The sequence below is a fragment of the Nesoenas mayeri genome (genome assembly GCF_963082525.1).
Source record: "Nesoenas mayeri genome assembly, chromosome: 3".
Classification (NCBI taxonomy): Eukaryota; Metazoa; Chordata; class Aves; order Columbiformes; family Columbidae; genus Nesoenas; species Nesoenas mayeri.
Window position 1 is genome coordinate 57,693,872 of NC_137544.1, and position 144,179 is coordinate 57,838,050.

Below are 144,179 nucleotides of genomic sequence, written 5' to 3' on the forward strand. Positions count from 1 at the left end.
AAGGCAAAACTGGTTACCCTCTCAGCCTCCTGTTTCTCTGGGCGGATGCTGTGGGTGTCTACGGACACTTCATGGGATGGTACCCCAGCAGCAGGTCCTCATTACAACAATGGTGTATAGCCTTGCAGAGGTCCAGGCCCACTTGTGCTTAGTGTGCATCAAAATGGGGTCCAGTTCTGCTGCACAGTTGCTGATTTGGCCCACAGACCAAGTCTCTGTCAGCTGGCTGTATTTTAGTATGAGACCTGCTATAGATTTACACCATATTAAAAAGAAAAATAATAATAAAGTGCCCATATGTCTTAAAGATCTCCAAAATTCGCAGCTTCTGAAGAGCTACTATAACAATTACTTCAAGTCCAAAGTCAGTAAAACGTTTCTTCATTTGCTGATTTGTTTGTTTCTTTCTTTCTAAGACTGTTTCTGTAAGGGCAATGAACATGATTGTTTTCTGTAGGGTTTTTTGTTTCTTCAAGGAAGAAATAGCAAAACAGATCAAAAGTATTTCAGAAATGATAACAAAATGTATTTCAGAAAACACATTCACATTTTAAGGCACCACTTTGCAGAGAAAATGTTCCCCTGAGATTTCCAAATCGGAGGCTATATAAGTTTGATAACAACAAGCAATCAAAGTGCAAGCCACAGGTATGATTAACATTTTCTGTGTCATTTCTGAGACAGCTTTGAAGACTGGCTATTCTTTTATTTGGATTCCTCAAAATAGCTCCAGGCAGTTGTAAATGTAAATTGAACTCTGGCTTCCAAGAAAACCAGTTGAAATCAGTAACTTAAAATATTACTGTTGCTTCAAGCAAGGGTGGATTGCAAGGAAATGTTGTGCCATATATGCTGTGTTCATTCTCTACATCTATTGTCTTCTGATGATTTTTAAAGACTATATTAACCAGAAATACACCCCTGGAAAGCATTTATCTTTTAATAAACACTGCGATGTCTGAGCAATGTTCATTTTCCCTTTTTTTTCCCTCCTAAGTATCCAGATGCTTTTGTATATAAGAGTCCTAGAAATAATTTAATTTCAAAAGTGCCTTTTTGTGCTCTGACTGCCAGATACCACAGGGAAAACTAGATTACAAACAGACTAAACAGCTGTGTGTACTTAATCCAAGAGCAGCTTTTTTTAGCTCTGAGATTTATGCTAATTTAATAAGTTATTTTTAAAACTTGTTTAGAAGGTTGGCATCTTAGGTTCATCAAGTAGCTGTGGTTGCACTATGATATCTTGAAAATAAGTCCTGAAAAGAAGAAAAGCAGTTTGAGACACAGAGTTGTACCGTAACTGTGCCTGACGTTGTTCCACCAAGAGGAACAGTGACCATAAAGGAGCTGAACCACCCTAATGTGGGCAGCCCCCTTAGACTCTTTAATGGCAACAGGAGCTTCTCTGCCCCTGCACATGTTTGTACCTTCACCCAAATTTGGGGGCCACTGCTGGGGAATGTACATTCAAACAGTTCATTCAGTCCTTCTTGTTGAGCCAGCACACAAGACACCTGGTTCACAATTGTTTTTGTACTAGAGAGCCCTGCCAGAGAGGCCATCTGTGGAAATGTCGTCTTCTAGATATCAATACTATCATCTCCTGATCCAAGAACAGGTTTTGCATTACTTTTTTGACTCCATTTGATCAGATATATATGCATGGTAAATTTCCCACTCACCTCAGCACAGAGACATCAATGTGCTAATGCTGCTCCGAGACTTAATTTAAAGTATAAGAACAACTATTAAAGCTTTCTGAATTGCTCTAGACATTATGACTTATTTATCCAGAAGTACTAAAAGAAAATTTGCAATGTGATCATTGCAAGGAAACTATAACACTATTTAATCCTTTTAGTATTCCTTATACTCCTTAACATTGACAAACCACTTAAACCCTGAAGCCATCATAGCCAACAGCATGCCTGGAAGATATTACATGCAGTCTTTTACGAGGCAAAACTTGGCAAGTCAGAGCACAAATATGCTGAAAATACACAACAGCTTTTTAAAGACAGGGCCCTACATTCTCTTTTGGAAAAAGTTATAGTTATTCTCACCAGTTCAAGTGTCCATTGTTATTTTTGGCACTCACTAGTGACAGCAGCAGAATAAATTCCCCTTCCTCAGTTTTCAGAGTCCAGCATGAGACTCATCTCTTCACTAAGACAATATCCTACTGGATTTGTAAGGTCACTCAAACTCCTCTCAGGGTCTGATCCTTCTGCGAAAGAGCTTCTGAAAGAGAGCAGAGAGTTATTGCTCACATATTGCCACATACACACATTGCACCGTGCAGGATCTCTGGTTCATAAAGACACCACAGGGACCGAAGAGATGAGCTGCCACCTTTTTTGTGGCAGTAAATGTGTCAAGTTCTCCTGTCCTCACACACACAGCACAACTACCTGCTGCACAGAAAGGTATCTTGAAAGCTGAGAGATGCTGGAGTAACTGAAGCGAAACACAAGGGTAAATAAAGAGCAACTTTTCGTCCAGGCAAATAAGATGCCAAGAGGAGGAGAGCACCAAGGACAGGGACACAAGAGAATCTCCAGGAGCACAGCTGCCACTGAAGTGCCGAGGGATGGGTTCATTTGTACGGTATGGTGTGGGACATGTTGACTTTGCTCTCAGCTTTGGGTTTGGGTGTGGGAATGGCCAAGGAAAGCACCTTCTCAGGGATTTCCCTGTGAGAAGAGCAGGTATGAAATGAGGGCAGGGTGAGAGAGAAGCTTTGCCAGTAGAGCCATAGGTTTGGAGCCAGTCAAGTGTGAGAGGTAGAGGACTCTCTTTTCACCCAGCTCCCAGGCACTGCCTTCTCCAGCTGAAAATATTTCCCCCAACAACTCTAAAGGGCTGAGCTCCAAGGTCCTATGCCACATTTCCCCTGCATGCTGTCATACTAAGATGTAGACTGGGTGGGCAGTGGCACAAAGAGGGTACATAAAGCAAGGAAGGTCTTAGATGATAACAGGTAAAGTGGAATTAGCACATAGGGAATCACATTTTGTGTGCAACAAAACCACCTCACTTCAGCTCTGTATCTCAGTACATTTAGCAGGCTAAAAACCTTCAGCACCATTTTGAGTTTTGATTGGTATCTGAAACACATTCAAAGGATAACACAAATATATTTCATTACCATGGTTTAAATATGGAATTCTGTGCTTCATTCCTAGCTTATAAGTTGTTCAAGAAACTTGCTCTACAGTAGCATTTCAATGGTTCATTAAGTTGGAATTGTCTTTCACATAATTATCCTGCCTTCTTGTCAGCCTGCACTTCTAATACTGATGCAAATCCCCCAAAATTAAATAGAAGCTGGAGCAACATTTAATGAGAATTTTTTTCTGCAGATATGAATGTAATAAACTACTCACTAGCAATAAATATGGTTTCAAGGGCTTTATCGTACAGTTTTGACAAGGCATGTGATTTCAAAGACTAACTTTCCAAGTAGTTCAGCTGACAACTATTTGATCAGAGGAGGGAGGAAGGAGATTCCCTCTTGGATAGGGAGACACATAGCTGTGTGCAGAGCTCCTCCTAGGAAGCTGGCACTCTAATTGCAGACTTTTTAGGGTAGCAGATCTCTGCAGGCCTGCGATTTATCTGGGGCTGATGAGCTTCAGCTTTCACTGCAGTCATGACAGAATCAAAGGGATTATTCACTGATTCAAGAAGCATCTGTCTAATAGCAACTTATTAACGAAAATAAATCTCTTTTATAAGGCAAACTCTAGTCCTTGACTACTTAATCATCTGTGAATAACCTTGCTTGCTCTTCAGGACATACACCAGAAGAATGAGATATGCTACCGGTGTAAATGGCTAATGCATGCTTGAGGCAAAGAGTATTTATTAAGCATAGAAAATACTATTTTTTTCTTTACATGTTAAAAATTGAGAGGTGATAGAGGTGAGAAGGGTTCTGTAGCAGTTACACTACTGCTAAAGAGGGTTGTATTTCCCTTTAAACACTCATATATAATTATACAGTGTCAGAGGCGGGAATTTATGGTTTTATTCATTTACATGTACTTGTATTTCAGTAACCCCTGGGGCCTGGACCATAGACCGAGAGCATTTAATACCCTACAAATCTGTACACAGAAGTATGTCTGTGAAGAAAAGATAAGGTATTTCAGAAACAATGAAAGGAGATTTTAGCATTCAAAGGACAGAAAAGCTAAGGAAGTTGTAGAAGACATAATAAGGATGAAGGTATAAGTCACTTTTCAAACAAGTCTTGATATTAGTATTAGGACAAATGCCCAACATTGATAGTAAAGACAAAGTGACCACGAGAGCACATCCCAATTATAGATCCTCAAAGGCTTTGTGGAGGAAGGTTCTTGTTTCTGCACATATAAAACCCATATCTGACCCAGGCACCTTCTCTAAGATAGGCCTGCAGACAACAAAACCTCAGAGTCTCATCCCTGCCCAGGAAACCACACAGCCTTCTAGTAGCCATCACAAAATACGAGGCAAAACTGAGGAGTGGTTGAAGAGGAAGAGATCTGTAAAAATTGGACCAAACATGGATGAAGGCAGGAAAATTTCAGGGCTAATGCTACCCAAAAGTCACAGAGGGATATCCAGTTCTTCTTCAAGTTTGGCTGTGAAAGAAGGGATGCAATGCTGTCATGCTATATCCCTTAGGGAAGTCCTGCCCGGAACAGCTCAGCTGAAAAGGACCAACAGGAGTGGAAAATGAATGGCTAACACTGGGCAGCAGCCTTTCACAGCAGCTGCTGCTCTCAAACATACCAACTCATCTGTACAACTTTCTCATAATTGGCTTTTTGCCCTTTATCTTGTCCCTCTGGAAAAGCAGTCTGCCTTGGAATTACTTTCCAGAACTTGCTATGGCATTTCTGACACCTAACAGAAGGGTAAGGGTGTTTTGAGATAAGGTAGAAAAGCTAAGCTGAAGCTGCCAAGGAGCTGGGAGCTTTTGCTTTGTCCTGGAATAGCACAAAACAGGTTCAGCAAATAATGGTCTCCGGAGGCTGCATCCTGCAGCAGGATCTGCTTGCTAGCTCATGCTGGCTTGAAACTTCATTGTGGTGAAATAACCTCTCCCTCAAACCATCAGGACATCTTGAACAACAGCAGTCATCACTTCTTCGCAAGCTAAGGAGCGCAACAGCTCACCAAAGAGGTTCTGTGCTAGGGGAAATGCTCAAGATTTTGGCTGGGATGTCATCCCCTTTGGGAAATGGCTTGGATGGAAGGGTCACACAGCCCATGGTTTGACTGTAGTTAAAGACCGAAAAGGTTTCAAGAGGCAAAGCAGAGTCCCAGTTTTCTTGTGCAGTGTCCTTTTTCTCTGCCACTGCTTTGTGGGTACACGTAGGGGAGAACCTGAGCACACACATCATACAACAGAGAAACCAAAGTTCACTTGAAGGATTTGCCTGGCACCAGGGCAAATTTGCTGGTGCACCAGCCTCTGTAGCACAAAAAATATTTTCCAGATGAACTTGAACTGGCATAAGATCTTCCTCTAATATATGCATTCCTTTTCTGTGTGTGATGTGAAGATGTATCCTTTGAAGCCCCAACAGTTCTTGCAGTTATCCAAACTGTTTCATGTCAAAGCTCAAGAAATATTTAAAAGCTTCCAGCTGCTCTAACTTCTGAAGAAGAAAGCCTAATTAAATCTCATCAGGGCTCTCACTCATTCTTCTTATGTTGCCATAACTCGAGTCCTTAGAGGCCAAGGGTGAGAATGGGGAGAGTTAGTAGCACAGAAACTCAGAGATGCCTAACATTTTAGTCTTTTCAAAAATTTCAAATATACTATAATCATCAAAAATATTACAACATAGAGTAGATTTTCTACAGAGGTTACACAAATTTCTCCTCCCTTTTCATAAAGTCTCTGATGTCGCTCTCTGACAGTGAATTCATAAATCTAAGTTAACAACAAATTTTTGTCACCATTTAGAAATCTGCAGTCACTATTTAATCACACGGAGGTATCCAAGACCCCCAGCAACAGCTTTTCCTTCAGTATGTGATGACTATGATAAATATTTCATGCCATTTGACAAATAATCTCAACACCTTTTTTTCACTGAGGCACATTGGCCAATTCATTGCCTTAGATAAGTAAAACGGTAATTTTCCTTAAAATTTCAGTGAATTTTATAGGTACAGGGAAATTGCACATACAAATTTGCAACAAGAGGTTGAAGCTACAACTGGGATCAAACCAGCTTATATTAAAGTTGGACCACAGTAGATGTCAGCACCCAACAATAGTTCTATATATCCATGCATAATACACACACACACGGAACTGGGAAGTTGTCAAAACTAAAAAGATAATCTGGATCTGCTCAAATTATTGATTTATGTTCTGCTCAGAATTGCTCTTTAATAATTCTAGATTTACTCCATCTGAATAAATGGGACTATTTTGGATTCCCATGTACTTAGCCAGGAGCCAAAAGGTGAAATTATTTTATCTGTATTGACTTTCCAGGGACGAGAAGTTCTTAAACTCTGTCTTATTACAGGAGATAGCATTTTTAGTTAACAGGAGCAGTATAACAAATGATTTTGGGGGGAGAGAACGTAGTGATGAAACAGAAGCAGACAACTAACACTAAATTAAAAGCATTGAGGATTAAATTCTTGGCATGGCCTGAATTGTGGATTATTTGCAGCTCTAGTAAGAAAGTAGCAGCAAGAGCCCTTGTGAATGTAATCACTAAATCTTGGTTTGATAACCCAATATTCTGCAAAAACTTTCTTAAAAGTAAAAATATTTTTAAAAACACAAAAACTTTTGTATCTGTAAAAATACTGCTTCAAAGTCTGACGGTTTCATGAGTTAAACTATTACGGTGCATTTATATACTATATGCAGTACAAGAGAATAATTTTATGACATGCTTGGACAGAGTAAAACAATTATTAAAGTGGAAAGAATGCCTGAACTGGTTCACAGTAATAAAAGATGCCAGGAGCCTTGAAACCACCTTAGAAGCCCAGCTAATTCCCCCAAAGTCTGTTTGGTTCAGAAATTAGGTTGGTCTGCTGTATGGTCTAATTTGCTAGTAAACAACATTTTATGTCAAATGTTTTCAATATTTTTTCCACAACCTTAAAAAAATTATGTAGATGTCCTTAGGCTCAACTATGGTGCAATTTGCATTGAGATATTGTATGCATAGGCTTGGCACATGAACATACATTCAAAAAACAATTTGTGAATATTGCTTTTGTTTTCAAACTCTCAAGCACAACATATTTGTCTCAAGTGAAATTCTAAGATCGGAAAGTACCTTTGCTTTGTTTTTACCAAGGAAGACTCAGAATTGCAGTGATTAAAGACTGTCATAATGGGCACACAGTGTTTAATTAAAATTCCATGTACATCTTCATCCTTGCACATTGGATTTCATAACTTTTATATTCTATGTACAAGTTGTGCATTCATGTGGGGCAGCCAAATGTTATCCCCAATTTCAGGAAATGAGCTGAATTGCAGACCTGCAATCTAACTTCCAAATGGTCATCTATGGGCAGGTTACCACATGCAGAACCCTTTCTACGACTTGAACTAATGGAGAGACTGATGAGACTAGAGGTGTAGCCTCTCAGAGGGATGGATACTAAGCCAGGTCATGGCTCAGATAGCTGCAGACTGGGAACCTCAGGTTTCATGCCAGCTGTGGAAGAGGACAGCTCAAGCGGGAAGAGATTCTTCCACTTGTTCTTCTGAAGTCCATCTCTTGCCAGCTGACCCTCTCCAGACCTCTTGAAAACTTTTATTCTCTCCATGTGCTATTCCATCTGAGACTAACATCTACAGCCCAAACCATTTCAGTTTCGTGAGGTTTAAGCAAGTGAAAACAGGGTCTGTGTAATGGGAAGTTCTCGGTGACATTAACATTGAACAGTAGCACCAGCCTCTTACAACTTAACATGGAGAAAGATTGCAAATACCTACACTGGACCTCTAAGCACATCCAGTATAAGATAAGTCTTTCCAGAAGCCAGAGCCAAATAAGTCTGAACTAAGTATCTGTGCTGCTAACAAAAGTGCTGTGTCTTTTCTACTGCCAAACACAACATCACTTATTAAACATTACACAAGATTTACTATATCTATTGTCATAAACATACAATTTTAAAAGTTTTTATAACAAATTCACAAACAAGCACTTCAGTCACTTCAGTGATTACGGGGAATGGAGTTCTTTGCCAGAAGTTTTTTGGTCACAGAGTCCATGTAAAATATCTTATTTCTGATTGTTTTAATTCTAGTACACATTAAAGTAATTGAATTTGGGATCTTTCCAATGCAAGAAGGAGTGAAAAAGATGAACCAGAATGACTGTCACCAAATCCAGCCAGATCAATCATATTGAGATTTGCAAGTTAATTTATTCTCTTCGTGTTATCTTTCATTTTCATCCCTCTTAGAGCTTGCTTCCAACTGGAATTTAAAGTAGATAAACTTATTTTTTAAAAGTTCTTGTAAGACATCCATTTTGCAGGCTCAGAGGAGTCAGGCTAAGATAAGCACTCAGAAGAATTAATGCTTATCGGAACCAAACTTTCTGAGGCTTTTCATGTTATAAACAAGCATCTTAACTGCAATCAGAGATGTAAGAGAGTGGGGCTGGTCTTGGGACTAAGTGCTTCAGCCATCATGCTTCTATTTCTGACTCTAACAAAGTCCATCCAGCTGACCTTTGGCCAGTTATTTAGCTTCCCTCCAGTAGCTCACTGTGTGTGAAATGGAGATAGCAATTCTTCCTTTTCCTTAGAATATTGGTCTCTGCTCTCTATTCCTAATGCAGCCAGAATAGGAACAGCAGTTAACAGCTTAATATGGAGAATTCCTTAATTCTGTTGGACCCCAAGACATTGCTTGAACATTAAAAATATAATTAGTTAGTAATGCTCGATACTGCAAACCCATTCCCTCCCTTGGGAATTTCCTTCTTTTCCTTCCCAAGTTTGTTTACAAAATACTTTTAATTGACAAAACTTACGTAATTAAGCCATTCAGTAGAGACTTTAGAAAGATGTATTTAATTAGAAAGCTTTGGTGGAAATAAATAATTGACAATTTTAAGCACTGATGTTTTGAAAAGGAAACACCAAATATGCTAAGGAAAATGGTACTAGATTGTATAGTATCTTTTCCATTAACCTGATCATTTCATACATGCAAGCTCATATGTAAACAAAAGTGGTGGATGCCAAAAATTTAGAGAAGTCCAGTGACTAGCCTGAATGCCTGACCGCTGAGAACATCAATTAGAAGACATCTGTACTGAATTTCCTTCACTTAATTATTTACTACCAAGGTTTACTGAAACTATTTTGTTCTAAAGATTTCAAGTGCTTTGGAAACCAATGCAAAGGAACTATCAGTTTAAGCTAAATTGATCTTAACAGCAAGTTTTCACACTGCCTCTTGATTTGACAGATGTTACAAGACTCATTAGAGGAGAGATTGATATTAAGTCCTTTAAGACTGATGTCGCAATGATGGGAGCAGTTGCTGTTTCAATCCATGTATTCAGGATTTGGTGTAGGGTCACCATGAAGTAAAGTCATGAATTTCAGCTCCTAACACCTGTTTTATACTGTATCCAGGTCAATAATCTGAGACAGAATATGTATCCATTCAAAAATGCATAGCTAGAAAAATTAAGTCAATGCAGATCTTCAGAGACATGTTCATTTTGAAGCCAAGACCTTAAAAACCCCAAAATAATCAGAAAAAAGCCCTGCCCCCCCAATCTAAACCAAACCAACAACAAACACAAAACCAAAAAAAAACCCACCACAATAAAAAAAAAATAAAAAACCCCAGCTCATTACCAGTTACTTGCACCAAGTTGAATTTCTGTATTAACTGTGGTACATTTTCCACTTAGAGGTAATGAAGTAGGTTGATGTCACTGGAATAAAGAAAAAAAGCATGTTGCCAGAGACCTATAATTTATTGCCAGCTTTTTTACATGGCAATGGAAAGCTCTGTTGGTGGTTGAAAGCAATATGCACATCATGTGGGAGCTGACAAAATTACCCAAATAAAAACAAGAAAAGAATTTAAATAGAAGTTCTATTTAACATCAAGTTTCCTCTCATTTTCAGGTTTTCATTCCCAAGAATTTTAAAGAGAGGTTTTGTTTTAATAGACTGGGCAGCTTCAATGAGCAGCAGAGAGGAAGTGCTATGTTATGTCCTACCACACAGCATCGTAGTTGGCAAATTTTCATGGGACAAGTGCAATTAGAAATTAACCTCTCTTACTCCCAAGGGGGCACAAACCCCATCTTGTCACCAGACTTCATCCAGAGTACTTTGTACCTTCTGGGAAAAACTGAGTCTGTAACACAGAAAGCTAGAGTAAACTTTGCCATTTGTTTTGCAGAACAATTTAGAAATTGCACATAATTTAGATTTTTCAAGACATTTTCTTCATGAACTTCTTAGAATTGAGGGTAAAGTCTAAAATATGCTACTATAAAATCTCAACTTGTGTATGACTTAGCACTAAAATGTAAACCTAACACTGCAAGCTCATCTTGGCCTTAATGGTCTCTGCAGTGCCAGTGGTTTAATCCATGCAAAATTATTATGACAGCTGAAGTCTGCACTTTAAGTCATGGAAACCTAACAAGGCAGTTGTGAGTGTGTGTGCAGGACTGGAGTGTGAGGTTTCCATCTCCATGCAGCTGCTTGTGCAACATCCTTCTTTCTGGCTCACACAGGCGTAACTGAGCCCTCTCCCCTGTCTGCTCTCACCCATCCAGAGCATACTTCCAAAAAATGCTTTTCCAGACCATTGATTTGTTGTCTCATCTTGCAATCTGCCCATGCCGCTTCTTCCTACAGAGCATCCAGACTCAGGTACTTCTTTTCTCTTCCAGGTGTCCCATATTCTGTCCCACCTCATTGACCTGTTTTTCTGAACCATACCAAGAGACTGATAGGCTCACGGTGCCTGGCTGAACCACATATCCATGGAATTTCAAGTTACTATACTTTTATGTATGGAAAGTGAACCAGAAGGTAGTGCCTTATAAATTGCCTCAGTAACTGCATTCAGATTCTTAAAACTTTCTCTGCTGTGACAACCACCAAAAGCCACGGTTACTGTGAAAATCTGTTGCTTATTACTTTCACCACTGTGGTCTTCTGTTTCCTTGTCTTTACCTGTTGGTTGTCTTGCTGTGTACTTGGGTTATACAGTCTCTGAGGCAGGCTTTTCTATTTAGCTCTATTTAAAGCTTCCAGAACACTGTATTTATACTCCATAATGGGCAGTAGATTAGTATAACACCGCAAAATGTTTTCAACTAACATTTCATGTTGTGTTATAGCTGTTGGTGTAAAAAAGCAGCATGACCCACCTATGAAGATTTTGAACAGTAAAGCTTTACTATATTTTGGTAATACTTCTCTTTGTCATACTATACAGCAAAACTAAACCAGTTCATTTTCCACAGCAGGTATTTCAAGAAGAAATTAAAACAAAAATTGAGAAGGGAATCACTTCATGCACAGAAAACAACCCAATAAAGAAAATTATATCATAAAAAATGACTACATTACTGCTCACAGTTTTACCAGATGTTGGATATCATGGTCATGATTCAGCTCACAACTGTCTCATACTTGGTTTTTAGTAGCACGTGACCATCTGTCTATATGAAAGTACCTAATTGTTTGGGGTGTTTTTAATTTACAAGGAAAGGTGGGTTTCCACTCCGAGATTCAAATTCACTGAGCTTTGCAAGCTGCACCATGTAGTTTCATTATTACACTTTCAGGTTCCATTTTTTATCCCTAGTATATTAGAAAAAAAAAAAAAGCCTTCCAACTTTCTGATGATGGATTTAACTGAATAAAGGGGGGCATGGGGGATAGCTGGGAGCCTAAAAACTAGAGCACACTCTATGCTTTCGTGAATACTTACATTTAATTAAAGAGCACCATATGCCATCAAAAGTATTGTTGGCTGGGTAACGTCCCTTTTAACAGATGTGATTACAGACAAAGGGTAAATATTATGCAGGAAGACATAATAGTAGCACAGCCCATTGGGAAAGGAGAAACCTAGTAATATGAAAGCTAGTCTAAGCAGCAGTGTGCTATTTGGCAAGCATATAGGCTTGCTCTGGAAAATACCTGCATTTCAGCCTTGCATAGAAAAGTTCATGGGCTACCCAAGCTTTGTCCTTTAGACTTATATTGAAAATACACATTGTTGTCCTTCAAAGCACACAAACACACTGTGGGTTCTGTATTTTATGTCGGAATGAGATTGGGCAGAAACACAATTGATTTGTAGTGTAAAACAATCTGTATCAGATCCTTCCAGTCCACTGACTCTTCCAACACAGAGCCTTGCCCAGTTGGCTCCTGTGCACACCAGCAATGAGAAAGTCCCTGCCAGGAGCCAGCTCCTCCACCAGGAACGGGCAGAAGAAGTTGCACCAGGCAGACACCACCTCCTTGAAAGCAGGCTGCTCACCCTAGCAGCACATAAGAGGGCACTGGGGCTTTTCCATCCTCTGCAGAGTGTACTATAAAACCCTGTACCTCACCATCAAGCAAGCCATTCCTCCAGCCCCTATTAATTCCTTCTTTACACGGTGCCAGACTGGGAATGGACCACAGCCAAACTATTTAACTGAGAAACAAGAGGATGAGAACATAGCAGAAGGAAAGTGAAACAAAATTATTAAATAAATTTTTAAAAAAAGAAAAAAAAAAGAAGTAGTGAATGGGAAAAAATGAGAATGAAAGCATATTGGGAAATTATTTAGAAGCTGCATGAACTCTCACATAACATCTTGCCAAGTGAACTGAACAGTGAGTACTGTTGTGTGTAAGTGCTAATGGAAACAGTAAAGGCATGAAAGGATGCTTTAATTTCTTGCTTATTTGTTTTTATTGCTTGAATATCACTGGCACAGGCTCTCCAGGGAGGTGTCGCACCCCCAAGCCTGACAGCGTTCAAGAAGAGATTGGACAATGCCCTCAGACACATGGTGTGAACTGTGGGGTTGTCCTGTACAGGGACAGGAGCTGGACTCCATGATCCTTGTGGGTCCCTTCCAACTCAGGACATTCTATGATCCAGGCTCATTCGTATTACTTACGCAGCTTAATATCAAAAACAAAATAGGTTTATAGCCACCTCAATTACTGTAAAATAAAATAACGGTTAAGTGAATCAATACAGGCTAAAATAGGCTTGAGCTGCAGGATTCAGAGATTGTCATCTGCAAATGCCAGTATATAATATTGCTGAGCAAATTATTTCCTGCTGTCATGGAAACATGCTTTCAGCTGCTTGTGGCTGCAGTCAGGGTCCTCACCAATTAAGGCAATAGAAAATCCCCCATTAATGTCACTGGGATAGCTAACATATTCAGAAAATGGTTGTAGTTCAATCAGTATACATATTTGAGTAGAAATGTGTCTGAAAGGGGATGTCAAAACCACATATGTCCAAAGATACGAATGGAAAAATGCTACTAACATTTTACCAAGAAAACTGATGCTCCACCGTTTTGACTGATGCCATTGCACAGTTTCCAACCCTGAAGGCAGGTCCTTCCTCAGCAACACTGTATTTGTCAGGAAAAAGCTGTAAGAAATCTTTTCATCTCTTTCTCTGAAAATACGACTAGTCTCATGTAGAGGAAGAAACTACTGATGCAGCACATCTTGATGTTAGTAAGCCTTTGATATAGTCCCATTTCTGTTCTCAGAAAAGAGCTTGAAAGAAAGCCTATAAGGTAAATACACATCAACATGTCAGCCTATCTGCTTCAAATGAGAAGGTCATTCAAGTCAGGTCACAGTCTGTCCCAAGACCAAGTTATTTCATATTTTTATCAGTGACCTGGGTGATGGGTTAGCATATAGGTCATGCAAAATGAGAAGATTAGCATTTAAAATGAATTTGAAAAATGGGAGGAATAGTCTGAATATGATAAAACTCAAAGGACTATACAAGAAGCAAAACTCAAAGGCACACAAACAAAACGCAGAACAGCCAAGCGATGTTTCAGAATTGGGGGGCTTTTGTTTCTCAAAAACTGCAAGGGAAAGGAAGAAATACTGTTGCAAAAAAAAAATAAAAATAAAAATAAATTTGGGCTCAATTCTCTGAATTCTTGCCCAGACAACAATTCTCCAATTGTTCCTCTCCATGTGAACCTTTAAATGGGAGGTTCTTCTTCAAGGTTTGTGGAGAAACCTACCAATCCCCACAAGACTCCTCCCAGGAATTTATACAAGTCTGGCTTTGTGTAAGGCTCCCACCAACTCCTTAGGCTGTCTCTTATTTGACCTTTTATTGAAGATGCTGTCTTTCTTCCACTTTGCATGGGATGATCCCAGTTACAAAGACATATCCTCTTTCTGAAGCCTTCAAGATCCCCTTTTCTGAAGACAGAGCCACCCTCTTTTGTTGCCTCATGATTTCCCAGACAGTTTAAGTCCCTCTAGCAATTCCTTAGTATTCAGGTCACTTCCCTCTTGCAGGGTTCCTCTTGATCCCCCTTGTGGGATCAACCTAAATATTCTCCTTCTTAGCCAGTTTTCTACTACCAGTCTTGTTTTGAAGGCCACCAACTTGCCAGATGTGGTAGGCACACCTAAATGAACAGTTCTGGCCAGGCTGAGGCCTATATGAGCAAAAAACATTGTAAGACAGATAAAATTATTATACTCTTGAGAGTACTTGAGGCCTCCAGTTAGAGTTTGAGCATCTTATTCTCAGGAAGGCAAAGAAAGGCTGGGCATAATTCACAGAAGAATAGTAACCATTATAAAGTTGTCCAAAATGAGGTATATAAATAGTTTTTAAAAAATAAAACTTTTTTTTTTCTACAATTGGAATGAAAGGACACGTAAAGTAGATTGCAAAGTTATGTAGTGTGTCAAAAAAGGATGGCTACTAACTGTTGTTGAAAGATAGATAGAACAATAATTCACTTAATCTGCAGAACAGACAGGCTAGATAGTAGGGAAGTCTCAGCATACCACTCATGACATGGTACCTCAGGGAGGCAATACCTCAGGAGGTTACTGGAATGTTGGTTTCAGAGGGTTTTAATGATAGGTTATTTTGACATGTTCAAGAAAACCAGGTGCTCCTGACCCTGTCTTAGAGGAGGTGTACTGGTTAGATAGCTTCCTGAAAATTTTTCCAGTGCTGTTTCTTTGATTTCTTAATATAACTCTCAAACACTAGCAACAGTACTTAGCGTGAGAGTTACAGCTGTCCAGGGATTATACCTAAATGATCATCAAAGCACAGTGACAGTGAGTGGCAAAGGCCAAAAGGCCTGGGGTAGGGAGTTAAAGGAAAAAATGTTTTTAGGCAGAGAAAAATAATAATTCACCAAGTAAAAAGAGCACAACTCCAAATGGTTACCAGAGAAACTGAGTGTCTGTTTCAGCCTCCTTCAGGAGCTACCTGCATAAAATGGTTGATGCAGTAGGGGAAGGAACCCTTCCTCTTCATTTCAGCACAAACGATGAATTTATAAATAGAAAAGGGCATTTCATATTCACCCAGATGACAAGCCAGCAATAAGGTAACAGTATCACCTTTTAAGAGTGTTTGAACGAGCCTAACTTTTCTGAGTAGGATTTTCCTATAAGGTAGATTTCTAGCCTGAAAGCTTAATAGACTGTGAACTTTTTCTAAAGGTACAGCAAATTACTTCAGTTAACTCTATTTTTAGCCTGATAATGCTAACTTGGTTTCATTAAACACTGTCAACAGTGACAGAGGACTCGGTATTGAGGCAAATTTCCTTAAATTATGCTGAATACTGCTAATATCTAAAATAGAGTAGTCCATCCGCATTCTTTTAAACAGTACTTCTCCCAATAATGTCAAATTATGTCTAGAGCAGCAAGGTGAGCATTCAAGATTTGCTTTCACAATTAACTCCTTGTAATTTTGGCTACTGGTGTTCAAACTTGATTTTCCTACTTCCAGCAAGCAGAGAGTTAGCCGTTCTTTTGTCCCCTCTGCTCTTCAGCTGGTAGTGAACACATCCAATGCACACTGTTGTTTAGAGAACTGAATTAAGGAAAGGAGTGTCTATTTATTTCCAAGAATCCTGACTGTTTAGTTATCAAACAATAGGAGGACATTTCAGTGCTTTTCCAACTTTTCAACAGCCAACACTGCCATTAACAGAATTTCTCTCAGGCTGGAGCAACTGAATCTTCTTCTAATCCATCTCCCTGGACTGTCTTCTGCTTTTGTTTCTTCCTCAGACAGGCCCATCAAACCACAGCCACTGCCTTCACTTGTGTTCAAAGCTCAGAGGAAGCCCCTGTTATCTTCTATCAACATGCCAACCCACCTTTTCCACATCAGTTTGTGACAGGGGAGGTGTTTCTTAGTTCTTCGGGTATGATCAAATACACCGAGTTACTATGCCTCTTTGGTTAAATGAGATTCATGTCTGCCTCCAACCAGCTCCAGGGAAATCTGCCAGCTGCAGGTGTCCTTCACATCCTCCACCAAGGGGACCTCCGGAAATGCTTAGAAGATACAGAATCTGCTTTCTTACTATGAATTTGTTAAGAGAAGTTAAAGTCTTCATTTTGTGGCTGTAAAATAGGAATTGCTAATCCCATCATTCCCAGGAGGCACTGGAGTCCCCAGCACATCTAAGAGAGTGAATCTCTTGGGGCTTTGCACAGTGCTTGGGGACCCTTTAGATAGAAAGTCCTATTACAACTTCAAATGTTGGTATTATGACTCTCTGCCAAATGCACACATAAGCACTACAAAAAGATAGGAGAACACCTCTCTGTAATGTTACTGATTGTGACCCATTATCTGAGCATACCCAAGTGCACTGTGCTTCTGCGATCCACTGATTGAAGAAGAGTGCTAGATAATAAATGCTCCTGGAAGCCATTGAAAAATCAGCAGGTTGCTGTCACACAACTAACTATAAGTGAAATCTGATAATGCTACCAAGATAAAACCACCAGGAATGGAAGAAACAGTGTGTGGGAGAGAGATCTGTATAGGTGATAGGGGAAGAAAATGTACCAGAAAACTTAAAAATTTCTCTCTAGCCTTTCAATCTACCAGAAAAGACACATGCTGCAATAATAATTATAGATGATTGTAGCTCTGCAGTTGCCATGTTGTTTCTGTTGTTGTAAACAATAAAACTGCCCAGACACTCAGAACTGATGAATCATAATCTTCAGATCCATGCATGCATGCAGACAAACACAAGAATATATCACCAGTTAGACTGGGCTGCTCTCAGATTATGACCCAGGCATATGCTCACCAGGAAAGAGATTAACCACCACAAACAGACACGGCAGGTAAAAATCTGCCTGGGGACACATACCCACCAAGTAGCCAGAGTGCTACTCTACTTTCATACCCTCTTCAGTTCATATGAACTAAAGCTTCATTGATAGCAGACTGTCAGAGTCCTCAGTGCATTTAGTACATTAAACATACCCACAGCTCTTCCCGTCCATCCTTTTTGTTTGATCTCCTTGACATTTGTGCCTTCTATTCCTCTGAGGAGTCAAAATACTTAAGGTACTTTTTGAATAAAGATCAGACATCACCACGAGGGTAGCCCCTGGTCAAGCCACAGCTGGGAAGCTAAAAGAATTCTTTTTGTGAGTATCCACTCTGTAAGAAACTGTGGAAATTCCAATGCAAACTCCTTAATGGAGAATAAGAGGGCAGCTGTTATCTGAAATTTTAAGCGGCTGTGGGTTGGACTAGAGGATCTCCAGAGGTCTCTTCCAAGCCCAACCACTCTGTGATTCTTCTATGAAGAAGTTAATGAACAAACTGCCAAAATAAACACTAACATATCCCCTCCATCCCCTAAGAGGTTCTAAGAAAAATAAAGGATTAAATATCTCACATACCAGCAGTGTTGGGTAACTTTTTAAAATTGCCTTGGTATCTCAGGGCTTGATGGCACAAAAAAGACACTGAGTTTAAGAGAGACCTTGGGAAGTCCTAGGTAAAAGAACTGGTAGAGTTGATGTCTGTATTAGGCAAATAAGTAGAAACACTAACAAAGTAATGAAAGGATAGGACTACTCAATCCCTGGATAAATAGAACCTGATTTGGAAGAGCCAGCATGGTTTCTGCAAAGGGACATATTCTCTTACAAACATCTGAAGTGGCCAAACAAAGATCATAAGAACAGTTTTCCCAGTTTCTGCTTGACCTCCAAGTCAGTGGCTCTAAGCATCTGGCTTAGCAACAGTAGGAAGTCATGAAGGGAATGAAGGAAGACCAAAATAGGGGTGAACTGCAGATTTTTAGTTAAAACATTATTTAATGGCAAATGTCAATTCGCCAAAGCCAATAGCAATTCAAGAGGTTTTTATTATACGTTCTGAAGCCCTATAGGTTGAGTTTCTGGTCAACTCAAACTGCCTTAGCAGTTTATCACAAATGAATCTTCACACCACCATTAGGCCATTGCTTAGTTCTAGTTTAAAATTAACATTAAAATGAGAGGGAAAAAGAGCATTTATGAGCTTTTATGAGCATTTATGAGATTCAACGAGCTAAGAAAACCATGTCCTCATCATCCCCTCGTCCTGAGTCATTGAGCATTTTCTTGTGATTTAAAGCAAAGGAGATCTCATTTCCCCTCACTCTCACCCTTTGAGATCAACTAATTAATGTCTTGAAGCACCTATAGAAATCAGATACATAGTCTTGCCTCCACTACAGATACATTTGCTATTATATCAATCAGGACGTAGAGGGCCTATCAGCACTTTCCATATAAACTGGGCTTACAATCTGAAAAGGTAGCAAATTGGGGCAAGAGATCCTCAAAGCAGCTGCACCTTTTCCAGACAGGAAACATTTGTCTCTATTATTTCCCCTTCTTTCTATTTTATCAGCTTGCAGATCCTTTATCCTACTGCCACAGGTCTATGTGGTTTAACACTCATGCTAGAGAAACTGTTGCCTGTTGCACAGTCGTATGATGAGGATGGAACGTATTTACCTTATCACTCTAACGAGTAAAAGACCTTACAGTGCATTCCCCATTCAGGAAAAAATCTAGATATTGCTTTCTTAAAACACTACATGAGGCTCCTTGAGGCAAAACATTCACAGTAACTATTTTAAATCATCGAGCAACGCAGGGTTAAAAACTCTTTCCTTGGTCTTACATAGTTGCATGTGTAAATTAGCATTTGTTGATGCCAGTGTCAGGGTTAAGCATAAGGTTTCTGGATATGTTACAGTATAAGGAAAAACATGAAGGGCTGTCTGCCTTTCTCGTTTCTGGGGAGAGAAAAACAATCATTTCATGTCAGCAGATGGCTACAACTCATTACTGTGTAAATGTACAGCATGGAAAGTGGAATGACAAATTAATTAGCATTTCTCAGGAATGCATAACAGAAAATGATATGTGCTCATGCCATTTTATTTCATGTCACATTAACTGAGTACTGCATAACTGACTAAATGCATTAAACTAACCATAACTCTTGCAAGTAGTAGCAGACAACTGAAAATTTCTCTCACACAGAGATGTTATTTCCTTTCAGTGTGACAAAGGAGGTAGCTGTGCATACACACACACCTCTCTGGCATTACTTACTAACCTACCATACTGTTCATTTCACCGTAAGTTATTTTCACCCAAGGCTACATTAGGTCTTAGCCCAATAAGTTTCTGATGAAACCACCCCTATTTAACCAGCAGCTCCTCTCCCTGGCGTTGGCTGCACAGAGGAGCCCTCTTTCTCCAGGGAGCAGTTAGGAGGTCATGATTTGCCTTGCTATGAGGGGATCTCACAGGGAAATGTCTGCCACATCTTTAGTGAATAACTTTAAATTATGTAGGTTACTAGCGAAAGCAACATGGCCCCTTTTCATGTGGATCAGAGTCTTTTGCAGCTCTATCAACTCTATGAAAACCTGGAATTTTTTCAAGTGTGTCCAATAAGGACCTTGAAACAGAGATACTGCAAAATCCTTAAATATCCTGAAAAGCAACTAAGGCATCATGGCTCAAGTCATTTTTATGGGACACAAGCAAGCACAAATAGGTAACATGTCTTAAAAAGCACTTTGATTTGGAAGATGCCACTTTCTTTATTTTGCATAGCTATGTCTCAAACCTAATACAGCCACGTACCTGTGCACATTTAGCCACTGATCATAATGTGGCTTTTGCAGTCGTGTCAGCCAGCACAGCTTATGCACAGAGGTAAGACAAAGCTGTGGTGCCAGGCAGCCTTCCTCACCATCCCTGCTGTGGCTGCCCCACTCAGATGTCACCACATCAGCTCAGCCCCAGGCTGGGTTAACTCAGGTTGGGATGAGGCTTCCCAGGGAGGGGTGCTGGCATCATATCAGACCTTCCTGGTCAGGGCATATCCAGTTCAGCCTCTTGAGCTAGCAGGGCACAGCTGTACATCTTGGCCCTGTAGCCTGCGCTCCATCCTCAGTTACTGTGGTGAAGCGTGAAGAGCTGCGTTGCACTACAGCTACATGGTGACTCAAAACTGCCTGAGGTACAGTAGGGTAGCAATACAAGAGTAGCAGTGATGTTGCAAAGTAATGTCAAGAAGTATTAGCTAACCAAGAGGCAGTAAATGGCATCATACATTTGAAATCGGGCCAGCTAAAGAAAAATCAGCTTAGTTTTTACTATTGCTCTGATCACTCTGTGGACCTTTACACAGCAGTCTGAGGATCAGTTACAAATTGAGGCACCAGATGAACATCGAGTCTGCCCCAGTTTCTCAAAGCACATCTTGTTGCTTTGTTTGCTGCTAGGTGAAAAATGACCTGCCAGCGAGCAAACACTAATACAGCAAGCTGCCATCACAGCTGGGACCATATGTCACAGGTAAGACAGAAAGCCAGCACTGTGCTACCACCACACAACTATTCCCAGTGCAACCTTGCTCGGCTTTTCTGGGATATCAGAGCAGCATCATTTTTCACCACTCACTTATCTACGCTGTCTAAATGCTACATTGATTTCCACTTTACTAATCAAGGAGACAAGCACACCAGGAGGCAGCTGTGAGCCATCCAAGAGATGAAATGGAAAGAGATAGGGTTTGTTTTGCAGTGTTGATTTAAAAAGATAGAGATACCTTTCCATTTCATACACTGCTGCTTGAAGTCTCATGCAGACAGTGTTCATCAGATGGTTTCTAAAGACCTATGCTCTTCTAACAGACCTATGCTCTTCTTCCTGTAGGGAAGGACCCTGGAGGACTGGGTTATGCCAGGTACAGGTGAAACAACCCATGCACTGGGACCAGTGGAGAGCAGCTGTTTACAGAGCAGTCACTGGAAACTGGTCTTATTAGACACAGGTGAAGAGTGGGCAACTCTAACAAGAAACTATGCACACAAACTGGAATGGGTAATAGAAATTATCCTCTTTCCAAATTTTTTAGCAAAATTGCTTAATGGAAAAGAACATTTATTAATTTAATAAAACATCCAACATAACTTCATAATAAATTTCTGTTTAACAGAAATCCAAATAAGAACTCTTAAAGAAACATTTAATGGCTAGAAATATTCACACCCCACAAGTAGTTGAGCCTCATTCTCTAAGAGCTTGTACCTTTTTCTGCTGGACTTCTCGACACTGTAACAGCTTCGCTCTTGGACACACATCCCTTGTGGTGCCCTTATGGGGCGAGTGGCTACGTGTGCTGGGGTGGTGTGGCTGGCGGGCACCGGGGCCAAGGTTGGTGACCGAACACATGGGACCTGAACTCTGCTCTTCTGTCCCTCCATTTGGGCTCTGACTGCAGTTCTGCTACGAATTTTCACAGTACTGGTAAGTATCTTGCTTTGAGTTTTCTCTTAACTGTGTTTGAAGTTGGCTAAGAGTTATTAGGGAGGTTGAACACTGTAATTCCATGAACTCGTTTTATTGGGAAAGGAGAAAAAAAAATAGAATTGTAAGCAGCACATCTAAAGCCATGAATACAGAATATGGACACTATCAGTTCCTTTCACATAGAAAAAGCTGCAGTTAAAGGACGAGGAACAATTGGATTTTTTGGTCATTCTTTTAAAATCATACTGGAAGCAAGAGATCTCTTCATAGCAGCCCATATGTAGATGGTTTAAATAATATTGTGTAAGAAGCGTTACTGCTCAATAAATATTTTTGTTTGTACTCAGAAAGAAGGCTCATCCACTGGTACCACCAACAGATGCTTCTGCACAGGTATATTAATACTCACCTGTACAGGTGATTAACAACAAAACAAAAATTTAAATAACTTTTACTGGACAGAAACACTTTGAAAATGAAGCAGTATTGAAGAGGGCTAGAAGCTGGGCAACCAGCATTTTATTTCACTGATGCTAATTTTTCTTAAATCTTAAGCATAATATCCACGGGACTAGAAACCCATTGTATTCACACCAAAGCTCAACTAGTCAGGCCTAGTTATAGGTAAGAAAAATAAATGCAAGGCGATAAGAATGCAAAGATTGTTCAAACAGATAGAGAATTGGAATACAAATAAACTATTTACCATGGTTTATGCAAAATAGCTGTTACTTTGTTAATGAGATTACAAGTTTGTTTGATAAAGCAATCACAGCTTCAATATACTTAGATGTCCTAAGGCACCTGAATTAGTAACACACAATGTGCTCATTAAAAAGTAATCACTTTTCTATATCAATAAAGCACATGAGTAACAAATTAGGAATTGCTGCAGGGATCTTAAAAGTCATATCCACAGGGGAGTCGCTGCCTGCAGTGCTGCTGGTGAGGGAAAGGGCTTTCGGCAGCAGAACCTCTTCTATCTGCAGCCCCACTTTGGGGAAGGGGCTCCATCCTGAAGGGCTGCTCATCACCACCTCTGTATGACTCAGGCTGTGCCTCGACCCCCGGTGGATGCCCACACAATAAACTCAATCAGAAAACAGATCTGGGTTAAAAATAGTCTAGCTAATACCTTTCCCTCAAAGCCCAGAAACAGCTTATGCAGCTTTTCAGAAGGATCAATAATTTTAACCTATTTACCACGTGAAGACACAAATACTTGTACTAGAAAAGCAACAAAGTAGAAAACAGACAAAGTAGAAGTGAGAATTAAAAAAAAAAAAGCCACAAAGGATAAATTTATATAAAGTCACTACTTGTAAAATGTGCAGATGATCAAAGGCTTGATTCTAAGTAATAAGCAGAAAACAGCAGTTAGGCTGTAAGACCTGGATCATTTGTGAGAAGCTGGGTTTATTACAAGAAAAAGCACTGCAGCATTTCCAAAGCAACATTCTACATCTAGGAACAAGATTAACAGGTCATCCCTAAAGACGGTCCTAGGAATCCACAGTCCTGAAGATGACTGAGACTCAGAGCAGGTACAAAACGCAGCAAGCGCCTCTGAACGCAATCACAGATTACAAGCCCATACTTATTAAGTAAACAGCAGAACAACAAGCAGGGGAAAAAAGACACAACATTACCTCTAGGAATTTCACAGGTGACACTTATGAGATTCAGCCTCTGGTATGCCCACATTCCAAAATCTTTAAAAACTGGAGAACAAGGAGAAAACCTGCAAGGTTGTTTCAAGGATGGGCCAAAAAATTTCTTACTATAAGAAAGTTATAAGACCAGAGTGTGTAGTTTAACAAAAAAGAGACTGAAAAATGGCATTGCAAGGCATAAGAATTTTGACGGGGAAAACGATACCAGGTGCCCACCGAGGAAAGGGCAAGCAGAACAAGTGGCTAGAAGAAGTGTGTTAAGTCCTAAACCAGACACAAGGTGAGTGCTTTACATCATGAAAAGCTGTAGAAAGGGACAATTATCCATCTCTTCATGTTTTCAAAACAAGGCTAGATGCTTTTTGGGAAAACAAGCCTTAAAAATATATATATGTCATAGAATGGTTGGGGTTGGAAGGGACCTAAAAAGTCATCTAGCTCCCCGCTGCCATGGGACACCTTCCACTAGACCAGGTTGCTCAGAGCCCCATCCAATCTGGCCTTGAACACTTCCAGGGATGGGGCATCCACAGCTCCTCTGGGCAGCCTGTTCCAGTGCCTCACCACCCTCATAGTGAAGAATTTCTTCCTTATATCTAATCTAAATATACCCTCTTTCAGTGGAAAGCCATCAACCCATGTCCTATTGTGACATGCCTTCGTAAAAAGACCCTCTCCAGCTTTCTTGTAGCTCCCTTTAGGTACTGGAAGGTGGCAATAAGGTCTCCCCAGAGCCTTCTCCAGGCTGAACAACCCCAAATCTCTCAGCCTGTCTTCATAGGAGAAGTGCTCCAGCCAATTAAATCAATCCAATCAATTTATTGGATTCTGCAAAGGACACAGAAGGAAATTAAATTGCCTGTAATAATAAAGATATCCAACTACCTGATCTAATGACCTTTATTGAATTTAGATTGAACAGGAAAATAAAGGATTTTGGTGTTCCAGCAAGAAGGTCCAGGAGAAAGATGAGATCTAAATGCTCATTTATCATTTACATTTAATAAAATTATTACACTTTTCAGGAAGCCTTTTAGTTTGATCGCTCAGGAAAACAAAGCACTTTTTCCATTCAAAATGCGTCTTCTGAACAGTGGACCCAGATTAACAACACCCCTCCTGTGCCAGGGGATGCCTGTGGGAATATCCATCCCTGTGGGGACAAGTTTTGACCCTCGCTCAGTGAGAAACACGAATCTGCTCCTGACCTGCTGATCTGTGCTGGAAGGCTCTGTCCTTACTGAGCCCAGACTTAACCACCTCTTACTTTCCAGCATAATTACAGAAATATTGTTTTGTTTGGTTTGTTTTTATTTTAAGTTCAGTCTTACAGCAACCTTCTCAGTGTTTTCCCTGAGAAAACTCACCTCTGCCAGTTCAGCTGCCAGGCACACTGGTGATTCACCTGTACAGAATGTGTACATCTGGGTTACTGCCCAAAAGGCTCTCAAACACCTGCAATAACTGAGATGGTTTTTTGTTTACTGTAGTTTAGTCTTCACAGGCACATCTTACTTCTTCCCCTCACCTCCAATAAGTCTTTATTTTTATATTCCTTAGTAAAGCCATCTAAACATTTTGAGAGAAAGTTTTCCTTTGGAAACTCTGACTGAACCAAAATATTCAACAAGAATGTGTTGCTTAACACACACACAAAAAATGAGAAGCAATTCTTTCCAACAAGGTAGGCGTGATATTCACCATTTCTAATGTTAGTTGGCAGGTTTTGGAAATAGAAGTAATTTGAATTTTGAATGAACTCATTTGTGTTCATATTTTATGTAAATAATCAAAATGATATAGCTGAAACAAGAGCTCTAGTGGCTTTAAAATTAATGTTCCTTAAATTCTATTTCACAGGAAATTAAGTTTCTGATTCAAGCCAACAGGGAGATTTTGAAACGGCCTGATTTCCCATGAGCCAGAAAGGGAGCTTTTGGCAGGTCCAACCTGTGCCACAGGGCTGGCAGCACTGGAGGCTGCTGAGCAATTGGTTTCTTCTTTCTGAATCATGAGAAGTCAGTGACATTTTTGCGAAGCTCGTGAATCCATCTATTTTCCCAAATACACCCGAGCTTCACGGATCATCCGGGAAACAATATGTTCCTGCATTACTAATCCATGCTTTGCCCAAATTTCCCAGTTTTCTTTTGGCTGTGGTGGAAGCAATTGCTCAGCAGAGACAGGCAGGGCATTGCCACTGCAGACTGGAGCTTGCCAGGGGGCAGAAACCCGGCTCCCCTTAGTTTTACTCACACCCACCGCCATCCCAGACAACCCAGGTAGAATATGAACTGCCCTCAGTTCAAATATAAGTTTAACCTTGTTTGCACCTGCATTCTTCCTGCTTCAATACGGAAACCTCCTTCACATGCCTGCCACACTGAACAGCCATCAGCCAAGTTTTGTTCCTCGTGTACCTGCCTGTGCTCAGAGCTGACACCTGCCATTTCCCAAGGAGATTGAACAAATGTGGAGGTTGGAGAGTTTTCTTATTCTTCCTGGCCAGAAGTGAACCACGTTCAATGTCTGCCTGACGTCCATCAGCTGTCTGGCCGCACGACAGCCAGGTGTGACAAGCAAGGCAGCGACACACTTCATCCTCTCCCCTGACTCGCACTTGACAGCAAGAACTAATATCTCAAGTGCACAAGGAAAACCAATTAAAAAATCCAAGTGACTGTTTTGCCCTTGTATGCAAGTATTTAGTTTCCATTAACATCACTGTGAGGCATGCACACGTCTCAAAGAGAAATACTCCCCTGGCTCATTTTGTAATGTCTCAGTGCTTGGAATCTGGTCTCAGACTTTACTCTTGCAGATCGAGTATCCAATTGCTTGAGATTTTTTTTAAGAACACCAGTTGTGAAGGAATTATTAAAAACCTTTAGAAGAGGGTTCATCAAAACATTGCACCTGTTTTGCAGACTGGAACACTAACATTCATGATAGCCTAAAAAAATATATATATAATCTGAATTAACTTTTTATGTGCAAAAAAAAGAAGTTTAAGGAATTTATTGATCACAGCTGACAGGTATCTATGCAAGGAAAGAATTATCTGGCAACAGATGGGCCTATAATAATATTAATAACCTCACCACCTGGGTTTTAATCCATGCTTTCAATCAGTAGATCATAAAGCACTTTGTGAATGAGGTCAAATATCTAGTGAGATAAGGCAGAATGAGATGTAATGGCTAGAAGCTGAAGCCAAATGAATACAAGCGAGAAATAAGGTACACTCCAGTTGTTCTTTTATCAATCACAACAGTAGATGATTAACAAAACGAGGAATTTGCCTGCAAACATGATTTTCTCCATCACTTCTTGTCACAAAGGGAGGACCTCATGCCAAATATGTTACAGTTCAAACAAAATTACAAACTTAAAATAATTAGATGAGGTTGTTTGCCTTTCAAACACAGAAGGTAAAGAAAACAAGTTGAAGATAGAAATACCTCTTTCCCCTGAAAATCTACAAATCCACCACATGCCACATTAGCTCCAGCCTACCCACCTACCCAATTAGTCAAACAAATCCTGAAGTATGTACTTTCTGGATGCCCAGAGAGAACTGCAGTCAAAATACTAGTTTTCACTCATGGTCCCATTTTAGATCTGGCAGGTATTAAACAAATAAAATCCTTACTATCTTGCAAATGCACATAGAATGAGTCAGATTTTTTTCATCCAAGTCATAATGAGCTACTGAATCCACAAAACCACAATGCTTAATGTTACCCGATGCCTTCATTAGGCATCAGATTTGATAAGCCAAAGACTTAACGTTCAGGCAGAATAACCTGACCTCCAGCAACCTGAAGCATGTATTTGCTGGAATAAAAGCACACAGGCAGGTCAAACAGCAAGATTCTGCATTGGCCCCAAGTGAAGTTAATGCAACCTGCATGCAATAACACTCCCAAGATGTCAAGTCTACTCACCAGATGTTTTTAGAAACCTGAAGGTGTAGGGAAGGGCTATACAATGCCTAATCTTATTTTTAAACCAACCAATCAATGTATCCTAGACACAGTTGTGCCATAGGCTGGTGACCAGACCGGAGAATGCACCAGATAGAATATACTCACTTGAACGTTTTAAAGGTTCTTCAATTCTTCAGCACATCTGGCCAACAAAATCACATATTTTCAACCTCACTAAAAAAATAAACCTTCCTGAATTTCACTGTTGTGCAGCTGCTCTTTGGAAAAAAATGCCATTGGTACAGCATCCACTGCTTGCCTCAATGGTCTGGTCTGAAAAGTCTTCAGCGCAGAGACCACACGTATGCTTGTGTGCTCAACTTGATTGTATAACAGGGTCTTCACCCTGCGTGAACATTTTACATCTATTGTGAAATTAATAATATAACTAGAAAGAAGGTGCTTATTATTCAGAATGCCCTGTACAACATTAGCAGATGACAGAACCCATGTTGCTCAAAAGGCAGCAGCCTTACATATTGAGCCCTGCCCAGCCAAACATATCCAAAGGTTTCGAAGCCCTACATTACGCTTTTAAACTTTGTGGGTGAATAACTTTGCAAGTGAACTCCAGTCCTACTAGGAATCACAGGCCTACACAAACAAACCAAAGTCCAAAAAGAGATAACAGCCTGAGCAAAGGGCAGGATGTGAATGCAGGGGGAAAAAAAGTGAGAAACCAGGATAAATGAAGTCCATGCTTAGAGATCTGAAGGATCTTGTTCAGCACAGTCAGGAAAATGAGTATGCATTACTATTTTTTGGTGTTTATGAATGAGTTGCCTGGATTTGTTCTCTTTGCTTGGATCTTTATGCCTGTGACTTTACTCCTGCTGCTACTAATTGCCTACTTCAGGATCAAACTGTCGGAAGGTGAGTGAGGACTCGGGGGAAACAAGTGGGTAGGCAGACAAAACTTCTCGTTCAACAGTCTACCGTCAGGCTTGCACCATTAACTGAACTGAAGAGAACAATGATCATAAACAATTTGCTAAAGCTGTACTGCATTTTAGACCATTTTCTATTTGAAAAATGTTACAAGAATTTGTTTAGAATTTGGATTGAACTCCGTAGTTTTACATGCCACACTATAGAAGAGGAAGCCAAAATGGACAAAAAGAGTAGGTTGGCTAATATGCAAGTCATTTCCCTCTGTCCTTTCACCTTGCAAGTCTTCACTGAAACAAGTTGCAGCAGTTACACCCTATAACTCGTTGATGATTGAGTACGTGTCTGTGTTCTTTCAAAGATACATATTTGCTTTTGCTTTTACTTTGTACCTAAAAGTACATTTGTCATGTTACCTTTTCAATTTAAAAATCAGCTTTTACTTCAAAAATCTATCTTCAGAGTAAAGCCAAAATAAGAATAGCCCCACCCAAATAAATGCAGAGTCAGTGCAATGTACCTGAGTACTGCAACATGAAGCTGCTGACAGAGCCTGACGGGTCCTACACAGAGACACTGGGCTACAACCACAGCAGACAGAGAGTTTCTCATAGAAGTGAAACCCCTGTATGTCAGACCATCCAGTTTTATAGGGATTATTTCATACCTTCCAGGTCTGGGTCCCAGCTACAGGCTGAATCTGAGGTGCAGCAGATGAATTCATGTGCTGCTCCTGTCTCAGTCCTCCAGCTGCCAAGCCCAGCCTGGCGCATGTTTAGATCAGAGTCCTCAACTTTTCTTTCCTTCAGCCCTTCCAATACATGCTTTCATAGACACTGGACTAAGCTTGTTCCTCATATCAGCTGCCTTTTGAACCTCTCCTCCATAGGGACTGTTGGGGGAGCTAAAACAATATCCTAGATTTCCTCCGTAAACTTCAGATGCTTCTTGGTACAGCTTAGCGAGAACCTGGGACAACAGGTCACAATGCACATGCTACAGGTTTTGGCCCTAGCAGCCCACCCATGGTCTCAAAAGCAGAGTCTTGGGCAGGGTAGGCAGGACAATTCCAACTACAGGTCTTATCAGCAGATAAGCAGGGACATTAACCCAGAGCTGGCCCAAGGTGCATCAGCCTAACAGAAGAAGGCAAGATTTAACCACCAGTGCAAGTCGGGGGAAGAACCCTTACCTAGATGCTGGATCATCTGTAATTTGTACATTCATCAAGCTTGCTCTGCCCTGCAGCCTTCTAAAATCTTGAACACCAGGTAATTTAACACAATTCTAAAAGTAAGAAAGGTCACACATACTCAGAAATGTAGAATGAATTCACTTTCTACTTTGTATAACATCTCCAGACATTTAGACCCAAGGCTTTGAATGAGGGGAAGGGTGTTTGTTTGCATACAAACGTACACCACAAGTTGCCTTTAGGCTGCTAAAACTCAAACATTTCCTGTTCAAGATGTGCTTTTCAGATGCTGAATTAATCAACTAGGGAAGCCTGTTCCACATGCCAAACCCTTCGGTTATAAATTAACCTTAGATTAAATTGCTGACAGTTTTTCACACAATAGAAAACAACCACCAAAAAATGGTGTGGTGCCAAAACATTACACGATTCAATATCTATGAGGGAATAGGAAGGTTAAGTATTGAGTTGTTTCTTGAAAAAAGGTTGAAATGAAAGCTAACAGAATTATTGCTTTGGAGTTTGGATAAAAGTGAGGATTCTCCCTTAGAGTAATAGTCATCTCTGTGTCCACCTGCAGTAGTTAGATGTTATTATTACAAAATAATACTGAAATACTACTGACTCATTCTTACGTGGTGATGCCCTGGCTTTTCTATTCCAGCTTCCCTTAAGCCAAAAGAGCCCATCTGAAAAGCCCTACAGATGTTCACATTCATGCTGCATGAACAACTGCTGAACCCAACTGGCCTGACCTATTTCACTGTACCCATATCTTTCTTTGTTGCATTTTCTGCAGGTCTGAAAATAATATGCAAAACCAGAAATTAAATCCTGCTTCTCTTAAAGCACAGAATTTTTAACTTTGGATTTGTAGTGAGTTTAAGTAATGATTTCCTAAATTTTCTGAGATTAGCAATCAAGGCTTTAACAGAGAGGTAAATGAAGTAGTTGGCAGACCAGTTTGCCAAAAGAATATTGCTGCTGTACCTGTGCCTTTCATAACTAAGAAGGATGCTTGAAAGGAATCACCTGGCTGTTCAGTGCCCCAGGGAAAGAGATTCTCAGTTTGCAGCTCACAGGTGGTCTGGCTGGGATTTTCAAGACCATGTGAGATGAATTCCTGTCTGCTTAATATTTTGGACATCGCAGTTCCAGCTCTACCTCCAAGCACTTCTTTTGCTTGATCTGAGACTGCCGAAGTCCAGACTATCACTTAGGCCTCCAGTCAACTCACACAAATCACTAGGAGCAGCTCTCTGCACAGGCAGGTGGGGCCAGCTTCAGCTTGAGATCATCAGGTGAGCAAAACAACTAACCATAGATAAGTCTGAGAACAGACTCATTTAAATGTGCACGCTTCCTCTCTGACAAAACCTCAGAAATTCAGCAGGCTTTAGGTGCCAGTGACAATTTCTTTGGATCACTTTAAAACAAACAAACAAATTTGCATGACTAAAAGCAAGTCTGCCTTGTTTCATTGTCAAATAAGCATTACATTTTTTCTCTGTGCAGCAAGAGAGAGGCTCCATGTAAATATACTAAACTCCACCTTAGTATCATCCCTTCAAATTCCTTAAAAACAAAACTAAACCCATCAAACAAAACAGCATACCTTTCTTGTGAACAACTAGCAATGACAGGGGAAGCAAATATCCCGTGACAAAGTGTTTTATAATAACGGAGCTTTTTTATTTTCTTTTGCCCCCTTTTTTTTTTGACTTCTCTCTTTCCCCATCACACTCCAAATATTGTCCAGACCTCTGACAACACTATCCTGTTCTGAAGATGACAGGATACAGTGGCAGAGAGAGGTTTTCTGTTCTGTTAGTACCACAGGTGGCATTGGGAAGATCGGGATGACTTGAGGCTCTCATGGCACTGTCACAGTAAAGGAGAAGGCAAATTGCCACTACAAGCTAACTGCTCTTCTTGCTGTTGTTTAAGGATTTTATTCTGATTGAAAGCTAGTGGAGGCAAATGAGAACAGAGTATTTCTGTTGCTGTCAATAGTTTGTGTCAGTGCTTCACTGGGCACAGGCCCAGTCCTTTCTCACACTCAGAAGACTGTCTTCTAGGAGCATGGGCAAACTGGTACTTATGTGCCACCTCCTTTTATTTATAAAAATTCAGCATGGGAAATGAGTGCATTTTTATGCAATTTTGTGGGTTTTGTTTTATTTTTCAGTTAATGAGGAACTGGCCATGGCAGAAGACACCGAAGAGGTCATCCTGAATTACTACAGCCAGTGGCAGAAACCCAGGAGATCTGGGAAGAAAGAGAACAAATGCAAGAACTCAAGACATTCGAGGGAGTCTCACATCTCAGGAAACAAACTTAAACTTGTACTAAGTGCTCAGCTCTGCAGGTTTAAAAATAACTAGCTATAGGTAAATACCACAGAGGAAAACAAAATGGAGAGAAGAAATCAGTGCTGTGTCATACAAAGGAAACAGCTGCTGCCATTCAAAAAGGTCTTGTAATAGTTTTGCTTTCTCACATGAGGCCAAGTAAGAAGTACTTCATGCGACATACTGGACACCAGAGACCACCTGCAATGTCCTGTATCAGTTCCCTTACATGACACAGAATTTGGGGTGGGGGGGGAGGGAAAACATCTCGCTCAATAGCCCTTCCTTAGCCCACTGAGAAGAAAGCCCTGTAACAAGCTCCTGAGAGAGCTGAGCTGGCATATACAGGGAAGGCAGCCTCATTAAATTGAAGATACATAAATAGAAAGTTCATATCAAGCACCAGTACCTAGGAAAATGAGAAAGGTGATGAAGAGGAACTGACTTTTTTTATTAGTTTGTACACTTTGGGAAAGATGGTATGTTTTGTGAAGTGTGGTTTCCATAGACTCTGGAAGCAAAATATAACAGCACTAGGAAACAAAAGGATTTCTGTCTGCAGACTCACCGTGTCGAATTTTGAAACCATAAAACCACTAAATCAGTACTTTGTAAAGCAATTATTATTCTAGTTTAAGGACAAACAGATGGTTTTTCAAATTAAAAATAATGTAAGTATGAAATCTTTGTGTGTGTGTCATGTCACACACAAAAAAACTTGTTTTTTTCCCCCTATTATTTAATGCATTTCAGATCAGCTGTGGCAGATGGCCCACAAAAACGCAATTCACACTGTTTGAAAGCACTATTGCCTTTTGGCTTCTCTGTTTCTGATGCTCAAGTTTAAACCCAAGCTGATGAAGAATGACAAGTCACTATCATTAGTGTCCCTGATATCTACTGTCCCTATCTGCTAGCAACTGCTGGCTGCAATTACCTTTCATTACAGCTGTTTGTCATTACCCACCCTGCAAGAACGGAGTGGATAACGCCTTGTCTGAGATTATGTGTGGCTTTGCATCATTTCAGTTCTCATAAACTTTTAATAACTCCTTTGATTCATTTTATGAGAACACTAATGAGGCCAAGACCACAAGTTTAAGAACCCCTGTAACTTATCAAAGTCTAGGAGAAGATAACAGGAGTCAAACATCAGGTACCTTTACTATATATAACAGTCCTCTAACACACTTTAATATCATCCTATTTTTAAAAACATATAATTCATCACACTGGTTTGCATCTGTATAGACATAGACAGGGGGATCCTCAGTAAGTCTGCAGATGACACCAAGCTGAGTGGTGCAGTTGACATGCTGGAGAGACGGGATGCCATCCAGAGGGACCTGGACAAGCTTGAGAAGTGGGCCCATGCAAACCTCATGAGGCTCAAAAAGGCCAACTGCAAGGTCCTGCGCCTGAGTCAGGGCAACCCCCAGTATCAATACAGGCTGGGGCATGAAGGGATTGAGAGCAGCCCCATGGGGAAGGACTTTGGGGTACTGGTGGATGAAATATTGGACATGACCTTGCAATGTGTGCCCTCAGCCCAGAGAGCCAACTGTATCCTGGGCTGCATCAAAAGAAACGTGACTAGCAGGTCAAGGGAGGTGATTCTGCCCCTCTGTTCTGCTCTGGTGAGACCCCACCTGGAGTACTGTGTCTAGCTCCAGGGCCTCCAACATAAGAAGGACATTGACCTGTTGGGGAAAGTCCAGAGAGGGCCCCAAAAATGATCAGAGGGCTGGAACAGCTCTCCTATGAGAAAAGGCTGAGAGAGTTGGGGTTGTTCAGCCTGGAGAAGGCTTCACAGACACCTTATTGCAGCCTTTCAGTGCTTAAAAGGGGTCTATAAGAAAGAGGAGGATAAACTTTTTAGCAGTGCCTGTTCTGACAGAACAAGAGGTAATGGTTTTAAATTAAAGGAGGAGAGATTCAGGCTAGACATGAGCAAGAAATTTTTACAATGAGGGTGGTAAAATTCTGTCACAGGTTGCTCAGAGAGGTGGTTGATGCCCCATCTCTGGAGACATTCAAGGCCAGGCTGGATGGGGCTCTGAGCAACCTGATCCAGTTGAAGATGTCCCTGTTCACTGTGGGCAGGTTGGACTCGAGGACCTTTCTAGTCCCTTCCAACCCAAACCATTCCATGATGCTATGACTCTGTGCAAGTAACATAGGATACATTGCACTGAACAGACGAAGAGCCAATTATTTATTATATGGAAAGAGTCAGCTGTACATTTGTATAGAAAGAGTAAATATGCTCCACCTGTGATCATGTCAAAGTACTTTCCCAGTATCTTGCAAACAAAAGGAAAAAGATATTTTTCTTCTGATTTTGCTCTTTGCATAAACTTGTTCTTCCCAGTAAGAGCAAAGTGTACACTCCTTTTGTCCTTAAACCTCACACCACAAGTATCATTTGACTAGAAACAAACATGATGCATTTCAGAAAGCAAAAGGAAAGTAGTACTTCAAAGGCAGCTCTCATGGGAAATTATGATAGGTCCTTATCACCCAGCTCTTGAGAAGACCTAACATTCATGGTTACTCGGGACACTGGGGAGCCCCAGCTCCCTTACTCCCTCTCATACATGAACTTTCACATTGCCTGGCATTGCCTTGACAAAGTAGCATGCAGTTTCTTTGTACTTTGTGCATCCAGAGGGAGTCTCAAAAGTTCTTAGTACTGGCCTACTCCTACCTCAAGTGAACTCCACTCTTGTATTTAAGTGCTGACACTAAACAAACAAAATAATACTGTTGTCATCAAAGGATCCATCATGATACCAGGAAAGGAGTGATGATGGAAAAGAATGTGATGCCTTGTTTCATTTTTAATGCTTCTAAGCTTAGATTTATGTCATTATGTGAAGTATTTAAAGTTCACCAAAAAAGTAACAAGACATATATTACGCAGTGTCAGAAGTGTATTTATGAATACTTATGTGACACCAATCAAGAAACTAGAAGTAATAGATAAAGATTGTTAAGAAAAAGGGTCTTAAGTCATATGGAGATAAAAAGGTTTATTCTCCTGATTACACAAATAATGTGGGTTTTTTGAGTGCCAGTGTTCCCATAGGATGTAATGTTGAAGATCAAACACACCACAAATAGAAGAGATCTAAAAGTCGGAGTAAAGTATAAGGTGGTGTCTAAGGAGAGAGATCTGAAAGTTTGATTCTAATGATCCCACTCTGCTTACAGCTGTGTCACCTAGAAAAAAACATGATCTGTAATTGATGAGTTTATCTGTAACCAATAAACCTACTGACCTCCTGCCATGACCCTGCTCTGTCCCGCTCCAGAGGTGTGATTTCAACATTTGGTATTTAAGTGCCCAAGAATTTCCTCAGAAGCAGCTGGTCCAGATCCTTGCAACACACAGGACATACTGCCGAGTGATAAAATATTCTGAAGTACAGAACACTTCCTGTTTCCCTATATAATCCTTAAATAACAATTTTTTGATTTCTAAGAAGAGCAGCAGCTTTGAAGTAAAAAGAGTCTATTTTTCAGCCACGCCAGCGGAACTATTGTTTACCTGAGTAAACTTCTGTGACATTAATATCTTTCAATAAAACCTTTAAATACCCTCTATAATAAATATTTTTCTCTTATTAACTACATGCTACACAATCTTTTGCAGGGAAGTTGAGACAGCTGCTGCAAATAATTGACTTTTTACATGTAAGAAAGATGCTGCCAATAGCAAAAGCAGTGATTGTGGATACTGATCAGAGGTTACAGGAATTGTAATGCACCCTTTCCCCTCCAATTCCAAACACCACTTCCCCCACCACTCAAGAAAAGACTGGCCACATGTAAAGACACAGAACTGAAGTTTAGCAAGCCTTAACACAACATGACATTTTGTTGATTTCACAAAATGACTAGGAATAGAGAGATTTAAAAGGTTGAAAAATGAGATAATTTTTAAACAGCACTTCACTGTAAAATGGTGGTATGGCTATTGAAGAGAATACTATATAGATATTAGATAAAAATTATAACAGATAAACACTGGATGCCTTTGACACAACTGCTTATTGAGCTGTAACTGCTAACATGTACAAGTATCTGATATTCGAGACTCTAACATCATCTTCACTTCCCAACACAGAATTTAAAGTCTCAAACATTTAAGTTGAAAAGGTACAGAGAAAGGTGATAAGAATGATAAAGAATTGTGGAAGAGCTTTTGGCTGGGGGATGACTGAAGAGAAGGAATGCCTGTTAGGGGTCTGTTGTATCTGCAGTGGTGCTACCACATGAAGCTGGCAGAAGCAGGTTCAAAAGAAATTAAAGGAGGTGTTAAAAATGCCTGCAAGGGGAATTTTTCAGAAAGCAATTAGCAAATGTATAGAACAAGGATCCACTGAGGCAGATAAATATGAAAGACTGACAGACCAGTAAGTCTTTGAAAATTGCTCAAAGCTGGAAGAACGTTTGGGAAAGTACTGCTTTCTAGTACAGCACTTACTCTTACACACATCCCAAGCAGCCATCAGTAGCCTCAGCCAGAGACAAGATTCAGGCAGTGTCAGTCATTTAGCCTGGCCCAGTCCAGCCACTTGCACACACTTACTTCCAAACACTCTTGTAAGATTTCCTTCATGCAGTACATTAACACTACAGGCATTAGCAGCATTACTAACACTTGTAACTTGTATTAATATTACTAATCCAAGTATCTTTTTCAAGTGCAGTACAAAAAAGAAAAAACCCCAAACAACTGAGCAGCCTGAAAATCAAAACAGTTTCACACTGTCAGGCCAACAGCGTGGAACACCAGCTGCTCCCAGTAGCCGACTTCCACAGCTGGCTAGAAGATGAGAGGCTCCCACTGCACCCTGGCCAAAGGTACAGTTAGCTGTTGTTGGGATCACTATCAAATCTCACAAATTCTGACTTCTGTTACAGTATTTCTTTTATTCCATCTATTGATCTATTCTGTGGCCAAACTAAAAGTTTCTATTCAGCTCAAGTCGTCAAATAGGAGAATACTTCAAGAAACACCTTGTATTGTAGTTCCTTATCGCTTTAGGCAATCCTTTTTTTCTTTTCTTTTAAAAACAGTCTGTCACAATAGCTGTTTGCTTGTCCTCTATGAAACCTTCATCTAGGAAACAATCTGTAAAACAATTCCAACATTATGAACCCTTAGATGACCATGATTACAAAAAAAAAGCTCTGTTAAATATTTTTGTGCAGGATCTACAACTCCCTTTTCCCCATACTTAAGAAGAATCAGGTACTGAAATACCTTCTTATTAAATAGGCCCATAACTGCATTTGAAATTACCTACATATTACAAAACCAGCTGTGAAGTGCCTCAAGCACAATTTCTTTTGTTGCATGTTAGTTTTTGCTACAGATGTACTAAAAAAAGTAACAATGAAGACTCAGACTTGCACAATATTCTAGAATCACACTCAGGGCTGAAGTTTTTCTGCATGTTTAATTAATACATGTTTAATTAACAGAGGGGATAGCACAAGCTATGCTGACCTGACCTGAAAGCACTATTAACTTTTCCTTGACAACAAGTTCTGATCACTATTTGAAGAAATACAGCTATCGAGGAAAGTAATATTGTTTTCAAGAATATTACATTTGTTGCGCTAAGGATTAAATACAATTGCAATAGAAAACAATATTGATCTAGTGTCTAACAAATCAGAAAGATCCAAGTCAATAAGGAATTGAGTAATATGCTTTCCACCCACCAAACAAGTTCTGCAACTAATAAGTTCTGCAACTAATAATACACCACATCAAAAATACCTCAACGATTTTATAAAACTTTTTCTTATACACTTTGGTAAGAAAAATCCATTAAGACATTCCCTTAAATGCATATATCTCCATTTTGACCTCCACTTACATATACCAAACCTGCCAGTTCCTTGACAACCTCCCTCCTCCTGCACAGAGCTGTGGTAGTGTCCTTATGTTACTAGGCCAGGTGGGTTTCTCTTCCCTTCAGAAAGGCAGAATGCCTCTGTTTTTGAAGAAAAGCAGGTCAGAATGTTATCTACTGTTTTTCAGAGTAAGGTGGGACGTAACTGAAAAAACCTATATGCATATATGAATCAACATCTTGGTTACTGTTACGTTATCCGAAGTGGATAAAGCCAACACTAATAGTTAAGCAAGCATGCGGACAGATGGCAGCAATCTAAACTGAGAATAGCACCAAAAATATATTGCTCAGAAGTGAAAAGAATGTACTGAGAAATGTTACAGATTGTTTTGTTACTTGAAGATCATAGTGCATCCCAACTCAATGAACTCAGTAGAACCACTTGCAGGCTGAGTGGCATTTTATCTTGTGCTGTGCTGTCCAAATCTCATCTTTTTTGGCATCTGAAGATCTCTCCTCTGAACAACACAAACCAGTATGCTTATCAGAAGAGGTCTAAAAAACACTGATACTTTAGTAACAGTATTAGGACCCAGGCAATTCTGCCACCGTTCTGGAAAAATGGGGACTACTTGTACTAATCCCTACTTTTCAAAGTTCCATGGCCTCTAGAATTGCAGGTCTCATAATTGACTTGCTCACTTTAAATATCTTTCAAGTTCATGTCTGAGTGTCAAAAGTCATACAGAGAATAAACAACTTTATTTTATAGCAGAATTACAGAAAGCAAAATATCACTTAATACAACTTCAAGCTGCTATAGATCTAATTTGGCATTTTAACTATACACAGAGTCAACAGCAAAAAACCCCAAAACAAAACAACAAAAAAACCCCAAACAAACAACCCCCCCGCAAGAACAAAATAAAAACAAAATTCAAAATAATTAACAGGTTTTCTCAATGGCAGTCTCAAATAATGGTACTGTCTTGCTACTTTATGAACGAAGTCCATTGTATGCTTTTACTCAGTATGCTAAAAACCTGCGTTAACCATTAGATGAAGCATCTTAAACGTACACCCTCTCAAGAAATGTCAGTTCTAACACGGAGACAGTGAGGTTTAATAGAAAGCGCGCATTCTACACATGTACTCAAATAATGGAAGTGTTGAAGTTTGGACACAGTAAGAAAAAAAGCACTAAGGTTTTAAGCTGCCTAGATCACCTCTTGTTGGAAGAAGGGAAAGATACTTTGTTCTTCCTTCTTTCCTTATCTGGAATGCTGCAGACAGCAAAACGTCTGCAAAAAATTGTGTTGGCACCAAAGTGCAAAAAGAACACAGTGCTCAGTCAGAACAAATGTGTCTGCAACTCCTTCTCCTCTATAGACTGCCACACCATCTCTGCTCCACAGAGAGGAGAACCTTAGAGCAGAAAAGAGTTACAGAGATAGCAGTATAAAATTTATTCAAAGAAATATAGTTTTTCAAATTTTAGGAAATGCTGTATTTTTATAAAAATCTTTGTTATGTGATACATATATTTACCTGAATAATCTGGAAAAAAAAAAAATCTGTAAATTACTCCAGTAAGATATTTCACTTGAAATATTTGGAAAAACTATATCTAAATTAGTTAAGATCCCCCTTCCTGCACAATTACTACCTGCTCCAGTGAACAATGCTTTCCAGACTTTTTGGTTCACTTTCATATAATTAAGAATCAGCTTCAAAAATGCAAGTATGTGTGCGAAAGAAGATCATACCCTCTAAAACTTCATTTTAAAAAAATCTAAGACTGTTAAGAAGCGGTTATAAAAAATAAACAAGAAAGATTGTAAGGGAATATAGACCAAAGGTGTTAAAATGGAGTTTGGTATTGGCATTTAAGTCTTGAACATATGGTCATCATCGCTAGGCTCGGTGAATTCGGTAGAGTAGTGATGACTTGGAATGATTACAGTTCTTCATGATCACGGTATCATTTTTACTTCTGGAAGAAAAAGGTGAAGATTTTATGAGCATGCATAACGGATACTGTGTGAATGTCACAAAGTCAAAATGCCATTTTTCCTACATAGGTTATTTTGGGAGAAGGCTACTTCATTTTAAAATGTTGCATTAATTATAGCATCCCTTCAATCATGAGGTAAACAGTAATGAATTTTCTATCAATGCTTTTCTTGCCTTTGTGTATTTCTTCCCCTTCCCAAAATTCTCATGGTATTTTAAAAGTCACCTCTTGCACATTTACTGAAAATTTTAATCCACAATCTAGTGCATAAATAAAAAACAAAGATACCTGTTCAATTAATAATCCTTCAGAATCAGAGTGTAATATCTCTCACTTTTATTAGAGTAAGCAAGTCTACACAAATAACACTGCTGAAGTCACCAGGGCAGAGTTTTCATCGCCTTAGAAACACCTCAGCAAGATTCGTGGCACGATTCCGTTGCCTAAACACAAGTGTCCAGAGATGTTCCTGCCGTCCCGCCTGCCCCTCAGTTTCTGCTACAGGAGGGCACAGGTCTCTTGATGGTCCAAGCTGCAAACATATTCAAGGCACTTCAGACAGCCTGTGTTTAGACAACTAAATATTTTCCTTAATGTTTAACTGAAAGGCATCATCAGTCAAACAAACAAGTCACCAGGCCTCAAATACAAGAACAACATGGTGAAATGTCTTCATATTAGTCCTCTCTTACTTTCACAAACATTTCAGACCAAGAGCTGTACAGCAAATACCATTCCACAATGTACGTCTTTCTCAAAAAAAAAGCAAAAAGCTCCCACCCTTAGCAGATGGAAGGAATTATTTGATTTTTTTTTAAATAAATTTTTTACCAAGTGGTTAAATATTTGATAAAGGAACAGAAGCATCTTCATAGTTAGTCACTAATGTAGAAATGTGGTTCAAACCTTCCAAAATTGTTTCTTTCTCCCACAACACAGTCCATTCTAGAGAGATGTTGTAATTACTTATACAGGATAGATTATGTTGAACACTCATCTGAACGATACTTTTCTGGATTAAGGTAGCATGAAGAAACCAGCACATTTTGTACAAATGTAAAAGAAGAGGCAGTATCCCTGCTCCCAAGACCTTTAAATTCACACTGATTAATAATAAATGGAATATGTGGATGGCAACACATATTATAATAGTAACTCCTTGCAAATCAAAATGATCTGTTCTGTGGTCTCAGTGTATCTTCCTACCTTAGATCCTGCTATGTAAATGCTGAAAATACAAGAAGGATGCTTTAAGCATGCATGTTTAATGTTGTGGTGTACCAAGGGACCAGTGAAATTACCTAAACCGCAGGCATTCTCCTTGCTACAAACCAACAGCTCTCTCAAAAGTGGTGTGGATTTTTCTGAGCCCTTCTGAAGAGTTTATGTGATATGAGGACTCATTCACACATCCCTATCTCACAGTTCAGTGCAGTTCCATGTCCTCTGCTGTGCTTTCAAAATAAAGCTGGAGCACTCATGCTGTAACCATCATCAGTGTCACTAAGCAACAAAGCTACAAAGCAAATCCAATTGAGCACTGAAACAAAGTTGCAGCAAAAAACCACAGAGATTTGCTGAGAGTTCCTAAATTTTGGTGACTTTTCTCAAGCCCTCCCTCACAAGCAACATCTGTTTATTTTCACAGTTTATAACATTCTACAATGTTATAGTTATTTTAAAAGTATTAATGTTACAACATTAATATCCAGGTGAGTGTTGACCTAGCATTTCCAAACTCAATCCATATTGCTTTCCTGGTTTGTCATGTTATGAGCAAAAACTACCCATTCTTTTTTCAAACACACAATAACCTGACCAAAACTGAAGAAATTTGCAAGGGGCAGCTCCAACTTAGCTCCACTCTGATGTAAAACCTCCAGGTTCTCAGCAAGCTCAGACAAAAACTGGCCAAAAGGTAATTTATGAACTCAGCTAATAAAAAAAAAACCCAAAACCCAACATTGTAGCTCTAGCACAAACTGTATGAGGTCAGGAGAAGCAACTGGAATCACTTGGATGGATAAGGAGGATAAATTTTGTATCTTCAGGTAGAGGGCAGACATCCTACTCTTCTCCTCACAGACTTCTCCCCAGCATCCAACACCATTGCTCTATACAGTGCTGCAGGTGGCAGGAGTTCAGGATAAACTCCCAGAAGAGCTGATGTTTGAAGTGATGGGAACCAACAATTCTCCCAACAGATACCTCATAATAGAAAAAACCTCACAATATGCAGCCTTGAACTGATCACACACACATCAACACCTGGCAACATATACTAGCTCTCTCTTTCCTCACTGATATAGGCCCTTCCACTGCCATCGAGATGCTAGACACTTGCAGGTAGATGAAATAAACTAAGGCTCTAGCCTCTGTCTTTCAGCTGAAAATATGCATCTGTGATCAGTGACTAGTTCAGGAAGACTCAGATTCCTTGATAATCGTCATCTTTCATAAAGCAGCATCAAGCAGTGGCACTTCATATCCTCTCAAACTGACGCCTGAATCTTTTCTCCTCTGGATCACAGAAGCGATACTTAACAGTGAAATCTTCAGCTCTTAGGACACTTGGGCACAGTAATAAAACATCTTCTCAACATGAAAAAATATCAGCATTACGTGAAACACATCATCCTTATGTGACAACATCCTCCTTATGTGAATGCATACTCCTACAGTAGCTTACATCAATTCTCTTATCAAGTCAGCATCTCATTTTTTATATAGTCCTGGCACTTCACGAATAGTGCTCATGGTATATAGAAGTCTCCTGAAGCTAGAGTTTCTGACAGGTAATTTCCTTGGTAAAACTCCATTCAATACTACAGAAAAGCACGCCTGTGCAGGAGCTAGAGCTCTCTTTTCCACAGGCCACAATACCATTGTATAAATTACTGAGCCAGGAAATAAGAATCATGACAACCCTCCTATCTTAAAAAAAAAAATACAAAGTGTATTTTTTTACCTTGCCTCCTTCTACATTAACATTGGTCAAAATGGACATTAAAAACTTCCAGTTGTTGAAACCTCTGCTCTTTCAGCTAAATACAGACTCATCAGCAGAAACAAAGATGTCTCCCAACAAAGGCGTAAAACACTGCTTTTAAAAATTTATTTATTTTTAAATCTCTCCCATTGTTATTTAACCATTCCCAAATGAAACCTTTTCCTTGAATCTACAGTTAACAAAACCATCGAGTTTGAAAAATCTGAAGCTTCAGTTTCATGACACCAACCAACAAAGGAAATGCGAAGCTTTATGCACTTGAATGGTTACCGAGCTGTAAGACATTGGCCTACAACCAGTGCAACAGCACATTTATCCTGATATCTACATTTATCCTGATCTTTCTATTGAAAATGTGCATTTTTTGTTTGCCCCCCCCTCCCTTTTTTTTACCATCCTAGAAATGAGGGCTAATAAACTGACATTCCTTCAAATATGTTTTTCAACTGCTAAGAGGCTTTAAAACTTGAGTTTGCAACGCATTTAACTCCTTGCCTGGGAAAATAATAACAAGTTAAATATTCCAGTGTTCTTAGGATTAAGAATTAGCTGACTAAATTAAAATATTCAAGTGTGCCCTTTCACTATGTACAACTGCACATAGTGTTCTGACTAAACAAGCAAGTTGTAAGGCAAGGACTGTAATTGTACATGTAAACAGAAAAACATGACACATCCTTCATGTTTTGCAGAAATAGCCCAAGCTTGCTTCAATATAAACAAAAACAACTTGACCAAACATCATAGGAAATGTCATGAGAATACTGTGACAAAACTGGGAGACACATACAGGAAAATTTGCAATGAAAAGTAATGTCAGATTGGACTTAAAAATTCTTAGACTAACAGTCTACTATCAGCACCTCTTTCAACTCACCATTTTGTGACAGCATATATCAAAGATGTCCCATATTTTTCAAGCCTTTTTTTACAGAACTCAACAGGAAACAGATGCTACATTTCTCTATGTTAATTATATACATCGGCTTACCTGAAGTATTTGCTCAAGGGCTTTTATGACTTTATTCCTCATCTTCCTCAGCAAGTTCAGTTTCTTTGTGCACCACCACTTTTGTGACAGACATGTCAGGGTGCTGTTCTTTGGCTTCTTTGATTGCCTGTGCCAGGGCCTGCAAATGTATTCAAAATAAGTAATTTAACAACAGCAAAAGGACATTCACGTGGGACCAGAGAATGGGAGACTAGCATCGGAAATTTTGGTTATAATTCTTCAAAACTCTAAATTCCTGAACTTGAGAGGGCCCAGGGGTGGGAAAACAAACAAACAAACACACACATCAAAAAAAAAAAAAAAAAACAAAACCAAAAAACAAAAAACAAGCAAAAAAAACCCCCACACAAAACAAAAAACCCAAAATCCAAACCAACTGAAACACAAAACCAACCAACTCTCAAACAATAAAACCCAACTAAAAGTAACCCTAAGCCCCACTATGCTAAAAGTTTACTGCAAATTCTGGGAAGTAACAAATAACCGTAAGTTATCCCGTAACTTTTCTAGCTCATTCCAGGAGACAAAGATATTCTTATACGACAGAGGTTTTTGAACTTCTGCAACAGGTCTAGCAAGTAAAGACTTCACAAGAATGTAGACAGTACAGAAACATAAGAGTTCCCTTTAGTTTCCTGAACAAAATGGACAGATTCTTTTGAATGTGTACTAACATGGTACTGGAACTCTGGGAGATAATTGTCAGAAATTTCTCAGCACAAGCATCTCTCCTTTTACTAGTTTAAGAGAACTTTCTCTAGTTCAACTCAGGGACATATAGATATTACTCCGTTTCTTGTAATCCCTCCTCCATATTTTAGGAAATTTTATCTTCTTGAGAAATATACCAATATATAAAACTGGCAGTTGGACTAGAAGATCATTTTATAGGTCCCTTCCAACTAAAATTATTCTAGGCTATTCTATGCGAGGCTTTACAGTCAGCCACATAAGAGCACCCTCTGAGGCAGAAGAGGAGAAAGAGCACCTGGGACCTTCTATTCCTTCCTCTGATCTGAATCTCATTTCAGTGGAGCTGTGTCCTGGTTTTGTTAAAAACAAGACCAGTTTCTCTTTTAGTGAATTTTCTTTTCAGCTAAGTTCTTGCAAGTGCCTTCTAAGGAACTGCACTTCTCTGAATTTTTGCCTGCATTTTTTTTGGACCATGTGCTCGAAACTGATAAGAGTGACCAATGGAATGCTGAGGAAGCTCAAGTTTAGATTTATTGCTTTAACAGCTAAGAATTCTGATAACATCCCATAATTGAGGGAGATGTGTTTGCAAAGAGGGACAGACAGAACAAGTGACTAAAACTGACCAACTGAGTACTGCATCCCATAATCGTCATATCCCCTATATAAAATTTTGGGTGCTCATGAAGGTCTTGTCCCTCTTCGACCATGGCCATCATTTAGAGAGGACTCTGTCTGTCTGCCTGCAATCTATAGGCCCCAGGCCCTGCATTCCTGAAATCCAGTTTCTGGTTTGCTGTGAAGTGCTGCCCATGACTTTGGGGTGCCGGCCCTGCAGCTGCTGCAGCCACATCAGCTCCCAGCTCCGCCGCTGGAGTGACTCCAACTCCACATCAGGCATTCAGGATTTGTTTTTGTGTATTTTGTATCATTTTCTCTCTATTAGTAGCATTAGTAAAGCGTTTAAAACTTTCCCAACTTGCAAGACTCTTTCTAACTTGAAGTCCCTCTTCCTTATCTATCACCTTTTATGGTGGGAGGGATTAACAGATGGCATCTGCCATGGTTTATTGCCGCCTTGCTTTAAACCTTGACAAGCTGTACTACTGTTGGAACCCAATACAAGAAAGAAGAAACTGGAAGGCATCCTGAGGCAACAGTAAGCTCACTGCTCACCTTAGTATTAACCACAACTGAAAAAAAATCCAACCAAACCAAAACACAAAACCAAACCAAACAAATCTGAAACAAACACACCAAAAAATTCCAAAATAAAACTAAAAACCAACCAAAACAAAAAAAACCAAATATACTAGAAGAAGCAAGAAAAATATAAACATTTTTTCGCATTATCTTCATTTATAAAAGTTACATTTTCCTGAGCCATAGGTGGTAAATGGGAGAAGAAATAACTAACTCTGAAGAGAGATTGGAAACAACAACAGTAGCCACCTTAACTATTACGTGATAATGAATTTGAAGTCCTATTAAGGAAATACATACAGAAGAACACAGTGTGTATTGGAACACACTGATGTTTGCTGATGTATTAATCCTAACAACTCTTTTTTAGTTTGTCCTTTACAATACACCAAGTGTAATCTCTGTAGTACAAATGAGGATTTAAAAGTAGCTGTTGAGATTTAAGAATCAGTGTTCATAACCAAACCTTAAACAACGAAAAAAACTTAAGTCTCTAACTGTTTAATTACAACAGGTAATACAACCATTTGTATTCTGAGACTCAAAATATCTTTTTTTCCTACTGAAAACTGTTCTAGTGATGTAGAGAGCTAAAAGACACAAGAAAAAACAGCTAGCATGTAGTTTGTGCACCTAAAAAGCTCCATATCCACTGAAGAAAAAGTGGTAGATATTTCTTAAATCTGTTAAAGGCTGCTCACTGCTGCTTTAAAATTCAGCAATTTAAATTGTATTTCGTACTTCCTTTTTTATGATACCATTTTTTACTTCATTACCCACTTATCTGAAAAACAAAGAAGAGCTTAGAGAACCATTTCACTAAAGCATTGTCTGGTATACTAAACATATTGTGTGACCTTTCCAGACATCTGAAGTGCACTGAACATGTGTCAGGGTAAACAAGAGCGATGCTTGATGCTGAACAGCCATCTCAATTTAATTACTAGCTCAAGAAGAGATTCAACTTGTCACGAGCCACTTTCTGAAGGCAGATCAAAATGTGAAATTAAACTTCCCAAGAGCACTTTACATTAAATCCTGTTATGTTGATTTGTATAGCTTTCATAAAGTTAGAACTGGATTCACTTGCAACTTTATGTACAAGGTAGGCTTTTCCATTTGTACTATCCAGTAACTGTTGATCGACTTTGTTACTATATTTTCTTAGGTGAAAAAAAATAAAAATTGTGTAATCAACACTTGAAAGAAAAGATAATTACACTTTCTCTATTTTTTCTGTCTACTGCATGAATTCAGCCTTCTTAATTGGGCAGGTAGAAGTGATTTTAACCTTAATTTCTAGGACATCTTAAAATACCGCTTTGGTACTGATAGAGATGAAAGCTACCTACATAAGATTCCAGCAGGTCATCAATTACTTTTATTATACAGAATTCTATAAATACAAGTCAAAACCTGTTTTTTTTAAATTTGAGCAGTTTATGCTTTAATGTATTTCAAATCTTTCAGTGAAAATGACTGCTGCATTCAGATGTTGTTGACACAATGCGGTAGAGACTCCCATCTATTCAGGCTAATGCATCAAAATAAGATTATTTTAGTAATGCCTTTCCTCTAAAATGGCAAAACCAGCACTAAACAAATCTGGTCTCTTCCAAAAAAAGCAATCCCTTTAAAAATAGTAAGAAATCCATTCACATGATCTATGACACAAAGTTACAAGTGTTGTTTTTCTTTCAGTTATATTCTAAAGGCTCCTTATTCATAAAACACAATCACTTAACAACTTTGTCACAATTAACAGTCTCAAGGTCTATGTCCTCTTATTCAATTTCTCTATCTTTCTCTGATTTCAGGTTTCTGAAATATCGTCTAGATCGCACTGGACTACAAAAAGCACATGGTAAATGTTAACAGCTTACATACCTCATCGTGGTCAATATCCGCATCTCCAGTAATGACAATACGCTTCTCAATTCTTGTTTCTGACACCCCACCTTTTACCATCTACAGGCAGCACAAAACAAGAAGAAAACATCGTTGTGATTATTCCATATTGCTACGAAGCACTCCTTTCTGTTGCACTGAAGTGAATACATTTTTGTGATTGAGTTGCAATTAGCAGTAAATATTCACGGTACTAAATCATCCTGTCCTTTTTCAGCTATGCAGTTAGTCACACTCTAGCAATTGCTAAGCCTGTTAAAAAAACAACTAGAGAACTCCTCCTCTTACCAGAGCCCAAGTTTGAACACATCTAGATATGCAGACAAGCTGGAATTCCAGCTTCTTCCACCATATAAATCTGGCACCAAGGAAATTCCAAGAGTCTTTTCTTTGATTTCAACCCATCTATCATGGGCCTCTTCGCAGACTCTGAAGAATCCCAAGCCATTAAATACAAAGATAATCTGGTTTTCGCATTTTTTTTTTCATGGACCTTAGTGAGATATTTTTTACGTATGTCACATTGCTGATGGAAACAACTTTGTGCTTTGTTTCTTCATTTCTTACTCTAATGATGAAACACCAAGTTTTCCTTTCCTTTTTAAGCATGGAATGCAGAGCACATAATTCAGCACAAAAAGATGATTGAAAAGAATTCTAGTGGTAGGGTCTGTTTATAAACATGTTCTAAACCTAGAAGCACAAGGATCATCAACACTAAGACTGAGAAAACACTGTTGCGGTTCACCCTTAGATGCCATTGGCAGAGCTACTGCAGACCACAGACAAATCATTTACCTTAATAAAGATATCAGTGAGTCATGACAGGGCTGAAACTGTAAAAATTTAGGTATACACTTATTTGTCAAACAGAACTAAGACCTATACGAAGTACTAAGAAAGCTAATCATACATTTCACCCTTTCCCTGCACTGCTCCCAGATATTACTGCTTATTCATTAGGGTTTCCCTGTTCATCATCTGATTACAGAAAGACTAACTCTCACACATGCCTGGAATGAACCCAATCCATTTTAAGTCAGCTTGCTTAAATAAATTGCATGAGAAAATTCATGTAGGACTTCATTTTGAGGGTTCTTTTTAAATTCTTATTTAGTTCGGAGAGACGTTATTATTTTTTACCTTTGTGATGTGTGTAGTTGTGGTAGTAGAGATTGACTCTGATGTAATTGTCTGTGCACTCAACAGCACACCAGCATTGCCACCAGCACTGCTATCAAGCTGTAAGGAAAAAAGAATGGTATTTTTGTATTTTGGTCTTTAAAAGCTTTGTTTTCACAGGAGAAAGGGATGATTTTCTTACTAAATACATTGTCTAGTTCAGTTAGAACTGTTATCTAAACAGAAGCCATCTGAGTTTACCCAGTCATGTAAGACTCTTGTTATGGTTCATTCTTGGGGAAAATTTATGATCAAAGCCACTTGTTCCTTTCAGGAGCAATGAGCCATTTGAATCAAGTTTTCAAAACTAAAAATGAGTTGTACATTTGCAGACAGCAACTATGTTCTTACATTAAAAACAACCAAACACCACTTAGACTTCAGGAGTAACACGGCTTTGTCTACACACATTTCACTTCATTAATAGGCGAAGTGTAAGTTTAGCTGCTTAGAAAAAAGGACAGGTTTGTGAAAAGCATTTTTTGGACATTATCGATTTTGATATACAAGTAACTGGAATAGAAAATAGCTTGCAAACAATACAGTAACCCAGCCGCCATACCTGTGGCGATTCATAGGTGATAGTTTTCGTTTCTGTTTGAACAATTGGAACTTCTTTAGTGGAGATTTCAGTTCTCTGTGTGGCATCTGAAATAGTTATCATCTCTGTTTTCACTACTGGAGGCTGTGGTGCAAGAAATAACCGATCAATTCAGAAGACAGAAGCTGGTTTGTAAAGTAGATCAAGAAAACACACCCATAAACTCAAGAAAATCTTAACAGTAAGATAAGTATTTGACTGTCTTCCCAATCAGAAAGGATGCAATAAATAAGCAAAGTGAAATGAAGTCTAACACACCGGCCCTCTAGTATCTGCATAACATGGTAGGAAAATTTACTCTCCACTATTAATAACCTTGCCAAAGTTCTGTGTTTCAGCCAACACTACGTATCGAAGGCAACTGCTAAAACAAAGCTTCAAGACTCATATTGAAAATGTGTAAGAGAGCATATAGGGAAAAAAAAAAAGTCTTAACTTGCATAAAGAAGATGATGGCTAATTCAGATGGATGAACTTCATATTAGAAATAATTTGGTAAAATATCTATCATTGCTCACTCAAACTGCACATGAGGACTAGAAATTCCAAGGAAATTACGTAAAAGTTTAACTTTTTAGTTTGCACTAATTCAGAATAGAGAAACAACTTTGATAACTGGATTTTAAGCAATCTGCATTTAAGGTAATGATGGTGGTAATCAACAGCTGCTTTTGACAAGAAGCTAAGAAGACATTTCAACCGTTTAGAGTTCGCTAGTGGTGTTCTCTGCAATATCACAAAGAAAGCAATTAAGCAGGGGTCCGTAAGTCAGTGTTTTCAGTATATTTAAGAACTTTTTTAAAAAGTATAGTAAAGCCTTTTGACATTTTCCTAGCTGCATCTGTTGTTATCTCCCATTGATTTTGGATGCACATGGGGGAAAATCCCTGGACTTTCCCAGGGAAAAGAAAAAAAATCCTTTCTTTTCATCACACACACTTGCACAAACAGCAGCCCTTCTACTCTTCCTCCAAACTAGGCACATTTTTAAGAAGTGTGGGTGCCTGCAACTTGTAAAGATCTTATAAACTAATTCTTTCACATCATGAATCAGAATAGATGCGTATGCAAAAGAAAAAAAAAAACCCCAAGGTAAGTTGTTTGAATTTAAGTGCAAAGAAAAGAAACTGTCACCATTAAAAGAACAAGCAGGTAGACAACTAGAAAAAACCCACCTAATAGTTTAAAAACTCAGCAGAAGGTCACGCCAGCTTTACAAAGAGATGCATCCCTGTGCTTCACTCTTCCCCTTTCTGCTTCTTTATAAAGTTTGCCCAGTAATGAACCCTTCAACCCTCTTTGGCTTAAAATAACTGATTGTGACTGGAACCCATGTGTGCTTCCCTAAATATCTACTGCACGAGATTTCCTAGTAAGATGATGGTATCAGTCTCATCACTTCACAATGCTGTGGTCTCACCTACACGATTTCCAGCCATACTTATTCTAGTCTATAGATTCATAACTTTTTTTAAAAAGGGAAAAAAAAGGCAAGAAAAGCAGTGAGTAATGAGGGGAAAAAAAAGGAACAAAAATTTGTGATGGGTGTTTTCTAATTTCAATTGCCAATAGTTTTCCAATCACAATGACACATCATGGACATGTCAAAAACAATTGACAAATAGACAAGACAAGACTTAAAACACTGGAAATGTAAATAATAAATATAGGTTATGTATGTGCATATAAAATAAGGGAGAGATAAAAGGGAGACGGGAGTCTTCGGAAGGTTTGCCTTACTGGTGATTCTCACTCAGTTCTAGCAAAAAGTCAGAAACCATAACTGAAGGAGACAGAATTTCACTGCTCATCAATGGTTTCACCTTCCAAATGATCTGTATCCTGTTGGATGCCTGAAGAGCTGAAGAAATAGGAGAAGAAGAAAGGCAGGTATATTTTCACCCCAAGAAACATCTCTGCTTAATCTACTTGTCAAACTGTTCTACCATTTACCTCAGAACAACAAATTATTTGTGGTGCAACATCAATGTCAACATGAGACACATCTCCATTGAGTCTGAGCTGTTCTTCCTCTTTCTCTTCACCTAAATCTTGCTTAATCTCCTCTGACAAATTCTTCTCTTCTGTAGCTATGGTAACTGCATTTTCCTGGACCAAATCTTCAGCTTTAACTTGTGTGTGCTCAACTGGTACATTTAGTTTACTGCCTTCTGGTGTGGCTTCCACATGCTGTATTTTTTCTTCATCTTCTTTCCTTTTCATGTCTTCCTCTTCTTCCTGTTCTTCCCTGATGACTTCCTCAGTTGCCCTATGATGTGGCTGGTATTCTCCCACCTCTTCATCCTCACTCTCACTACTACTGCTGCTGCTGCTACTATCTGAAGGCAATGATGAAGAGTCTTTTTTTGACAGATGCTCCTCCACCTTACATGTTTCCCCAGCACCAGTGGCAACTTGCATTTTCCCTTTGTTGGTTTCGTCTACGACTAGTGTTTCTTCTATCCCAACCTCTGCCTGCTTCTTCTCCTCCACTATGTCCAGAGTCTCATGTGAACTCTGCACAAAAAACATGGATGAGGAAAAATAAAAGTAGAGTATATGAATAAATTAAAATAATGGAAGCAAAATTAGCTGATGGCTGGTTCATGTCATGTAGAAGACAAAAGATGGTTGTGACGGTTAACTGAAAAACGAAGGAAAGAAAGAATGAAGATGGATTGGAAGAGTTAGAGCTGAATTTAACTATGGAAAAAATCAGTAGAACCTTATCAGCATCGCTGACTCCAGTACAAGGCACTTCTGCTCTGGAAGCATGTCTCTGTGAAACAAAAAGCAATCAGAGGACAAAAATCAATGCATAACCCTTTTCAACAGCGTAACACCCTCCAAGCAAGCTTTAAGAATATACATGACACTAGACAAGACACTGTGTATTCACTGCCACACTCACAAAGAACTATGCTCCCTTCGTTCCACTTCATTGAAATAATTCAAAACTAGGTTAAAAATATGGACATTATTAATTGGAATAAGATTTTAATTATGAAAGGCTGAAAATAAAAGCATGAATGCACTGACCAGTGATGTTACTGAGGCAGTTACTTCTCTCAGTTAAATCAGAAGTTAGAATAATGTTAAGGGAAAGTTAAAAACACACACACACAAAAAACAACCCAAAACTTACTTAGCATTCTACTATGAGATTATTAGCATAAAAATAATTTTAAAAAAACTTTATTGTAAGATTTTCTTGGCTGTTCATCCTTGGTCACTTTATGGAACTTAATAGGTAACAAGACGGGGGCTACTGTTTAGGGTGGTACATTGTCAGAACAGCAATACATGATTACCAAGATGATCCCATTAGGATTCTTTTTGGAGCCAAAACGATGAGATTAAAGCAGTTACATTAGTATTTGTTCCATAACAAAATGATCTGGGATGGATATGAGAGAAAGCCCATCGCAAATTATGTATTAGGTAGTTTTTTTGTTCTAATGTATTTTTAGTGAATGGTTTGCAGCAAAATTTGAGTTCAAGCTAAAAGAGTACACACAAAAAAAAAAAACCAAACAAACCAAACAAACCAAACCAACCAAAACACATCATCTGTGACTTAATCCTAGCTATTACTGCTGTTTACCAAGCAAAGCGCCTACACAGCGCAAGCCGGCATTCCCAGTGAAGCTTAAACAAGCACTAATTTCCTGAGAGCTGCCAATAGAGACCTAAGCTGTGTGTGTGTCTGGATGTCCCGGCTCCGGCCCTCGGGCAGCGGCCAATTTAAGGCTGCGGGGTGCGCGCCGGACCCCAGCGCGGTGCCGCGCGGCGGGCGGGGGGGGATGGGGCAGCACCTGGGGCGGCGGCGCGGCCGCGCTCTGTTCCCCCGCAGCGCCCTCTGCTGGCCGCGAGCTGGCGGCGGCGGCGAAAGGCCCTCTGGTGCCAGCGCCAAAGCCCTCCTTACTAAATAAAATGGACGTTATCTCCTCTTCTAGGCTCTAGACGAGTTAGAAAACGGAGAGGAAAGAATTAAACAGCGGCGGACGAGGCGGCAGAGACCTACAAAGGAAAGGTTTGACAAGAGAGACAGCTGACGCAGAAAGGGGTTCGGCTGGGAGGAGGCTGCAGGCGCACGGCGGGGGGGGGTTACAGGCTCCCCCCGCAGGGTGAAATGAGGACAGAGGGAACACAAACCTGCTGTGACAACACACAGTCGGACTCAGCTCTTCACCATGCACACCTTTGCTCCTTATTTCGCACGAGAAAAATTAAAAACTTTAACATTTCCATGGATTTTTGGAAACAGAACAGCTTACTTAGACAGTAATTCCTTAATTACTATTGGGAGTTTTCCCCTTTAAACATCCATTTTTAACACCCTCTAATTCCTAATTTGCTCAGAGCTTCAGGGCAGGCAGATGCATTTGCTTTGAACAATATATACCCACAATACTAAAAATAGTTTGTTATTCTTTATATATGTATTTTATATTATTTATTATACATCTTTTTCAAATGATTAAGAGCTTAGTAAATTCATATTTATTAAAAAGCCTTTTTTTCAAAAAGCTTTTCCCATTCTATAGAAAAAAAATGAATTTGTTTTATTCAAACATTCATAAAAGCATGTGCTGCTTTAAAGCATAAATTACATTCATAGCCTGGTCTATTTTCTGTAGTTCTATAAATCTATATGGTAAAGCAAACACTTAAAATTCACGTGGGTAGAGGCCTCTGAAAAGGCTATAATTCTTTGTTTCCATTTTCCTTCCACAAGCTCTTGTATTAAGTAAGAAATAAAAACAGTTAAGCAGCCAATAATGTAACATGTACCTAACATGGACATAACACACGTTTTGACAACATTCAGTAAGATGCATTTCTGCCTCAGGAGGGCACTACAGAGGATCGCAGCAGAAGCACACGCCAGAGGAAAGCCAAGGTCCATGCAGACAACTGCAGTCCATGCGAACTCACCGACTGAGCAGTGATGGAGAATCTGAACTGACATAAGTTACACCATGCTACTGAGCATATACTACAACACGCATGCCATGCAGAAGAACAGAGAAAGAGAAGATAAAGAATCTCTATATTTTTTCCCTACAATAAAATTTAGAGTACATTTCAAAGTTGGCTAAGAAAAGCTAATACGAATGCAAGTTATTAAATGTGCCCTCACGCAACATTCAGTATCCATCATGGCAATGTGTTCCTCACTTCTTTCCCTAGTTCACTGTGCCCAATAAATGTTCATCTATTAATAGATTACATCAAAAGACAAATGTTCACAATACCCCTTCTACCACACTCTAGTACCACATGTATTCTAACCATTCAAAGCAATAAATAGAAAAAAAACCAGGGTAAAATAAATAAAAATCTATGTGGTCAGACTGTGTGCATCTCTCCCCCACATATGTTGTATATAATTAAAGACAGGCATACACCACCCATCTTTTTGCATTTTAGCACCTTCAAATTTTTAGGTCTTGCAATCTTTTAAAATGAAAACCCCAATCAGACGATTTGTTTGATAATGTAACTCCTGTTCGCTGAGGTGGCATTTAGTGAAAATGATTAAATATATAGACAGAATTGGCACTTTTCATCAAATCACTGTAGTTACCATAATGTATCAGCCTGGGAAGATGTTTAAATTCTTTAAATTCCTGGCAAATCCCTTCTGGTACATAGTCATGTAGAGTAATATGAAATACTGTTCGCAAGTGGGGGGTGAGGGGGGTGGGAGGGGATGGATGGATTAGAAAAATAATACTGCAGGTATTGATAGCATAACAACATTTCACATGTTTACTTGTGACATACATATCAACGTGTCACAATTTCTGTTAGTATTAAGTCACAGATGCTGTGTATTTGTGAGACTACAGTGCTACAGAAGTATAGTGGCACAAACGAGATGTACCCAAAATAACATTTCTCATACACAGAAAATGACTTATTTGAAAATATTTTAACTGGAGCAAAAGAAGGAAGAAAAGAAAGAGTATTAGGAGTGGTATCCCTGCTTTATTTTTGTCTATTGCCCAACTAACCTGGAAGATAGACAAGCACATACAGTCCAGAAATAGGACTGAGCAATGTATTAATCTACTAATACCAGCAAGTTTATAAATTGTGGTTAATGGAACACTTGAACTTCTCTACATCCCTCAACAAATAAATAGGGATGGAAACATACTGTTTCACATAAACCTCACATTAATATATGTTAATGAAATAAGACTGACAGCTTTATATTAACCTACTTTTGTCCCAGTTCCTAGGTGGTAAGAATTAGTCCAAAAGTGATGTAAAAAAGCAACATCATGATTGCTACCCGTGATCACAATTACACTGGCAGTAGTCCCACAGGTTATATAGCGTTTTTCACTGCATAGGTGTTAAACCAGCTTATGGGGGAGAAAACTTCCCTCTTTTCCTGGATGAAAAGAGAGGTACAGAAGCATGGAGGTTACTCAGAACCAGGCTGACATTGAAATGAAGCTGCTTCTACAGTATTATGGACTTCAATCATGATTACATGGTGAAAAAGTAAAGCAAAAGTTTTGTGTGAAGTGTCAAATAACTGTGGACAATTATTTCCATATAGAACAGAAATACATGTTTTGCTGTCATCCTAATCCCATAAAACATAGTAATTTTCCCCCAAAAATCGGGTTATCTTTTCAAACAGTAGCCATTCAGAACTTGACAGCTAGTTTGGTGTTTAAGCAGAATGTTGTTGGCATTCACGTATGTGTAGATACATACATATACACACACAGAGATCCTGGGTTTACAACTCAAACTTCTCCTTTCAGTACTGGCTTCTCCATCAGGACAAGAAAAAAAAGAACAAGAAAGAAGCGCCCAAGCTAGCCCACAGCAGATACAGCAAAAAGGCAGTAGGTTTCAGGGCAGCCACCTTATCAGTTTCCTCTGGTTTTGCTCCAGCAATCCATGGTATTGCAGTCCATTGCTTCTCCTTCCCAGGCAGAGGTTTCACTTGGAAAATGTGGTCTCCTTTTTTCTATTTGGTTTTCATTTTATAAAACCATATAAATCAACAAGCAATGAGACAGACATACACTACACATTAACATAAACCCAAACCATCTGAAAGTGACACAACATACTTGATGAGGGGAAAAAAACCACAGAGATAAAAGAACTTGGAGTGTCCTCAAATTCAATACAAAGAAATCAACACAGAAAACACACACAACCACATAACAAAAATTAAATTACACTTTTACATAAATGTCTATTTTAACCAAAAATACCTTTATAGCTATTAAATGAACCAATATGTCATGGACATTTGAAAATTTGATCAGCCTTTGTACGTATGCATATACCACTATGCATAGAAATATTCAAGTACTACTCAGAAATTTGAGGAATAATATCCTGTCAGTAACTGTAAATTAACAAAATAGTCAGTAAAGAAGTGATCCATACAGTCAGTGACTGTATACTCTGTATGCACATATAGTTCAGATTGCTTAAGTATCTTATTGAAATGAAGTCTTATTATCAAAAACCATTAGGCAGCATCAAGAAAACTTAATTGAAAGTTCACCTCTCTGGAGACTGAAGAGAATACTGAAGAGTTTAATGGGATAGGACAATACATTCAGGAGGGAAGGGTAGGAATACTGGTGGAAGAAAAGGATAATAACAGAAGAAAAACTGATTGCTTTCAAAGACTGACTTCCTCTTCTACTCTAAGAAAGGTGCAGCAAATAACTCTTCATAAAACTAAAAGTTTCATAAGAGTAAGATAAATGTAATTGGGTAGTTTACTTGCCACAGACATCCAGAATATTTATACAAAACTGTTTTACAAACTGCTCTTTTAAAGTTCAGTTCAGGAAGGAGGTATCGAGAAACAGTAGGTCAATTCATTTTGCAGACTTTTAGATATTAATCTGAGTAAATTTTAACAACCATATTAAATATGTCCTGAAGAAGTCACCGCTGTAAATTAACTGATCATGTAAGGTCCTTCTAAAACAACACACAGACTGTGTGTGTTTATGTACCAGCTGTCTATGAAGAGTTATAGAGATGGAAACTGAGGGAAAAGTTCTACTCTCACTAAAAAGTTAACTCCAATCTGCATAAGTCAGAGTGAAATTTAAGCTGCCAACGCACAGGAAAATACTGCCATCACCTCCTTTTTGTTTGTTTTTTTTAATGATTCCTCAATCAGTTGCTCTTGTAGAATAAAATTACAAACGTTAAAGTCAAATCCAATGGTAAGTGGTAAAAGGTTAATGTATATTTAGTATAAACAAATATTACGTTAGCCAAATAAAGTGTTAATTTAAAGGACAAACTGCATTTACTACATCACATACAGAGCTGTATGGAAATGCATGCGGAGAAGTGTCTGCAGTGACATACCCCTTGTGTCTGTAGGGACAGAGGTGTGATACGCCGCTTTTCCCACTCATTTGGGCGTGGTTCAGGTGTGGATTCCATGAAATTGCGCTTGAGCTCACTAATGCTAGCCTGGTGTTTCAGTAAGTCGTCCTGGGTCTTATTCAGGTCCTAGCAACCCGCAACGTAAAACAAAGTAGGACAAAACACGACAACAAAAGCAAACTTAACTATAAAAAAAAAAGAAAAAAGAAAAAAAGAAACCAAACCAAGGAAAGTGCCTTATGTCTGAAGAGCTATTCTTCTTTGGAGTGCCTTCAAATAAAAAACTTTAAGGCTATAAGGGAACTAAGATTTTTTTGCTTTTGTTTTTTGTAATGAAAGGCCCCTCATAGACTCTTCTTTCCATATTTTAAGGCAAAGGAAAAATAATGCTGTGTATTATTATTTAACAGAAGGTTATTTTCATCCATAAACCTACTAGCCCTATGAAACAATAATCATTTCCAGTAGCTGTTTGCTTTCATCTAAAATTTGTAAGCACAGGATCAAGCATTTTGGGATATTACAGCTGCCTTAAGTTGTTAATTGTGCAATAAACAACAGTCTAACCTAAGAAGCATTATAAAAAGGCATCTTTCTCGATATTACAAGCTCCATGAAAAATACTGCTTCTGTGAAGACAATACTACAGGGCCAAATGCACAAACAACTAATGCTTAACTTCAGAAAAACTACTCATTGTGGCTGTCATGTAGGCTTAAACTCACTGGAAGAATCAGATTTAAAGACATAAAGCCTGGTATCTGCCAATTCCATATTTAAGAATCTGACAGCTGACATAGCAGCCAAGTAGGGATAGTTCTTGTGCACACCAATACCAAAGTTCTCCCTAAATTGCACCAACATAGGCAAGTGCCAAAATGGACACCACAGTGTGAATATGTAATGAGATTTTGTGATGACCCATGGAAGCAAAGATGCAGCACCTTGGATCAAATAACTACAAGTTGGTCTTCATACCAGATGCAGGAGCAGATGTAACTATCAGGAGCTATGCAGAAACATAACTGTTCTGGTCAGTAGGCTAAAAATCTATCTGCTTAGCTCTCTTGGAAATTCATTATCCTTTAAATACAATGCTGGGCTTTGATGGGAAGAACAGATTTCACTCTGCTTTCATAATCTGTCCTCCTCCCAGCACGCCAGCTCTTGAGAAAAACTATGTTGGTTACGCAAACTCTAATACAAGAATATTTTTCAGTATTCTGCGGTGAAATTCAAGTTTAAGCCTCAGATCCATTTTTAGTAAAGAATTAAAAGACTGAAGATTGAATAGTATCAATGTAGATATAATTATTAATGATGTTTTATAGAAATAATGTAATCAAAGACAATAATTTAGGTAAAGCATCTGTGTTTTCTACAAAGATTTTTGTAATTTTACTTTAACATTTTTGTTAGGATTTTTACCATGAGTGTTCACAATGCAAAAACATCACATCTTTGGTCACAAAAAACCCAAACCCAATACAAACTCACTAGTTTCTCATTTCTTTTCACTTGCACATACAGCACCAGTAACAGTTCAGCGCTGCACATCTATTTGCTAATTCTGCAAATATTCAGACATGCACTTTGAACACTAAGAACCTCTCCATCCCCTTCTGGCAACTCAGTAGGTCCATATTGTCACAGGACCAAAGCTTCACTTTTAATCTAGGACTAACTAACGAGACATTAAATATGTCCCCCTAAGGTATGTATTTATTGAGTGAAGTAAAACCTTATGCTGAAGGCATTCTATTACCCAACTGAAGCTTGTTAACAATCATGTCATAATTTTAAAACCTGTCTTGGCTTGACACAAGGCACTTTTCTTGGACTTGATCAAAGCACAGTTACACAATGCACACTTTCAATGCCTTAGTAAGTTACATACAAGCAAAGTTTCAATAGTGATCAAAAGCTGCTAAAAGCCAAAAAAAATGGTATTAGTTGGGTTACTGCGATCCATACATCTCCTTATTACTGAACAAGACCAATGATTTTTAAAGGACAGTTTTTGTGACAAAGGGAATTATTTATAGCCCCATCTGGATGTATAAAATAAATAAAAAATGGCAGTAGGACTTCCTAAAATTTCTTCAGTTACTAGTTCATATTATTAACCATAAATTAAATTACACTGATTGCAACTAAAAACAATCTTGGATAAAGTAACCCAGATTAACAGACTATATAGGAATTCTTATAATAAAAATCCCTACTTCCATGACAAAGCACTAGGTATTAACATACTGTTCAAAGCTCTTTATAGATGCTCATCTTCAATGAAAAACAACCCTTAGGAAGCAAGAATTACTGCCATGTAAGAACTGAAAAAGTAAGGCAAAGATTTCAGAAGCATATCTAAACATTCCCTTTAAGAATATAGTGCCACATTTCTCAAGGTTCCTAAAAATCATTGTGTCAGAACCAGAATTAGTTTCTCCATCCTTCTATCACTGCTTGTATCTTACTAACTACATTATTTCAGATAATGAATTTGATAAAGGATGATCAAAAACTGGTGAAAACTAGAAACCTGCCCAACAGAAGATGCACACATTGAGGTGCAATATAGAAATCCCACTTAGGATTATGAATTGGCCTCATATATTTACTTTATCTAAATAGGGCTATTATTCCCAGTTGCCACCTTGAAAACATGTATCAAAAAATACACAAAATGTACATTTAACATTCAAGCTGAGGGGTTTTGTTTTGGTTTATTGGATTTTTTTGTTGTTGGTTGGAATTTTTTTTGTATTTTTTAAAATTTAAACTCAGAATCTAGAACAATAACATGCAGAACTTCCAAGCTGTTTCTCCCCCATGCACTTCATGCACTGTGACCATAACAGCCTGCAAGTGACCTCCCATCCCATGCAGCCTGGCAGCCCGTGAGAAGGGAAAGTGTTTCTTATACTATATACAAACCTCCAACATTAAATTGCTATGTCTGACATAAATATTTTCCCCGTCTACTCTCAAGGAATTGCTCTGTGAAATTAAGCCACACAGAGAGAAGGGAAAAAAAAAAAAAGAACATAAAATGTACCACCAATTAAATAAAAAAAGACCCTTAGAATCAGACACTAAAATAAAGGCAATAAAATGGCAAGGTGAAAAGGCACTATTTCAGACTAAATCCACAAAAGTTTAGGGTGCTAACAAGGCAAGCCGCTACAGCCAGATTTAATTGTAAAGAAACAACCATGCACCTTCTGCTGTGCTTCCTCCTCTTCAGAGTCCACCTATGTGAGCACGTGGCAAATTATCAAGAAAAGGAACCGTTAACATATGCTTACAGACTAACACAGAGGCTTAAGCTCTTTGTAAATGCTGCAAAGCGTACTATATTTACAGACCTTTACTGTTTCGGCCCCAGATGTTGTTGAAATCATTAAGCGACTTTTGTCTTCCTTCACCTACATTGTTGTAGAATGGCTGAAGGAATATTTGGTGTAAGTGGCATGAAAAATGGAAGTTTTTCACTGTGTCCCTTTATTGCTGGACTTTCCAATGTTTTCCCAGATGGAAATTTAAGAATGAGTAAAGAAAAAACAATGATACATATGATTTCTGTGTTAAGCACCTTAAACTCTGCCACAAGTTGATGGGAAAATGGAATCTAGTGCGTGATTTCTTTTGGGAAGAGAGTCTCAGTTTCAAGGCAAACACCTGAATACTGTATTTACAGACTGTCTTAATTATTTTAAGAATGTTGCTGTCCCAGACTGAGTTATTTGCACCCCACCCCCTTTTTAGGTGAATATAGTCTTCCTCCAACTGCAATGCACTCTGTTGTAAATGGTAGCTAATCTTCATTTCTTACCTACTAGTATTCTGATTTTCTTAAAGAACGGCAATCAAACCACTTGCCAGTCTTTCCACAGGCATAAACACCAACTGCTAATCTTAGGAAAAGATGCATTATAGAAGTCAACACTGTGTGAGTACATAAATTTGAAGAGGGTTTTACTTATTGCACATACTGTTGTATTTTCAATTCTATGTGAATGCACACATAATGTGTTACATATCGCATTTTTATTCATTTCTTGCTTATCTGGGGTTCTATTTTCTGCAACTTTGTTAGAAATGACGGGTTGAATCAGGTTACAGAAAAACTGAGAAAGTCTTTGAAGTCATTTTTTTATTATTTTAAACTTTGATTGGTGTTTTAATGGCATCATGTCTTATGTAGCATGTTTTTAATATGGACATTGTATTGATTTACTCAGTTTAACTTTGTTTAATGTAACATTGAACAGTGCCTCCCCCTTTTTGATTCTATAATATTTGGTTTCATATTTCCTTTGAACATCAAAATAAACCACCTTTTTCTAGATGTATTGCTGTAACATGCACAGTAGACATGAGGAAAGGAAGCATTTTGCCAGCCAATCCAGATGATCAGAGCAACATGTATTAGTGTGACTGAGGCTTCTGTCTAGCAATTATAACAGTATATTTCAAAGAATGTTCAGAATCCAGTGATGCAAGTTTGATACAACCTGCAATCCCAGCTAATGAACAAAAATCAGTCTCCACCTTAACTGCTGCTAGAGATTAATCACAGCACTTGAAAATAAACTCAAAAAACACACAGCACACAGTGCCTTGGACAGACTCAACTTTGCACACACCCTTGTAGAGCAGAAACATCTGAAATCTGGAACAACAAAAATCGCTGGTTTTAAAGCATCCAGAGTTTCCTGAAATCAGCTTTTAGGAATTTTACTTTTCAGATCTCAACAGAACTTTGGAGTGGTGCATTCCAGTCAATGCACACAGGAGATGTGCATTTTAACACAAATCCATGCTGCAAGTCACACAACTTGCAAATAGTATACAGTAATAATATGTTATTACACAGCACTTTCAGCATTCAGACTTCTGTGCTTACAAACATTTTGAAGTAGAAAGCGACTCTACCTGCAGCTCTGTATCTGTGATTCTGTAATGAAATTGTGCATGCTGTAGGAATTCAAGCAGAAAAACCATCAGCTATTTACTGACTAACAATCTCACAATGGCAATTTTTCAGAAATGACAAAAGTTAGAAAGATTCAGCTATACGTATGTGTGTGTATTTATAAATATACAGGCATGTATGTAGACATATTCCTATACTAGGAAGTGTGCAAAACTGAGCAAGCCTCTGGGAGAACAGGCACAAAAGCTATGTGCTAGTGTCAACATTTAAGCAACAAAATTACAGACCTCCTCTTCCTCTGCTTTGTCATTCAGGTCATTGTCATTAGAGGCACTAAAGGAAATCACCTTAGGCTCCAGGTAGCAGAGGGACAGAGCAAGAGGAAGGGAAAACATGAGTGAAAAAGGAATAGACTGGAAAGCAGATAGAAGCAGGACAAAGATAAGAAGGAAAGAGGGGATGAAGGAAGGAGAGGTAATGGGAATATAGTGCTGAAGGCCAGGCGGGAGGAAAGAGCTACGAACATCAGGAAGGCTAGGAAATGTAATATAACCATCCTCATCAAGCAGCGAATGGGAACTAAAAGAAAAGCATCTGATAAAGCTGAATGAGACACACAGCTCGGTGCTTTTGTAGTCATTCTTATGGATATTTCCCTCCACAGCAGGGGAGCCTCGACTAGGTAGGGGTCTCATAGATTCAAAGATATTATTTGGTAAAGCTACTTCGGTTTTATTATGGTTTGGTGTTTCGTTCATGGAACTGCACTCTGAGATGTCTGGGATGGTAAGAAGGGGCTCCCCAAAAGTATCTTCCTCTGAAATATCTGAAAGCATGTCCATCTCGGGGACAGGTGACAGGTCTGTGAGATGGGATGATACAGAATGGATGGGTAGTGATGATGGGTGTACGTGAGTGAGCTGAAGAAAAAAACTCTGTGCACAGTGGAAAATGAAAGCAAAACAAGTTTGAAGGCACAAGAAGAGGGGAAAAAAATAGAAATTATTAGTTAGTGAAATTTTTTACTTGGAAGTAGGGATAGCTCTACTAATGCAATAGAAATGGCAAATAAAAATAGAAATCCCTTTGTGTTTTACAAGCAGACAACTTGTTTACTTCTGTGGATTACGAAAGGAACCCATTACGAATGTTTTGTTCTGAGGCTGTAAAGAACTGTGCACTTTTGAACTGTAATAGTCACAACAGATGGAAGCGGACAGACATTCAAAGCTTTTGCAGAAAGGTCAAGGGACAGTGCAGTACACGAAAGACAAGCTGGCACTTTGATTCTTGGGTTTATAACCATTTCCTCTAGGACTTAGAGCCAGAAAGAAAAAGTAGTATCTGCACTAGAGGGGAAAGCAAGCTGTTCACAGAATTGGCCTGTGTAACAAAACCTTACTGAACAGCTTCCTGGAACAACTTCTATTTTTGTTTTTGTTTTCCTTTTGTTTAAAATATTGACAGATACTGCCACTTTGAAAACAAGGGAGTATCACCATTTTACCAAGCCCACAGTCAAAACATAGTAATTTATTTTACCATTTTTCTCCCATAAAGAAACACTCTGTGTGCCTTTTTCCTAGGTGAATTCAAAATTATTTCAACTTGCCAGCAAATGAAACAAACAAAAAGCAACTGTTGGTATTTGTTCCCTTCATACAGTTGAATGCACTAGGAACCTGTTAACTGCACAGAGAAAATCAGCAGTCCTCCTAGGAATCAAATGGGTAGCTAACTCGCAAAAATGATTGAAAACAAAATTACTCTTCAAATACGGAAGAAGGTTCTAGAGAACTGCCAAAAAAAGAAATGATCTCCAAGAGAAGAGCAGCAGATTTCAGCTGACACTTCGGAAGGAAATTTTTACATCAACTCATACAAGATATAAATTTAATTTTTTGACCTTTTCCCCCAGTAGCTCAAACAAACAAGACAAGTGAATGGTTGTTTGCAACAGGAACAGACCAAAGTAGTCGACTTCTCACAGAAATCTATGCCTCAGTCAACACACAAGTTTTTAAAGGATGAGGTAATTCTGCAATGGCTACTAAAACAATACTGTTACCTATGGTAATTAAACACAGTCATAACATACTTTATTTTATAGAATGTACACAACTGTGGATATACTAACAATTTCTTTTTAAGTCTAAACAAACTAAGGAAATGAATAAAACATTATTACCCTTTGAAACATTTTTTTTTTTTCCAAGAACTCCTGCAAGCAAAGTAAATTTATAGCAATAAAAGAAACCTTAGGTCAATAGCATTAAGAAGTTTGTATTTTCTTTTGCTTACACTCACATTAAATTAAACCAACAGCAAGCACTTGACAATTTTCCTTTAATATTTTAATATGGTGTTCTGTATGATGCTTAGAAGTGATAGGCACTAAATAACCACAAATGGACACACAACATATGAACAAGTAATTTTGGTGTAGAAGTCAGCCATACCTTTCCATCCTGAGTCAATTCTAATTGTGGAGTTTTGACTGGGCTTCCATCTTCTTCTCTGCCACCTTCTTTTAATTTGGCCTGACCAGCAGCGTCAAGGTCAAGTATTTTATCTCCAGCAGCCTGCCTTGCAGTAGCAGGGAAGTCTCTTAGCAGACTTTGATCTGAGATACCCATGGGAGCTATTAGAGAACAAAATGATTTTGGTTAATCGGGTAAGTTGGAACATTTTGGTTTTAAGACATCTTAACAAAATTATATTATTGTGATGTAATCAATGAGCAATACAGGCTAGTTATGGAGTGATAAAATATTTTTAAGCTTCTTGACTTCGCAAAAAGGTCTATGGTTCTCCTTGCACTGACAGAAACAGCAATGTACCCTTGTCATATAGTGTGCACTTCACAAGGGAAAAATACCCACAGTATCAAGTAGCTATTTAATTATCAACTTTCTGATTCCTCTTGGAAGGCAAACTGAAGGTACTGTTCTTGTGACTGTGTAAATGACAATAGCAAAAGAGAAATAAGCAACAGTGTTTTGTGGAAATTCGCTATTTTGAGAGGACTGTTTAAATGCAATATGGAAATAGCTACATATCTGTCACAGTATTTTTATTCTGGAACCTTAGCAAATCTGAAGAAACAATAGCTCAGTGCAAGGAAGACTTTCTCCCTACATTCTTGCAAAAAATTGAAGGGGGAAATACTAAATATATATACTTGAATACAGTCAAAGCACAAGAGAGTGAAAGGCCTTAAATTAGTTTTTCCTCTTATTTGATTCAGCATAATAGGATTAATGAGGAGGATGGCTTTTTTTTTTTTAATCAGGATGACTGGCTCAGTCAAAATAGTAGTACTGAAATACAGGAGAATTTTAATTAGGCAGCTTTAATAAACAAAACTTTGATATAAACTTAGCAATCTTCTGTAATACCTCCATATGCCTTGAATTTACAAAGCCAAGGTGCAGAAAGTTGAGAGGAAGAGGCGTTTCTTGGAGTACCTTCAAGGGCTGTCCTCTTTTGAGAACAGTGTGAGCTCCACATCAGAGACTCCCTTAAGCTGCTGAGAAGCCAAGGCCAGCTAATGGTAAGTGTGACATTTGGGATGTTGGGCTTTCAGGGCCTAAATAGTTAAGTTCTCCAACTTAAGCTTCCAATCCCTTCTTGGGTGTCAAATAGCGTATTTCTTGGGTGGAAGGAGTATTTCTTGAGTATATGTCCCTCAAGTTCCACCAGCAGGTTTTGACAAATCACAGCATAATTTCAGTTGGAAGGGACATCTGGAGATCAGCTAGTCCAAGCCCTGGCTCAGAGCAAGTCCAATTAGACCAGGCTGCTTAGGGACTTGTCCAGCTGAATTTTGAGCATATCCAATGTATTGTTAAGCAACAGGAAAATAATTCTTATTTCTAACTAAAATTTGCTGCATCTCAACTTGCAGGCACTACCCATTGCCTTATCCCTGGACACCTCTGAGAAAAGCATGGCTCCATCTTTTCTATATCTTCCCCATAGGTAGCTGTAGACAGTAATATCTCACTACAGTGTTCTCTTCTTAAAGCTAAAGAACCACAGTTCCCTTAGCCTCTCCTCATATACCATGAGCCCCAGTGCCCTGGCCAGCTTGGTTGTCCTTACTGCACTCATTGCAATATGTCAGTGCCCATCTAATACTGTGAAGCCTAAAGATGCACACAAGTACTTCAGATATGGTCTTCACAAAGTACTGAATAGAGATGAATAATAATTTCTCCTAACGTGCTGGCTCTGCTCTTGCTAATACAGCCCAGCATACAGTTGGCTGCTTCTGCTGTAAGGGCACACTGTTGACTCATGTTCGACTTGTCCAGCAGGAGTCACCAGAACCTTTTCTGCAAAGCCGCTTTCAGTGCAGTTGGTCCCCCAGTGTGTACCGGTACATAATGCTGCTCCTTCTCAGATGTGGGACTTTTCATTTATTTTGTTGAATTTCACAAGGTTCCTTTCAGCCCATTCTGCAGCCCCTCTAGTGAGGGTGAGATGGGAACAGAACAAGAGTAACCCCTACAAAGATGAATACGCAGCTCTAGGTATTGAAGAGGAACAGTGACACTGGACTGGTTGCTCACAAAGAGTTAGTAACCCCCTACAGGATTTCTCATTTCAGCTGTTCACTCACAGTATGAACCTGTATCTGGACTACTGCCTGATGAAAGAACAATATTTAAGTTTGACTTTGAATGAACACAGTTTAAAACTATTATAGGCTGCAGACAGCAACACCAGCAAGCTGCCTTAAATACTGCTAGGAATAGCTGGTTTGTTTGAGATGAAATCAAAGATGATTAAGAGGGGGAAAAAAGGAAAACCAAGAGCAATGTTTCATAATGCTCAAAATTTTGATTGTGATAGCTCTGTACAAGTGAAAGTTTGGCCCTGACCACACATACATACACCTCTGTATTCTTCAGATGACACACAAGGGGTCTCAGAAAGGTTTCCTGATACAATCTCTAAGAATTGGGCAGACAGCAAATTGTTTCTAACAAGTAGAAGCACAGACATTAAAACCAACTCAGATGTAAAAGTCTTCTAAGTAAAAAAAAGTTTTGGAGAAAAAAAGGTAAAGGCTGAATTGTAACTAAAGTCATATACTATTGTCACAGTTCACTTAGATTAAGGCATATGCAACTTCACTAGAATAAAAGACAAGCTTCACATTTTTGTGAAGAATTTCTCTACCTTATATTTATTTCAAAAGTGATCTAGTGTAAAACATGTGCTTCTACATCTCTCACACATACTGCTGCTATACCTACCTTTCAAAAGTATGCCTGTTTCCAACAAAGGGAACCAGAAGGTATTTCTGCTCAGACACCAAACACCAGTAACGACACAAAAATTGTATCTGTTCAAACAACCTCAACATAAAACACATTAACTAAACACAGAAGTAACTAATAAATACACTAGGAGAACAATAAACTGAACAAACAGATTCAAAACTAGGAAGAACTTGTTTTGCCTTTTCTGCTTGGTGTAGAATAGCACCCAGGCCAACACAGAGCCCAAAAGCTGCCACTAGCCAAACAATTTTAATCAACAGCATATAGTGCATGCCTAACTCGTAAAAACAAAATACAAGTAATGAACACTGTATGTCCAATATAGAATCCTCCATATATTTGCAGTACTGCCATACAATTTAGACAGAGCCTTAACTTACTGCTTAGATCACCTAAAATTGACAGGTAACAAAACCAGCTGCTCCTCACATCAACCATTATAAATTTGTCAACTGACATTCTGGGCATCCGTAATGTCAACATTTTGGAATACTGGTCAGATCAGAATGACAACACATAATGTAATCATCACACCAAAGAAATAAGTCAAATTTCATACCTCCATCAAGGCTCCTGGAAACACGTTTACTTGAAGTGCGCTCAAAGTATGGAGCTGGTCTGTCTATGAGGTTGCTGGCCTGTCGTGTCTGTGCTTGTGTACGTCCACTGTAGCGGAACTTGGAACCCAACGTTAGAAACTTGGCTTTTGGAGGCTGTTCTGGTGACACAAGTCTAAAAAGGAAATATGAGAAAGTCAGTTAAACAGGCTTTATTTTATGTATTTAATGAGGTACTTTAAAGCTACTTATTATGTTTCAGCTTTAGTTCATCATGCATGATTTATGCACTCCAAGACAAGACTCTACCATAAGCTCTGTGAAGAACTTCTAAACCAATGCATGTTACTTATTATTTACAGTTGGAATTGAAGTGATGTTGATAACCACCACATTTTCCACAGTATTATTAAGCATCTTGGATCCTTATCTTTTGGTATTACCTTGGTCAAATGGTATCTTTTCTAGAAAGCTGAGGCCATTATGGGTACATATAGAATACCTCTCAGCTCTCTCTCCTTAGAAAGTTACTTTAGTAATAAGTATAAATTTCACTTCCACTGTCTTTGCTGTATCCTGAGATAGCAATGCAGTGGCTGCTCTTCCTCAAAGTAAGGGAATGGCATCTCAAACAGCTAGAGAGTTGTGACCCAACAGTAAGAAGTTTAACAAGCTAGATTCAGACTCCTGTTTCTTTACTATGTCATTTATAGATTTGTATAAATTGATGCTTGCTGGATATACAGAGGGGGCGAAAAAAAGCATATTATATGAAAAGGGTGAAAAAGGGATTCAGTTTAAAGTACTATTAATGAAGGGTATGTATGTTTGTACCTAAGTGTTTGAGCTAATGTCAGGAAGTCCAGTAACAATTTACTATGAGGGACACCGTTTTGTTCCACCCGTTTTTGACACCATATGAATTGGAAGAGACAGGTCCTCTGCACCTCTCTGACTTTCTTTCAGTATCAGGACTTCACGCTCTTATTCATCTAATGTTCATTGCTTGTACTTAGATTTTGAATTCTATGCCATCAGCTTCAACACTGAGGGTACTGTTTGTTCCAGTGCCATCCTTTTTGACAGGATAAACAATCATCACTGCAGGAACTCTTCCCAGTCTCAGCTTCTCTAGAAAGGTCTTCGATGTTGTTCCTTGGATCAACATAGTGCTGCAAATATGTGCTCAGCCAGCATGGCAGTCTCCATGCCCTGTTCTCCCTCTGCATAGAACCATCAGAATACTGCAGATATATCTTTTTGATCTGAGGATCTACAAAGGATGAGAAGCTCACTGAACATCAGGTTCTTTCAAGGAGAACCAGCAACTACTGTACCCTTTGTACTTAGGGTGGCACAGACAGGCAAGCTAGACTTAAAAGTATGCTGACTTCATTCTCCTTTTCTGAAGCGTTTGCCTAGGGAATATCTGTGTCAGTAGAATCCAATCCAACACACGTTAAGACAGTATCCAGTGGTAGGTTCTGAGAACTGACAGTCATTCTAAAGATATTTCAGCAAAACTGAAGAGTTTTCAGATGCTTAGCAAAAATAATGGTGAGCACGACAGAAAGTTACCATTTTCTCTAAGGGAGGGTGTTGATGGCTTTGCCAGAGCACTAGCCAGAAGGATCCAATCCTGCACGCGTACGACGCAGATGCATGCACCTGAATCATTATCTGTTTCAAGATATTTTTTAAGAAAACAGAATTCAAGACTAATCCACCTCTCTGCACTAAGGCCGCCTATTATATTAAATTACAAGTAACTGGAGCTTCATTTTCATTTCTTCTATAAAACAGCCTTATGCAATCTTTGTGACAACTTATTTTTCCACATTATTTCCAAGAGGGAGTGCATTATGCTCTAAGAGGAAGAAGGCCAAGAGGGTTTTTCCAAGGTTCTTTCTGTTCTTTTCCAGTCTTGGCAAGGCTACTGCATTAACTGCCATTTTTATCTTTCACCCTGCTGAGATAAACTTTTAATCTTTTAATGTGGGAAAAAAACCAAGAGAACTAATTACTTCCTGATTAAGGGTATTTGAGTAGATTTTTTGTATTACAACCTTAAATACATGAAATATCTGAAAACTATGCTTTTACTGTTTTAAGACATTCTGGGGAAACACAGAAACAATCATGAAAATTTCAGATAAAACATCATAAAACAGAATTATGAGCAGGTTTCTGCAGCCATTGGTTAAGATCCAGAGTTGCACACTAAGCTTACCTCAAAAGAATTATGTCAATACATAGGCTGTATTTCTTAAAGCAGATTGTTGAACTTTGAAAATGTTAATGGAAACCTGTAACATTGAGCGAATCCAATACCTTTTTGTTGTCATTTTCAATATAGTTCATTACAGATTTTTACAAATAACTTCATATTCTGGCTGCATTTCTCATACATTATAAGAAGATGAGTCTTAATGTAATTATTTGAGAAAAAGCAAAGCATTGCAAAAGAAAACACAAGGAATCCTACAATGTTATAATAGGACACGCTAAGAGATCTGGAAGCTAAAAATGTACATCTAGATTGAGCACAATTTTCTGTGGTATCACACATGCTTTACACATGCTCTGAAAGAGCATCAGTCTCTTGGACTGTAGCAATTACGTTCTGCTTTTTATCTTTGGAGAAAAACAGAGCTGGATTTATTTCAGTGTTTTTAAAACAGGATGAGAGGTTCTAAGGATTTTCTGATGACATCAGTGGGGTATATGTAGTTTACAGAATAGTTCGAGTATTTGTTGCATAATTCTCATTATAATGTCATTCCTGGTTAGGAAAAGCCACTTCTGATTGAAATAAAATCCAATTATTATTTTTATTATTTCTGTAAGAATATCTAATATGTGTTAATGCCCCTGGAAACTTGTATTTGCAAATGCTAGTGCTCAGTTTAGTATTTTTAGCTTCCATAAGATTTTGGTTTTCTCCCTATTCAGGTCCATTTTATTACTATAAAACCAAGAAGTACAGTTTCCCAGCAAAGCAAACCACTGCATGAGTTTTTTGAAGAGTGTTGATAAACTTTTAATTGCAGACAGAACTGCATGCTAATTGTGGTAACAGATGTCATCAGCCAAAACAGACTTCAAATTTTAAATAATAGAATGGTGGAGTAGGCTTCTCAATAAATCTAACCAATGAATTATATCAAACATGAGAAAAAAAATCTTTGATCAAGATTTCAAAAAGAAGTGCTTCTAAATTAATCATTTTGAGACTGCCAATCTCAGCACAAATTCTAATATTGCATTCAAGAATACTCTACATTCAATGAAAATCTAAATCCTGAAAACGATCCAGTGAGAGAGTTCCAGTAATGAACTGCTTAGGTCTCATGTTCCCCAAGTTCTTTCAAGGTCTCAGTCTAGCAAGTATATTTGGCTTACACTAGTATGCAGAGACAGGATTGCATCTACCTTCAAATACAGTTGCTTTTTCTAAAACAAAACAAACAGGCTGCTGAAGGAGAAAGCTTCCCTTTTACATGCCCTAGTTATTGTGCTCATTTCTAAAGCAAGAAACTCCGATTCAATGCCTATTCAATGCATAACAAATTCAACTTAAACCTGTGACTGCAAGGCTGCAAGGGGCACATCACTCACTCATGGAGTTTGTGCTATTAAAAAAAAAAAAAAATCAAATGAAGATGTTTTCAAATTCCTTTTCAATGGAGAAAGTAGAAACAGAAAAAACTCTGTGGCCTATTGTTAAAGTGCTAATTTACAAATAGGCCACAATTTCAGTGACCAATTCAGAATTTTATGTTTATTGGTTACTGGGGGAAAAATGCTGAGAAAGTTATGGATTCCAATAAAAACAAATGGTAGTGTGTTTTAAAGTGATTCTCTATTTAAAAAATGACTGTGGACTCAGTCTAGTTTATAAATAAGCAAAAATTCAGCTGTAAGCATTTACAGTCAGCAGAATATGAAGTGAATAAAAAAATTACTGCCAAGCCCTGAGAGCTTCTTTGAAGGAATACAGTGGATTTTTAGATAGTCTGTCTCTCAGCAGGTCTTACCTCTGATCACTAGTTTAGTTCCATACTGTTAGCACTCTTAAAGTTTAACTAGTTAATTGTACTTGCAACTTTCAGAATTGATAATTTGGGGTCAATGATTGGTAAAGTGTCTCCTGTCTGTGTTACTGGACTGAGAAATAAGTGGCAAAGAGGGGGGAAATCTTCTCTACTTTCCTCATTCTTTCAAAGAGAGATTTGAACATACCTGGCAAACTGGGGGAAACAGAGAATTACCGTTTACCTGAAGAAAGTATGGTGCTCCACACAAACCTTCCATAACCTCTTAGCAGCTCGGTGGTTTGGCAGTTTGAACCCAATAGTGCTCTCAAACTGTTCCAGCTGGAAAGAATCCACAAATCAATTAACCCATTTCCTTAAGCTGGCTATTAACTAGCAGGCAGAATTCAGATAGTTCCATTACTCTAACAAGCTGTAACTCTCCTCTCATAAGACTTCATAAGATTAAAAAAAAAGAAAAATCAGAATTTCCAGCCTTTTAATAAAATTATACTTGGCAGGCTAGATATGACAGGTAATAATCACATTATCACTTCCTAGCTGTACTAATGACTCTTGAGGAATCCAATAATACTTTAGTGTTCCTTGCTAATTTTCTGACTACCTGCCCAATGTATTTATGAAGTAATTGCACTGCAGGTTGTGCTGAATACTTTCCTTGGATTTAATAAAAAATCTGAAATCCATACTGCAGTGTTAAGCTTACCTGATGCATTTTGCTATATAATAAATTCTTCGTAAAAATATAACTATGCACCATCAGTGAGTGCAAGAAAAATATATCTGTGTTCCAAAATTTACAAAACTACAATGTTTGTATTGTGCTGTTGGTATTTAGACTTTTCCTTTGTTTTATTTATTCACACCGTAAAAGCTACCTTAAACATTTTAGAGTATAATTTTAAAAGGCATGATAGTGTTTGATTTTTTTTTTGTGAAATTCATAGTTACAATGTGTATGAAACAACCCCCCAGTCTTCTTTAGAAACTCCCACAAACTTACAGTGATATCTGAAAAGAAAGCTGAATTCACTATTTCCACAGCAGCAAACAAAGAACTATAATGTTCTACAGGACAACTCACAAGCTTTTGGTTACACCCATACAACCAGATACATTGACATTTAGTAAAGGATTATATCCAAGGAGGAAGAGCAGCTGGCTCTCTCCCAGGACTTCAAGTTTGTATAGACAGTAAGATCATGGCCTGTGTAACTAGCTTTTCTCACAACAGAAAGTTACAGGATGGCATCTATTAACAAAAGAAAATATATTTTTTTTAGTTTGCATTTACTAATCAAGAAAAATGTTTAAAACCACCAGTAGAATTTTGAGAGGAAAATAAAACCCTCTTAAGTTTTGCTCAAATCCAATATAAGCCTGTGAGGACATCTGAGTAAGAAAACCGAGGATATTATCTTGCTGCTGGATAGAAATAATCTAACCAAAGAAAGAAAGATACTACTTACTTCTTACTTCTTACTACTTACTTCTGCTGGCCTGACTTTGATGTAGAAATTACTTCGCTTATAGGAAATTTTCAGAATTTTTGGCCATGCAAAGCGGTTGATCCGGAGTCTATCTTTGTAAATGAGCAGTCCATTAGCACATACACCCAGCATGATATCCACACCTTCAGAATCCTAGCACGTATGAGACAATTTCACAGACATCAGTTCAATATTCCAAAGAAGTAGTTATTGCTGGCATACCTTGAGGGAATAATGCAACTGGGACTTGTTTCATATTCAAACCTGAAAGACCCTGACAATGAGATTCTTAAAGCAGAAATAACCAAGTATATTAATTTTATAGGAAAGGCTATGGAAAGGTAATGGATTGGGCACTCATATGCCATTGCATATGCCACAGTTCTGGGGAATTTTAACATTCTGGCAAGCAGGACTAAGTCAACAACTGATAAGCAAGGAAAGAAATGGTGGGTATACTACCAATAATTTCAACAAATATTAAAATAAGAAAAATTAAAAACAAGCCTTTCCAACTTAAAACAGTCAGTGAAAAGTCTGACTTGGTGATCATGGTGATCTTTTACAGTCACCTACTATTCCAGCAAAGACATAGGTAGTAATGGATAGTTGGCTGAAAATGTCAACATAATGATTTCAAAGTGCTGGCAGGCTGGGTTTCTGAGCACTCTGTTCCACTGATAGCATTTGGTGCAATTTTTACAGGTTACAAAACTGATCAGTTACTGATAAGGCTTCGATATGTTGTAGCACTACACAGTACAACAGAATCTTGTGTCTGCCCCAGCAACGAATCAACTATACAAAATGTCAACACTGTCATTAAAAAGTTGCTTCACTGGCATAACTAACAGCTGCAAGTGGATCCAAGCAAACAGGTCTAGCACTTGCTTTTACTTCACTACAGCAAAAGAAAGCTCCAATCTAAGTTCCTTCAAACACTACAGACCAGTTGAAAAGCTAAACTGCACTTGTATTAAAAAACTACTTTTACAGACATGGTTAATGTATGCAAATAAAAACTGAATTATATTTCTTTCAAGTGCTTCTAACAGAACACAGGAAATAGTCTATGGAAAAATCAGAAAAGACAAGTGCACATTGTTTCCATTTGAAACAGAATTAAACGTTTCTCCAGTACTTAAAGATCTTTCTTTTCTGTTTTTTAAATATAGGTCTGATATGCTTACAAAGAATTAATTTTCCTAATGATTTGAGATTCTGGATTTGTGTGAGGGAATGGAAGGGGGTTGGTTAGTTGGGCTTTCAACTAAAAAAATCCTACTATAAACACAAATTTGATTTGAGTTACCCAGAGGAATAGAAAGAGCACCAAAAAATCATCCTCCCCCAAAGCCTCCCCCCACCTCTGCATTTAACTCTCATGGTATTACAAAAACAATTGTGTTGTTTTAGGTTTTACTTTACAGCCCCATGTCTCCTTGGCATCAAAAATCTGATGTTTAAAATGTATTCTACTGCTTTTATGAGTAAAGTATTATTTCCAAGTTTCACACACATCTATGCACTAAATAAACTTAGATTTAAAATAAATTTTAAGGATATTAGAGTTGTGAACAGAGTAATTATTGTGACCAAGAGATAAAAGGCTTATACCTAAGAATTGAGTGTATGAAAATGTTTAAATTATCTATATATACTATGTCCTTTAATCCTCAACACATCTATCCTAAAATAAAACAAAACCAATCCCCAATACCTTGGCATGATGTAAATCCACTCCATACATGGAGAGTCTCTTAGCATTTTCTAGGAACTGGGAATCCGCCTGTGCTGGAGTCAAGCCCCTAAAACCATTGAATAAGCCTTAAGTTTATTGACAAAAAAAAATGAGAATCAAAACTGAGTGGAATCCTGGAATTCAGACAAATAGAAAAAGGTCAGTTTCGTAAGGTATCAATAGCATTTTAGGCCTGAAGGAAAACTTATTTCAGAGCATATTTATATTCCTTTAGTAGAGATTTCGACCTTCACTCTTTCAAAATATTCTAGTTGTATGTTGCTTAAACTCATATGCTCAGATAAAAATATTTTCTCCAAAAGTTCTCTTCTGAGATTTTAGTGAAGCTACTATTTTCAAACATACAAAAAGTAAGAGGTTCTAGCTACACAGCAAAAGATTTCCAAAGTGACAATAATGTCAGCTTAGCAATTTCACATACACTCCTAAGAGAATTGACATAAATATGACAAAGCGTGATGATTTCATTTAATCCCCCTGTATCTGACAGACCTGTGTGTTTTGTGTAGCTCAGCTACTTTCTCTTCCATTTCTTGGGTTTGATTGGGCGCAAATTGGAATTCACTGATATAGTCACTGCGATGCTCCTGTGGGTCATGGTCACCCAGCTCAGCCTGCAGGGTATAGGAACCAAGGAGGGCATGAGTCACAAAAGAACACGGCAGTCGACCGGATGCAATGTCCTGACGAAGCTGTAAGCACAAGAAATATCTGCAGGACAAAGGAGAGTAGAAAAAGAAAAAAGTGTTACCAGCAGCAAATTTATGAGAGATATGGCAGAATTTATCAAGATGAATGTGATCACATATGCATATATTAAAATAAGTCAATGCATTAATAATTTGTTAGACTTTACATTGTTTGAGCATTATAGACACAGTGAATTTCACTTACATTTCTAAGAGTCAATATTAATTTCATAACTAATTTGAAAAGCAGGAAAAATTCTGATTTCCAATATAAATGAATGAAAAACTGTATCTAGTTTGTAACAAAAGTTGACTTAGGAACTACTTCATTTTGCATTCTAGCCTTCAGGTATCTAAAGGTTTACAAGTAAATCCCCATGCATTTCCTTTGAAATTTCCCTTTGGCTTTAAAATTCTAACTTTTCTATCCCTTGCAGTTCCTCAGATAATCAAGTCATGTAATACACAGAAGAAATCCAGTTTAGTATCAAACTTGTAATTGCCTTCTTTAAACCATCTTTGTATTAGAATTTAATATTTCAGGTACTGCATACAGTCTTCTACCCAATTTAACAAGTTAACAATCCATAGACATCTTACCCTTGCACATGTAAACTAAAAAAGGTTAAAGTTTTACAAGAGAAGCTCACATTTTAAGGAATTTAGCTTTAAGCTAAAACCATAAAAATGCTTTTATCAGTTGAATACACAATTGAAAATTCAACCAACTCGCTAGAAACTTTCAAAGTAAACACAGACAGCTTCTTTCAAACATACTGCATACTAAATGTCTTAGACTATTTGTAGTCTATCAACTACAGACTTGTGTAGCTATCTTACTTTGTGCAGAAGACTGCTATGATGTGATGTATAGTAACATTCTGCCTCAGCACAGTCAGCTAATTCCAAATCAAAACTGTTCAGGTTTTCCATCACTCCCAAAAAAAATGAGCATCAGTTCCTTGCACTCACTGGTTATGTTAAGTCTTGCAATGCTACTTATTAGGTGTCTAGTATCCACTGCATTCTAAGTACTTTCTAGCTAAGAAATCTGGAAGAGAATTATTTTCAGGTTTTATTATGTTTTATTTAATGCATATGTACAAAACTATGTTTTTACCAACCTAGCCTAGATAGTTACTGAAGTGTCTTGGATCCTGTGAGCCTCATTCTTAATATCAATACCCTCACACCCTCATTTGCTATATAATAATGCAGCAGTCTGACAATAAACCTTCTTTCAAACATGATCCTTCTCAACCCCTGCCCAAATCATATCCCCACTTCATCATTAAATTATTTTTTCTCAGGTTTCTTCCTGAAGTTTTCACTTTATCTTTTCAACCTCATTCCAAAATGCAGTTGATATAAGAACATCTATAGTGTTCTAGAGTAACAGCCAAACCTGTTACAGCATCCAGAAACTGAAGAAGAAATTTTATATGCCCTTCAAATTACACTAATAGTACTTTTTAAGTTTAAACATAGGAACTATGCATACCTAGTGATATCTTCAGTCAACTGTGAAGGATCTGGAGGATAAAACTTCACATTAAAGGTGAATATCCAAGGTAAACCTAAACAAGGGAAATGTCTGATTGTTAATCTCAAACAAGGTGAAGCAAGCAAAGAAAGAACCTTACTGAAAAATGTTAGGTAGCCATATCAATCTTGCATCACTGAAATATTGAAGAAAGTTTTTTTTCCCCTCTTTTTACAGTACGTTAGTAAGAAGCATAGATTATTTCCATTACCAGGTAGTAACTCATATACACATACAGTGAAAGAACAGCATGTCAAAAACTATTTTCAAAACATGTTTTACAGTAAGTTATAAAAATATCAGCATAAGATTTTAATTTGAAAATTATTGTGATATATTAATGCTTTTAAGATATTCTGTGTTCAAAGACACTTGCAGTGAATTTGTATTTATTTCCAACTCGTCCAAAGATAAGTCTCCCCATTTAAACTGACTGTTGATTTGAGAGACCCTACAGTAGCTGTGAACATGAGATGTCAAAATGAGGCCTGTGCTGCATATAACAAAGATAATGTGTAAATTACTCATATACCTACAAAACGCATGGAAGACAAAATATTAACCATTCCTCCTTCAAAATATATTTTATGAAACAACACCTTTAGCAACTATAATAGCAATGACATTTTAAGCTTAATTTCTCTTGTGTTAGAATTGTTAACACCACCTGCATTTTTTAAACAAAAGCATGCTTAAAACTAGATTAATTGACGAAGTATAATTGTTGCCTTTCTCCATAGCTCTAATTTTAAATAAATCTTTAAGATTTAAAAGCCGAAGTCACTTATCAATAAGTAAAATACAGTCTCAGAATGTTATTCTACTAGTACTGTAACACTGTGCAAGAATACATTAAGTGGAAAGTACTAATAACTTGACAAGATATAGAACTTCCCTAATTTGAACAGATTTTATTCAGTACCATACAGGACATGTAATAGAAAATCCTAAAATAAGAGCCTAGAAAAGAATGTAATAGTTTGGCTTTGCATACTGCTTGAAAGCAAATGCAGCTGAGCTTTACCATATCTTGCCAAACATATTTAAAATAACACTACAACGTGGATCTGATCAAAATTAAGAAAATCAGAAAATAAATCAAAATATTCTCAACACAATTAAGCAGCCTTTTTGCCCTCCTGTTGCCCTTTTTCTCCCAATACAAAAAAATATTATGGTGAAAGACCTAGCACAAATAATCTTCAGTAAAACATGGTAATCATGGTAATCATTTTATAAAGCTTGTTAATGATGAATTTTGGACAGTAAATTATTTTAAAAATCTGTCCTATGCAAATAAATCGAGCTTTGAAAAAACATGTATTTTAATAACAAGACTGAAATGCCACTTCCAACATTATGCTAGAAAAGAGTGCTGACATTTTTGTTTAAAGTTTTTTTCTTTTTTTTAAAAAAAGGGGGGAAAAATACCCCACACAACATATTTTAAAATTTCACAGCTGTTAAAGGTGAAGAGGTGCTTTCTGTCAAAATTTCTGATGTCTTTCAACATTTCAAAAATTATTTCAGTTTTTCAGACATGACTTCATTGGAACACTCCAATTTCTGCTTAAATGTGAACATCATTCTCCACCTGGCACGTAAGTCACTATTTCCTTTTGAGAGTTTAGGGTTTTAACATATCTTAATCTTCCGAGTGATTATTTATTTGTTAGAACAATGATACCTTTGCTTACAAAAGAGAAAAGCTAATTTATCAGCAGTACACAGACTACTGAATCAGGTAAAATACGCCCCACTGCATCATCTACTGCAATCCAGTGCAAGACAGAATTAAGACAAAAACACCTTTAAAAATGTCTAACACTAACTAATACGTATAGCATAAACAAATGGAATTAAAGCTGGAATAGCCTGCCTCCATCATTTATCTCCCAGGAAATTAGCAGCATCATTTAATGAAAAGCCACTGATTTTGAGTAGGCCAAACTGATGAAAAGAAGCAATTGGGCCAAAACTCCTACGAAAAAAGTGTTTAGGCAGAGGTGTCATGTTAACAGGGCTTTGAGATGGGGAGGGATGGACGAAGGATGTGTCCTTCCAACACAAGCACTAAACCAGTTTTACTGGAATGAAGCAATGTCTCCTGGTCTGAAGAATTTTTTCCTGGTCTAAAATTGCTGTTGAACTAGTCACAGATGAAGTCCTGCTTAACCTATTTCTCCTTCTTGTTAACATTTCTAAGTTAGCTTTCAGAAAGTACTGTAGTCAGAAGACCTAGACACCATTTGAAGAAAAAGAAAAAAACCACTCCTTTCCATAAAGTCTAAAAAGAGCATAAATCCTGTGAATGTATAGACTATGTGAAAAATGTGAGTGTCTGCTCATACTAATTCACATAACTAAATCATAGAAAAAAATGGTTTTGTTGACTTTCTACTGAATATATTCTGTACAGTTGGTGACATTATATTTTGCCTGATGACTGAAAGCAAATCTATCTCCTGAATAAAGACTAGCAAGTATATTACAATGTGCACAGTCTATATTTGTACTTCTCACTAGAGCATACTGTTTAGAGCCATATAATGGATGTATACAAATATAATTGTCTTCACACAATAATGCACACTATACCAGGCATCTGGAATTGGTGGCCAAGACAAAAAGAATAAACAACTCTGATATTTAAAATGATCTTCAGCATTCTGTCCCTGATAAGGCTCTCTGTTTCGATGTTTAATAATATAGGATATAGAAATGTCAAAAATTTTTCTAGCCAGCTTGTTACCTCAAAAATGCTTTTGTGGCAACTTTAGGCACATTCTTAAAGAAAAAGAATGCAAAGTAACCAATTAGCTAGCAGCATACAATCGACATGATTCATCCCATTCAAACTTGGAAATCAGTGAATTGTGGGGTTTTTTTCTCCAGTAAAGGCTTTTTCTGATGATACCTCTGTGTCTCAGCTAACATTTTTCAAGTACTGTGAGATTAGGACAGATACACTGCTCACAGACAGATGTAAAAAAGCCCCATAAAATTAAGAAAATTGTAGCAATTTTACTTCAGCTACTTTTAAGGAAACTGAACACACAAGATCTATATCCAGTCCATATTTTCAAAAATACATTTTTAAAAAAATCAAGAAAAAAACCCCACACAACACACAAACCCCCACAAACCAGAGTCCAGCCACTCCTAGTTGGACTAACAAGATTCAGTTCACAAACTCAGACATCTCCAAACAGCAAAATCATTCTTTATAATTAGTAGACACAGAGGAGTACTTCTGCAGGACAACCCTTCCCTGGCACAGGTACTTACTTCTCTTCATGATTTATAAGATGGACTCTATGGTAATTAGCTTAGACTGAAATTAGCTACAACTTTTACAGATATATGGTTATTTACATAAAAGAGATGGATATAAAATAAAGTGACCCCAATGTTTTGATGCCTGAGCTTAACCATGCTTTGTTAGCACTAAAATCAAACCAGAGACATACATTTAAAAGGCAAGCCTATACTTTAACTATATCTTACTTTTTTTAGCACTTAAAATACAAATTTTTAATTTCTTAAGTATTTTAGTACAATTTTGTGAAATTCTAAACTCATGCTATATTACTCTCAGACAATCATATTTATGAATTTATCACCATTTGCTCTACTGTATAATTTAAAAATATACCTATTTAACCATATCATTACCCTTCCATATCATCCTCTTTTCTGAGCAGTCAAGATGCTTAGGCTGTATTACAGAATATACCATAGAACCAATGTCAAAAATCCATTTCAACTCCACGACAATCCCAGAACTACCTTAATTGTTGGCTACTGTCCTGGTTTTGGTTGGGAGAGACTTCATTTTCTTCCTAGTATAATAGCTGGTGTAATGCTGTGTTTTGGATTTAGTATGATAATGTTGATAAACATTGATGTTTTATTTGTTGCTGAGCCGTCAGGGACTTTTCAGCTTCTCATATTGGCCTGACAATGAGGCAGGGAGAGCTCATGAGGTTGGGATGAGGCACAGCTGGGACCCCAATTGGCCAAAGAGACATCCATACTATATGATGTCACACTTCGTATGTAAAGCTGGGAGAAGAAGAAGGAAGGGTAGGACATGCAGAGTGATGGCGTCTGTATTCCCAGGTAACTACTACACATGACAGAGCCCGGCTTTCCTGGGGGATGGCTGAACACCAGCGTGTCCATGGGAAGTTGTCATTAAATCCCTTGTTTTGCTTTGCTTGTGTGTACAATTTTGCTTTACCTATTAAACTGCTTTTATCTCAACCCACAAGTTCTCACTTTTCCAGTTCTCTCCCCCATCCCACTGGGGTACAGTGAGTGGCTGCATGGTGCTTAGTTGCCAGCTGGGATTAAAGCATGATGGCTACACATCTCAAAGACAAGCCCAGTATTCTGTTTGGCTGTTTTTAAGTTCCCTGAACTGAATGACTGGATGCTCATAAACATAAGGATGTTAAGAACAGTCTTCAACATGACTAAGGAGCAAGGTTTAAACTTGTTGCCCAAGATTTGCCACCAGCAGCCTTACCTATTGTACTACTTCATCTGTTCTAATCCACTTCCATAGAACTACAGAGGATTTCCCTCAACCCCCTCAATAAATAAAGTGAATCAAGTAACAACCAAATTAAGTTTTCTGTCTTTACTCCTCCAATTAATCACTCCTTTCTAAACATAAAATAACTCTTCTACCACCATAACCAATATCTTTTTTTGATACCAGTAGATATAATTAAATTCAACCCTAGACTGCTGAAATTTAGTTATGTACATAAGACACCACTGACTCTCTTTATAAGCAATAGCAAAACCAGGCATTTGCAAAGGCTGGTTTTGTTCTTCTCTCAGCCCCCCACTTCAGAATGTACTAACCTCCTGAAAGTGCCCGCTCAGAAAACAAGTGCAGTTACCTTAGGCGGACATAGTTAACTTACATTAGATCAGATTAACCATCTAGGTACAGTGATGAGCTTCTAGAATCTTTCTGGCTAAATAAGAATTCTCCTGAGAGAAGAGAATAAGACAACTTTGAAGTTAACTTCAATAGCAAAACTAGTTAAATTTACCCTTTATCAGATGAGAATGTCAAAAAAGAACCTCTATATCAGTCCATTCTGTTCTCAGAATATACAAATCCTCCCCATTTCTTATAAGATAAAAAAGACAGGATATGACATACAAATTTTCTAGGTTTTATCATAGGATTTTACTTTTGCAATAAAAATAATCATGCCACACACTATAAATAGGTTTAATTGACAGACCATTACCTTGAATTTAAGCAACTATTTGATACAGCATAGCAATTAAATATCTATTTGGAAGAGTATAAATTATATCCACACCAAAACCTGGACGTAGCCCAAAAATAGTTTCAAAATGTGTGAGAAGGTCTATAACTCAGTTTCATATACTTCAATTACACAAACAACAAGAGCAAATAATTAGGCTTCCCAAAACTGATGGCTTATACACTCACATCTCTAATCTCTACCCATGATATAACTGAACATTTAAATTGCATATGAAAGACTGGTCTTCAACTGCAATTAACACTACAATGAAACCAGGTTTACTTTACTCACTCAACCCTGTTATGTTGTGATTGGGATGGACAAACAACATAGATGAAGTTCTTCTGTACGAACAGTAGTCTCCATTTACTGCCACAAACACCTTTCTATATAGTCTTTACCAGCTCATGTGTCTTTTTGCTATTGGTTACAGGCTGCAATAGTAACATACCATTGGCTAATTTTGCTAATGTCAATGTTACTTTTTTACTCCCTTCTTTCTCACAGGTACACCTAGATATCTCTGGATACTCCTTTACTCCCATCTTTCTCATGGGTAGGCCTTAATATCTTCAAGGCTAATTGCTGTTCCCATAACCCCCGCCATAGTTTCCCACACTGTTACACTGAGTATGAGAGTAACAAGAATACTGACAGACAAAACTGAGCGGAACATCACGTGTTCTATACTAAATGCACATACAACATCTCACATGGAAAAATTCTCAAATTAGATTTTATACAAGGTTGAGCCACCACACCCTTTATGAAGTCTAGGATTTGACTGTTCCAAGGACAATTGCTACTGCTTGTACCATCACTTCATTCAAGCTGAAATTCTCAATTTTGCAAAAGCCTGAATCCACTTCAGGTGTAGCAGTTTTCAAGATGATAGAGACAAATATAATTACCTCACCTTTCACCTGATTGAATTAGTTAGAGGTTTTAACACATGCCAGTGGATATCCATTTACATGAGATTAAAAAAAGGTCAAGAACTAATTTTCCTGAAGAGGCCAGGCTAGCCAAAAGCAAACAAGCATTTTACCACCTTCACAGCTGTGATAACAGAGCCAGTAATTTGTGGATCAAGTTCATTAGCCAAAATAACATTGATAATTGCTGAGAACCAACATAATTGCCCAGCCAAAGGCCAACCTGAACAAATGAGAGATCATACAGAAGGCCTACGGACCCTGACTTTGCAAGAGCCAGCCTGATGCAGAACATGATTTGGGGGAGGATGCAGGATTCTCTTCTGTTGTCCCCAGTCACAGATAGTACATATATGCCCAAAGTGCAGAGTATTTGTATTGTTCCCATGTTAGACAGTGACAGAGTTTGTTATAAATATTAACTTGCAAACTGGTATGCTGAACTCAATTTCCAAATTTGCCATCTTTGTGTGTTCAGATCAATGTGTTTGTCCAGATCCACTTACCTAGCACACCAGTGCTTCAGTTTGTGCTCTACATGAGAAAAAGAAATGTGTGTGTTCATCTCAAATGTTCAAATGGAGTAGTAGGTTTTAAAGGTACCTTAAATTTACTATAATTGAGTATTTTTGTACATAAGATTTCCATTCTTGATTCAAAGATATGTATATTTAGAACTAAGACTGAAACAAAGAAAAGCCTCATTACTTGATAATCATGGTGCTAGGGGATAGAATTTATTTTTGCAGTACATTCCAATATCTAGAAGCTCTAATATACTAATTACAAGGAACACAACTGACAGTATGCTGATTACTTGCAAATTGGTGTAATCAAGTTTCGTTCTAAAAAATCCTTAAAATGGCTCACTTGGTGGTTTGCCTTGTACACAATGCTTATCAACTCTGAAATGCTACAGAGCAGAGAAAAAGTTCCAGTCATGATGTTTAATTCAAGAAACTGGACTTGATCTCCAATATAGAATGTAGGCCTTCATGATTTACAAAAATCACATCCCTTTAAAATATTTTTGTAGGATGTATTACATGTTATTAAAAAAATGTTGTGTAATGGATCCAAATAATTCTCAGGTCATTTCCTACACTTCAGACTAATGACACTTGTAGCCTATATAGCATGCAGATCACTACAGAAGACAATATAAAAAGTATCAATGCCCTCAGTCTTCTGTCAGATATTCAAACAAAATGGCCTTTAGCCCACATGTTTGGACAACTAATAGGTTTTTACTGAGGACGTGCAGAATGAGAAGTTACAAAACCAGCAACTTTTCCTTAATTAAAAGGATGGCCTTTACTTGCCCAAGTATATTAGTACATTCACTATTTTAATAGGTCTAGTTTGCTTATACAAGAACACATTAGCTTAAAAAAAAAAAGTTTCCAAGGAAGCTTCTGTAACTGTCATTTCTTTACTGAAAACATGAACCACACCTTCCTAGTAAGGGATTTCATCAATTGGTAAAGGCTTAAGGAAAGCAAAATGAACACCACTATGATTTCTAGAAAAATGTGTTGCCTTAAAACAGGAAGTTAACAAAAGTAAAGAAACCACCCACTTATCATTGTAAACAACACAGGGCTGTTCTTAATTGCAAGTGTTCCCACTGGATCACATTCCTCAAAAGAGTTCAGAGTCAGTTTCTTGTATTGCTTAAATTTTTGTTGTGTTGGAACTATAGACACGTACATCTTACTATCATCATCTCCTCCCACTTACATTTCCTGACAGGCACCCACGAAATAAGATTTCCATCAAAAACCAAACAAAAAAACCCCTGCATTGGCCACAAATTAGTAAACCAATGAGAAGAATTTCAATAAAGGCTGTCTAGCCCTTCTTAGTGGCTACTTATTTTGAGAGATGTGTACTCACAAATGCACTTCCTGCATTTACTCTTCATTCACTCCCCTATCTACTACAAAAGCTACCTGGCTAATGAAAAGTTTTGACAGTTTTATGCAAACAGAGTAAAACAAATTACTCATTGTGTATTGAGTATAGGAAGCAGAAACACTTCTCACACAGATTCAGTCTGAAAAGCACTGTAGCAAGACATTCAAAGATTATGCACTCTATTCTGTTTCCATTCTGCAAATGATGTACACATCAAAAAATCCTGATCAGGACTGAAAAATATACATTTTCTGTGAGACATGTTGATTCTCTTTTTATAGTTTCATATTTTTCATATTTCATGTTTTTGAGTCTTCAGAGTTAGAAGTCCTATAGCAACAACCATGACCATCTTTGCAAGATGACATTCTCCATCCTATAACCCAAATATCAGCACAAAGCAGAAAAACACCTACTGTTTCAGGATGCAAAAAAATCAACTGTTAGTCACACACAACACAGGAAAATTTTGGGGCAGCAGCCAGTATAATGATTAACTTCTACAGACAACGCTGAGTGATTCTTTGTTTACTTCGTGGACATGGGACAGAAACAGAAGCTTTGCTTTCTGTTCTATGGTTGAATATATAATTATCAGATGAAAATTCTTTTAATGCTATAAGTACACAATTTAGTTAATATCCAGGCTACTAAGCTTATGAAGAATATTTTTGTGAGGAAATAAAAGGAGTATAGCATCTGAATAGAGAAGTACTTACTTCGAATTTGTCTCTTAATTTCCTTTGAAGAATCTAGCCAGTTCTGGAAAGAAAAAAACAAACAAATAAACAAAAAAAACCAACAAACAACAAACCAGCATTTAAAATCATTTGAAACTAAAGATGGTGAAGTAACTTCATACAGTGCAGTTAAAGTTGATATTGTTCAGACATCTGTTCTATTTTAAAGTAATTCAGAATTCTAAAATTGAACTTGTGATTTGCTAGCAAGTCTCACCACCCATGCACATCAATGAAACTGTGTAATGCCAGTGCCTTCACTGTTGCTTTTAGACTATATATGCCCTGTAATTTTAAAAAGTGGATAATCTCATGGTGGAGGTGGTCTAGCTAATTACATTTGACAAATGCAATTTTCTCTCATGCTCCTTTTATTGGCATAAGCAGACTTTTCAGAACAGCTATGTAATCTCTCCATGTCTGTGCTGCACAGCCATACAGAGTTAATTAAGATGGTATTTCTCTTCAACTCTAGAGACTTATTATTCTCAAGGCATATACATTTTAGTGCTGATGATGCTCAAGGATGCTTGGAAAAACCTTATGAAATTTCATGCCTTTTTCCTGACGTCCCCCAAAACGAATTTCTCTATAAGCATGTATTATGTTACCACTGATACACTGGCAAGGTTCAAATCTAGATACTCAGCTCTATTTTAGACAATGCAAATAAAGGCAGTTTTTCATATTTAGATGCCTCACTGTCAAATGTGTTCTATCCTCAATGCAAAAAAAAATGTTTTTATATAATCTGTGCAACCAGTTAAAGATTTCATAGCATTTCAGTTACTACTGATACGTGCAAAAGAGACATTTGTGACCACATCATCCAAGAACAGAACTTTGGGAAGTAAGACTAAGAAGTCAGTAGCGTACATCCATCAGTAACTTAGACAATCCTGTTTACCAATTTTACTCAATGTTAGAAAATACATTGAGAGACTAGAAACAAACCTTTTAAATGCAGTTACCAAGAATTTGCTTTATACAGTGTTTAAACCTTTATTTCCCATGGCCAGATGCACATACACAAGCACATACATGGACACAAGCACACATGCAGACAAACAGCCTGCCAGCAAGATTCAGCACATTTCAAAGGCAGAGGTGTGCAAAGTAGGGCAGAATTAGCAACTAACTTGTAAGGTCAAAGACAAAACCTACATTTCCACAAATCACTGCACATATTAGCAGCTTTAAGGTCAGAAGGGACCCTCAATTCCAGCACAGCAGTTGCTAAAGACATCTCTACCGATGCCGCTTGCCTAACCTAGCCAAATAGCAGATACTGGGTATAATGTGACTCAGCTTTCAGTTTATGGTACCAAACTCCAGATGCAACAATTGTTTTCCAATACTACATCCCTCAGTCTTTATTACAGGCTTTCCATCCAAGGTTGAATTTCCTTCAAGGAGACAAAACATGCTAGGCTATAGTGTTTTGGGTCTGTATGGATTAGGCAAATGTGGAACTACATGTTTTCGCACTAGTGCAAATCTTTAACATAGATCACCTCTGCTGATAGAGGATGTGGCTTCTAGGAATATGACCCAAAATACTAAGTTCTCTGTTTTAAATGACCTTGACCCAAGTTGATTTCAACAGACATGCAGCATGTATATATTAGACAAATACTGTTTACAAATTAAATGCATTATCATTTTGATAGATGTAATTAAAAACACCACATTTCTTACTTTAAGATGTCTGTGACCTCTGCATTTCATAGCTACTGTAATTCTTCCAGAGATGCACAGTCCATAACATCGTTACAAAGGAAGAAACAAAAAACAATCCTCCAAAAGATCTGGATACTATTTATACTGTTTAAGTCAGAGAAACTGCTAGTTGCTGGATGAGCCTTGATGTAGAAATGCCTTGGAGGACAACAGAAGTTTTCAGCTTAATTTAGCTTAGAGTCACTTCAGCTACAGTTATCATTCTACGTTTTCTGTTTTGGCATTAATTCCATTCTGAAATCATACACAGTCATATTCTTCCAGTTACAGAAGTAGCTTAAACTCTTAAATTTTACATGCAGTACAGTATAAAGTAAATAAATAAGTATAGAATATCACATGGCATAACTACAGCAGAAAACTAGGATTCATAAGTGTATATTACTTTCAGTGCTTTATCTTTTACCATTATAAAATAGGAGAAAATAATACACGATATCTTGCAAGATGAGAAGAATAATCCTTTCTTTACAGGAGTTATACAGTTCATTTTCTGATTTTCCAAACTTGGACCAAGCTTATTTGAAACAGACTTTGCCACCAACTTCCATTATTCTTCTGTCAAAAAAAATCAGACGCTTATATTCCATTTAAATGCATAGTGATAGGGGTGAGGGTTTTTGCATCTGTGCCTTTTGTTACGGATAAAACAAACACTACTGAAAGAATCTACCCTGAAATAGACCTCTTATTGCAGAATAGACAGGTCTGTCTTTCAAAATAGAAGTGTATATACACAACTTTGTTCCAGTAGGCAAAAATCTATTAGTTTAATTTGTGAATGGTAAGGTTACAGATAAGACAAAGTAATGAATTGTCAAAGAACAACAAAATGTTCTCTAACAGTACAAAAGTATTTTGTGCAAATCCAGAAAAGCAGCATTTCCAAGTTGGCGCCCAGAATGTGAGAGCAGAACTTTTCTAACACTTCTGCAGACCAATTACAGTGTGAATGGAGCATTCATGGACTTCTGAGGGTGTAATGCAATGAAATCACTAACTATACTCTAGACCAATAAATTCCACATTTGCAAAACCACAAAAGAAATAATTAGTGAGTAATTAGACTCAAATAGTTTTTAAATGTGTATTAAAGCTAACAAAAAAATTCAGTCTGATTTGAAGACATAACATCTCTTACAGCTGCACAGAACACCCATAGAGAAAAGTTAATGGGACTCCTCCTCCAATGGTACCCCAATGGTGCATTAGGGAGCAGCTCTAATTCAAAAATGTGCCTGGCATTCAGTTTCCACACCCCACAGCTGCCGTCAAGTTCAACAGCTGGCTTATAAATGGGTGGCTGTGATGAGTGCACAAGAATGAGAAAAACACATCATTCAGCATTTAGAACTGACTGGCCTGGAGGTCAGAGATTTGTGGAATTTTAATCTGAAGATTCAACATTCATAACAGGAGAAAAAGTGCATCAGAAAAAACTGGTACTGAGATGGAAGAAGAATTCAAACTTACTGCAGAGGTGAATAAAAAAGAAGACCCTAAAACCACCTAAAGTTCCAAGTCCCCAGACTTTCTTTGGCAGCTATTGCTGAAAACAACTGATCAGCCCAGTACATCTCTACCTATTAAATCAAAACAAACTGTTGATTTTTTTTTTTTTAAGAAGAATGAAAAAAGGTTGAAACACTTAAAAGTTTTAAGACAGAAGCATAGAATTTGTTAAAAAACATACCACAGATCACACTAAAAACAACTTCAGTGTTCTTCATCTGTGTATTAAAATAAATCTCGTCAATAAGAAAGATGAGCACTCCGGTCTTACTGACCACATCTTGTGTAGCTACACAATTTCAAACTCACCAGCACAAAAGCACGGCAGCTGGGGAAGTGGAACCTCCTCAGCGCACAACCAGTAATTTTGCTGTATTAAGACACTGCAGCAGCTACACTTCACACTATCAATTTACACCATAACTGGTGCAAGAACTTCCAAACGTGGTGTTGTAAAAAAGCAATAGCTCTAAAATATGTAACTTGAGTGATAATAGCAATAAAAATAAACATGCCCATACAAATGTGCACATCACAGACTTGCCAACTCATACAAGTCTGTAAGCACTTAGGCCAAGTGAGTAGTTCATGCTAAAGCCCATATTTTCAAATTCTTATTTAAAAACCTGTCAATTCCCCCTCATCTTGTCATCACAGCTCAGAGATGCAGGAGAGGCATAGAACCATCTATATAATGGCACTTCAGGTACAATGTAGAGCATACGGCTTATACAGCCAGGAAATATCTAAAATAAACCCCTCCTTCACTGTTAATCACTGACATTCAAAATTTTGTAGCTTCTGCCTTTCACCATACTCTGCACCAATCTTCCATCTTTACAAATGCCAAAATTTTATTTAAGCTTAATTCTTAATTTTCATTAAGAATTTATGAAAAAGGAACTCTGAAACCTAATAGTTACTTAAGGGCAAGATTTCCTTCATGGTCCTTTTCAAATACAAGATAAAAGGCAGTATACTTACTGGAAAGTCAGGTAGAAGGTTATTTTTTTATTATTATTTACCATCCAAAATTTGTTTTGTTTGTTTCTTTAAAAAAATGTAAAAAATTAAAGCACCCAGAACTTTGGGGAGTTGTCAGACATTTAAGGCAAAGAAATTAGTTAAAATTTCCTGTCTTCACTTGCAGGGATGTTTACTGTTTTACCATAAAGCCTAGCAAACTTTCTCAAAAAGGTAGGTATTTTAAATACTCCCCTACTCTAGATAAGAAGTGCACACTTTGTTAGGTATCTGAACATACACATCAGTATCTTGCACTTATTGTTAGTTTACAGTAGACTAGAATTGATATTTTGCAATGTTTTACCCAAATGTTTCTAATGGTGCACATTTAATACAATATGCCTGACTAAACTATTCAACTCAACCCGCCCCTCACACAGGCTTACCTTCTGTTCTGAATTCTCGTAAAACGAGAGCCCAAAATAGTCCTTCTCCAGTAAATTGAGATGTTCACACACTTTGTCAAACAGCACTTGGCCTTTTGCTCTTTTCTGGGAAAAAAAAAAATTACAGCATTATCAGTAAATCCTTAACTACAGGTACTGTAAATTAGATGGTATTAGTCAGGAAAACAACAAAAAAAAATTGTAGCTTTCTTACAATACACTGTTCACCATATTTTAAAAGCTCTGCATATCACTGACAAAAATAAAGACATTTCCATTTTTGTCAATTCATCAAAAAAGTTGACTTGAATGCACAAGGAAAATTCAGTACCTAAACTGACTGACATATTTTGCACCATTAAGTGCCATTAATAGTTCTTACTTTTTTCTGCATCTTTATTTTTGAAATAACAAAGAGTTCTTCATGTCAGCCAACTTTTTATATATTATTATCTTCTACAATCTGATATATTTCCTACAGTGTTAATTTCTGTTAACTTTTGCATTTCTAGCATTTTAGCATACATCTGACTTTTATGAATCATGTGATATGAACTCCCAAGAAAAATAAAGCATGTTATCATCTTCAAGAGACAAAAAGAACAAGCAGACCACTTGAAGTGGGTTATCAGACCAGCACAAGTAGCGTGACAGTGTAAGCAGAGCACAAGCAACATAGCGAGCTGTCTATACTGCACAAGTTTTGAGGGGCAGAAAATAAGAGAGCTGCCCTCTATTTGTAGATTTATGCACTCTTTCAAATACTCAAAAATTAAAACCCGCCTTAAAGAAGTTTAGTTTTCCTCAAAATAATATTTGTGGAAGTCGGTAATCAAAAAAAGATATCACAATTTAAAGTTAGTTTCAATATTGCAGTCTGCTAGTTTATAGTAGTAATTGAAGATACTACTAAAAAGGCTGATTGCAGTAGCTCAGTATTACTGTAGCTGAAGCAAATGGCAATTAGTTCTGAATTTTTATCTGTGTTTCTTGTACCTGGAACTGGGAACATAAACAAGGGCATCCTGTACCTTCCTATTGCTGGTAATGAAATGCAGGCCAAGGCCCTACTTCCATGCGCAAGGTTTTAGGGAAAAGACTTATTGTACTGGAGATGGCAGCTGACAAGAGAAAGTTTTAGAGCAGACTGCTCATGACACATACACAAGCATGGGGAAGATGAGAATTTCTTTCCACAGCCAAAATTTGAACATGGATGGCATGCAGTCTCCTAGTTCAAACCAACCTCTTCACAACTGTTCTGCTATTTGTGGCATTTATCAATGAGGCCACAACATGGCATTTTCAGAGGCCTGGCAGCGTAAAGGAATTTTTGCATTTGCTTATCCTACAGATTTCAGTAGATGACCAACACCACTGCAATTCCACAGAAAGGCCATCGCGACACTGCAGCCATTGTCCCCACAGACAGCACAGGGTGCTCGCAACGTGCCCCAGCTCAGCGCTCGCCTGCAGCTCAGCCCCACAGCACAGAACACTAAGGGCCGGGGGGGAGAAGGGTGAAAAGGAGGTATGCACTGAGCAAATAGTAAAGGCATTGTTGTTTTATTCCCCAAGAATCCAAAGCTTTATTTGTTCAAGATCGCATTGTTCAGCAGGCGTTACAGTCCCAAAGATCAGAAAATTTTCAAAGCAACACTGATAACAATGAGCACGTTTTACAGCACGAGCATCACAGTGAGGCAGTGGAAATTGGAAGTCAGTCACTTTTGAAAGGGGGAGCTGGGAATCTTAAGTCTGTTTGGTACTTTCAGAAATTTTACCCTGCCGAAAGACAGCCAAATATTTCCCCTAAGAGTCTGAAGTAGCCACTTATTATTCTTGACAGACTCACTTTCAGCTTTATTAAAAAAATCAGCAATATAGAGAAGAGCTAAACTGAAAGTAGAAAGTATAAGCAAAAGAGGGTTTGAAGAACCTTGGATTGCTGACATGCACACAATAGATCTAATTTTTCTCCCTAAATCAGGGATCACACCTTGCAAAGGCAAGTTCCAGGTATGCATTTCAGTAAAGGAAACCTACATAGTACTACAGAAATAATATATGCTATCATTAAGGCCATATCTGGAGTCAGTACTAATTATGTAGCTTTTCATGAAGTTCATAAACTAAAAACTACAGTTAATATCAAGTCTTTGACATACAGAAAGATAATGCAGCCAAATCTGCAGGAAATATCTTCCCAATATAACAGTAAAATAGTGCACATTTTCTTCTTAAGAACTCATAGTCTACACAGAATTTGGATACACTGGCAACATCCACTGTATCTTTAAAGATGTTTTGGTAAAAACACATATGGAAAAACACCACTATGCCATGAAGGCCAAGTTATGTTAGTTACATTCTAGGCAGCAGAACAATACAAAGAAGTTACAGCATGTTTTATCATGTAATTTAAACTGAATAGTAATCCCTGTCCCCAAAGAGAATACATAGAAATTGCACTTGAGAAGTTTGTTTTTGCAAATTAAATACTTTAACACTTATAGACCTCTGTTGCGGATTCGAAAGCAAAAGAAGCCTCTCGGTACCAGCAACACTTCGCGTTATAAAATCCTACTTATAAAATTAAAAGATTCCTAATTTTTCATTATTTTTTAATATTGTGATATAATTTTAAAAATCTGCAAAAGTATTTAACCTTTTTTGAGAGTTATTTGCCTACTTCAGATGAGAACCCCGGCAAATCTCTTTTTCCTTCAGGATTTAGTATTTTGTGTACCGAAAGAAAAAGGAAGGTACTATTCTTGTCATTTTGTATGCTGGTGTCAAAATTGGTATGTACATTCAGACTATGTTAATAAGGGCATTTATACCACATACATTTAGTTGTGGTGATGCCAGAGGTGAAAGAAAGGGGTTTGATTCCCTCTACGTGAACTTTGCAGAGATGCAGAGACCATCTTTTGGCTTTGACAGGACTTCACACATAAATATTATTTTCAGTAGTGTATGTTCAGTCTGCACCAATATTTTTTCAATGTGTCCAATTTAATGTCATACTTATTTTTCTTCTTCTAAATAGAGTATGCCATACTTTAAACAGACCACTTAGCTTTATTCAAACATTAGTCTACACAACTGAGCAATCAGAAATAAAGACTTGCAAATCAAAACCCAACTACGATTAAACATCTGTTCTGTATCAAGTTCATTCAGATTTTTCTTAACTAAGTGTTAAAAACTGATCTTAATTGTACATTAAGCAAACATTTTTACTTTGTGTTAGCAAACTGTAAATAACCACAGAACCTAAGTCAACTCCAATATATTTCACTTGTTCATACGTGCATAAAATACAGTCAATGCTGGCATCCTTTAAATGCCTTTTGTTATAAATATTTAATTAGACCACTGACTGAATGCAGTAAACAAACCCAACAGGATCTTCATTTGCTTCTAACTAGTAATCATTATGCAGTTAGCACTTTTTTGTTTGTTTAAACTGTGTTTATCCTCTACTAAAACCCAGATTATATTTAAAGCAGAAAATCGGAACAAGTCTTTATTGCAGATCCCAAATGTAATGACAACATTTCCTCTCAACTACTTAAGAAACCACAGAACCAGGTGAGAAAAAAAAAAGCAAGTTGATTCCCTTTCATGAAAGAGGCACATGTAGATCACCCTAGAAGATTAATAACTTACACCTGCTCCCACAGGTGTCAATTACAAGGAAAGGAGTAGGTCAAAATTACATGATTTGCACTGTGCTAAAAAAACTGAAAAAAATATTCTAGAAATTAAATCTCAAACATTCCAACAGTCAGCTCATTCAGGCTATTAAAACTCCACTTCCATTACATCTCACAAATTTTACACTATTGAATCATGAACCTAAGTTATTTTATCCTTTAACATGGTTCTGTCATTTCAAGTAAGAACAAAGATCCAGCTGGTTACAATTTTTAGCAAATACCACTCAACATCTTTCATCCTCACATATTTTGACAAGTCTCTCTGATACACTTACATGTTGTTATCCCTATAAGTGACTTGAACTCTCTTTAAAGTAAGCAATAAGATGTAACTGAAAGTTCCTAACAGTTCATAGCCTGTGAAAGCTGTTTTATGTCACACTTCTCCAGAACTATTAAAACAGTAGTTTCTTACTCTTCAGGCATTCACGCATTAGTTTGAAGAGTATGAGCCTACATGGACTTTAATTTTAAGGATTACAACAGTTTTAAGGTTAAAATTAATTAATTGAATTAACTGCTCATGTTGTCTACGTATGCACATATTGTGTACACATAACTCACCTTTAGTATAATCCATAAAATATTATGTCATCATATATTTCAGAAGTTTCCTAGAGATAAAGAGCTTTGGATGTTTTTACTTCAAAACTACAGAACACAGAAAACTGTTTTCTTAATATGGAACCTGTGGACTTAGGGAACTTTATACATTTTAGATTAAAAGTTAAAGGGCTTAAATATAACATTTCACTGGAGGTTAGTCTTCTTCCGTATGAAACTTTACAGGTTCCCTCAAACTAAAATAAAGTAAGTTTGAATAGTGCCTGGTATCAAAGGTCGTAACAGTACTAGCACAAAGTTCTTAATTCCTCAGAGCAATTACCCAAGATACAGAGGAATCACAGACAACACACACATATTTTATCAACTATCCAAGTTACCAATGGAGAGATGCTGATGGCAGAATTGACTAGAGTTCATTTAAGGGGAAAGAAAACAACAACCCAAAACAAAAAAAACAACCAAACAAAAAACCCACCAAAAAAACCAAACAATCCCCCATGAAACACTACAGTAAGAATTTCAAGTTACAATGAACTGAGGAATAGGCTTCACTGAGTACAAGGCTTAGCTTCATTCTGCTGACAGGTCATGGACTTCTCTGCGCAACAGAGGAGTACCTTAAATGTTGCCTTTACATCGGTATTCAGAGCAAGCATATTTGGAAGAAGCTATGCTCAAGAAAAGGACAATAAACCAAGCCCTTCAAATTTGCATTTACAAAAGCAAAGCAATAAAGGTACAAAGACAGATGAGAAAAAAAACCTGAAGGGAATAATCACAAGAAAATGACATATCTGTTGAAACAGTCCTGTAGAAAAAGAATTATTGACTTAAAGTTCAAACTGGCAAGCTGACATCAGTCAGGTGACCTATTAAGGCAAAATAAAAGAGTTCTAAGGGCAAAAGAACAAACAGATTACTCTCAGAAGTGATAAATTAATTTACAAAGAAACTCTCAAAAAAGAGAAATATCTGAGATGTGCTTTATGTTGGAAGCCAAACATCAGCCATGGCAGGCGTGCCTGGGGCAATGGGAAAGACATGTGAAAACAAGCCCGAGAAATAATTCCATTGCCAAACAACACTAGGTGGCTGCAACAAAAACCCAGAACTTAAAGTAATTATATACAAAATATATAAATGGCAAAAAAACAAGGAGGGTACAAATGTACCTGTAATCCTACAGCAACATTTGATGAGAAATTTTGAACTATAAAAGAACAGCATTCAATTATATTTGTTTGCAAAGATGCCTCTACATTACAATAAAAACATGCTGATTCCCATGAGTGATTCCGCTCCCCCCCTCCCAATAATTTCATATATAAGCTTGCTATCTCAATATGTTAAAGGCATTTTTTTTGTCTGAGAATTTCTTATCAGTTTCTGTTCTGTGGCACTCACCAACAAATGACAACATGTTAAAGAGAAGACACACACAGGAATTAGCTTTCAGAAATACTTTGTCATGGAAACAAACTCTTTACTCTGAAATATCTCTGTGCATTCTGCAAGTCACATATAAATATATAGATTCCGAGAATGTTATGCAGAAGTTATGTCAATTTAATGTTAACTAGACTTTAAATTGTACAAAAAAAAAAGTCCCAATTTTATTAGTATAATACAGGCTAAATTTGCACAGGTACTTAATCCACTCAAACCAAATTAATTCCAGTTAGAACAAAGTGCACATCAATGCAAATTTTATAGTGATATCACCAAGTTTACAATTGCATTGCAATTTTTGCTGGTTTTTTTGTTTGTTTCTTTGTTGTTGTTGTGTTTTTTGTTTGTTTTTTTAACCACTGCATAGATTCAGGGTTCCTTATAAATATTTGCTCCTAACATTTAACTCCTTTCTGAATATTCCATAAAGGAAAAAAAAAAGTAGAGTGACATAATATACAATTCCCTTATGCAAAACCTACTTCTACCCTCACCCTTTTAAGTTGATGATAATGTAGTATTAACCCTTGCTTACAGGGGACAAGGATAAGAAGCCCTAGAGCAGTCTCATTTTTCCTGTGTAAACAGGAATAAGTTTTAAATTGGAGTTCACAATGTATTTGTGAAACTCCACGATCAAACCAAATACCAGAACATCTTTGCAATTGCTGCTCAGCTGCAAAAACAAAAACAAATCAACCAAAGAACAGAAGAGCTCACAAGACAACCACAATATACTTACTCTGTCTACCAGTTACTGTCACAGACTTACTGCATTTTCACCTCAGCAAATTGTACTACTCTTATTGCAGTGCTTGAAGGTCAACCTGACTAATTGTGCTGTGGTCTGGGACGAAGATGCCCAAATTATCCCCAAATTTAACACTACTGTGTGTTAAAAGATGATTTTGTCTTTTAGTATTAAAGTGCAGACCTCTTACTTTAAAGCAGCTATATAGACAAGTCTTTACTAGAGACTTGATGCCTTACCTCTAGGTCACAGCTGAATTCTGTGCCATCCAGAAGCACCACTTTACACTGTACAGTTTTAATTTTCTTGGGAGACTTCTGAGGAATGTTTTCTGTTTTAATTTCAGCTGTTTGCACTTCTTTTGCCTCCCTTTTTTCTTTTTCTTCTTGTTTCTCCTCCTTTCCCTCTGGAACCTTCTCTACTTCTGTTTCTTTACCATCTTCTTTGGCAGGCTGTATAAAATACAGTTAATGATTGAAACTCAGGAAGGTAGATATTTTTGACTTGTTAATTTCTTTTATAAGCCTCTAATAGATACAACATTAAGCTTCCATGAAAGTTATTCAGATATTGGAATCATAATAAACAGTGTAAGCATTAAGGTCTTCCTCTGAGGACCAGATATTCTTGCTCTCAAACCATGGAAGGTGTCTTTTCTTTCCTTAAAATGAGCTATTTTTTTAAAATGTTTTATTGGCTCCCACCCCCCCTGAACAGAAACACATTTAACAAGAAGCTCCATGATTTATACAAAACTAAAAAACAGTGTTTATGAAAGTCAAGCCATACAGAATGACTGAGGTTGGATGGGAAAACTTGAGATCATGTAGTGCAATGATGTGAGGGCCCCTCTGGGGCCACCCTAGAGCAGCTTGCCTACGACCACATCTAGTTGGGTTTTGAGTATCTTCACAGATGGAGACTCCACAATGTCTCCTGGTTAACCTGTTCCACCACCACAGTAAAAAAGATTTTTTTGGTGATTTGAGATGGAATTTCATGTTTTTAATTTGTGCCTGTTCCCCTTTGTCTTTTAACTACATATCACTGAGAAGAGTCTGGCTCCTCATGCCCTCCCTTCAGGTATTTATAAATATTGATGATTTCCCTTGACCCTTCTCTTCTCCAGACAGAACAGTACCAATTCTCTCAGTCCCTCCTCATATGAAAGATTCTCTATTGCTCTAATCATTTGCATCAGCTTAAAATGTGAGGTCTGAGTGTTAAGAAAACCAAGACTCTGGAGCACTGCAGTAGGTGGTGTTCACCTTGGAACTTGGCACCAAACTCCTAGAATGAATCAATAAGGACAGTGACTACAAGCATGGTTTCTAGGTAAAGGATAACAAAAACTGAGTACTGAAGGACCTGAGATAATCCTTTTGTTATTTGTTGTGGTTAAGTCACTAAAGAGGTATTCCAGTACCTTCAGAGATAAATCTAACTTAAGCAGCTGCTCTTATCCCTGCTCATTTCTACAACAATACAGTTCTACATTCCTTTGAGCTATGCCAAAGTGTGAGGTTACACTAAAATTAGACATCTAGAATGAATGGAGTGAAAAATGGTCTGTCAAAGAGCAGGAACTTTGAAAACCAGCTATGCTACTCATAACTACATCAACCCAACTGCACAAAAGGCCAGACAGTAGCTGTCATATTTTCCCTGATATGATCCTACCCAAGTTTTACATGAATTACATAAATCATAAATTAGGTCTCATTAAAATCACTCCAAAGTATTTATTAGCCTTCCCACACATACCTGTGTTTCAGCAATACTAACAGAGTGTTTTTCTTCTTTGTCATCTGCTTTAGCATTATGCTGATTTTCAGCTGCTCCTTCTTTTAAGCTCTTTTTTGGCTGAGCCACCCCCTCTGGTGTCTGGCATTCACTTTCTTGAACTGCTTGTTCTTCCCCTGTGGTCCTTTTCTTGGCCTCATCTTTGGGCTCTGCCAAGGTGTATGATTTTTGTTTCTTAAGCCAGGGGGGAAGGAAGCGAGAAATACCCTTGCTTTCAGGTGAAGATTTTTCCTTCTTCTGACTACTTAGACTACTTTGGCTAGTTGGTGCTGGGACAGAGGAAGAATCTTCAGCTTCTTCAGAGAATGTTTCCCTAGACTTTTGATTTTCTGGAGTCTCTGATGCTTCCTCAGGCTTGTCCTTGGCTTTGTCTGGTCCCAGCTGCTCAGAATCTTTCTTTACTTCAGTCTCTGATCCAACTTCAGTTGTCATTGTCCCAGCTTACACTAAAAGAAACAACAATAAAAATAATTTTATTATGTAGCATCACTAGTTTTACTGACTCATACATTCTTTGCAGTAATTTGTAGTAATAATCTACAAGAGTTTCTAAATTAAACTTACTGGGGTTAAAGAAATACTGGTTTAAAATGGTTAGATACCATTAGAAGTCAGTGGTATTTATTTACAACCTTCTTAAAATAATTAGTTTTAAACTGATGATCTGTTTGTCTGGCCTGAACAAAAGCAGGTTAGTTACAATCACATTTCTAAGTAAAACATTGGGCCCTCTCCATTAAAATGCCATTAATGCCTGCCATTAGAGTCAGGACATTATCAGCAGTTCAGGACTCCTGCTGAACTCCACTACTGCTGTCCACACCCCTGCTCAAAAAAAGAGTCAAGGAGAAGGTCATCTAGTTCAGGCTTGATGCACTGAACTCCCACAACACTTCAAAATGCAATTGAAGTCAACCAGAAACTACTTTACATCACAAGGCAGCAGCAACACATTGCCCCTAGTCAGAAAAAGCTAAACTAAGCCATTCCCAAGGACAAAAAGACGAAGAAGAGGAAACTGATAAATGCCTAAGAGAGAAGCCTGTCTGGCAAAAGAGGTGAGCAATATAGAGCAAAGGAGACAAACTTGACAGTTATCTTAGTAAGAAGCTTTGACATAGACTAGGACTATCTACAAGCAAATTCATATTAAGTAAGCATCTTGAGATTAAAAGTAACTACACATTGTGTGTGTAAATTGTTCTTTATTTTAAACTTCAGTATCTAAACCAAAACATTCACCAATGGGGAAATTAAAAGTTAGTTTCTTTGCTGCTATACAAGAGACTTTTGAATACATTTCAAGTTCAAATACTACAGTTATGCAGCTACTTCCTTCACTTTTCATAAAACTTTCAAGTTTTGAATTGTTAATAAAATTTGTTGTGATAGAATATTAATGTTTATGTATGTATTATTTATCTTAGAAGTAAAAGGCCTCTGAAAGGCAGGTTTGTTTGACTTACTGTTGAGATTAAATAATTTGCTATTTCAAGGCTTATATTAGCATGTTTGTTTTAAAGCTGCTATTAGTCAAATTACATTTTGCTACCACCTTATCTTATTGCTGCTATTCTTTCCTAATGGTAGGTATGAATCCTAGTAATAATGTAAAAGTTTATTGTCAAAATCAACACTATATAGAAAACCAAAATCAACTTTCTGCAAGAGAAAAATCCACAAACTTCTGATCAGAGAATAGCAATCCACACTGCTTAATAAAGTAAAAATGGAGGTTTCATTATTAACAGAGATGGTGGTTATATCTTCAAAGAAGCTATAGGAACAGAAAATCACCGTATTTCCTACATGTGCCTTTTACTTTTCAAAATCTACAGAAATGCATTAAATACATGTACATACTAATAAAAATTATATACCATTCTTAAAATTAAGATCATATTTTGCTTATACAGTCAAATAGCAGGTATCTCCAGAAAATTCCTTAGTACTGAGCGAGATAAATGGCCCTGTAAACGTGTTCCTACTCTATTGTTCTAACAATAAAAAGAACTGAGGACACCAAGTTATACATCTTAACTGATTAAATTAAGACAGGATAGCAGCGGGTGGTACAAACTCGCTTGGTGTGAAACAAAAAAGGATCTGCACTGCCAAGTGTCCAGGTTTTTCACAACTGAAGTTTATATTTAAAAGGACAGCTTGGCTTTATATTGCCAAAGCAAGGGAAACTTGTAACAGACCCTGTCTGAATAGGTCTGTGCATGTTCATTTAATGCCTTCATTTGATGCCCACAGCAGGAGGTGATTTCTTTCATAAGCTCCATTTCCCACAAGCTTCTAACTTCAGTGCTTTTCCATGGAAAAAGAACGAGGGAGGAAAAACCTACAAAACAAAACACAGGTTTTCCCTAAGCCTGTAGATGGCTTTGTACTCCAGGCCACCTCTGAATGAGTTGTTAGACATGGATGAATTTACTGAACAAGGGCACTGACCAAGAGCATAAGTGATAGTCTTCCCAAACTTGATACACTTCTGTTTTCCAGAGTTTCATTTTAGCACAAGAATCAGGCATTCCTGAAGAAACAGACAATCAGGTCTACCTGCCCTTTCCTGCACTCACCTCCCTTGTACTCACTGATTCAAGGCTCTGGGTATTTAAAAGTCAGAAAAGGCAATCCTAAACTTTTTTCTTTTTCAGTTTGTCACTGAAATTCATAGCAAACTCAAGAAATCAAAATTGCATTGATATTTATATCCCCATCACCCTACTAGAATCCACAAGGGAACCACCATGTCATAGAAGAAAAAAAAATTCATCCTACTTCTGTTGAAATAAATTACAACTCAGTGCACTAAAGGCAACATGAGTGTCTGCACAAGTCATGCAATTTTCTGGATCACCATGTTATTAATAATTTATTTAAATCGTTAGCTTCTTAAAAATTAAACAATTATACACTTGTACTTCCAAATATTAAAATTCACATGAAGTACACACAAAAAAAGAAGAGAAAGAGAGCAAAGAACTTATTAAAAATATACATGAAAACATAAAATGAGGTCACATGTACTTCAACAATTTATTTGGGAGTTGTTGTGGATTTTATTTGTTTTAAAGAAAGTGGTTTATTTCTTGATGTATTATTGATTTGAAGCACAAAAGACTGCTCTGAATTTCAGAGTTGGTTAGAACAGCTCATTTACAAACAATATGCTTGCTGGTTTCAACACATAACATTTGTTGACATGAAAGCCATAAAGAAGTAAACTCCTAGCTGGAACAGCCATCCAAATTTTAGAGTTTAAAAGGGTCTGGGCTTAACCATCAGGTAATACCTGAAGAACATGGTACTACCCCCAGAAGATTTTTCAAAAGCATAAATCAATTCTGTAGAGTACAGTAATTTATACTCCAAATCATGCTAGATGTACCTACAAAAAAGAACTTTCTTTTACATTTCCATTAAATTTTAAAACTTGTATTTTATCATCAGTATGCAAACAAGAAAACTCATGGCATCATATAGTTCTGTGCTGCATCATTTTGCTGAAGGTGCCAATATAACCCTGCAAGCATTCTATTAGCAGACAAAAACAATGTAAATCCAAATTCACCTTTTAGTCATTATTTAGGTCGATTACTACAACCCCAATGACATGAAGCTCTCTGAACACAATGGAATAAATTAATAGCTAAAGAATATAGTTTTCAACTTCAAGATCCTTAAGGAAGCAAAATCATCCCTAAAATTGTCCTAGTCTCATCAATCCACAACATTTACATTCTATAGCTTCTAATAAAACTCATCTGCAGTCAAACATCAACTCAAGAAAGCCCTAGTTCTCCCATTGGAACTTGCACCCTTCTCTGTATTTATACATCCACAGGACTGTATATAAAACCAGGTATACTTTGAGTATTGAATCTAATAATTTGGATTAAGTTCATTTTTAAGCACACTCCTGAAAAAACAGATGAGACTCAAGTCAATGCGGACTCTGCTTTTTTGTGAGTCTCAGCAGCAGCCGCAGGGCAGAGGCCTGTCGGAGCCCGTCAGTTCCCCACACTGCGACAAGGCCACCACAGCCAGGGCCTAAACTGATCTCATGCTGCCACGGCTCTTCTTTGTAAGCTTAGAAGGTAACACATTGATAAACAAAATACCAAGAACAATCCTATGCCACATATAGAAAAAAAAAAATAAAGCTTCACAGTTTGTGGAAGAGCCTTATGCAATAAATCCAGGTAACTAGACAACTAAAGCTGCGCTACAACGCAGACTTTTGCCAATGTAATACTGTCCTTGCTAAAAATATTTATTGCAAACACAACAAACACAATCCAACTAAAAATCACCCTTTCTCCTTAGGATTCTGTCCCAAGGCCTCCTAAACTGGAAGGTCATTTGAAAGGAGGTAACCAGGTGAGCAAACTGTCATTGCCAGTCTGTACATTGGTCAGCAGATGGTGCCATAATAGTTCTAAAAATCAGTAGCACTTTTCAAAGGTCAGACTTTAAACTGCAACAATATTCCAATTTGAAGTGTAATTCCCAAGTTACACCAAGTAATTGAATGTTTTCACAGAAGCATTACCATAACAATTTTATAAATATAACTTCCAAGCCAGACAGTGAATTACCACTCCATGACAATACAAATTAGTTACATGTATACATGAACATGTTTGTATCTAAGTATATACACATATTTACATAGCATCTAAGCTTATTTCCAAGAGCAGAAATGGTACAAAACGGTTCAAATCCAGTTTCCAGAGAATTCCAGGGACATAATGGTGGCTAGCAAACTCTCAGTTAATGGCAACTATACCCATACGCACCTTTTTACCTAGAGAGTGAAGTCACTATTCAAAATAACAGGTATTTTGTTAGGCTTCATGTTTATATCCATGTTTTACACAGCTGAATATTTACAAGCATAGAATGCCTCCCTCCCAAATGCACTACCCAACCTGCATTACTAGGCAAATATTTTTGTCCTTATACAAATACCAAAATATCAAGTCTCTAGACCTATCTTATGTGGTGCTACAAAATCACTGCAAACGTGTCATCAGTCCCTGCAATACACAGACTATACAGGACTCTCTGGAAAAAACAATGACAAATCCCTACATAAGATGGTGCGAACTTAAAAGATACTTCTGAAACAACAATATAAGACAAATACTAGAGTAATTCTGAAGATCACTGTGAAGACAAAAAAATAAAATGAAGGATTTAGACAGCAAATGAAATGAGATCAAGAAATCTATTTGTCTAGAACTGCAAAGTTAGCATGCAGTCTAGATAGAATATTTTCACCATGAAACTATTATGCTGACAAATTTCTGTAAAGCAACTCCAGGGAAGTTGCCTCAACTCTTTGTAAAGTCGAAACAGAATCCAGAAATATGACTGTTTCCCAAAAATCTTTATCCTGTTAAAGCAGCACAACACCACATATCTATTCCCTGTGACTCAAGTGCTCCCAGCTTTTCATGAAACACCTGCTGCAGGCGATCTCTAATTTGTCTGATGAATAACTTTAAATCCATAAACAAGTTAAAAGGATTAGTGCTAAAGGCTAATTCAGTTGAAGGGATACAAGTCTCCAGAAAGGAAATAAAATACTACTAGACATGAAAACAAGTGAGAATTCTTTCAACACTATTTTGTTAAAATTTCTCTCCTGACACTAGGTAGCAGCCTAAAAACGTATAGTAAAATATAGAATTAATATTAGCAAGTGCTGTTTTGCAAACTAAATGGAACGCATTAAGGACTGTATCATTTGTGTAATAGCATACAAAAGAAGGAAAAAAAAAAAAAAGGAAAAAAACAAAGAAAAAAAACAAACCCCAAACCCACACATACCAAACAACAACCCCCAAAATTTCAACAAAATCAGAACACAAATACCTTTCAGGTGCTACACATAGCCAAGGTGCAATGCCCACATCAACATTTCTTTAAGATTACATTTAAGCACATATACATCCTGCAGCTCTCTCAATGCTATCTATACCATATCCAGAGATGACAGGAATCTGCTCCTTCTGTATTTTCAATCTACAAATACTCTGATATATCCAGGCAAAAAAAAAAAAAGAAGAATCTCAAAGAACAACTTAATTCAAATAGAGAAAACACTTTGCCAGAGTAGATATGCACACATATAATCTTTTTATGAAGGTAGTTTTGTTCTGTTCCTCAGCACTCAAAAAATGTAAGCCGATGAGAATCCAAGCGCCTTTTTGAAAAGCTGTATTGAAGAAGAGTGACCCCACCCAAGCCCTGACACTGCTAGAGAAGGGCATGCTCAGTGGAAAACCGGGATTTGGTGCCAAATTCATTCCAGCAGTCAGAAAATGAACATGGGTCAAGAGACAGCTCTGTTTTCCTGTTATCTGTCCAATAAACTAAGAACAACACAGTTTGAGAAAAATCTCTGCCCTATCTTTAAAATCAACATTGCAAGTTTACAGAGGGTTTCAACTGTTCATATTAAACCCTCAAAATAACCACAATTTTAGAGATTAAAAACAGCAGTGACCAATCATTTGCTATGGGAAACACTGCCCCTCCAATCTCCATTCCCTTCCTTATGCCCCATCCCACACATCACCAAATCACTGTTTCTGTAACAGTGCCACAATTCTACTGAAGCACAGGCAAACGTTTCATTTTTTCGGCTAGGAAAGGGAAATTTGTTTGGGTTCTGTAAAGTATTCAGCTTCTTCTGATTTGCAGGTTTTTGATTTCTAGCTGCCACAATACATTTTTCATTTCCAACTTTCATTCTGCCTATTTATAATGTATTGACAAGATTAAAACCAGTTTCTCTTTATACTTTGAACATTAAGTTAACTCTTGCATAAAGTACACTTCCAAGGCACTCAGAATAACATGGTTAATCAAAGCTAGTACACAACAATTTTTTTTTACTGCAAACTGAGAGTCCGCAGTGTAATAAAGCTCCTGGATGCTGGAATTGCAGACACACATCATTGTTCTGACAAGTATTGATTTCCTCTTCAGTGGAAGTCATATACAGAATTATTACCATCTTGCATGTTTAGGAAATGTATAACAGCATGCAAAAGAAGGAAATAACCACAATACCAGCATTCTATGTCAGGAAAAAGAAATAAGAGGCAACTGACTTGTGCTTTTGGTAGGATACTACTCACAGACCACTAGAAACGGAACAAATCTGCAAGTAATTTTCATAAGCAGATATAACCATTAAATTTATTTCAGCACTATGTCATGGCTGAATGTCATAAAGGTGCAGGCACTACTGAGATCACATTGACAATACTCGTTAGCTTTTTATCTTAGCTAATCCAACTTAGGAACAATGGCCAGAAACCATTAAGACAGTTTGCTCTGTTATATACAAGAACAGAGTTCAATAGATAAACGTTGTTTACAAAGCTTCAAGCTGTAAACACAGCCACACAAGTGCCTTTTCTGGCAGCAACAAGAGTTCTGTATTTCAACTATAAAGTGCACTTCATCATTTTTACTATTGTTAAATACATGCACTATAAAGAGAACAGTTCTCTTTCGTGAACCAGTTTAACAATACTGGTTGATGTTCGCACATTACTAAGGGAAACAAAAACTTGGAAAAAAGTGACATTAAAATTAAAAATTATTTTATATAGGTGACAGGTGTAGAATCTTTTATTATTTTTTTACGTCAATTTTCCTGAATCAGGGTGCAAGCTGAAATACAAAAATTGATACTGCCACTACTTCCTGCTGATAATGAAGCCAGTTTCAAATACATGGTTAAGTGGCATCCCTGGCAATTAACCTTAAGCTTAATCCAAATTCCAAGTAAGTATGAAGTTTCAAACTATACAGTGAAGTATTGCTGGATATCTGCAGGTCAATTGCAGTAGTCTCTTTACTGCGTGCATTGCTAACAGCAGCTAATCAACTGCTGAAGGAACAGCAGAAACCTCGATGCACATGTAAATAAATAAATCCTGGCTATTAATTGTATAGTATGTTTTATGAAAAACAGACAAACAAAAAAGAATAGTTAAAACCATGATAATTCACAACCGCTTCTGCAATGAACAAATGCTGTCCCATTTTCCCTGCCAGCTATCCCCCACATTCCACAGGCCTCAGAAGTTAGCCACTCAAGATTTCTTGTGTTGGTGTTTCAATTTTTATGTTTCCAGACAGCACAAGCTAGCTGTGTCTTTTGTATGCTACTGAAACAGAAGTATTTTCTTGAAAGAGCAGAACCAATTTGCTCAGTGTTTCCCCCCTCTAACTAATTATAATGGACCTAAAATGACTCATGTAAAGCAGGACACTGCAAACATTTTCCTATATACTTATGTTTAGTTAAATATATAACCATGTATTGAAACTACAGATAATACTGCTCTTCGGGGGAAAGTATGTGTCTACTGCTCCTGTGGGAGAATAACATTGCCAATCCTGAAGAAAAAAAAAAGAAAAAAAGTAGTGAAAGAGAGATGCCTGTTAGCTGAGCAAATAAAATTGGCAGCCAAAACTTCATCACTCCCATAGGTTCTTCTGAATGCTGCTATTTGATCAGAGGAGTGAAAATATCAGCAACTTTCTAAAAGTTTCCTGCTTTTTGTGGCAACAGTTTCAACATTAACACCGTTTCAACCTCTGCAACATCTCTGGGCTACACAAAGTGAAATGATGCCCTAGAACGCAGAAACGAGTCCAAAAATATAATAGGGGGGAACAAAACAGCAAAATAATTTTATGCTAATAATGCTGGGTTTGTGCCTGGACTTCAGCACTCAACATGTTTGTTAGTCATCTAAGTGCCTTAGCTGTTTTGTGCTTTTTGGAGGGACATTCCCAGCATGAAAGTTTGTAATATAAAACAGATAACAGGATATGCATGAAAGTCCCAAGGGAGAAACTATTTAAACAAAGTTTTCTTTGGAGAGTTAGGGAAAGATGACAGATAAGAAAGATTTAAAAGAATAATTCATTTGTGAAGACCAAGAATGAGGTGAGGAGGAGTATTTCGAACTGTCCTGTAGACAAGGAAAAACAGACAATGATTTGCCAAACCACAACTGCAATGTCATTCCCATATAAATATACATCACAAACTGCAGTTTACCAAAGCAGCCTCACCCATTGCAGAAAAGCCTTTTAACCACCACATACAAATGGGGAGGGTGTGTTATTACAGTAAGCTTTCAAGCCAAATCAAGTAGAGGCTTTATTCTGCATTCTTGGGCCACATTTTCATCCTCATCCTATATATCCAGAGAAGTTTGAAAGCTTTGAAACAGTCCTAGGAAAGCACAAATCCAAGCGGACAGCAATTTATCACCTCATAGCTTTATTACACAAACACATAGAGCACAATATTATAAACTCCATGCCAAAAACTTATTTGTTCGAATGAAACTCCCAATCTGCATAGGTGTGCAGGTTTCTTTGCCTCCTTTTGGGCTCATCAGTTTAGGTGCTGACAGAACAAATGCTTGAAAGCATATTTATCCTCAAGTATACTGCTGTTCTCTATGGTTATGCTTCTCTTGCTTTTAAACTTAGATCCAAGACCATGTTTGAGCTCACAGTTGTGGACTCCCCCCATACCATCTAAATTTTCCTAAACTCTGGATTCACCTCTGAAATACTTAGAAATATAAAGCAATGAGAAAGATAAAATTGGCATAAGCATATAAACAGACCAAACTTACTTTTCTTGACCACACTGTAATGGTTAACAACTGTACTTTTTTTTTTTGCAAGAGCATATTCCTGTGTGGAAACCATACAAAGCACAGAGAAACAAAAAACTCAGACTCTTGTTTAAAACTACATCATGTTCTCTCAGAAATCAAGATCATTTGGACAATAGTCCCCAAAGTGAGATGTCAGAGACCAAGAACTGGCGCTCTGGTCCATATAAAGTCTGGGATGTGCTACTCAGAAATCTGCCTAAACAAATGATCCTCAAAAACTGAAAACTCCTAGCATTGAGAAAATGTGTACATCTGTGTCACTGTGTTAGGAGGGCAGAAACACATCCATACGATAGACTTGTTTTGAGATACAGTATGAACAACATGCAATTGATGTTCAATAAATTCATTAACAAGGGTGGATGCAGAAACACATTAAAAGGGAAGGACTGATGTTATAGCTCTCAATTTTCTCTTCCTTTTATTATGAACAAAAAACTTAGGAAGAACAAATAACAGTAAAATAAAGACACCACTGGAGAGAAAGTCAGGAGTAAAAAAAATGGTGTGGGGGAGGGAAGGAGAAAACAGGAAACAGAGCTGAAGACAAAACAGGAAAAAAAGGTCATGATTTGTGTAACAGCTAAAAAACTGCAGTGAGGAGAGACGGGGGAAGGGTGGGAAGACACCAGAACTGTGGTGCAGGCTAAGTTCTATTGTAGAGGCCACCAGACAGAACACAAGATCTCCAGGTGTTGGTCCTTCAGAAGTGTGAGGCCGCAGGAGATCCAGCAACTACCATTCCTCCCTCACATATAAAATCCTGCTCAGTAAAGTTATTAAACCACAAAAGAATTTGTGCAAGAAAGGGCACACAAATACCTGTAAGACTGGGAAAAACAAAGCCCTTGAACCCACTGTCCTTATGACATACTATTTACGCAGAAGAATTTCTTTTCAAGAGCCTAAAATCTCTTTCTTGTGCAATCAAGTGTCTCACAAGATGCAATACTTTTAAGACTTTTTCCAGTAGCTTATTCATTTTTGTACATTAATTTCATGACATGTTCCGCTACTATCAGATTTAAACAAAGTGCTTCTTCCTTTGCACTTGTAATTATGTCTGTATTTATTTTTAAGCAGCAAATGCTTGAGGTTTACTGTCTAATGGATTAACTGAAAAATTGCAGTGTCAGATCTGGGTTACATGGGAGTTACAAAAACTACAAAAAGTTATTAAATAAGCTTTTATGCTTTTAAAATCATAACCTGGAACAGAAGTAGTCCCAGCTCAATTTCCACTGAAATAACTATTATACAAGCTAAAATTTATTCTTGTCAAGTGATGTAACATTTTCCTGTTGAACAATCCAAGCTAATTCATGATTGTACAACATCACTAAAATCTGAGGTCAAGTCTGAGTCTGAAGGAGACAGACACCACTAACTATACATTCCAGTTCAACAGAATTAGAATTCACCACAGTTATGCACAAATCAACCAAATTCTTATCGACATCAGGTGAAAAAGGAATTCCGTGTTGGCAGATTCCTTTTATGAGGTACTGCTGTCATCAAGTGATTCTCTGCAACTTCATTAATCACCATGAACACATTTACACAGAAACAATTCAATATTTGAAGCAAAATGAATATGCAATCTTTGCCAAGAAAAATTCCAGCATTTCTCATACATTTCTTATGCCAACTGAAGCAATGTTTCATTGTCTTCTTTAACAAAGGAGAGTGGATTTTAGACTGCACCTATCTACCGAGTACACTGCAACACTTAAGATAAAAACTGTGAAGATTAAAGTAAGTTTACCTGAAAAGTAAATCGGAGAAATGTAGCTTAAGGCATCCCTTTTAATGATATACAGATACGTAATACAGCATGTTTGGTATGACTTTCAAACAAGAGTTTCAAATTGTTGAAGAGACAAAATTTTTCATCCCACAAAGCTTATATGAATGAAAATATTGTACCATACTTCAGATAAAATGTAAAGTATGCTGAGCTATCAAAAAAGACTTCAAAAATTCTTCAAAAAAGTTGAAAAGTTATTTATGTAATTCTTATTCTGAAAATGTATTACCAGCTTGTGTTACCCCATGCTAAGATATACAGATAGGCCTTTTAAATATAGAGAGATAGAGCCATATGCTAAAGAGACATTTAGATGGAAATTGTGAAAAGAGAATTATGTTGAGCACAATGTTCCATAATCCTGTAATGGAAAACAGATTCCCTAAAACTCCTGAGACATAACAAAGCTGTTTTACGCTCTGATGTGTGGGCTTCACTATTGGCAACACACAGATATCCTTCTCACTTCATATTAGATTCATGTATAAACATCTCTTTCATCCTCTTCTCCCTCCCCTCCTATACCTCCACTTAATCTTATTTACTTTTTTTAGAATCTTCCTGATTATCAATTAAGTCCTATGCCTTCCATTCTTAATTCCATCACCATTGCTAGAAAGCCAGGGTGCCAAACTGTGTCAAAAGCCTGGCTTACATCCAGATGGTTTAGCATCTCACCTGAACAACAAAGAACATAAACAATTCAATATGCAAGCTAGATTCTTCTTTCAAATCACATCCACACGAGGACAAAATAAGCTGTTTGCAAATGTATGTGAATATCTTTATTTGCTGATGAAAACAAACAAAAAAATCAAAGGTAGTACTTAAAAGCTGTTCAACTTGTCACAAATTACACCATAGTCAAATATTTAATATGAATTCAACAGTTTCAGAAATAGAGAATGCATTTCTGCAGCTAAATTTTTTAAGTAGAACTATACAATTAGCTAGTACTGTGAATTTGTTTCTGCCCAAAGCAACTGGAAAACAACATAGTACATCACAAAGATGTGCTAGGAGGCTGAAATATAGGGAATTCAGGTCTTTTTCTGTGCCTCGCAGCATATGCTCCAGTTAGTGTTCTCAACATACCCAGTAACTGGGGAAATGACAGAAATCTTTCTAAAACTAAGAGAGAATCAAATCTGAAAAAGGCATAACCCACAAGATTTTTCTGCTCTAATCTCCCAAAGTATCATCTTCTGAAAATCACTGATTGATTACACTAGTGATCCATAGTCTATGAAGAGCTCCACGTTCCCTAACTGAAGAGATTACAGGCAAAAACCAACACTAGAGCTCCTTTCATAGGGAATCTCTTCCAGAACAGCCCCTGATTAATGGAGATGAAAGTGGAACGCCTTAATACTTCTGAAAGAATCTGCCTGACAAAAAACCCAAGGCAAAGCCTATCTCGAAGAAAAGGATTGTATGCTCTGTTGACGTTGTCAGTGACCTCCTTTAAACTGTCATGGCTGGGATGAATAGCCTAAGTCACCAATCCATTTTATGACTGCTCAATCTGAGCCAGGGTTTAAGCAGCATGCTGTGCTGCATGAGCTACATTAATCTGTCTACAGGTCAAGATACGTGGAAAGCTGCAATCTGCTCATGCCCAGCAGGGAAAGAATATCCCTCATCTTCACTCTAATTGAGGACTGTGTTTATTTAAGGAGTAAATTTTCCAATTCAAAGAATGAATATGAAGGTTTCAGGCAATAAATATATATTCTGCATTACTCAACTCAGAGCAGGTTTTACTGTTTACAAGCTTCATGCAGAGATGGTAAAATTACCACATGCTTTTTCTACTCAATTTTGACCATGACACTATCTCAAGAATTGGCTCTAACTAATCCTTAGTATGTACTTTAGTAAATGAAATTAAACCCAGCAGAAACAAAAAAAAACAATTAAAATGAAAAAAAACTGTAAGAAGGAGAGAGACACCATTTGTCTTTTCACTAATTCCTAGCATTACAGGCCTGTGGAAAAAGAAAGAATACTGAAGTCTCTTGTAAGCTCTGCAGTATTTCTTCCACTTAGTGTTTAATCCCTTCATGAAACACAGCAAGAGTAAGAGGAATGCAAACAAATTTTAAGAAGCTGTGCTGGAGAAAGCTTTTCTTCTTGTTCTGAAGTTCTGAGCACTATGTTGACAGTGATCCAAGAAAAGCCCTTAAAACTTAAAAATTAAATTGATAGAAAAAAGCTAATATTTATGAACACTGTTTAGAATTTTCAAAAAAGGATTTTTTTAATAAATAGCCCTGTTTGTATCTGTGTTTTTAAAATTCTTTTAGGTTGCTTCAGTCACAGGTGCTCAAATGGATCTGACAGCTGGTTTTAAAATATTAAAATCTCCAAGTTCGTTAATGGAGGGACCATAAGATTCTGGAAAGCCACTTTCTAAAAACATTCAATCTGTCATTTGAGACATCTGTGAAGCCCTTCTAAAGTATTCAGTCTAATCTTTGAAGAATAAAGTTGTTGTAGTGGTGTGCTTTTTTGTTTTGTTGTTGTTTGTTTTTCTGAAAAGGATAACCAGGAACCATAAAGTTCTATGCATGGCAAAGCAAGAAAAACATCAAGGTTAGATGTCAACTTTGAGTTATGTTCTAATTAGAGCTAGAATTTACTACTTTATGGACTGAAACAGAATTTATTGTTTATTTCTTAAACAACTAGAACAAGTATCCCAATATATTATACATCCTACTTTTAAATCAATTGCCCTGGAGCCATTATTCATTGCTCAAGTCCATCAATAAGGGGATGAAAAACTTGTTATCTCCAAGGTCAACACAGCCTGTGGAAGGGAATTATTTCTTAGGATTGACTAAACACACAAGTTTTACTAGTTTCAATATAAAACTACCTTAAAAGAATATATCTGATTTCAATTGATTGTCAGTAATGCTCTATTCAACTGTGTGCATATGCCTGCCCACAGATGTTTTTGTGATTTTTCTCAAGAAACATCCATTTATTTTTGTTCAGTACTTGTTAAAATGGATTTATTTCAGCAGAATCCAAGGCTAATATTACCTTTGGCATTGCTGTTGTGAGAATCAAGCAATTACCCACACATTCGAGTTATTATTAATCTTACTATATACTTATTTTTATTCTTCACTTTATGACGTTGAGTGGCAATAATTGTTTTTGTGATTAATGCCTCACACTATTTAGAATGAAGTTAAAATTTTTTTCAAAACATGGCACAGAACACTAAAACTACATCAGTGAGATAAAAATTTTGCAAAGTTACTTAAGTTTGATTAGGGCCTTTGTGTGTACAAAATGCATTGCTATCTTCAAATCTGATTTCAAAACCAACCATGCTTGCTAAAAACCAGTGACCAGCTTTTTAATTTAAGTGTGTCAGACGCAGCTTCTGACCAGACTCTGAAGACAATGTTCCTTTTCGGGAATTATGCAGCCCATAGGTCCTCACTATTTTTCCCTTGTTACCATACTTCTGTATTAAAACCTGTCACCTCAATCTCTTGTTGATAAACTCAACAGGTCAAATCCTTGAGAACCATTATGTAAGAGCTTTTAAATTAGTTTTCTTCTCTGAACTTTTCAGCATGCTTTTAAAAAGTGGCAACACTGGAAGTGCCAATTGTGTTTTAATATACAATTACTTACAGCATACAAAGCAGCAAGGTCTTTTCCCCACTCCTACTTTCCAAGTCTCTTGCACACCTATCAGGTAATTCCATTGCTCCTTTGCAGCTCTGGCACTGCACTAACAGTCTGTCACCCTATTTTGAAGGGTAAAAAGATGGGTTATTATAGATTCTACCAGTTTTGGTAGAAGCTTGACATGGGTTGGCTTATTGGTACAGATGTATCCAAAAGGAGTTTGAGCTATCCCTCTTCTGAATTTAAGTTTTGTGCCTAAATATCTATATTTGTGTCAATAATTTACAACAACCACTTAGTTCCCAAACTAAACTACATACGTCTTCAGACAGAAGATGCTATACCACAATTCTGACCACACTTGTATTTAGATTAGCACCTAATGAACAGCACCAATGCTCTACACACTTTGTTGACCTAAACATATCTCAAAAAAAAAAAGAAAAGGTACTGCTAAACCAAAGATTTCTTATCCAAAATTTCCCTTTTTAAAATCATAGATCTCTAGAAAATATATATATATATTCTCATAGCTGCTTTTCTCCAGTGTCTCAAGTCAGCGAGTATGTGCTTATATACATCCAAACTACTTCAGAAGCTAACAATGGTTATAAAGGAAGAACTGTAAAACTCTGATACAACTGCTACATTTTGGGGCCAGTTGCCTGAGTTGCAGCATTTTTGGTGTTTCAGCCAATTCACCTAACTACATCAATAGCAGCTACAGTCAGAGTTTTGACTGTAAACACATTCTAAAAACATCCAAAAATAGTGTATACATGGCCACTGGAAAGAAGCTCTGTCAAACGTATTTCCCCTTACATAACTTACATAATATTCCTTGACCTTGTGAAATTACGAATATGTAATCAGCAAACGGGCAATGAGATTAACTCTAGGCAGAAATAAGATTATTGTGACTCAAATCTTGAGTGAAAGATGTCCTTAGTGAGCCAGCAGATCTGTTCCAGTAGGAACAAAAAGCATGACTGCTATATAGATAACGCACCCTCCCTAGCTCTAGCCTAGATATCACGAGTAGGAAATTACGTATGCCAAAAAAGATACGGCGAGTCCTGATCCCTACAGGATACATTATCAAATCTCCATATTCTTCTATGCTAAGCTTTCAGGAAAAGTCTGTGGTAGATTTATTTTCATACTTGAAATCAGGTATGCACTCTTAGCAGGCAAATTGTGAAAGGAAACAGAATTACTAGACCATTACTGAACCAGATTCTCCATTCTGAAAGTGTCTCAATACATAGGTTGGAGTTTCAGTAGAACTTCTAACTTACAGATTGTATTTTACTATTTCAGGATCATGAACCCTCTAAGTAAACTTTCTATACAAATTGTGCAGCTGAATAGCATAGGGGTAAAACAGCACCAATTCTGTCCACCAGCAGGTGTGTGGTATTTCCATCTTGCCAGAAGACTTCATAAACAAGTGACTCCCTTTGTAGTGGAGCTACATAACTACAGTATGAACTTAGCCTAAACAGCAGCAACCCTTTATTTTAAGCTGGTATTTTCTCAGTTCTCACTACCATTAAGATTGATTGGGTTTTTTTGCAGATCACATAGTCACAGCTAGAAGAGTCAGCAGCCTCACTGTTCTAGCGCTCTGCACAGTGCAGAAGAACACAAAGATTAGTCCCCTGTTTACTAACAATGTGCAATAAAATTTAAGTCTTTCCTGACAGTTTTATCAAAATATATTTCAAAAACATAAGAACTAGCAATCAAACATTTTAGACAAAAAACTCCTTAAGGTGAGTGTTCCTTTCTCCTTCCTATACTTCCCTCCTCCATTCACGTCACCTTAGTATCCTGAGATACTGACTCCAACACAACCCTTCCCAAGGCTGCAGCCCCTCTCTGCACTGCAGAGCTCTGCTCCTGCACTTCATCGGCTGCCACAGCCACAAGCTACTGCTGAGGAACATGAGAAAGGGGAAAGGCAAGGGGTAGGACAACATAGCCCACTTCTTGCTTCATCACTTTTGCTGCAGGAGCTGAAAAGTCAGGCGTTGGGGAGAGCAGAGACCGACCCACAGCACAAGGCAAAAGATGGGAGTGCTGAGCCAGGCCTGGCAGGCTCACCCCAAGCAGCAACCGGCACTTTGCTTTTGTATTGCATACTTTCCTGACCCACATTGTTTGGTCAAGTCTGAACTGAATATATACCCATAAATTGGAACAGTTATTTTACAAGGGACATCTTGTGTCAGTCTGCACAAGATCCAGTACAGGAAAAAAGTAATATATTATGTTCACTAAACACATTAAGCCTGATACTTAAGCAGCATCTATGAAATAGCAGATAAAGACCTGTGAGAAAGTGAACTGTACATAACACATGCTAATTCACTCTGACAGAAAATGCACTGGAGAAGCAATTCCCCATGAAGAAAGTCCTTTTCATGTTTTAGTCAATACCTCAATTTTTGCATAGAAACACATGCAAGCACTGTTCAGTTCCTCCCCATCTTCTAGGTTACTGCACATAGTAGTAGAGGAAAAGGATTTTATAAATGCTTACTGAGAAGACAAACTACGTTACATCTGTGCCAATACTATTACTCTGGGTAAACCTTTACCAGCCAACTTAGACATCTACTCCCTAGCCCATGTAATACTCTACAAAGTAAAAACACTAACAGGCTACGATGTTTTCCCACTTTGTCCAGAACTCCATTTGCCCTGTTTCCCTAAGTTTCATGGGAAAAGCAAATAAGAACCTATAAATAAAGGATGAATGGTAACTGCCATGTTATTTTTCCACTAATCACCACAACAATCAGTACTAATTAGCAGATCATATATTGTAGTACCCAAAATAAACTGCAAATTCTATTTATGCAAACAAGAGGGAAAAAGATCAAAATACCTCAAGATGTTTAAAGCAACTAATGTTAATTCTTAATGAAGTCTCTAAATATGTTTGACTTACAGAATATTCTGTATCACATTACTTCTGAATAAAAGTGATATTACCAAAAAAGAAAAGCACATTATAAACACACATGCATTACAATTGTTTCTTTGTTGTAATGCAAAAGCTACAACAGCTTTCAGATCTCCACTACCACTAAATGAGGAAACCTGAACTATATAATAACACTACAGTGAAAAGAAATAGTAAACAATTTAATTGCAAAATTCTGATACAAAAAATTAATGGGTAAAAATTTCTGAACTATATTAAAAGTTAATTGTTTTTTCATACAACAAATGGATGAGATTTTGGGGCCACATTCCCTAAAAAGTAGTGAGGTGAACAAACCACTCTTTCAATGGCACTTGCAAAGGTACTGGAAGAGTTGATGTGTTGACTTTCAATTCGATGACCCAGGGAACTTATTCCAAGTCTTTAACAACTAAAAATTCAATCATCCTAACACTCACCAAAACTGAAACTAGGACTTTGACAACTTATATTGCTGTCACAGTGCTCGGCATCTCCTTTATACACAATTTTACTCTTTCAGAACAGGAACACAGAAACGCAATGTACTTTCTCTGCTGCTTTGAACAGACAACTCTCTTTGTAGCCACCCAAAGAATGTGTTCTGCAATCTCTCATAATTTAATCACTGTCAGTCATAACAGCCTATTGTGAAAAATAATCCACTTATTTCTTTTATCATCAGTGCACTCAAGCATGGTCAATTTATGAGCAACATAGTCACATGTATCAGCCACGAGAGATCCATTACACAGCTGCTGGAAAGTTTGTGAACAAACAAGTTGCTTTGCTCTGATTATCCATAGGCTAAATCTAGAAGTCTCACAGTCTTTCATATTATTTTCACAGGAGAAACAAAGGAAAGCCTTCAAGTGATAGTTCTAGGGTTTACTTCAACACATGCTTACACTGACAATAAGCTAGTTGCAACTCCAAATTTTAACATTAAATTATAGTAATAATATCTCATTCAAATCAGGTGCTCATGGAAGGAAATGTCATATTGATATCCTAATAGAAGTTGAGAGATCCTCTGATATAATCAGTATAGCTGTTTGTGCTGAGAGACCAAAAGCATAGCTGCCAGTGTAAGGGGAAGAGCTCTTTGGAGCTGCCACAGGCACGCTCAGGAGCTACAATAGCAGCCAGACCAATACACCTGCACACATTTAAGAAGCCCAACTCACACAGGTTAATGAAGTAATGCAAGTAAAATAAGTAATAGCTATGACATGGTGCTGAGAGATCCAAACTAACAGACCGAGGAGTTTCACAGAAGCTACATGCACAAGAAACACATGCTTACACTCTCAACCAGCAAAGGATTCATCAGGAAATATCCTCCTACATGAGACAACAAACAGATTGCTATAATAATAGAGATTGGTCAGAAAATCATTCAGATTACTACAAACCATAAAGCTTTGCACAGATTTTCAACTGATAATTGTTGAAATTGACTGGTTAAAAATAATTTCACACCAAGTAACTAACTGAATCCTGGCTGGTTTGGTGCCATATGAAGAACACCTGCACAATACCCTGTTCCTTTAAGTTCTCTTATGTCTACCATTTTAAAAAGAGCATATAATTTAAAACATAGTGGTAAAAAAAAAGAAGGAAAAAAAAAAAAGCCCAAATTTCCAGTGTTAACATTTTCAGTCAGGATATGCAGATAAATCTGGAAGCGGTCTACCACTTTAAAAAGAAACCCAACTAAAGAAGCACCACTGTGAGCACTCAGCCACTGAAGGTCCCTGGCAAACTATGGAAGCCTCACCCACCCATCCCTTTGGCAGCTCTATGATGCTATGGCGTAACCTACATGAGAGACATGGCAGATGTCACTGCACATACTGCCAAAACCCCACATACTTAACTGGAGAAAATTTGCAGAAGAACTGCAGATGCTGACCATGTGGAATTCTCACTGGTTTGTATAATGCTGTCTTCCACAATGTACCTGATCAAAACAACAATGCAGTTCTTACCATGTTCAGACACCAGGTATTTCTCTGACTTTGCCAGAAAAGATTCCCAGACAAATCATGGGAAGTTTCTTGTTTATAGCATTAAGATTTGACTATGAGCCAGAGTATAATTAATCTTCCACACAGACACTCAATCACTTAATACAATGCACTCCAGTTAATTAATAGAGTCAATGTATTAGGCAAATGCTTAGGTATTTCTTGTCTTGAAGTGAATTTTTGGCTGTTAGAAGAAAACCTGCTTTGACTGCAACTGCTTTCACAATGAAAGTTAATAAGTGACTTCCATAAGAAAGCCACAGTGTGTTAGAGATATCTAAGCAAGTATATATACACATCAAAACAGGTATCAAGAGCATCATGCCTATTTCTCCATTTAAAGAGTTTTAATTTAACCTCTAGAAGTGTTTGATATCATGAAATTACTTTCTCCAGCTTACTGAAAATTATACACTTTATCTCTTTATAAGCAAAAAAAGACCAATACAGCAAAACTCCTGCTTACTTTCTCACTAAGCTAACAAATCACTATACCATTCAACTTTTAGGTTTTAAAGCTGTAAAGCAATAGAGCAACTACCTGAAGGAAGTGAGGTAACTTGAATTCAAGACAATATTTTACAGGAAACCTTTCAGGCTCCAAAGGTTACTATTGTTGAATTTTCCAAAGGAGTCAATAAAAAGCAATTTTTCATGCAGTGTTCAGTTTTAAAATCTGCTGAGCACTCAGAAAATGCTGAGAACTAAAGCTCAAATTTACTACCCAATTAAGTCAGACACACTAGCACCTCAATAAGTAAACACACCAAGTCTTTACCATGGTTAGAATCTCTAATTCAGAAACACATTTGGGACTCACACACTGAAAATACAATTCTGCCACCTGTCAATTAATAGATATAAATTCTGAACAAGACAAAGCAACACAAAAATCCACCCAAGGACTCTCATACACAGAATTGGGCTATCAGGCTTCTCTTCAAAAAAGGTGGGGTTTCGTTGTTTGTTAACTTTAACTTTGTGCCCATGCTACCTCCTTGATCTAAGTGTCGTTTCCTTTCAGAAAGCACCTGATGGCAGCCAGACTGTGTATCTTGCTCTATACACCTTAACACGGTATTTAGTATAGTTTATCTCTAAACTCTCAGAAACCGCCAGCTGTCACTTCTACAGAAGTCTTGAATTTCAGAATTAAATCTGAATTGTAATGTGGTTTTTCAGAAATGTCTCTGGACTTAAGCATAAGGAAATCATATTTAGATATGACACCACTTGTGATTGGCCATCAACTGGATTTAACCCTGTTTACCACAACAGGCACAACAAATTGTGTTTTAAAGGTGAACAATCCAGAACTATTAAGCAGCAGCAAATTTGACAAGTGAAATTTTTAGTATTAAACTAGTTACTCTGCATTGACTTCTTTTCTTCCAAGAAACTAAAGACTTTCACGCTACTTAACACATTTATTTGATTTGCAAAGTATTTGTTGAAGGTGGTCTTTTTCCAGAATACTGTTTTCTACACAGTGGATTTACTGGTTTGGCTAGTTCATCTGATTCCAACAGCAAGCTAAAGCAGTATCATAGGTCAAGCACCACATTTCTCAGATTACCTTAGCTTTAAGGTTGGTACACATTATTGAAACTGAGGCTTTTCAAGATTCCTTCAACCTTTTCTCTTATTTCTAGCATCTTGATATGCCAAAGAATTAAAGGGAAACATTTTAAAGAAAAGTGAAGCTATTAGTGGAGGTGCATGGTATCACTTATTATGAGCACATTTTCAAAAGCAAATCAGAAAGACATTTTTAAACATAGCTGATACTTAGTTTTTCAAGATTTGTCTATTCTAGTAAAAGGCACCAGTCATGTCACTGAGTAAACCCATTAACCATTTAATTCATTTGAAAGTTTAGGGACAGAGCAGTGCTAATTCAAGGCTTCTCAGCAGTACTGACAAGACTAACTTTTCCCAGCCCAATTCATGTTTACTGCAGAAGCAATAGTAGCTCCCATTTCCATCATCTTCCCATATTTTAGGAGCCCCAGTGACCACCCCCACCTCAGCTCACTGCACATTGACTCCAGTCCCGCTGCCCTCACACAGGGCTCCTGGCTCCTCTGTCCAAATTTCCAATCTTTGACAGCTTTCCAGGTATGTGCCCAGTTCAGCTCCCACAGGGGGTGAATTTAAATTAAGCATTTCAGCTGAACTACATTTGTCAGGGGACAAGGGCAGGTAGAGAAAGAAATCAGGCTAACAATACTACTGAAGCAAAAAGAAATGAGTTTGTTCCCAGTTACAGCTAAATTATTACAGTGAATTATTTCACTGGAACCTCCTGAAGTGCCTCAGGAGACATTCTTCTGCATTAAGTTTGCAATTAACTCTACAAAGCTATTCTATAAATTCTTCATCCCTTTACAGCTGTCCCTCTGTTTACAGCTACACCTAACTGAACTGCTGCCATCAGCTACCTACTTTTTACACAGAATGAAGCTATATATTTTATGACATTTGCATTTTCCATTCAATACTGCTCTTAGTATCAGCAATAACTGTAACTTGCCAGGACTTCTCAGCCATAGGTTCATTCTTAAGTGTGTAAAAAAACTATTCTCCACAATGTCAGTCATTAAGAGCTTTGTAGTTTAGTCAGAATTATGCCATAAGTATAAAGTATTTGGAATAGTAATTTCAAAGAATTCTTTTTGCATCTTAGTAAAGTAACAAGCATTGTTACTTTCATTAAGGAATACCAAACAGGTGTATCATTGCACTGGTAAGTAAGAAAGCACCATTTTTTAAACTATGATACTCATCCAGTTAAATCTTACACCATCTGGTGCACCTCAAAAAAAATTGCAATGCTCTTTCATTCAGCTTTTCATTGCAGTACACATCATGCATCAAGTGTGCCCATTCCTAACCAAGTTAAATGTTAACAAATTGAATGAACACCAGTTCCATGCCTGGAAGAAGGATGTTAGGTACCACCTACTAAGGCTACAACTACTCATTATGATTTTGGTTTGAGACGCACCTCTCCAGCTGATGTCTAAAATTAACAACGTCATATACCTAGTTTAGGGAGAAGCCCCCTATACAGCTAACTAAAATAAACAAGGGACAATGTCTCTATCTTCATAGGATATGTGGAGAAAGTTGAAGCAGCACTTGCTTATGTGGTACGGGAAAAGGGTAATACAGGAAGAGTGTGTACAGTAGCAGAAGTTTCCTTAATAAGAATTGCTGCCAAAGGAATTATAACAAGTAATCAAACCTTTCTGTCTGTTTTCATGCTATGAAGACAACACAGTCCTTATCTGCAAAAAACAATAATAATACTTTTCTGCTAATTAATACCAACTTAATGAATTAATTATATGATACGGTTAACACAAGTTCTAATAGTAATGTATTTTTTGTCCTGTCTATGGCTATGATCTCTTGTGAAATACCAAGTCCTCAGAACTGAGATTCAGGACCCTTGACTCAGGAGAGGTATCAAAAGATAAGGCTTCACAATCTGTGGTCCCGGCTTTGGGAATCAACTTTTTGAATCTCTGTACAGAGCAATCTGGTCTTATGAATATATCTTCAGGAAACAGATACATTAGTGATGTTATAAACTCAACTTTCACATTTCACACCAGATAAAAACAACCCCTCCTTTATCTATCTTCATAATACTAAGTAGCATTTAGTACCTTGATTATAATAAGATACAAAACACTTTGCATGTGGTAGATATAACTGAAAATATGGAAGACTCTACAGTTATTTCAACAGTCCTTTTATTGGCAGCACTTCAGTGCTCCCTTGAAGAAAAACAAATGTATTGTTGTGCTAATCCAATTCCTTTGAATTATGGAGTAGCTTCTGTACACAATAACCAAAGTTTTTACTCTCCATAGCTTCAGCTTTCCTTGTTGCGGACTTAAAAAGCTACATTTGAGATCAAACCACAGACTAATAGATATATGATAAAATTGAGCTAAGAGCACCAACAATTTGTTATTGTCAGACATTTCACACAACCAAATACGTAGATAGAGAATTAACATGCCATAAAAATGTACCACATTACATAACTTCTATGAATTTTAAAAGTAAGTCAGTAGAAAAGTTTCCATTTTAAGTTCAGCTACTGTTCAAAACCTAAATACCTTCTTAGTATTTGAGAAAATTCACTGGCTTCAAAAATCTTCCTTAAGAAATGCAAAGCAAAAAAACACATTTTAATCAAAATCAGAAAATGTTTTTAACTGCTCCCCAAAAGCAGTTTACAGTCAAACAAGTTATTCAAAATACTCCTTGTACATTTGTCTCCAGTCCCCCAAAGAATTAGCTTTAATATTAAAGGGAATATCCTAGATTTTAAGATGTAACCTTTACATATCTTAAAGCAAGTCAAATAAAATACAATTTGCTTGAAGATATAAAGTTAGAAAGACATATGCCATTCCATTATTTGGTGCTCTTCATATTCATTCCACAGAAGGGTGATAAAAATTTACATTAAATACTCAAATTGTGGTAACATAACACTTTAGCTACCTTGTTAAGCCTTATTAAACATATTTATATTAACAAATTGAAGTTTCTAAAAAACAAAACAAAACAAAAAACCAAAAACCTCCATGCTTTAAAACAGGTACTAAACTCCTCTTGAAAACCAAAGGATACTGGACATCAAGCCTTTCCCTCAGAATCTTTCCCATACAAGTGCATCTACTCTCTTCATTTTCCTCTCTTCACACTTTAGAAGCTTTACTTCATTAAATGTCTAGCTATTTTAATAGCATCATCTTAACTATCACAAAATCTTAACAGAAAACATAACTATGCTCAACTATTTTTGCTCCTGTTCTTGTGCAAATGGGGAAGCCACTGTCCCATCTAACAGCACTGTTCAATACACACCTGATCACTGATTGCAGACTAAAGTTAAGGACACTATGATTGGCACCAGAGGGACTTTACCAAAGATGCAGCCACGTTCTTAAAAATAGGAAATAATGACCAACTTGACATTCTATAAGCAAGAAAAAACTGCTTACAAAATTTCTGGAATGCCTGTGTAGGCAATGGCATTTGTAATTCTGGGGGTTGGTGCACTCAAACAATGGTTTATAGAAGATCTTTCAGATACAATTAGATTGCAGACCATTGGTTCCATCACAACAAGCCTGAAACATCCTCAAATTTAAACAATATTCCCAGGATATTTAACTGGGATGCAGAGAGGGTTACTACCAGTAGGACTATCTTCTTGCCTTCTCCAGCTATTCCTTACCCTCTCTTTCCCCATGCACTAGGGAAGGAAAAGGAGCTAAGGAGATCAAATAGTACCCATCCCCATGGAACTTTCTACCCTGCTGCAGGCACTGGGATTTATAATCAAAACTGTCTGGGACACAGACTGCTGCTAGATTTGCCTGCAATGCTGGCAGGCTGTTAAAGTTACAAAGAGAGATCTGTGTGCCAAAATATGTACTCTTGCTTGCCAAGCATATAATCCTGATGCATACTTCCTGATAGGAAAAGGATTTAATAAATATGAGACAATTTCCTTTTCCCTTTGCTTAGAATCTTCTTTCCCACGTGCTTAAGGTCAGAGAACAAGAAGCAGCATAGCTTCCACATTTTAAAGAAGCTCAGTTAATTCTCTGCATGGAATACTCACTTCATTTGATCAAGCTTATTCTATATTTTCTTAACTCAGATGACAACCATCAGGACAAGTTTTGGAATCTAACACAGAGTCTCTGTCTCCAATCACTCATTAAACATTTGAAAACATGTTGCAGGGTTATAATTATTTGGTGAATATGGCCCCATTTGTTGTCAGGCCTACTCTACTGAGTGGTCTACTAGTAGGTTCTCTCCTGGTCTGAAACAGCAAAGGAATATCTGTGAAGGACTATGGGGTTTACACTCGAGTCATGGGAAAAGGAAGTTTGCTACAATTTTTCCATGCCGCACATTTTAATTAAACAACAGGATACATACGGGTTGATGGATAGCTTGCAATGCTTAAAAAAAGCAACAGAAAGATAGTAAGTAGAAAAGCAAAATACATGTGTCACGGAATCAAATAACAGACAGCACTATAGTGCCTAGGCACTCAGTTTGCTTCATTATTACAGCATGGCAATGTTCTAGTAATTAACTTAGTATATGAGTAATACAAATAAAGCACTAGACAAACCAAAGCTAGGATTTCAAGAGTCCTCATTAAGGAAAAATTAAGGATAGCTAATAAATTGAAAAGATCTTGTTGAAGAACAAACATGAAGAAGGTATTAATAACCATGTTAAAACCCTGTGTCAAAAGTAATCTCAATGTATTTAAGAAAATTCTTACATTCATAATAAGGCTTCCAAAGAAGAAGAATCAATTGTCATTTAGTTCTAACAGACAAGAGTAATCCATGTACAGAAAGATGACAAGCAAATGACTTAAGTGTTACTAAGGTAGAGATCATGACAGTATTTTCCCCAATTTGCAACATCCTTCTGCTAGTTAACATATTTTCCTATTTGCAAAAAAAGGAGGAAATAAGACCTTTTACTCATGACAAGCTGTCAGAGGTTTTAATTGCTAAGTACGATCTATGCAGCTGAGTGCTCTTAAAAGTCTACAGAGGATATCGCAAAAAAGTTGACGTGGCTTTTGGAACAAAAGTCAACAATACACAGAGTAAGTTTGTCCAGCAGCAAGATTCACCCAACACCAAAAGGCAGTCTACAAATACTCAGTTTTACAAGTAGTATTAACCATTATTGAAGTAAAAAGCAGGCAAAAGTGTAAAAGATTTCAGAGGGAGGGAAGCCTGCTAAAGTAAATCAGAATTCTCAACTGAAATTGGAAACTAACTTCTGTCTCCCAGTCATAACATTTCCATGACTGCCGTAAGCCTAACTGCTGTGCCTCACATACAGAATTTAAGCCCCATCCAACATCTCCTCCATGCGTATCTGTACAAATAAATAATGATCAAAATCAAACAAAAGAGAAGAAATCTCTTGCCTTTGCTTTATAAGCTGAATCATGTAACTTTTAATTTTTAACCATTAGTTTAATAAATAACAAGATAGGCAAACTTCATATGTACATACATATGCATACATATTTAAAAGTTAAAACCCATTCTGTGTATTTAGCCTCTTTTGACTAATCCTCTCCTACCCTATTACTACCACCCAAAATACCTTATACAAGCCTGGAAGATGGTCTCCAGAACCAAATACGAACCTTATGTTCTTATAAGGCATGCCAAGGTAATCTTTGGCAAAATGTACACACACCACATGTGAGAGAACATTACAAGACAGACTGGTAGGACCCTCTCCCATATCTAACAGATGCCTATGGATTCCTGGTAGAATGGCACCATGTCCCTGCTGTGCATTATGGTTGGCAGGTTCATGCAGTTTTAGGTTCGCCAGTATAAGAGAGGTGAGGATGTGCTGGAGCACGTCTAGCAAAGATGGTTAAAGACTTGTTTAGCTTGGGAAAGAGAAGGCCTGGGGTCAGGGGATCTTATCACAGTGTATAAAGACTTGATGGAGGGTAGTAAACAGAACCAGGCTCTCCACAGTGGTACCTAGTAAAATGATATGAAGCAATAGGGACGAACCAAAACAAAGGAAATTCTACCTAAACATAAGAGGGGGAAAAAATATCCTTTACTCTGACTATCATCAAACACAAGAACAGGCTGCCCAAAGAAGTTGTGGAGTCTGCATCCTTCGAAGTATTTAAACCTGACTGGACAAGGTTCTGTGACCCCACATTGTGCAGATGGAATTGGACCAGGCCATCTCCATCTTCCAACCTCAACAATTTCGTAACTCCTAGCACAAATAAAATGAGACTAATCATGCTCTCCAAGGGAAGCAGGAAAAAAAGAAATGTTAAGAATGTCTTTATGTTCTCCTATGACAGATGGCAAGTATTTCACAAAAATAAAACTAGTATCCCTACCTCAAACCAGCTAATAATCTAGCCAAACTGAGACCGTGAGATACTAACCATCATCAGATGTGCTAGGAACAGGATGACAAATACTATTTTGAACTCCAACAAGAACACTGAAACATTACAATTGTTGGCCTTGGTTTCCTAAAGAAATAAGACCTGTGCAGTCATACTGCCTGTTAATCTGTTATCCTTCGCTAGTAACTTTCAGGTTCAATCATGTCCTTATACTCTTCCCAAAATATCTGTCCCTCCTTCCACTGCCGTGCATTTCCTTCTTGCCCTTTAGTTTGACCAGCAGGTTTCAACTCAGCCATGCTGGCCTCTTTCCCTCCTTACCCAGTTTCTTACACCTGGGGATTGTGAGCTCTTGTGCTCTATGGAAAGTGTCCTTAAAGATCTGACAGCTCTATTCTGCTCCCTTGTTCCTGAGGGCACTTCCCCAGGGGATCCTGTTGACTAATTCCGTGAAGATCTGGAAGTTGGCTTTCCTAAAATTCAGGCTCCTGACTTTACTCTTTAGCATGCCTCATGAGTTCTTCCATTAGAACTTAGTTTCAAATATCTGAAGTCCTGATGCTTTCAGATAAACTTGAAATTAATTCTGAGGAGGATTACAAGAAAATCAACAACAAAGATTATCACCACTAGCTAAAAGAGACTAGTATTTCAGTACTCCCATATTACTAACTTCAGCTGCTACTGAATATTGTATAGTGGAGCATCAGAGCAGGGAAGAAAAAGGAGAAAGAACACGAGGGGACAATATTTCAAATCCATGAAAAACTAATGACACAGAAATTCTACTGCTTATGTCCTACATTAACCATACTATTACTACACTCATGAAAAAGTTTTTCAAATAAGTTAGCAAAAGGAAATCCAGCAACATAAGCCAATTTCAGCTGATATTAGATAGAGGAGGTCTCTAAATCCAGTTTATTCAGCTTGCAGAACTCTCATCATGAGTTCCTGGGTTTCTTCCATCCCTTTCCCATCCACCACTACACTCAGAATGCAAACTAATTTATGCCTTTAACCCAAAGAAACTGCACTCAGGAACACATGGACAGTTAACTAATGATAAAAGCACAAAGAGAGCTAGAATCTCTGCCTGCTGCAGGTATTTGAACTGATCATGCAGAGAGGATTATGTAGATTAAAAAGTACCTGTCTCCTGAATTGCTAGTTTGATAATTTTGGCCATAGATCCATTATGGTTCTGCAAGTATTCAAACTGAGTTCATGCTGATTATCAACATATCTCAACAGTTACAGCTGACAAATCTGACAAAACTTTTTACATTCATCCAGGAATTTTGGCAGCGGCCATCCCTCAGACTACAAATAACTCACCAGCATCATTTCTGTATCCCTGTCACAAGGGCACAGATTTTGTTGCAGTTTACTGTACTGGGCATGGTGACCTCTTGGACTAGAAGCTGAGAGCACAACCACCATGTATGGCAACAGAAGCGTCAAGTCCCAAAACAAAAGGTTACTTTTACTCACAGCTCGGTAGTCTGTCTACTTCTATCTGAGCAGTAATGGACAGGTTCAAAGCTGCAATGACAGTTTAGACACAGACACATCTTCACATATAGCCAATACAGAAAGCACTTCAGTCTCACCCAGGGAACTGACTCTACCAACTTCCATATATTTTTCTTTTGAAGGATATACCAAGTTCAGTAGGGTATGTTAGAGGTATCTATCATAAAATACATCAGAAGTTCATGTGCAGGCTGTGTAGAGCTTAAGCTGCTTAATTAAGTTTCTTAACTTGGAAGAACAGAAAACAAAAGCATATATAGAGTTAAAATATACTTGAGATTCTATGGGGAAGAGAAAAAAAAGTGAAGGGTCTTTGGCATCTTATTACAAGAACTCAGCAGATCTGATTTAGAACTCTCATAACAGCATCTCAACCTTTTCCAAAAGGTCAGGAGATACCTCATATTTAATAACACTCTCAACTTCCAATGATTATGTAAACTACAGAATACCACAGATACAATAATCATAAGATCACTAAAAACTAAAATCATTGGAAAACACTCAGAAATCTCTTAATACATCTGTCTTTGCTTTTTCAAGACGCAAAAGAATCATAATTTTCACTACAATAAATCCCACCCTAAAAGGTATTTTCTGCCTAAGAATTGCTATATTTCAACACCCTCTCTTATGCAAACTGCTGGTAGTGATTTTAGAAAGTCACCGTAACTAACCATTTTGATGCAAGAAGTTTTTTAACTGAAAAGTCACACATCTTGAAAATATGCTTTACTGTAGGCAATGACAGTCTATCATAACCAGAAGAGATTAGTTCTGTTAATTAATGCTCCTGTATTTATTATACATCCTTTAAGTCAACAGCAACAACAGTCAGTGAAGATGTTTTAGAAATATTTCAGCTTTATAGATTGAATTAAATGTTTAAGTCAAAATTCCCTACATAAGAGGAAATAAAACCACTCACAGGAAACACAGCAGCATCTTACTGATCATCCTTTGCTATGCTGACTCAAATATCTTATGAACAAAAAACCACAATAATGCAGAGTCACTGCATTACATCAGACTGCAAGTCTCTTCACTTTTTCTACTTTACGCTATTTAAGAATTAGCTGCTAGTCAGACCTCTGAATATCACTATTTGCATTACGATGCTAGACAAACAGCCACAAAGCCCGTTATCTGTAAGAAGGAAAATAGTAGCCATATTAACCCATGGGGTGGAACAAATATATCTTATCCTTACAGAGTAGGAAAGCTGGATAAAAAAAAAAAAAATAGGTGACTTTTGAACTTAAAAAAAACCAAACCAAAACAAAAAACAAACCACACCATCAACCACAAACACACACACAACAAAACAGAAGAAAAAAAATGCATTTTTGGATTCCTGCTTTTCTCTTACTTCTCACCCCAAATGGTTATGCCTTCCTTAGCACAGCAATAAGAAACTGAAAACTAGTAGAAGTCAAAGTCAGGAGCTTGTATCTATGCACTCCACATGCATTAGTGACTTTCTCTTGCTATCACTTCTCCCTATGCAGCAACAAGCCAAAAATTTAAATATCTTGATCTTACTGTTCTGTTCCTCCAGACTTCTACCGTAAAATCTGCAGGTGTGCTTTGAACAATAGCAGCAAAACAACAGAACATGGAAATGGTTCAAAAAAGTAACTACAACCAAATCAGTTGATCAGACTGGAAAACTGAATGTAGTATACATGCTCTCTTGACTGAAAAGCACCGCCTTGCTGGCAAAACTCTTGCAGAACAGTTTAGCCCTTTGCAGAATTACCAGCCCTTCAGGGTATCAGCGTCAAAGACAGTTTTATCATGTGAATGACTGCATACTCTTGAAAAGTAAGTGCAACCTATGGCAGTGCTTTTCAAGCATAGAGACAGCTGAGTAAATTGAAAGGTTTTTCAGGCAAAGGGAGACATACCTTAAAAGACAACAAGGCATATCCCTTTGCCTAGCAGGGTGAAAGGAGGAACAACTCTTTTCAACACAAAAGGTTAGAAGCACTGCATGAGAGCATATTCAGCTTAGTTTGATTTTGCAGAATAGTCTTTATACTGTCCTCGTGTTGATGTAAGATCTATATGAGACTACCTCATTTGCGTTAATAGCTACGTTGCCTATTTTAAACACAGAATTTCGAGGTGGCTGCTTCAATTTCTGCTAAAACCATGAACGTGATCACCTTCATATAAAGCAACAAGTAGCTTTCCATGTTGAAGTAGTGTAGCATTTAAGAATTCCAGCTGTGGCTCAGGTAACATTTTCCTTCTTACAGCAGAGACAAAAAGTTTTGCATACCTTTGCAGTGTATCACCATCAGACCACTTTCAACTCACTACAAATGTTTCTTTAGTGATGACTAGCTGTCTTCAATTCTTCAGTAGTGCAGGTCTTTGTAAACAATTGCAGTGATTAGACTTAATTCAAGGGGAGATCAAAAAAGATAAGAGAACAGAAGAAAATGAAGTGGGGAGGAGAAGTTACAAAGGGCTTGCTTGGAGCTGAAAGGATGAAGAGGAGAAAAAAATGCAGGGAACCAGACCTTCAGAGGATAAACTGAAATGTAGCGGAGGGAAAAGAAATCATACTCAAAACATCTGCTGAAAATGGAAGCCCGACTTCAGTTGCTTAATGTAACCTCCATACAGACTACAGATATTCAGCCTCCTACTTTAAAGGCATTGCTGTAAGTACATTCTTGGTTTAAAGGTCCCACAATAGGAGCAATTGTTCAAAAGTAGCGTCCTTGAATGATCCACAGAGTTGCCCACTGATATCATTACTTTAATTAGCTCAAATTTTGTATTGAAGAAAAAAACCAGCAACCCAGTTAGTGGCCAAATTTGCTGTTCAAAGGTTTGCACATACAAGATACATATGAACAAAGGTACAAAAGTCACACTCTAAGCTCACCAAACCAGACAAAGAAATAATGAATCATAGTCAGAAATGTCTCAATTATCTCCAGATCTAATGCACTCCTACATAGTGGTACATTTTCCCCTCATGCCATCGTAGTTTACATACCATTTCAGACTAATAATGCTCCACAAAAATATCTTTAAAGAAAACAAATTTCCATAACTTTATGTTATTGAAAAGTAGAAATAATTATAATTTCAAGTCTGCAGAAAATCTAATGGCAAAACATGGTTCATCTTCTATAAAAAGATAAATGCTAATACCCTAACAATAGCAAACAACAATAACGATACAGGTGGAACTCTCATTATACTGGAATCTTGCTGCTCTAATAAAAATATATAATACCCACTAAGTTTTGTTTTGACTCAAAGTTGCTATGCTATGATTGTTTCATTTTTCATTTTATACAGGAAGCACACACTGCAAAACTTTCCAACTTTGTTTCTGTATAGAAATCAAACTAATATTGTTCTGTCATGTAAGAAAGTTACTCAAGCCCCTACAACAAAAAACTTCAGTAAGAGAATTTCCACACAATTATTCAAGTACCAGTTACATTCTTGAACTATCAGGGAATAATACTATACCTAAACACATCTGGGAAAAGAGACTTAACTGCACAAAATCAGACATTTTGCATCTAAGAAAATTAGACTCATCTGAGTCATATTTGTTATGAAGCACCATTGCTTTGCGCAAGAATATAGGAACCCTCTTCTTCAAATTAGGACAAGATACTTTGAAGAACTGAAGTGTCATCTGACAGCAGACAGATACTATCACAAAACAGCAGACACTCCCCAGACACACACGGAGCAGCAATAGACTTCCAGGTAACCCACTGGTTCCAGCACACTGGTGGCAGGCAGAACTTGAAGCCAGTCAGCAAAATCTGCGCTTCTCTACAAGAAATTAAAAACTCTACAGCCACAAAAAAAAAAAAGCTACCACACACACATAACACACATCATACACACCATACACACCACCTTTGTTTGCCCAGAAAAAGAGGGATCCTTTATTTCATTTTATATTGAAAAAAAAAAACCAAGGGTGAGGGAAGAACTAGCAAGATGTGACAAACCACAGAAACCACTGGCAACATATTAGTACTACCTAAGACAGTGTAATTCAAAAGGATTTATAAAAAACAGGGTATTATTCTAAAAGATGCTCTAAAAGTGCAGCAGGCCTGGTACACTACTAAGCTTCAGCTCAACTAACTATGTATTAAGAATCACCTAAGTTTACTAAAATAAAAAAAAAGCAACACACAAAAGCAAACACAACACACACACAAGGAAAAAAAAACAACAAACAAGCACCTTTTCCACTAAAAAGTTGCCTCAAAGAGAAACTGCAAAACCCAATTAAAAAAGGGACCAAATTTAACAGAAAACAGCATCCAATAAACAAACAGAAGGTAGAAAAAAGAAAGTAGCACTCAAGGAAAATACAATTAATTCCCAATGAAAGAAGACATATATCTTCACTAAGGTCAGAAGTGAACAAATAAAAAAACCATGACTACATCAATGCATTTTATAACAACATCTTGCATTAGCTCCTGAAGCTTAAAACTTAAAGCAGTTTTCCTATCAATCACAAGAACTATGATCACTTTCAGCTCTGAAGTAGCAGCTAATCAAAAGCACAGCCCAATGTCAGAAGAGTATTGTCAGGAAAAAGAATTGACCTCCAACACGACCATGCAAAGTAAAAAAAACCACACACACCACAACACAAAGCAAAAAAGAACCCAAATGACATTTTTTTTAAAAAAAAAAGCTTTATGAAGTTTCCTGTATCTTACAGAAGAAGTTTTTATCAACACCATTTTCATGTCAACCAAACTACCCTTAAGTTCTTAAATAAAAATATTTAACCATCTCTCCTAATGACAACCCACAAAATAGGCAATACAAAAGATTTACAATACCTTAACTTGGTTTTTTTTTTAGGTTCCTGTTCACTCTGAACTGCAGGAAAGTTGTTAACCCTTCACCTACACGACAACTTTTTTCCTCTACAATTTTCCGCATTAATGCTTTCTATAAGATAGCCTCAAGAATACCATAAGCAGAGAAACTACACTGTGAAAGTAAGCCCAAATATCCAACAGCTGAAGTGAATTAACATGACATAACTAGAGGTCCAAAATAGGTTTAATACTAAAGTCATTTGCAATTGCAGTTTTTGAAAAAAGGAGTAGTAGCACTGATAAATAGCAATCCCAGCCTTGATGTGAGCAGCTGCCTCTGACCATTACATAGCTAACCTGTCTCTTTGACAAAAGATTACTGCAATACAAAAGCGTTGACCAAAGAGAGGACAAAGCAGCCTTCAGACCAAACAAGGACTTAAGTACAAAGTTTATGCTACAACATTCTTTGGGTTTTCCCCCGCCTCCTCTTTTTCTCCAGACATTGGCTTTGCTTCAGATTCATGGTCCTATAATGCAATATCCTACCAGGAAAAGCACCCAAAAAGCCATATAAGAAAAAAGGATCCAGTACTCTAAGGGAAGATCAATGATACACAGGCTTGTTATTTTGCCATGTTTCTTTAATTGATTTTTTTAATGATTGATTGATTCTTTAATGACAGAGCATTTACAGTATTATTTAAGTAACGCATTTAGAAACAATTTCCAAAGGAGGAAGCCAAATGGGATAAAACAGCTTCTTTCAGCTGAGGAAACAGCAAATAGTTCATTTACAATCTGTGTCTACAAAGGACAAAACAATATATTTGGAAATTTAACAAGAACTTTCAGATCCAAATTTGAATTGTTCAAACTCACAGGACTTTGCAGGACATACTCAGTATATTGAAATTATTTTATTAATTAATCCTTACTTTTGGGAGTAACTAGAAGCAATAAAAATGTTCCAACAAATGTGAAACCCAAGTGCCTATTTTTATTATAAAATTTTAATTTTGGTTTGATTTTCAGAAGAAGACAGATACATGCTGAGTCAACCAGAATGTAAAGGTCTGCCTAGTATGAATTCAAAGGCTTGTAATACGAATATATATTTTAAATCCCATCTACAGGATAACTGAATATTTCAAATTAGAGAAAGCTGTTCTTATTTTCCACTGTGGTAAGAGAGCACATGATGCATTTTAAAAGCATACTAAAGAATGTTATTAAAAATACAAAACCTATGTTCTTAAAACGTTGTAGTCAAATTCTTATCCAGGCCACTAAAAAGAATACCACAGTTATAGTCTATACTTCTCAAGCCACAGTAATGGGATAGCAGTAATTTACAGTAAAATCTGGTGTTACATTTAGCTGTACAACACTACTAATTACAGAGTAATTTCAACAATAAATATTTGGTTAAACTCTGCTTTGTCATCAGTGCAAGCAATTGAAGATGAAACTGATCTTTCAGAGAGTCCACACTTCTTTTTTAGAGTCTATTTTTATTTTCTGGTAACTGAACATCTTTTCCTACAGAACATTTCTCCAGAACTACTGCTTTGCAAACAGCAAACCACATACACAATGTCAGAAGCAAAAGGAAAGATTCAAACCTAGAGCACCAAGGCAATCCATAGATTCCTTTAAACTGTCCTTAGCTAACCCTATTTTATAACACAGTGCCAAAGTCTTTTAACAGTGACCTTACGGAGTGCACAGGCTGCATCACTTAGTAACAGAAAGGTAAGTTAAAAGACAGGTCACATCACACCCCTCAACAAGAATCCAGGGAGGACAGAACAAGACAAATACAAGCACCATTGCAGATATAACATCAAGTAAAACATCCAGTTAATGTCCTAGACACTGACAAAGAAGCCTCCAGCTTTAAAGAGAAGATCCTCCTGGAGTTCTCCTTCATGAGGTCTCTGAAGAGCCAAGCTACTATTACTGAAAGCACCACACAGAGATGAACAGCAGTAGTACCTTATCTCCATTAGAAAAAAAAATCACCAGCCAAAAAAACTCCCCAAAAAACACTACTACCTGCTTCTGAGAATATTCAGAGCCAGACGATCAGTTTTTATACAAGAGGCCAGCTTAACCAAAGTCAGGCCTTCAAAGCATCACATACTTGAGTCCAGTCACAAAACATAACGCCATCAAAGAAAGTTGTGATGTGCAGAGGGGAAAGGGTAGGCATCTGAAATTCTCCTCTAGGAGACCTCATAAACATTACCTATAATTGAGTCCTCTAGTCTTAAAAGAATGAGAAAAGATCTAGCCTCAGCTTTCCTTCAGAACTAGGAAAAAAAAGGTTTCAGGACTGTAGAGACAAGAAGGTAAAGAGAATCACTTGAGAAGAGAAACAGGATTTGAGTTTTGTTTTGTTGGGGTTTGAAGTTTTACATATAAAGTCCATAGATTTCTTAAGACTGTTTCTATTTTCAAGGTAGTATGCCAGACATAGAGAACTACATAAAGAATATAAAACAGAGAAACCAAGCCATGAGCTGTAAACTGAAATTAGAGAAAGCTATCCAGAATTACTGTCAACAATGCCTATAAAGCTTCTTGGGGAGGTAGCAGTACTTACAGAGTTGCTGTAATGCCGTGTTTGTATAGGGCGACTAAAACATCAGACACTACTGAAACAGAAACAAACTTCTTTTTCCCCAAGTCTGTTAAAATAAACAAGTTGGAATTCTTGCTGAGCTGTCCCACTTGCATTACATGAAAGTCTATAATCTCATACCATACACAGAACATACTTTTCTCATTTCACTAGCCAAACACAATGGCTAATTTCAATTACCCAATAGTAATTAACCCGTATTCTGTTGACATGGCCTTCACCTCATCTGTAAATGTTTACACAAAGCATTCAAAGAAAAGGTGAAGTCTATGAAAGAAATGAGTTACTAGTAAAACTACCATCACAGAAGAGTTCGTATCACAAAGTTTTTAATAATTTAAGACTTGCTAAAAGTCAAAATATTTACTGTATCCGTATGTTCTTTCTTGCATAATATTACAAAACTGTAATATAATGCAAATTTATCACATCAACAGCAAAAATATTTTGAGAAGGTGAAAAAGAACACAGAACTTCACCTATGTAGCGAATTCCTACAGTTAATTTTCGGATATTAAAAAAAATCACAAGTTACCTTTCACTCAAAGGAAGTCTTGAAGATTAGTAGAATGCAACCAACAACAACAACTGGATAACAGCACAATATCTTCTTTACCTATAAGAAAGAGATAAATTTGGAGTCAAATCACACCAAAAATTATCCCACTGAGTAAATTTTAAAAGGTAAGTGAAACTGAATTATGCTTAAACAAGTAATATATTTTTAATGTGAACACCATTCCAAATAGGAAAAAAAAATGCAATCATTTAAACTACACTTTGATTTTATCTCTTTTTAAAAAGTAGAAGTGTTGCTGTTTATAGCAAAGTCTAACACACTTAAAGTCAAGAGGAGTCTTTTCTTCCAATTTAGAAGGCTAGAAATAACCGCTTACAATGCATTTTGACTTCTCATATAACCCAGGCTATAACACAATCACACGCTCTCACATCCTCTTTTCTTGCTCCCATCCCTTCTTGTGTTCAACCATTGTGCAAGAATACAATAGAGAGTTTTCCAACACTGCTTTGCTTGCGTTAATTTTGCCTGTGATGAGGAAGCAAGCCCACCTTCTCTCTTCTTGCTCCCTCCCACTTATGATCAGCTCCAGAATAAAACCACCATTCGAATTAGTATATCTTAGGAAAGCATTCCATCTTGCTTTAAAAATATAAAATGGTAAATAGGCTACACACAACCACCTTTGGTAAAATAATTTTTACCCTCCTGAAATTTACACATAGTAAACTAAAATGTAGAAAACCTGTCCTCTTTCAATAATTAGAGTAATGCTGTATGCTACAGACATAATTATTAATAACGTAAACAATTTAGATCCTTTTCCTGGCACTGAATCCTTTCATAGCCACTATTATCTGCTCTTGTCCACATTATAGGTAAATATGTCACAATTTTTTTCTCCCCCTTCTCCTTTTAGTCCCTAAATAATCAATCTTTTGTAGTGAAACATGCTTCCCAGTTCTTGTAACATTTTAAATGTTTTCAGTTTATTACTATCAGCTTTATAAAGTTTAACGCCGAAAGTTAACACAGAATTCAAAAAGGAATCCCATAAGCACCAACTACAGAAAGATTTTATTATCTTATATTTTATGTTGTTTATATACCTAGTTTGATTTCTTTGCACAACTTAAAGACAACTTATGTTCAAATTATTATTAATCACAATCCACAATAACTCCTTTAAATGTCTGCCCTTCCCAGAAAATTTTTCCATTCTGCACCTATGACCCACATTCTTCATCATTAAACGTACGACTTGGGAGTTGCCCAAATGAAAAATGCATATTTTGCCTATGTCCACACTCACTACATGATTCAGATCATATTGAATCCAATAAGTAATACAATTATTCTTCAGATTACCCTCCCAAAATGAGAGCTATTCAGTCCACGTGTTGCCACCTAAAACCCACATAACAGACATCAGTAAGTCTGACCAGCTTCAGAGACCTGCCCTTGTTTGCTCCTACTTTTTACGTTATATCAAAAAGTGGTAACAAAATTCAAAATTTCTTATTAATTGACTGCACTTGCTGAAGACTTACCAAATTAGAAGTGGAACAAAAGGTAAATTTCCAAAGGAATGAAGCCTGGAAGTCTATTCCATGTGGCCTTGGCTGTTAAGAAGTTTGAACTCTTTTCTTCAACACATGTGCACACAGAATGTGTACATTTTGAAAGCCTTGTCTAGATCATTCTAAATAACATTGTTAAAGTGCAAGCTTGTTTGTCACAGGTACAAACTGCTCATATATATAAACTTCAAGATCCATAACCTCCCTCTGAAAACACAGAATGGAAGGCCATATTCTAAGCCCAAAGGCTCCTGCATAACCCAACATGCCACAAAACAGGTTTTGAACTGGGCTTGTTCTATAACCAGTTGGCTCTGTAGCTTAGGGACTAAATTTATGTGCTGCTTGAAACTTTAAACTATTACACCAAAGGATCCAGCTTTATTTTTTAGATAGTTCCTGTTTAAAAAGTACTTTGTCATTTTAAACTCTCCAAATCCAGAAATATGCAAGTTTATGAGAATTTGCTGAAGGTTAAGTTTTGCAAAATTACGTCCTTGTTGCATTTCACTAACACTCTGGAAGCACCTGTGCTAGCAGACAAGAAAATAAGGCAGTAATGCTAAGCAAAGCACTATATGTCAATGAAAAAAAAATCTATAAATTACATGTTTCTAACAAAAAATGGGTCTTGAGACAGCTTTATAAGAAAAAACATCCTCATTTAACTGCTTGCTAGTCATTACTGGTATCAAAGCACCTTAATCTAAACTTACTCCCTAGCTGGCTATTACTTGTTCTCTGGCACTGATTTATTTCAGAGGCAGTTTCTGGAAATCACAATTATTAAGATGACAAACTCTCAAGCCAGCTCCCTTTATGTCAATCAGCAATCATTCATAACATAACCTCCTTTAAGTCCATTCTAGCCATACCCATGTATGCACAATACTGTTAACATCAAAAGGGATTATCTTCAACTTAGTGGGATCTTCACCTGTGGAGAGCTGTTGCACTAAAAATGTTACCACAGTGTTAACAGCTCTTCTGAGAGTATTCAGACTTCACAGTACTGTAATCAAAGCTTTAAGAAGAACAATAATAGGAAAAGAACTTTGGGCTTAAAGTTATAAATAACATCTCAAGTTTTTTAAAGACTTCTGTGCACAGTGTTCAGGCAGAGGCCAGATCACCCCATTTCAAAAGGTAGACTATTTTTTATCAAATAGCAGATAAAGAACATACAATAGGATTCTACAATGATTTTTATTCTAATCCTGAAGAGAAAGGAAATTAGGAATGTACAGTCTTCCTCAGTTTCACCCTCTACCTGATTATTGATAAACAACTTCTGTGCAGGGTCTATTTAAGGATTAAAAAGGGAGGGAACAAAATGAAATAGTGACAGATTTACCTGTAATGTGGACAAGAGCAGGTACTTGGGTCTATGAAAAGATTCAGTGGCAGGAAAATGATCTAAATTGTTTAGATTGTTAATGGCTATATCTGTGGTATACAGAATAACTCTACTTATTGAATGAGAACAAGCTGTCTATATTTTAGCTTCCTACGTGCATATTTCAGTAGAGTAAAAATTATTTTTACCTATTTAGCTCACTTTTCTGCCGTTTCTCACTTCCAGCTCTAAGAAAGAAACAGCCGAAGATGCAAACAGATGAAGTTATCAGAATAAGGAGTGGTGCTTTAAAAAAAAAAAAAATAAAAACAAAAAACCACAACAACAACAACCACCACCTCTCCTCGCACAGCATCCACAACAACAACCACCTCTCCTCGCACAGCATCCACAACAACAACAACCTCTCCTCGCACAGCATTCACACGACGGGCGCGGGACAGCAACCAACAGAAATCGGGGCAGCTTTTCGGAGAAAAGCACTCCTGTCTTTCGCGCCTCAGACCAGGAGGTGGAAGACGCAAAAGCGCCGCAGATGCGGGGCCAGCGGTGACGGCCCGTCCAGCCCCGGCCGGGGCGCAGCGCCGAGCCGCCCTCGGCAGGGCGGGCGGGCGGGCGGAGGCTGCGGGCAGCGCCCGCGGCGGCCGCCGCGCGAGGGACATTTGAAACTGAGCGGCGAGGGGCGGCGAGAAGCAGGTCCGGGCGGTTGGCCTCGGCTCGCCGAGACCAGTGCACAAACCCCCGCGGAACGAGGAACGAGTCAGCCGCCCAGGGACCCCTGCCCACCCGAAGAGAAGGAAAAGGGCCCCGCCGCCCCGAGGGGCTCCGGCGGGGAGGGGATCTCCCCCGCCGCGGCCGACGCTCCGGACACGCTTCCTCGGCGCCGCTGCCGCCCCCTGCCGTCCCCGCTCCTCTCGCGGCCAGCCCCGGCTCTGACAGCCCCCAACCGACCTCCCGCCCGCCCAGCAGCCGCTCAGGGCCGGCAGAGAGGCGGCAGCTCCGACCGCAGTTCCGACCGCCCGGCCCGGCTCCGCCCGCGGCGCAGAGCGGGAGAAAACGCCGGACGGGTCCGGGGAAGAGTGGCCCCCTCGGCGCACGGCCGCCCGCCCCCGCAGCGCTGCGGTGGCTCGGACCCCCGCCCCCTCCCTTCCCCACCACCGTCCCCAGCACCCCCGTTCCCCACCGCCCCGCTGCGGGCCACACTCCCCCACGGACCCGCTTCCCCGCTCCCTCCCTCCCGCCCGCTCCCCACCGGTACCTGCCGCCCAGACACCCGCCGCTCGCGCTCACATACGAAATTGCAGCGGCCAAACCACAGCCCTCCGCCCAGCCCGGGAAAAACCCCGCCGGCCACGCCCCTCAGCCAATCCGCGCCCCGCTCGCCCCCGCGCCCCGCCCCCGTCACCTCCTTAGCCCGGGCCTCCCCGGCGCCGGCCCGTCGGCTGTTCGCTCCGCCCACGCTGTCGCCGCCGACCCCTGCCCCTCTGCCATTGGCTGGAGGAGCCGTCAATGATCAGAGTGGGCGCTTCGCCCCCGCCCCCCCTTCCTGAGCCGTCTCCAACCGCCACTGCCTTCCCGGGATCGGGGTTCTTGCCCGGCCGGCAGCTGCAGCGAAGTGGCGTGTGGGCTGGGGGACACCCGCATTGGAGGGGTGGCTGCTTGGGAGCGCCGCTGTGTAGGCAGGGCCCCGGCTGGCCGGGCACGGTGCTGGCCGTGCGGGCGGTGAGATGTCGCTGTCCCTGCAGCGACTGTCGCAGCGGCGTTTCCACGCAGACTCGTGACCCGCTGGTGCTGCGCGGGGGAGCGCTGGCCGGGCTGCGGAGGAGCCCGGGGGCACCGCGACCAGCGGAAGCTGCGGGGAGCCGGTTGCCTCTCTCAGCCCAGAGCTCCCCAGACCCCCCCTCTCTCAGCCCAGCGCTCACGCTGCCCCCAGCCGGGCCCCGATCCTCGGGAAGGACACGGACACACCGGAGGATCTCAGAGGGGTGGCCACCCCTCCTGTGCGGGGCGCCTTGAGGGATAGGGCTGGCTCAGCCTGGGGAAGAGACCACACTGGGGGGCTAACAGAACCACCCCAAAGCCCATGGGGAGGTAGCCACGAAGACGCAGCGAGGGTCTTCACCGTGCTGCACAATGGGAGGCTGAGGGACAACAGGTTTGAGTTGAGAGGTTCAGGCTCGGTGGAAGGCAAAGCTTTTCCATGCTGAGGACATTCAGGCAGTGGAGCGGGTTCCTCGGGGGTTTTCCACGTGTGAGTGGGGACAGCCCTGAGCAGCCTGGCCTGACCACGCTGCTCGCCCTGCTGTGGGCAGGAGGTTGGACCAGAGAGCTCTTTACAGCCTGAATTTTCTGACCATCTACACTCTTGATGGGGGTTGTCTTCCACTTAGCTAAAGACTTTCAGGTGCCATTGCAGACGTTGACTGCTGAAAGGCCTGGATATGAAAAACCTGACAGTGTAAGGGCAGTTGCTGTGCTGCATGGGCTGTAGGCCCCGGGAGTGCTGTGGGTAGTCGGCTCTTGACACCTTCCCCACCCAAGGGCAACTGCCTTACCCTAACCCTTCGTGCCCTCCTTTAAACCATGTATTAGCCTTTTCATTCTTTTTGTAACTTTTCTTCCAGCATATGAAAGGTGTATCAAATCTTGGACCACAACGTGATGGTCTGACCTGCAATTTGTGCGTGTATGTACAAGAAGGAAAGAAAAAGCTGGGAGAGAAATGTAGTACTAACAGGTGTAAAAAACAGAACTCAACAATAAAACAACAAAACAACTGCCTAGTTAAGAAAGCAAGGCCTCTTTTAGCTTTGATCTTTTCTCATTAAGAAAATTATTTATATTACATGAAGTCATACTGAATTTGCAAAATCCAGCATGCAGTATATATTGCCCGTATAACTTCAGTTCATCCCTTTTATGCATTTTACCCTAAAGTTAACTACAGACTTCTATCTCACTGTCATATGCACACTAAGCCATGCCTTTTTAGTGCACAGAATAGATTTTTCTACTTTGGAGCAGAGCTGTGCAGTAAAATAAGCTATTTTCCATGTAAGCCCTGTGTCATTTCTATGAAAATTAGAAGTGGGGGGGAGGGAGGGAAGGATCATGATTGAGGCTGCTGAGTGTTCTTTACAGAATTCTAATGAAATTGTAAGAGATGATGTTTTCTTTATTAAAAATGTGTGATGCCATGTGCTACATTGCTTGAATCTGATTTTGTGAAGGGGTTGAGGGATGTGTTTTCATAATTCCAGTCTTAAGATGCTGAGGTCTCATTTAGAGTAGCTTACTACCGAAAATGAAGTCAACAGGCAGTATCACATAAATACTCTGAGTATTTCATAATGTGTAAGATAAAGAAATCAAGTCCTGTTTGACACTGATGAATACATCTTCTTTAATCTTGGTGCTTCAGAAGTAAAAACAACCCTGCAGCTCATGGGAGTGCTGTTAAAGGAAATTAATGTAAGCACACAGAGAAGCAACGAGTTGG

The 144,179-nt window shown here is 37.9% G+C and overlaps 1 protein-coding gene across 1 annotated transcript; it reads right to left on the reverse strand.

Annotated features, from left to right (window-relative positions):
- Positions 1-43,892: 43,892 nt before the first annotated feature.
- On the reverse strand, positions 43,893-100,472 carry EPB41L2 (erythrocyte membrane protein band 4.1 like 2; the record flags this gene model as incomplete). The annotated part of the gene is made up of 22 exons (XM_080342974.1): positions 43,893-44,000; positions 47,666-47,746; positions 48,830-48,928; positions 49,431-49,553; positions 51,423-51,986; positions 52,195-52,248; positions 53,285-53,428; positions 56,362-56,466; positions 57,846-57,992; positions 61,088-61,120; positions 63,093-63,740; positions 65,265-65,446; positions 68,656-68,828; positions 72,932-73,029; positions 74,199-74,351; positions 75,919-76,006; positions 76,453-76,671; positions 78,151-78,226; positions 87,061-87,103; positions 91,746-91,850; positions 98,477-98,689; positions 100,002-100,472. 22 exons carry the CDS (start codon positions 100,470-100,472, stop codon positions 43,893-43,895), a joined length of 3,927 nt encoding a protein of 1,308 aa, XP_080199100.1.
- Positions 100,473-144,179: the final 43,707 nt, after the last annotated feature.